The sequence below is a fragment of the Harpia harpyja genome, chromosome 7, assembly GCF_026419915.1.
Source record: "Harpia harpyja isolate bHarHar1 chromosome 7, bHarHar1 primary haplotype, whole genome shotgun sequence".
NCBI classification, from domain to species: Eukaryota; Metazoa; Chordata; class Aves; order Accipitriformes; family Accipitridae; genus Harpia; species Harpia harpyja.
In genome coordinates, this window is record NC_068946.1 from 36,811,655 (window position 1) to 36,928,838 (window position 117,184).

General features: G+C 38.5%; 1 protein-coding gene across 8 annotated transcripts; it reads left to right on the top strand.

Annotated features, from left to right (window-relative positions):
- Positions 1-4,020: 4,020 nt before the first annotated feature.
- Positions 4,021-98,999, top strand: COBLL1 (cordon-bleu WH2 repeat protein like 1). 8 transcript variants are annotated; one of them, XM_052792432.1, is made up of 14 exons: positions 4,021-4,287; positions 54,637-54,816; positions 62,533-62,734; positions 63,668-63,896; positions 65,614-65,652; positions 66,545-66,639; positions 66,763-67,002; positions 75,766-75,910; positions 81,147-81,219; positions 86,779-87,042; positions 89,637-89,722; positions 91,096-92,711; positions 93,283-93,465; positions 96,436-98,999. In XM_052792432.1, exons 1-14 carry the CDS (start codon positions 4,214-4,216, stop codon positions 96,520-96,522), a joined length of 3,513 nt encoding a protein of 1,170 aa, XP_052648392.1. In that variant the 5' UTR covers positions 4,021-4,213; the 3' UTR covers positions 96,523-98,999. The 8 variants fall into 8 exon arrangements, with proteins under 8 accessions (XP_052648392.1, XP_052648394.1, XP_052648397.1 ...); XM_052792434.1 differs by lacking the exon at positions 4,021-4,287 and adding an exon at positions 4,296-4,425; XM_052792437.1 differs by lacking the exon at positions 4,021-4,287 and adding an exon at positions 27,820-27,910.
- The last annotated feature ends 18,185 nt before the right edge of the window (positions 99,000-117,184 follow it).

Genomic DNA, 117,184 nt, shown 5'->3' on the forward strand with positions numbered 1-117,184 from the left:
GTTATTTAACATGAGAAATAGAAATCATAATTTTAACTTCTTTATGGTGGTAACATTTTACTATTTAGAAATGCTCCCCAAACTCCTTAGAAAAAAGGTGTTAATAAAATGCTTACTATTCCTCTTGTACATTTATAGAAGAGATGTCTATAGTGTTCTTCAATGAAGCGCACAGCTTAGATGGGCACAAAAACCTGTCCCTGTGCCTACAGCAATACTTTCAGTGGCTATATGCATGTGTGTGCATGTTTCCCAAAACCTCACCCACACGCTGGAATGCAAACACAGAAAAGGCAACTGTTCAACAGGATGCGATGTAAGCTGATTGCCTGCTCTGTAGAATGAAATCACATACAGATTTAGTTTTCATTTAAACAAAAGCAAGTCATAAAATAATTACTTGTTTTATCTTTATACTATAACAGTAAAAACCTGGTTTTTACCATATCTGCTATACTGGCAGAATAAAACAGATCAGCTTTCTAATATATTTTAATTATGTATCATAAAATTAATTTAACAAGGAAAACACCCTTCAGTTCCATATTCTATTTCGCACCTACTTTGCACACTATTATTCAAAACAACTACTGTGTGATACAGTATGATTTTCTGTGTACAAAACTACATTAAGAGAGCATTCAGGTTACATCCTTAAATCATGAAAGGCCACTAATACCCTGTTATATATGAATAAATTTTAAAAGAAAGACCCTGTAAACAGGCCTTTACAACAGTGAAAAATATCGTAAGACTCCTGTAGTCTGTTTAACACTTGTAATAGCTTTCACCACAGGCAATAATGGGCATACCTGCTTGAAAATCATACGGTCTAGTACATTTCTATAGCATCTTTCATCCCAAAATATTTGTACTCCACATTTCTGGCAACCTCTTGAACAGAGGAGAGCAACCACCAGCACTATGCTACCGTGTGGGTGGAGGCATGGAGATTTTCCCAAAGCCATCTAGGACAACTCCTGACTGTTACAAAAAATGCTATGGGATGTTACTGTTTTTTCAGAACAGGCAGGACTTTGTTTTTAGTAATTTAACTTGTATGAAAAACCCATACTTAGTGAGCTGCCTGGAACTCCATGTCTCTACCTAAGACAGGAGGTTCTCCTTCAAATAGCAATTGGAATTAACAGTTCTCACTGCAAGCATAACTTGAAGGTTATGCTAACAGTAATCAGAACTGGGTATTAATCTGCAAACATTTATACTGAATATACAATGGCACCAAGTACATTCACTGAGTGCAGCGGGTGGCGGCTTGTCACTCGGATTAATGCCTCAAGCTAAAAGCTTGTTTTATCTCAAACTGTAGAGAAAGGATGACATTATTGCAACTGTGAAATTAATAACCTGCCACTTCATTAACTGCTACAATGATATCTTCACAGATCAGCTTAAAAAAGCTAGGGAACTTTTCTTTAAATGTTCTTTCGACTGTTCAATAGGAGAGACATGAATAGTGTATTAAGAGCCCATTTACTTGGTATTCCCTCTTGCAGCCTTCTGCTTATTGTGTATGAGAGTTACATTTGCTTTATATGAGCAACATTTTGAGTTCAGGACAAAGTTGTGAACTTTTTAAAAATAGAAAAATGAAAAAAGAGAGTTTGACTCTGTCAACATCTTACAAAACTCGAACACAGAACTGATTTTCTATTGTTAAAAACCAAAGTGCTCTAGGAGTCTAGAATTTGTTTTTAGAAACAGAGGTCCCTAGGACAGATGACATACCCAGTATCTCATAAAACCACTATTTTAAGTCTAGTCATCATAAAACTGTCACTGCAGAACATGGCCTGCAGGCACTCAAGTTTAGAGCCTACAGTGTTTCCAGTGATCAGCATTTCAGACGTGTTACAACCGAGATTTGAATAAGAGAAGTGGTAGTGTAAGAAGATAAGCATAACTTCTCCCCTTTTAAGTGAGATTGGCATTATTCAGTGAACTGCTTTTTTAGATAATTCCCCAGTCTCTGTTGGAAATTGCCGCCACTAACAAATTTTTTAGGTTATTTCCCTGATGTCACTTTTCTCCCTGGCATTGCTGAATTTCTATTATTAGCCCATGTGAGCTATTCAGTAGATTGCAATCTTCATGGCATTAGTACTTGCCAAAAGAATTAAACCACAGTATACAGTGATTTTCAAATGAGATTTTGAAGAGAATGGTACAACAGTACCTTATCTGTTGGTGGTCCAGCAAAGTTTTTTAGAAGGGATGACAGCATCACACCAACCTACGTAATTATTCTAACATATACAATCAGCTAGGATGGTCTTCAGTTCAGTTGAAACAGCACTATAGTGTTGAATCGTCTCACACCTTTGCAACATGGGAGTTTCATTACCATTTAGAAGATGCAGTCACTTAATGGTTTTGCCCAAGAAGTAGCTGGTTGGAAACACGAAGTTCTTTTGTACTTAAACTGAGGCTATGGTCTGAATGCAGAAAGTTACCCTGCCCTGACTGCAGGAACAGTCAACATACAAAAGAATTATTTGTCAACCTTCATCCTAACCTAGGAAGTGGCCAAACAGTTTGAGGAGCGTGAGAAAAGAAAGTGGACTGTCAAAAGAGAAAAAGGGTTAGAGACTTACATAAGGTCTTTGGTGGGATTGTTCTTGAGATTCTTATCGATCAGTTCCTTGAACACTGTCTCTTTGAAAACTGGAGCATGGAAAATCTTTTGGTTTAAGTAAGGTACACAGGTTAACCGGGCGTGCCTGATAATGGCATGTGGTTATTCAGGGTGTGAACAACCTCTAGGGTCTGTCAAAACAGGCAGCTTCAGGGTTATTTAATCTCTATTGAAGAAGCAGAAAATCAAAGCACAAGAAAATCGTTACTGAAGCACAGTACAAATGAGAAGGGCGTACAGGGAGAAGCAAAATGTTATTAAAGTACAAGATCTGTATTATACTACATACAGTATTATACCAGACAATGTCCATATTATGAATAATATTAACACAGAATGGTCACTTATAATATTTTTTCCAGATACATAATCTTAGAACTAGTCAGAAAAAGAACATTTATACTAGAATGCGATGTTCTACTTTTTCCCTATGGAAAGAAAAAAAGGTATAAATGCTTTGTCTTTGGCTATTTTTCAACTCCTGTTAAGCGCTGGACAAAATATTACCTGCATAGAGAGTCGTATTTTACCGTGCAATACCGTCTCCTGATCCCACGGCACGGCTGGAAAGGTGCTCTGTGCTGAGGCCGGCAAGTAGCGCGTACTGCCCGATCTGCTCACTATGTACTGCAGAGGAGCAGCTTGTCACACAGACAAGACTGAAGTGCCGTCACGCTCAGAGAGCAAACTGAAGATCTAGCTGAAACCATTCTTAACATCGGTAGTTAGTTTCCCGTGACATGGTTAGGTCACGCTCTGCTTCACCCGCTCCAGCCGGCTCGGCGGCCGCTGCCCGCCCCCCCCCCAACCCCCGGGGCCGAGGCCGAGGCCGCCCGCCGGCGGCCAGGGGTGAGGGCTGGGGGGCGAGCCTAGGGGTGCTGGGGACAACTGCACGGAAACTTCAACGCACACACGCGGGACAAGTCCCCGGCGCGCTCGACGACGGGCGCGGGGCGGCCTAGCTTTGATCACCGAGCGGAACAGTTTGCCTGCGGGCGCTGGATCCCACCGCGGGGGCTGACGGCCGCCCCTGCCCCCGGGCTTCTCGTCCGGCTCTCCCCACCTGTAGGGATTTCGCCCTGCGCCCTGGTGGCTGGAATGGGGAAGGACCGAGCCCGAGGCGGCCGCCGAGACGCTTTGCTCGGGGAGAGGAAAATTCCAGCCGAGAGGAGCGGCCCTGCCCCCGCTGGCCGCTGACAGCCCACGGCCGGGGCCGAGCCGAGTCCCCGCACCGGCCGGGCGTCGGGCTGCCACTGGAGGGAGAGCCGGGTGCGTGGAGGCGGGCGGGCAGCGAGAAAGGGAGGGAAGGAGGGAGGAGCCGGGACGGGAACAGGGAGTCTCTGTTTCTCCGCGGGTGCCGGGGCAGGGAAGGTTCCGCGTTTCAAGTTTCTCGCCGCGAAGTTTTTTTCGCTGTTGTGTTCCCCCCCCCCCCCCCTCCGCCCAAGGTGTGGTTTAGCGAGCGGCCGCCCCGGCGCAGGCAGCCCAGCGGGGCCGTGTGCGTGGCCGTGGCCGCCGCCCCGGGAAGGCGCCCCATGGCCGCGCTGTAAACAGCGGAGAATGCCCGGGTTCGGGGGCAAGGCGGCGCTGGGGGCGGCGGAGCGGGGCCGTCTTCCTCGGCCCGCCCCGAGCAGGTGAGGCGGGGAGCCGCGGCGCTGTGCGGGCGGATCCTAGCGGCTGCGCCCGCCCTGCCCCCGAGAGCCGACCTGCGCTCACTCAGCCGCTGGCATGGACGGCCGCGCTCAGCAGGCGGCCACCCCGCCGCCCTCAGGGTAAGCACAGCTCACCGCACGGGTGGGAGGCCCGGGCGCCCCCCGGCCCCAGCGGGGCAGCCGGCGGGGAGCCGCGGTCGTGCCGGGCCGTGAGCGAGCGAGGGCGGGTGAGGTGCGGTGCGAGGGGGCAGCTCGGGGCGAGGAGGCCGGTGTTGCGCGCGTCCGGCTGCAGGGTGCGGCGTTTGGGAGGCAACCGGGGGCGAGAGGCGGCTCCCCAGCGCCGGGGGGCGAGGGTGCGCCCCTGGCTTCGGCGGCGGAGGGTGCGGGGCGGAAGCTCCGCGCGGGACCGCAGCGCCCCGGCCGGGCCGAGCCGAGCCGAGCCGTGAGCGGGGAGGCGGAGGCAGATGGAGCAGCGCGACCGTTAAACGGCTGCCGGCGCGGCGGGAACAGGCGGGCAGAGCGCCGTCTCCCGCGCCCCGACGGCATCTCGGCTGGTTCCCCTGGCTGAGAACGGGCTCTCCGGCGGGACGCTGGCTGCGGGACAGGCCCGCCGGGTCGCCGGCGCCCTCCTCGGCGGTGCCTGGCTGAGCAGCGGCGTGCGTGTGCGGGCTGCGGCGCCAGCCCTCGCCCCTGGCCGGGGGCATTTCCTCAGCGACGAGCCGAGACCTGCCTGCCGCCGCCGTCCGGCCGCCTCTGCCGAGCTGCAGTACTGCCGGCAACCGCCAGTGCAGTACCTGTTGGGGATCGGCTCCTCTCGGCAATCTCTGTAACGCAGAATTTAGCAGCCTGACCATCTGCAAGGTGTAAGTTCTGTGTGTGTGGAAGTGGCGGTGGCGGTGTGAGGGAGCTGAGCGCTTCTCAGTGCTGTGGTAACTGCCCGCATTGGAAGAGAAAAAAAAACCCCAAACAAGCAGCATCTGTTGGGAGAAGCAAAAGGGTTGGCTGCTTTGTTTTTACGTGTTAAGCTCCTCTGACGAATTGCTTATAATCTGTCGGAAAACGTAACTTTAAAGAACGTATTTTTAAATCTAAGTCAAACTACCCCGGTTACAGATCAGGAGGAGGACTTTCCGTTAAGTAGTCGGCTACGTTTGAAGAAAATTAATTCACTCAATCACTTCAGTAGGAACTTGAGGGATTCAAAATACTGACAAGACTGCTGGAGTTATCTGTAAATAGAAGGGACAAAATACATGGTGAGTGTATTTTTTAACAGCAAGACTTTCTTGAAGCTTCCATATTATATACAAAAATGGATTAATTGGATTTCTGACCAAGTGAATACAGGATAAACAGCTACAGTTGATGGTAATTTACTGTAGTATTTGCAGTAGCAATCAGATCAGTTTGAAGTCATGGCTGCGGTGAATATGGAAGACCCATAGAGGAGGGGTATTTATTTGCTTAGGGCCTTGTGGCAATTCCACATTTATGTATGGCCATTGAGAAATGAAGTTTATATTGTTAATCAATGTAGAAGGTATAATTCCAGTATAGATAATTACTGAATTTTTAAGACTTTGGATATGTAAGCACAGTTGAAAAGACTGAGCATAGGCTAATAGAGCATGACACCAGGTTAAGAAGTGACTAAATCAGTATGTCTTGGAGGTCCTCAGTTTCACTTGTGGACAGGAACATGAAAACAAGCAAAAAGGCACAATTAAAATTTTGGTTGTTCTGACGGTTTCTCTAGGCCTGTCGCCTGCCATAAAGCTGTTGCTTATACTGAATTTTGGCTGCTGCTTGACTTAGATAAGTCAGGAAAAGTGGTCTGTTCCCTTAATGTGACTTCAAGCATCTGTCAGCATTCACATCTCAGTTTTGAAAAACATGTAGCTAACAGCAGTGCTCATTTGCGTTAGCCCTGCAGATATATTTTCAGGCCTTTTATCAGCTGTTCCCATATAATTTGGTACTTAGGAAATCAGTTTACTATTCCTTTCTTGTTACAACAAGAGTCCTTTATTGGCAGTCTTAATTGTTTCCTGAAGATGGTCTCATTTGCTCACCCAAATGCTGGATTTGAGGAAAAAAAATCTGGATATACCAGCAAAAACGGCAACTCCCAGTTTGCTGAAAATGATCCACAGATACGTTTTTGAGTAGTAAGCAGTACTGTGGTTCTCTCTCTGAGACAATAGGAAAAATTGTGTAATCTGGGAAGAATTTCAGTTGAATTAGCAATTTTCTTTAAATGTATTACCAAATGATGTGATACTGCATTATATTTCTTCTTAACTTGTTTAGCCAGGTGGAGAATGTTGTTAATCCACAGCTGAAAACTGTTTACCAGTAAATGTGTTCTTAAATCACTGTTTGAAGTTATGTGGTATAATTACTGATAACTCTTCACAGCTTAGAAAGTCTATTTGTGCTAACTGCCAAAAAGGCTGGAGCTGTTAAAGGTGTTTTGTGAGTTTTCAAGCACTGATGTTTATTTAGCCTTTGAACTTCTATGTAACTTAATCATCGGTGGCACTTCAATATAGAATTTTGTTATCAGTTCTATGGGGACAAGCTTTGGGAAAGGATCCTGCAATTATATCCTGGAAGACAATTTTTTTGCATGCAGGATTATGCTTTCCTATTGAAAAATTGTTTATTAAAATTGGTTGTGGTTAAAAATGTTTGCTTGAATTTGGGGAAAAATATGCTGGTGTTATTCTCACTGTACAATCAAGGTAAATCAGTAAAGATTTTTTAAAAACAGCCTTTGCTGGAATTTTTTTTTTTTTAATATGGCAAATAGAAGGTGTGCCCAGTAACTGGCTGGAATTTTTTGGAATGTGGTGAATAGGAGGTGTGCCTGGTAACTGGCTGGACATGACACATAGTTTCTTCTGGTAGCAGAAGAAACTTGGCTGGACTGACTTTTAAGGCGTTTTATAGCTCATCTATCTTGCCCTGAGTCTGAGCAGCACTCATGACAGTGTTCTCCTGCCAGGCCAGTTGACGCAGTCTGCTTCTGTTCATCACAGAGCTGAATTGGCTTTATGCATTGGCTGTGTTATGGGATGGTAGAAAAATGTGTGTTTTAATACTTAAAAAGTGGTTGTGGTTGGTATCCCACCTTTTGAATACAGTTTTCCTGCTGTTGCTGGATAGCAATCCTGTACCCTCGAGTAAATTAATTTTTACATTACTAAGTAGATTTCGCTAGTTGACACAGGCTTTTACCATGAAGAACTGTATTGTAAGTTAATATGCTGTTAAAATATTGGAGCGAAAGTGGATTTTGGTAAATGGGAGGTTGATTTCCTTTGAAATATTATAATGCATATTGAGGTCTACCTTTAATTCAATTCCAATCAATTTCTGAATAATTTTACTTTATTTCATTTGTTCCCTTAAATCATATTTAAAGCTATATGCTTACTTTCAAAACAACAGCTTCTGACCTGCTTTATGTAAGCAAAACCCCCTTGTTTTGTCATTTTCTGTTTGTGTGTCTAATGAACATGCTTAGGAGAAGCTGCTCTCCAGGGGCTGAAGATAGAGATGGTTGTATTGGGGTGGGGGGCCAGGGCTGGCAGAGCCAAACTGAGCTTTGGTTAGCTTACTGCCAGAAACACTCCTCGTGTGTCTTCGTGCTCCCATTCCCTTGTTGCTCGGCCTAATGAATGTATTTGAAAAGTTTAATAAGAACAGGAGAGAAGTCTTTTTCCCATGGTTAGGGCTGTCTCAGGAAGTGAGAGATGTTTTCAGAAAGAACAAGAAAATTAGCTTTTCTCTTGTGTAACTGTTGAGTTTTTATCAAATCATTTCAATCAGATTACGGATCTCTGGAGATATCAGCTGTGGCTCAGTGCTGAGAAGTGTCTGGCATCAAGCTTAGAATACTGATTTGAGCTCTCTTCCTCTCTTTCACATTGTCAGTTGAGTCAGTTCACAACATAACCACAGGTTTGTTCCAAGTATAAATGAAAGTCCTCCCTGTTGTGGAGTGTGGGATGGGACAGAAAGTGCAGCAATAGCTTCAAACCAAGCATTCTATTGCCAAGCCACAGCAGCAGACTAGGGGTGGTGGTGGGGGGTGTCTGAATTTGCTCAGTTTGGTGAAATTTAGGTCAGGGCTGAAACTACATATTTATCTTGCAATGAATTAGCTGTTGCTATTGCTCTGTATGCTACATTATTGTATAGACGTATTTATGAAGAAATGCAAGTCCTTTTGTGCTTGCGCTACTCAATGGTAACACTATCTAGGGTCAGAAGTTAGGCTGGCATGGGTATAGCAAGTAGTCCAATCTTAGATGTGCTTTATCTCTTAGACTGCGGACTTCAAGATAAATAGTTAGCTCACTTTTTCTCAGCCCCATGACTGATGAAGATCAACTAATTGAGCAACAACAAAATGGAAAGAACTTTGAGAGTCTGTGACCATAGAGTTTGCTGGATGTTTGAAACAGGGAGTTAGCTGCTTTGTGGGTGCATGCCCATCAGGAGCCACTTGAATGCTCATCATTCCAGGGCGTAATTTGCCAGCTGAGTTCTGAACATACACTTAATACTTCTTGAGGTGATTATGTTGTTCTTTTTAGTGTATCTGCCTTAACCAAGGCAATGTCAAATAGTTGCATGACACAGTGGTGCCATGAACTGAATGTTGTATTTAAAAGCTGGTTTGATTACTCAAATTTTGTAAAGTCTGAAGTCATAGCAGGGTGCCTATAGAGTAGTCACTGGTAACGTTCACTGTTGGAGTGTGTTGCTGTGGGAATGAGATCAAGGAAACATTAGGCAGTTGAGGAATGTGGATACTAGGGTGAAAAAATGTGTGGGAGGGTAGTACACAAATAGAGAAATCAGCAGAGTTATTTCAAAGCTTTGTCCAAGTGTGATGGTATCCTGTGAAAAGGAAAAGTGAGAGATAGTTAGTGAGGTATCAGAAGCATGTGAGGGGAAAAAGTGTTTGAGACTAAAAGGTGGGTTTCAGCATTACCTTAGGATAGGTTCTTTTCTTTCTATTGTTACTGGATTTTTTTTTTTTGTGAACTTTAAAGGAGATTGCAGTGTTTATGTAAACCTGAAGATCACTGTTTATATTGAGTGGATGCATCTGTGTTGGGTAGAAGAAGAGCCGAGCCCCTTGTAGGGGACCAAATGCTTAGATTCCAGAGGAAACTGAAGATCTTTACAGGATTCCTGTCATCTGACAGATAAATGAACTCACTAGGAATTTTTTAAAGTGACAAGTAAATGGTTTCTGCTGTAATCTGGCAATATCTAACTAGGTCTCCCTTCGTGAAGTCCAGTACTGCTTCTGACTTTCTTGACTGTAGGTTGGAAGAAAGTTTCTAAGCATACAAGTTTTTCTAGCTTGACTGCAGTTGTTTGTAGCTGCCACTGTTGTAGTTTTACGTGTGCTGGAGAGCAGCAGATGCCAAATTATCCAGCCAGCCATTGGAGTTGTAATGATGTTAGCCTGCTCAAGTAAGTTGTGGGGTTTTTTTTCCTCTAGAAGTTAACAAGTTGGTCTGATGAGCTGCTCTCTTAATTGTAGTGGATACAAGGAATGCCAGGTGTTCTCTTTTACGGCTGCTTGCAAGTTAAAACAGATCTGATTGCGTGCTTTCTTTTCTTTTCACCTGGCTGCCACTTGCTTCCCCAACAGCTGACCTGCTACTCTGACTTAAGTTCACATAGCTGCCTGCTGTTTGAGAAAGAGTTGCTCTTTACTGTATTTGCTGTCACTATGTACTGTTCTGAAACTCAGAGAGTTGACGTCAGGGCATTAGAGGATGACAAGAAGCTGAGATGTTGGCTCCTAGACTCCTGTAGAGTTCTGTGGCCATGCCCAGCGTTAGCACAATGAAGAGGAAACTCTGACTGTGCAGCATGCGACAATGGAGAGTTCAAGGGGGAAAACCACCCCTGCTGTTTTGAGCTGTAACAAGCAATTGAAAACTTGAGGTTTCACCTGAACTCTCTCCTAAGGTAAGGTCCCACAATTAAAAACGCAACTCTCTGTATGAAAGTAAACTTAAACATTTACTAACTGGAGTTCCAGTAGATGCGTTCTGACTTAAAATCTGCATGGTGATGGACTAGTGGACAGAAGTGCATTTTTTTCATAGTTTAAGAAACATTTCTTTATGTGTCAGAAGTGGAATGCCATGGGAATCTTTACAGAATTGAGAGTTCCTGGATTTGTTTTTTATTTGCTAGGATGTTCAGAAGGGGCATGTACGTTTATGTGTATCTTTTGGTGATTGCAAATGATCAAAGTGCTGTAGGTGGTTAGAGGACTGATCCCTAATCTATGTATGAAATGTCTCCCTGGGGAGCTTGCACATATGTTGACTGTGCTACGAGACTAGGGTTGTCAGGATTGCTATTTTCAGTTAAAGAAAATAGAGCACATTAATATTTTTAGCTAGGCATAAGCTTTCTTGTGTGAGAAAGCATGGTTTTGTTGTAAGCTTTAGTTCTACAGAGGTTTTCATTGAAGAAATAGCTTCCAAGCTGTCCTTTCTTAGCTGTATTTTAAAAATCCTTTCTGCACACTTCTTTGAATTTTATTTCTGTTCTGGAAATATAGCTACTTGATTTGGAAAACATAGATCAATCTTATTTAAAAATCGACAAACCAACCTCTCTTCCTCCCCAAACAATGCAAACAATTGCTCTATCCTAAACAAGAAATGTTGTGATCTTGAATTTTTCTGAAATACCAACAATGGTACAATTTTTATTCTTTGCCCTACATCTCTCCTACAAAGTGATACTGTCTTAATTAAAAAACAAAAAACAAAAAACAAACCAAAAAACCCCACACCAGTCTATCTCAAAATAACAGCATTAGACACATAAATATTTTTCTTTAAAATCAAATCCCTTTTCAACTTAATATCCCTGAATATCGATTTATTGTTTTAAAAATCTTGGGTTTTTTCATGGGCCTTGGTTTCCTCTTGGGAATTAATTTTCCCTTTTGGTATTTTACCTGGCTTTCATGTCAGACCTTCAGATGCATTTTCTTCCAAAAACTAAGGCTCTGTTTTTTAGCAGGTAAATTTCAAATGTTTTGCTATGGGAAAGGCATAAGCATCTTCTTCGGTTGTCCCTATAATACAAACATATTATTGATAAAGTTGTCTGGAGGGACTGCTTTTTCTGTTCTTTTTGCAAAATGTTGTGTCTGTCACCCTGCCCCCCACCCCCAGTTTGTTGTGCTGGGAGCCTTGCTGAATAAAGTGAGTTAAATAAGAATGTTCAAGGGTATGGGACCATCAGTAGGGTAGCAGTGGAAACTTTGTGTTACTATTGCCCAGATGCTTTGCATGTGTAGCTATCAAGGTGATTAGAAGGGCAATAGGGAAGAATACAGTGCATCAAGTTTGGGTTTTGTCATTTACTATTTTATCATGTGTTTAAGTATCATTGTATTGCTCTTGACTTTTGTAAAACCTAGTACAGTTCTTCTGTACTGTCAAACTACATTGACAAAACTGGATGTAATACTGCAGGTACAAGACAATCTGCTGAGGTATCTATTGTTTAACTGTTCTTGTGACAGCAATGTTGAAAGCATTTTTTACTTGGGAGGAACAATGTTTCATCTCTGGATCTGGAAAAAAAAAATAGGAGCCAAAATGTCTGTTATTAACAAAGTTGAGAAAACAAATGTTTACAACTCATCATGCTGGGTTGTAACTCCTTCAGGCAAAAATGAAGTACATATTTCTTCACTAGTAGTTGTGGACTTAAACCTTTTGTTCTTTTCATTAAAAATGCATGTTGTGCAGAATTAAATATGAAACCATTCTGGCTTTGAGAGCATAGAAACTATTTGCATGGTTGGATGGTTTTTTTAATTCTTTAATTCTTTGCAAGACAAACAAGGTATTAGTTGATGACGATCGTGTAGTAGGTGGAATTTCCAGAGGTGGAATTTCTGATGATTTTCATGAGTTTGTGTAAAATGAGAAATTCAAGCCATGACAGAAATCTGGGCTTTGACAATTTTTATTTATTTTTTTTAATTCAGAAGCTTTAATTCCTCAAAATTAGGTAATGCTGTGTGTTGAAAGTTGTCCCTATGTTCACAGACTTTCATTTCTTAAGAGTTACTGCTTTCTTCATCTACTCTATGAGGTCTCCAGGCATAAACTTTTCTGTATCCTCTGCTGGTCTCCGATTCATGGTCTCTCATTTCCCCTTGCCTGCAATTTTGATCCTTTCCTTCCACCCACACTACAAAACAGCCTCACTAATTCCATCCTTGGCGCCCTCCTTGAGCTATTTTTACCTCATTCAGTTTTTAAAATACTCACTACTTGGAGAAAGTCCTGTTTTGCTGAATCTTAAACTTCAATGTGCTACTACTTATTTTCAAAAAGCCTTTCTCATAGATCATGCTTAGGAACTTTGAAGAATTGTAACAATTCCTAAGGCACCGTAACTGTTGTGGTTTTTAACATTTGGAAGTGAAAGTGGTCTTTCCCCATCTGCTTTTATTGGTGGCAGATACTCTTGAAGACAACACTTGGGGTTTTTTTCTTCCTTTATGAGGGGAGGAGATTCCTTCCTCCTATTACATTAAACTATTTTGCAGTGTATGACCCCATCCTTAAACTCTTCCATAGACTCCTTCTGCTTTAGTGTTTTGGATTCTGGTTTTGTGCGTTCTTTTAAATTTTGAGATTTAAAAAGAACCTGGCCCTTCAGCTTGGTCCTTCCATCTGTTGGGGTTTTTTTGGTTTTTTTTGGTTTGTTTTTTTTTTTTTTTCTGTGACCCATTCTGCCTGTATCTGATTTCTCTTCCCCTGACTTCACCCTGAAACTGTAGATTCTTCTTTTTATAAATGTGCCTTTGTGTTTAAATATTATGTATCGCATTTTACCTAGCTTAATGCATCTTGCTCTCTTGTACTTACATGGGCATGGAGACTATTTTTGCTACAATGTTTTAAGGGGAGAAGGGCTTCCCAGGCCCCTTCACATTTGCACTTTAAAGAGGGGTTATGGGCTGTCTTTGCACTTGCTGTGCTAGTCTGCTCACTTACCTGCGGTTGGGTAGTGCCTTGGACATTGCAGGACTTGGAGCTGAGATCTTAAGGCAGCAGTGACAGCTAGAGACATGAAATAGGATTTATTTTATTATTTTTCTCCTTTCAACTAAGTCAGAGTTTACTTACAACTTATACTGTGCTGTCCTTCCTCAAAATTAGATATATTTAATTTGATGTCTGCATGACAGGTTATCGGGACATTTGTGGTAGAAGATGAACTAATGGGACTGGGTCAGATGTATCCTTATTCCTTCAGCTCCTTAATATTTCTCTTTTGTTTCTTTTTGGTTGATTGGTTGGGTTTTTGGGAGGGTGGGGAGAGGGGTCTGTTTTTCTTTTAAGTGATATGTACAGGGATCAGAGGATTTTGAAATCTAGGTAACTTTGGGGTTTTGTTTTGATTATTCTTCTGCAGTGTAGGGCACATATTCACCCCTCCCCCATAGGTATCATTGAGATAGTGTCAACATGCCAGGCAATGCTTGTTCACTTTTATAGAAAAGCAAGGTGAAAATCTAGAAGGTATGGAAAACCAAAGCATTTTATAAGCACTCCTTCAGAGCTGATTGGCAGTAGTGAGCGGGATTGGAGAGAATCTGAAGCAGCTTATTTTGGAAAAGTAGTGAGGATCTGACATCACTGTCTGAACTGTTGGAATCTCTGTCTTATTTCTAAGTATCTTTCTTTGACTGTTCTCATATTTCCACTGCCCAAACATTCTTACAAACTTTCCAGTCTTCCTCCCAAAATACACTGCTGTAATGCCTCTTTACCTGTAAATCTCAAATGAATAAAGGAGGAGGAGGGAAACACAATGAATTGTAAATGTTAACTGAAACCTTAAAATAGACAATGATTTATTTTAGGAAAAAAATGGAGGTTTTTTACTATGATAGTTTTAGAAATATTCAAACAAATTGATTGGTTCTTATTTTTTCTTTCTGATGGTGTTCCTTAACGTACTGCTTATAGGCTTCTGTCTTTTCTTTTTTTTTTTTTTTTTTCTCCCCTGCTTTTACTTACCAAAAAATTTTCCTGGATTCTGTAGCTGCAATATGTAAAGCCTGCCAGCTAATGGGTTTATGGGATTTTTTATTTTTTATTTTTTTTTAAAGACTGCTTTCTAGCACTTAATCCAGAATGTTTTTTATGGTAGAATTGAGAATATTTGGAAATAATGACACATAACATAAATGCTGAAATTTCATCCTATACAATGCCAAGCAGTATTTTATACGTGTTGACTGTAGATGGAGATTTTAAAATTACTTGGTACCCTGACTGAGTAGTCTCATGGAAAGATCTGTATGGTTTCAAAGTTCTGCCCCTCTGCAGAAGAGACAGATGTCTTGCATGCAGTCTCCACTAGAGAAGAACAACTGGATTTTCTTTCATGTTTCCTGAATGAAATCTGTCTATACTCTTGACAAGTTGATGCTGCCTCTTCCTATTCATGGTGCAGAGATCTGTAGTAGGAAATCAAGTGCCCAGTGAATCATTTATTTTGTAAACAAATGTTTGTCAGAGCCACTTGGAAGAACTTTAGCAACTTAAGATAGAAATACCCTTGCAAAATTCTACCCTGATTAATTGAGAAGCGTGCAGTTCATCTGCCAACAACATACTCTCAGAAAGTAAAAATGGTTGAGTATGTAAAGAGTTCTTCTGTTACATGTAAATAAAAGCTCCAAGATTAGAAGTAATCATATTATGAGGTTTTAACTTTCATTTAGAAATAAAATAAATAACCAATGAGAACTGGAAAACTCTATCTACAGTTATTGGCCTTTCCCGCATCCTGTCACATCACATTTCACATCTCAGTCATATACTGAGAGTAAGTGTTTCCTTGAGTCAGTTTGTGGTAACATGTGAATAAATGCTTAACGTGGTAGAAAGAGCTCTAGTCTGCTTGTAAAAGAGCATGTGATACTTTGTCAAAGATAGGAAGGGGTAGCTAAACATGGCATAGCATTTGTTGAAATTGTAAAAATTCAGTCATTAAGCTCAACCCATTAAAAAATTCTTGGCTTCTGACAGTAAAAAGAGATCCATCAGTAAACATGAATCACGTCCCCAAACTGACGTAGCTGTACCAGTATTACGTACCATTGTGTTTATCTGTGGCTTTGATTAACAAATATTTTCAGTTAAATACTTAAGTGGCAGTGAGAAAGAAGTGGTTTGGTGACTATGAGAAAGACCGATTTATTCAGAGATCTGCTGCTGGATATGAATATTCTCTGTTTTCCCTCCCATTTGTTTTTTTTGGTTTCGTTTGTTTTTTTTGATAGTAGTTGTATAATTAACAGAGATTGCATACCTATCTCCCTCCCTTATGGGCAATCTAGGTGAAAGGAAGTTTCAGTGTTTTGTTCTGAACTGAGTAGGTTTGCTGCTGGTGGAGTAAGTTTGTTGCAGCCTGTTTATGTCCTTTTCTTCAGTTAGAAGAAGTCAGTGATAAGCTGTTTGTAATCACAAAAGGTAATTTCTTTTTCTCTTTTTAAGGTTAGGGAAGGCTTTTGTTGCTTTAGGCCCTCCTTCCTTGCCAATATTCACAGTTTGGGGATGATTTTGAACTGTCAGCTTTGAATTTCTGGATCCAAAGAAAGCCTTTTGCTATGGTAGTGACTTTATATCCATGTAATAAAAATTCCAAAAATTCTGGTTTTCATTGTTTTATGTGTGTCAAAAACAGCTGGATTGCCATTAGCCATAACTTGAATCTCTTCTCCAATATGAAGCCAGAGTTCTTTCCATGGATTTCCTCCTTTGGGCAGTGTTCGAAACCCAGCTCTTACTGGGAGAGAGAAAATGTGGCACTTAGGAGAGGTCAATGGGATTTAGGTTACTGGCACTTGGAGTTTTACTCTGTAGAGTGAGGGTGAACTTTTCAATTTCAGAGTTTGCAGCTGAATTTTAGCACTCTCTTGTTTGTGTCTCGTTCTGCTTTTATCATCCGTGTAAATAGCTGCCCATGAACTTTTTTTCCAGATTGACTGACTGCTCTGGTTTTCAGCATGTTAACTTTAGTTTTATTACAACATTCTGTGAAACATTGATGTACTGCAGTTAAGTTTGGGGAAATTGCGACAAATTTTGGAGAGGGTTTAGCAAATGAGCTACCTCCAGCTTGTCTCTGATCTAGTCCTACCACTAAGCACATGAGTAGAAGCTCTGGTCTAGGTGATGTTCTGATCTATACACCTTGTCACTGAAGCTTCTATTGCTGTAGCTGCGTTGGTGGTAATTTTGCTGATTCTTGACCCCCACCATGCACCCCACCCCAGGCCTTTTTTGACCAGTGTAGACAAATCCAAGGTTCTCTAGTGCTCTTAAATCAGGGTCATTAGTTTCTAATAAAGAAGTTTGCCCTATATTGGTATTAGTAATTGCCTTTTCGTGTCCACTGACGTTCTGCTGGCATGTGCTTACCACTTGCTTGAAGATAAATTGGTAAAAAATGTGGATGTCTTGTACATATAACTAGCAAAACATTCCTCATTTTTAGTGATTTAATGTATGCAACAAGCAACATTTTCTTCTAGAACTGTTGTGAGCAAGTACAGTGGTTAACAGTTAAGCACTCTTAGTCTTTCTATTTCTAAAGCGTGACAACATGTGAATGGCATGTTCATGAGTTACTGCATGGTTACAGAGTATGAGCATGTAAGTCATTCAAAATGCTATTTGGCTGGTTACTTTCATGGGTAGGAATGTGGAAAATACTGGATTTCTGACTGTTGTGATAACGCAGGGTACAGAATTATTAAAGACTCTGAGAGGTGTCTAATCAAAATTTTTTATACATATATTCTTTTAGGCATTTTAGAGAGAGTGTCTGTTATATTCAGGGAAAACTTCTAAATCCAGGGAGAACTTACAGACATGGTTTCAGGTCTTAGGAATTTGTGCGTGTGTGTTTTAAGGGCTTTATAAGATCTTACAGCTTAGATCATTCAAGCAGTATTTCTGTCCTTTCTTCTGAAAGCCATAAAGTAAGAAAATCCTTCTCCTCTGAATTTTCTTCATGTTTTACATGACTTCCTGGGTGGGAGAAGTGTGTTACTTTTTTTTTTTTAGTTAATTATATATAAACTTAAGTCACATTGTTTCAGAGCACTTAGTACACATCTATATACTCTATAGATTAGGTAGGTACCATATTAGAATTTTCAGAAGGAGAGAACCAGGAAGATAAAATGCTGCTAAATTGGAGGGTGCTGTTTCTCATAATGAGAAAGCAGTCAGTTATAGGAACTCTGATAAATAAAGCCCGTAGACAGCCCAGCTGTACTTTGAGATGAAAACAGGATGTTGGTTGTATTGCTGGAGGACTACTGTATAAATCAAAGGATATGCTATTATTGCTGTGTAAGGAAGCTGTACTCCCTTAGAGTAGTTCTGTATATAAAAGAATGATAATTGCCATGCTTATCAAGGACTGGCAGTTCTCCTTTTCCAATTGTGACCTGGTGAATCCAGCTCTCGTTCATGACTTAAAACAAAATGTTGCCAGTTATTTTAATTCCCTATTCAATAGGACAAACAGAATGTGGTTATTTTTATCTCTTTATGGTTCCTTGGATTATACAAATAGAAAACCCTTTTCCTATATTCAGGTCAAAGGTGGTTTACTGAGGGGGTTGTGGATTGTTTCCCCAGTGCCTGTTAAACCCTGCCAGTTCAAGTTGTGTCCACTTAGTCATGTCATCTGGAAATGGCCAGGTGGCTTTCTCCCCTTGCCAATGTCTGACCTTTCCCTCTCCTAACTTTTTGTTTTGTTTTGTTTTGGTTTTTTTTTAAGAGTTCACTTATAGCCCCTTTAAATTTTGGTTCGATAGGCTTAAGCAGTTTTTTGTTTATTCTCATAAGGTCTTTTAAAGTGCTTCTCTGCCCCTATTCCACTCAGTGTACTGTTCTACTGTTCCTCAATGCTGACTAGAATGGTGTTGCCTTTAATTTTGTTTTTAAAATTAATTTGATAGTTTTTATGCCTCTAAGTACTATATCCAAGTATGCTTTCTCTCTTTAGGAAGGAAGTCAAATTACTTTTCTGCTTTTGGTTTCCACCAGTTTATTCTTCTCTTCAGGGAAATCCTAGAAGCATAGCGTTGTTTGGGTTGGAAGGGACCTTTGAAGATCATCTGTCCAACCCGCATGGTAGATCTGTAGTATGCTGTAGGGTAGCCTAGATTGTTATTTAAGAAATATAAGTAAGTTTCTCTTAGGCAGAAGGAGCTGAATCTGGAACAACAGTAAGTATGTGGGTAAAGGTTAAAGTGATGTTCCTGTAATATTACATGTGTTTTTATAGAAAAATTTTTGGGATAAGTCCTCAAAACCAGAACTATTTTGGTAGAGAGATTTTAGCGTAGCAGTTTACACTGGTTAGTAGAATGTTGTCAGCCTCTTAGTATTTGTATTCAAGTGCAGAGTTAGCTTCCCTGCAGTAAGACTCCTGACCATCAATCAGATTTGAAGCCAGTCCATGCTGCTGATGCCTGCACGGTAGAGGAATGAAGAGTCTGATAAGAAAGTGAGAAGGCGGCGATGGTGAGTCAGTTACACAGACCTGTAAGGGAAAGCAGATATGCTTTGCTCATGAAAGAATCTTCACTCTTGAAGGCTTTACAGCATAAACTTAATATTGTTTTAATATTGATTTTACTTTATGCTGAATTATAAATTCATCTTTCAAATTTATAGTTTTCATGAATTTTGATATTCAGAATGACTTTTCTATTATTTACTATCGCTTATCTACATTTCACTGAAGTTCTGTGAGAGAAGGATGTTGCAGGAACTGTTTAGGCTTATGTAACAAGTTGTTGTAATCCCTAAGGAAAAATATGTCTATAATATAATGTTCCAAAAAACATTTCAGTCTTGTTCAGACAGTAGCACATTTGAAATGGCAACTTCTTTAAAGGGCAATAGTGCTGTTATTTTGGATCATTACTTGTTACTCTTATAAATTTTTGCAGTTGAGAGAACTGGTTGTATTAGGTTAAACAAGCTACACTCCAGTGTTTGACCTATTTTCTAAATCATGCTTATGTTGCCACATTATTTGTGTACGCTAGAAAACTATCCATTCAAAAGTACCGGAGGTGAGATGCTCTCAGGGGATACCTATTGGAGCACTTTCCATTATTTTTTAACATAAATGCTGATAAAATAACTTTAGATTTAAAACTGAAATAACTTTAGACTTAAAACCGGGATGTAACTGTATGCCAATATCAATTAATGGATGTATTTTTGAAGAATTAAGGTCTCGCTAATCTGCTTCTTTCTGCTTTTTCACAGGGGTGGGATAGGAGGAAGAAGTCTCAAAATCTTGAATTTGTTTCTTGTCTATACTAAACAGTTGTAGGAATTAACCAGGAGTAAAGTCTTTTTGTTGAAACAGAATGAGTTCTGTAGTACAGATTGAGTTATATTGGATGTACTTGGGAGTATACCATATTACATGTAGAGATATGTAATTTCTTTGGAGGGAGAACCTTTTCTGGGGCCAGAAAATTATTTGAATTTTTATTTGAAATTTTATTTGAAAACATATTTATCAGTTATGGGATATCTTAGTGTCTATAGCAGCAGTTCATCAAATAAGGGTAGGTAATGGTTTAGGGTAAACCAAAAGTTTTGGAAGATGCATATAACTTTTAAGTAGTCATGCCCTGTGGCCATTAAAGATAAATTATAAATTCTAGCTGTTCATATAAACTCATGGTGTTCTTTAACAGGCCAGAAGTGTGGTTATCAGGAGACATGCCGTGGAATTACCCTGATGTGACCTTGTTAAGTGGTGGATTTGAAAAGCTTTAAGCATTATTTGAACTGGTCCAGTACTCTGAAGGCCTCTTAATTATACTGCCAGTATTATTTTTCTGAAAACTTCTAATGAAGGGGGATGTATTCTGGAGTTGTTGTGTCAGTCACACACTCACACAGACAGTTCTCACTGTGCAGGTTGTATTGTACCCTAAAATGATTGTGGTTTGTTTGTTTGTTAAATTTTTGAGCAAGTATCGCAACTTTTCATCCACAGAGCAAATAGCTGTTGCTTTTGATTAGTAACTTAAACCTTGGCAAGTATGTAAATTCCTCAGCAAGGCACTGGTTTTGAAGAGCTACTTATGTTCCAGTGAGAAATCTTTTGGACAGATTGTTTTAGAACATGTGATTCTTATTTTATTTTTTTTTAAACTTTTTTCCTGCTTCTGTACTATGTTATCTGCACTGATTTACTCCTTTCCTCCAGGAAACACATTTGCAATAAAGATCCGGTCTTCTGTTTATATAGTTCCTGCTGCTTATTGCTTCCTTGGGGTCCTCTTTGACCTTATAATTAACAGAAAAATAACTGATATCCTGGGAATTAAGAAGAAATGAATGAAGCACAGGGAGCTGATAAATTCTGATGAATTCTTTCACTAATCAAGCTTCTGTTTTGACATGAAAAGGTCATCATTAATAAAAATAAATAGATTAAAAAAAAACCATAAGGAGCATGTTTTTCATAGTGCCTCTGGTGCTGGATCCTTTGGCAACTAAGCTTGTATGTACCTTTTCCAAAATGCAGGAAAGCGTCTGCTCTATCTTGGCAAACAGCCAGCTTGTTTCAGTTTCTACTGTCTTCAGTGTTACAATGTACTTACATGTTTAAAAAAGCCAAAAAACTTCAGGCTAGTATCATAAACAAGTTCTACTGTACATCTTGAGACTGGGCTCTCCTGCTACTAACTCAGACTAATCTTAAATTCTGGTTAGAAGACCAGACATAACAATACCAAGCTTTAGTATGGGTGAATATATGGAATTGTCTGTCTTTGTGCTGATGAAATTAAGCAATCCATTCATCCATCCATATTTGTTTGTGGCATATAAGCAAGACTATGTTTTGCAGGTGAAAGGATCTAATTCTAAATACTACTAGAGTCACTGTTTACTCACTTGACTTATGTTGATTTACATATGCTTACACATACTTTTATATGTATACTCACTGACAGTGTCTGGGTTCAAGCATTTTCCTTTGTTTCCTAGAGCTTAATCTTACAAGTTCTGCATATTTTCAGGTAACAATGTTGTATATGTTGTCGCTGTTGGCAGTTGCCAACAGTAGAAATAATCTGCCAAACGTTAAATTAATTCTGATTGCGCACTTTCCTTAACACAGCTTCTAAAGAAAGCTAAGTGTCTTGAATTCCAAGTACACAAACCACTACGCTCAATATACATGTTCTTCAGGAATCTGGTGACAACTAACCACAGCATGGAGCTTCAGGTAAGCTCAAGAGCAGAAAGATTGTTCTTTCTAGTTTAAGTTTGTGTTCTTGTTCGCTTCCAGCCCCTTCACTTAAGAAGCATGGAAGGGTGGGACTTCTAGCCAGTGTTACCCGGTGGGATGTTGTGGGTTTGCCCACTATGAGCATGTGGGGGTGACTTCCCTTCTTCTTTTTCTTATTTAAAAAAAAATAAAATAATATGAACAGGAATGGACAAACTGAAGCAGCGGTTTCACCCCTCCAATGAAGAAGGTGAGGTCTTGGCAGTGTTAGGTGTACAGTTGGCCTCGATGATCTTACGGGTCTTTTCCAACCTAAATGATGCTATGATTCTGTCTCTTCCTTCACCAGTCACTTAGCTGCATCACTTAGCATCAGCCGTGATAAAGTTATGCAGGCATGTAACTGGGACTAAAAAACACCAGTAAAAAGACAGAGAGATGATAGCTCGGCCTAGCTGTGAAAATTGTCTTGCAGTTTTCTCAGAAGCTTATGTCATTGTTATGACTCCTTGCTTTTGACAGCCACCTGGTATTCTTATTAGCCACCTTTGACCCCAGAAAGCTAATGGTGTAGAATATTTTTAAAGGCTGCTGGATCATACATAAACTTACAGTCTAAAAAAATGTTTCACATAGTCTTCAATGTTACTGTGACAGATGTATCCCCTGTTCAACCCAGTTGTTTCACATCAGCAAATATGCAGAAAATAGAATTATGAGACTAAAAATTATGGTGAGCTTGAGAAACCATGTGACTGCACACACAGAAATAGTGCACTGGTGCAGCGTGTTTTATTATTTAGCCATTATGTAACCATTATTTAGCCATGTTAATTTTTTTTTTGTTTAGAAAGCAGATTCAGCCAGGCTGTTGGTGATTAGTTAGAAGGTGTGGTCTTAGTAATTCATACCGTGATTAGCAGTGGGATCCAGTGAGGTTGTGTAGCTAGTGGCTGATCCTTAGATATAGAAGATGGTGAAAGGTTGGTGGACCTTATGAAGAGGAGGAGGAGGGTGAAGGTATCCAGAATCACGCAGTCCGTTTCCCCCGTCTTTACCTACTGTAAGTCCTAATCTGACAGGTGAATTCTGGTGTCTCCTAGCAGTAAGTCACAGCTTGTTTGGTCCTCTGTACATATCTGAAGTGACAAATAAAGCCATAGCCCTAGTTCCTGATCCCTATCTGTATATTTGAGCCAATACTAGACCAACTTTGTCTAACAAACCTAATGAGTGGCTGTCCAAGCACTTTCAACAAAAAGCCACTTATGTGTTATGGTAGCTGCAGTTACATGACTACATCTATTTTCCATGCACATTCACTCCACAGTTCTACTGAAATTGTTAAAGAAGTCTTCATGTATGCAGGCTACATTTTAAAACTGAGTAGAAATCCAGGAGTGGAACTACCTTTTTGATCCAGTAGGTAATCCTGATAGCTGCTGTTATTCTCTTAAGTAGATGATAAAATAAATTTATTTCCCTTAGAAAAATGCAGGAAGTTAGCATAAGTTCTAGTCATATGTCAGCAAGAGACAGAGACAAGAATGTCATAATGTGATGGGGCTTCTGCAACATAGTTTTTGGACTCCTTCTAGGAGTGATCCGATTATAATAGTCACCCATCTGAAGTTTTTAATTTGGCAAAATTTGTACTTGTAAGATACCCTTGTACTGTTCAGTGAAACAGGAGCTTTGCATATGTTGTTAGCTTATTCTGTCAAGCATACCATACTAGCAGTACAGATATTTTTGTCTTCTCTGGATTTTTTTTTTTTTAATCATGCAGTAATTTGTTGTTCACTTAAAGGCAGACATTTGTGTTCTAAAAACAAATGACACACACACAGCTGTGTAGCCAAGTGACCCAGAGAAAGTGAATTCCCATGATCTATGTGTATGTGCAAGTGATGGGGACCAGAACTTGCTCTTTGTCCAACAGTTCAGTTGTGTGTGGCCTCAAGGGAGCATGTGGCTCCTTGTACTGTTGACTTTCCATGGGAATGTAAGAATATGTCTCACAGCGCTGACTAGGAGTTGTGTGCTTTTTAGAATGTGTTTTCTTATATCTCAATTCCTTTGGGTTGTATAGAAATTCGGGCTACATATTGATTGCACTTTTGAGGAAGAGTGTACAATTGTGTGATACTGCAGTTGTTAAGAATTGGACATAAATATTTTGCATTGCAGTGACAAAAGCTATGCAGCCATTTAACTTCTGTTCTTTATGTTCTTGAACAAATGCTTCTGTTTAAGGATATTTGAAAAATGAAGGCAGCTATTTAGTCACTTGCATAAATAAATAGATATGAAGTTCTCAGATACCCAAGATGTGAAAACATAGATGATTTTTTTTGTTTGCTCTACAGTGGGTGAGACAGGACTAGGGTTGGCAGAATCCTTTCTTGGTATTTGATTTTTTTTTTTGTGAGTAAAATTTTAGCGTTTAATTTTTTTTTTTTTTCTTGGTGGGGTGTGTATGTAACCTCTCATCTAAAATTGAAAAGTTCTGTAATGGCATATCATAGACCAAGTGCTGCTCAAGTTACTAATGACCAACTATGGAAGCTTAATGCATTGGCTAGTTTTGAAATTATGATTAGCAATTGGATTATTAGCAATATGATAAGCAAAATTAGCAATTTAATTGCATAGGCTTCCTAGTGCTGTCCTGAGGTGTTATTTCAAACCTGTGCAAAATATGTACAAATTAACTATGAACACCTCTCTGCCTTAAGTAAGGAAGTTAAAAAGCGGAAGAAAACAACTCAGAAGACATGCTAGTTACTTCCTGAATATATCTTATTACACATGGCTTTCTCAGAGGCCATACTTTTAAGGGTATGGCCTTGATTAGCAAAGTACCTACCTGAATTTGTCCAGTTCTGTTTAGCTTTCCATTAATAATGGTATAGGTGGCAAAAGAGGTGGGACAGAAAACCTATTCAAAGCACTATGAGACTGTATCCAGTGTGTCTATTTTTAGCTTAAATACTTCATTTTATTTAGAATGAATGGAGCTCACTTCCATTAGTTGCATCAGCACATGACCTTGCTGTGTTATATGTAAACAGCATTATAGTTTATGTAATTGATGAACTGGGAAGTTATTCTATGAAGTGTTGCAGTTACAGTTACTCAGTGTCTACAAGCAAAGACTTCAGCAGAAGCCCTTGCTCTCCAAACCCAAACAGAGAAAATAATTATAGCTAAGTCTTTCCAGTAATAAGTATTGTCCTCTGTGTTTTGTTGTTGGTTGGTAGGGGTTTTGGGGGGATCTTAAATAATTTTCTATTAAATATATGGTTTTTAAGAAATACTGACTCCAGGCACTGAGATTTTGGTACCAAAATTGGTTTATTTTACCAGGTCACTAACTTGTTAATTTAATATTTGTCAGGCACATGTTCTGAAACTGTTTATTAGAATGTAGAGTGCTTTAGTATAAGAGTCAGCAAAAGAGGTAAATAATATGCTCAAATCAAATTTGTGTAGCTTTGGAAATCAATACTATTACATAATCATCTGCCTTGGTGTTAAAGTCACTGCTGTGTTGCTGTATTTCTTTGCCAATATATTAATGTCATGCTATCTAATAGCAAAATAATCTCCATATACAAACAGTTTAAAAAATACAAGGAGCAATCTTGTAGCAGAAAGAATGGTTTACAGTTACTTGGCAGTTGAAACAATTACCAATCCACTCTTGAACTTCTGTCTGAGGGAATAAAACTCTGTTTTTTTAGAATTCTTGCCCTCTGGGGTAAGAAAAATGACCACAGATGAACTGGTGTTCTAATTTATAATATGATGCAACTGAACTAAAATAGAACTTTTTGCTTCTTTTCATTTACTACTAGAAACATTGATAAGGAACACTGTTACTGGTCATACTTTCAACCTGAAAACTTAAAATGATCTAGGACTTCAAGTGACTAAAATGGTCGTGCATAGCCATGTATTATCTGTCAGTTTAGAATCTACTGAAATATCAGGTTTATACCTTGAAGGAACCTTTTGTTTTATAAAGTGGAAGGTAACTGTTGCAATCCTGGATGACCTCAAAATCTCCTTTGAAAATCAGTTTCTTCACTAGATGAATAAGAATAGCTTTTCTTGCAGATGTTTTGGCTTTTAACTCAAATGCCAGGGATTTGAAATTTGGGGGAGAAGAAACCAATGAAGCACCTTAAATAGACTCCTAAGTCTAGCTTTGAAATATTGCTGTACGAAGTCTTCTGTTTCAGATGAAATGATGTATGATTCTTTTATACATGAGAAGAAAAATGTTTTAAAAGGATGTGACAGTATTGAATGCAGTATTAAGACTTTTTCACAGACTTTCATTCACTTTCTCATAAGATAATACTGTCCTTCCTTTCAGAGGGGGAGAGAACAGTTTAGAGATTTTTGCCACCTCAACATTGATAAAAGGCCATGGTATGAAGAAAATTCTTTAGCTTTGGTATGAAAATGCACATGCTTTATGAAGATCTTTTTCTTAAATTATTTCAAAATAAACTGACAAACCCAAAATACATCTCAATTCTTAGAGTATCTTTACAGTAGCATTCTTGTGTTACGCTCTTAAATACCATTTAATGAATTTATAAAATGCCCCGATACCTCTGCGGTAGAGTACCTCTTCTAAGATGTGATTTATATTCTAGGGATATTTGTTGCTGGACAATACAATGCTTGAAGAAAAACTAATGAACCAGTCTCCTGGTTTATACAGATGGGATTAGATATGCTCTGATTTGTCTGGAAAAGAAAGAAGCCAAGTAGTTTCAAAATATAGCCTACCTGCAGTGCCACCCTGTGGCTTTGTTTTTTATGGCTTTTCTTAAACTAACCAGCTTCTGTTTCCGCATCCCTGGTGGGAAGATTACTTGTGAACTTATAAAATGTCTGTAGTCCTGACTGCAGACCTGGTCTAACCAGGATAGTACAGCACATTTCTTCGCTGAATTTCTGTGAGGCGGCATTGTTTGTCCCTGCTGAAACCTGCTTAGATGGAGAACCAGAAAGGATTTCTGAGCAATACTGGTTCATTCACCTACCGCATGAAATCACTAAGCAATGGCTGGTTTCATCATTGAAAAGGAAAGATCACATTGGAACTGGAAGGCAAAAAATGTGTCGATTCACAGCAATAACTTGAAGGAGCATGCTAATTGATCTCATCTGTTCCAGCAATCCTATGTATGCATGAAGTTTTTTTTCCAGGTAATAGTCAGTTTTCTAGGAAGATGGTTTCATTTTATAATTAGATTGTCTAGGTAGACACAGCATTTCTTATGGAGATAGTTGATATTATTTTGCATTCAAAACATCTGAATTTTTTTTTACTTTAATTGAAGGATGTCAGAGAGACTTTGTTCTTAAAAGCAGCATTATGCTTTGAGGGATATGTTGTGCTTTGCCTTGCACCATTTTAAAGGGTTGCTCAAATCTTGGTGGGGTAAGTACCTGCAGGTTTAAGACTGTGGTTTTCATGTATAGGAAGTAGTACAATGTTGAGGATATTTCACACCAAGCAAGCATATAGGAAGGAGCTTTTCAGCACTTCATCTGCCTCGGAGAGCATAACCAGTTTTCTTCCTCACAGCCAGCTTAGTTTTATTAGCATCTCTGGATGAAAGAAAGGCAGGGTTTTACCTATCGGTATCTTCTTCCTGCCATTCTGGCACCAGACTCCCTTGCCCCTTCTGCCCGGGTGGCAGCACTAACATCATCGCTCAATGCAGGCAGCAGCAGCGGCTCCCCGGGCTTGCTTACCACCACTGCCCACCGCCTGTCCCCAGTATATACCAAAAGCTGACTTGCTACTCCCTAGGCCAAGGAGGGTGTTTGGCTACACTTTTGAGTGTTTAAAATTGGTGCTTTTAATGTTGTAAGAGTTTTTATTGTAATGCTTTGTATGTGCTTTCAGTATTTTCTTGCTACCAAAAGTAGTTACTTATTTTAATGAAATGAACTTTCCATGCTTGCATTGCTCTACTGTTGGCCTGATCGCACTGCCTCAGCTTCCTCGCTTTCACAGAGCACTTGCTGCCTCCCCCAGAGCTACTCATGCTGTGCGGAGGCAGGACGAGTGACTAAGGGGACAAATCAAGTCTGGGCTAGCAAAGCCTTGGCTTGTGTTATTCAGACACCTCTGGGCTTCAGCATCTTCACTGAGGACTTCGTATTTTTCTGTAATAGAAATGTAAAATGTGAGAGCGTCGTACGTATCAAGCTGTGTATTTAATGTGTATAGGCTTTCTCTGATAAGCAGGTGCTTACATTCACATTTGTGTCCTAACTGCAGAATTTATACTTGGCCTTTTCCAGAAAGTGAATGTTTCTTTTTCCAAATTCGCATATTTTGCTTGTAAACTGTAAGTAGAGGTGTGTGAATGTGGGGTCTGAGTTCTTACAGAATCTTAAAGGTAGCAGTAGAAGTATCTGATACTACAGCCTGTACCTGTAGGTTGTACTGTTTGTTATGTGGAGTTGGAAAGTCTTAAATGGTCAGAATTAAAAATGCAGAGTTTTCTTTTTCCAGTGTTGGCAGAAGGATTTCCATTCTTTGACAACTGTTGCATTTTTTTTTAATTACATTTAATATAAATGCAATGTGTATCTAAGCAAAATGATTAACAAATAGCTTAAAAAGAAACAGTTACAAGACTGTACTTTATTTTTGCAAAACAGTTTTGAGTGGTTTCATATTTGCAGTTAAATACGTGTTTTCAGAAGCCTGTATTTCCAGGTAGTAACAACCAAAGGTAGAAGAAGTGGATGTGAGGGAAAGTCACAGAGAAGTTTTCGGTTACTTGTCTTTATTTAGGAAGCTTGTTTGCTCTTTCTACCACACGTCAGGCTTCTGCAGTATTGGGGATGTGTAAACTAAAGTGTCTGTGATTTAAGGTAGTATTGCAGAATCTCTTCGGGCTGCTATGAATTGCAATGGAAGGAACAAGTTCATTGTACTTTAGATCCTGGGTTTTGTTCAGTGGATATTTTTCAAATGACTCAAATGTAAGTCATGGACAATTCTGATTACTCTTTCTTAAAACAGAAAACAGAATATTGAAACGTACACTTGCATGTACATTCTTGTGTATCATGGGTCCTGGCTTGAGTCCTTCCTGTATTAGAATTTCGGCTAGCAAAATGTATCACTTCATACCCTAGATCACAAAAAGACTGCAATTTTATTTTAAGAAAATACATTTAAAAACCTGTATACTGTATGATTCAAGTTCTGGTAAGACTTCAGCATTGTGAATAAAAGCCTGTTAGTGTCTGTGATGGCACTTTATTTCATTGGGAAAGAAAAATCTGGTTTTCTGTTGTGAAAGTGAAATTCATGACCATGCTGTATGCCCTTCCATATCTTTTTAATAGGTACTTCTATTTATATCTTTCTTTAAAATAAAAGTTAAAAAATTGTCATATGAGCTTATCTATAAAACTTTCTATCTTTAGGAACCTTTATGAAAAGATGCTTTTTGGTTTTTACAAACAGCCCACAAGGGGAGGGGAAAACAAAAGAAAACAGAAAACCCAAACAAAAAACCCCAGTGTTGATACATGCTGTTCCTTCAGTTCTGTGATATGCTTTGTCTAACTTGGACTGTTTGATGTTTGACAGAAAAAAATTTTGCCAGAAATAGCCACCTACCATAACTGTTTGCCTTTCTGTTGAAGGCTGGCAAAGTTTACAGGGCTAAAGTAAAACATTGAATCATAAAAACTTGGTGTATTGTATGCCTATGTTTAAAAGTAGGTAATTTCAGGTAAGCAGACCAAATGTTCTGTGGCTGGTATATCACTCTACAATAATGTAATGTTTTTTTAGCAGCACATCAAGATGAGACACCTAGAAACATTTGTGAACTTACTATAGCATAAGAGGCCTCTTACTGCATGAGTAAATATTTTCCTTTTTCCCGTTTTTTTTTTTTTTCTCCAGCAGAACTCAGCTTCTTTAAGCTATGCTGTTGGCATTTCTTCTTTCCTCCTGCTTTTCATTCATTTTGTTCTTTGTAAGCTTTTTCATTCAATAGGATTTCAGTATTTGTGCTCCACACAAATAGAAATGTTTGAATACTTATATCACCTCTTTTTTTATTCCTTTCTGAGTAGGTAGAAAATCAAACTGACAGTCCTGCTCTCTGAAGAGCTTAAGAACTTGGGAGGTTTCAACATACAAAATTTTGCTAAGCATCTGTTTTGTACTATTGCACAGAGCAGACAGTCTGCACAAGTGGTATAGTAGTACTGTGTGATGAGCTGTACACCCATGCAATATAGGGTGTTGTAACTAGTTTCTAGAATATCTGGTTTATCTAGTAGCAATTTCAAGGGCCTATGAGCTACTGTTGAGGTAGTGCAAGGAAGGTTTCTACATTCAAGTGGGCGTTCCAGCAAAATATTAGAATGGTGGAAGATGAAACATGAGTTTTGTCAATTTTTGCTGTGTAAAATACATTCCCCCCCCCCCCCGCCATGATAGCTCATGACAGGAGCATTTTTCTAGGACTGCGCTGTAGATTTTGTAAAAATAAAATAAAACAGTAAATTCCCCAATACTATAATGTGTAATAGAGATTGAGTATGACTGGGCCACTTGCACTTCTGAATATTACTCTAGAATTATGGTTTGAAGCAGACAAAACCAAACTTGAGCTTTTTTTTTTTTTTTTTTAATCATAATGACACAAATAGCACTTTTGGGATGCTAACCTGTTATGTTTGATCTTTTTGGAGATATTTTAAATTTTCTTAATGGTACCATACTGTCTCTAGTATATCTAGAATGAAGTCTGTATTTTGGAAGGCATATTTTCTTCTCTTTTTTTTCCAACTTTGTTGATTTGAGCTTTCTTGTTTTGAATGCTAGAGAGAATCCCTAAACATGACTAGCCGCCCCTTCCAGAAGTTAGTGTGGGACACTCCCAGTTTAGTTGTCCATAATACTGATTCCAAAGATACGTGCTTGTCTGAATTAAGGAGCTTGTGTGTGTGCATGTTAAGTATGAAAGAACACTATTTTTCTTCCTCATTCCTGTCTTATGGCTAGCAGGGAACCTGAGGCATGTTGTTTCCCGTGTGCCATCTTTGCAACTGTGGGCTTTTGCTCCCCAGACGGTTTCTTACCCCTTTGGAATGAAGGCCCTTCTGTAAATGAGTTTCAGCTCCTGTAAACCAAACTCTGATCTGAATTATTTGATGTCATCATTAAAAAGGGGAGGGCTTTTCATTACAAATTTTAGTATCGATCCCAGTGCGATTAACTGTGTAATTTTTCCATTGTCTCATGTTTACTTCACTTTGAGGAAGTACCTGAAACTTGCATGACAAAGTTTGTAACTGTAGTATAATGTTTGCTTTTGTTCTTTTTTTCCTTTTTTTTTTTTTCTTTCTAATTTATCATTTGATAAGCACAGGAACTCAAGATTAAGAAAACACCACCAGATACGCAGTTCTGAAGAATGTAGTGAGGGAGTGCTGGATGAAGCAAACACAAGGTGTCCTTGCTTCACAAACTGTTTAACATTGAAACATTGCAATTATTTTTAGCTTTTTGGTTTGGGAGGAGAAGAGTGAGTGTTACTAAACTTGACCAGAGGTACAGGTTTTTAAAAACAGCATTATGCTACATGTAAACGCTCAGAACAAGAAACTTGTTCAACTTCTTACTACAGCTACATCTAAATTCCTTACAGCAACAATGCCATAAAAAGGAATGGATATGATTATGAAAACTTGTTTGTGAAACTGGATCTGAAAGTTTCTCCATTAAAGCATGGGATTTTCCAGAAGAAAATCACTGTGGGAGCTTTATTTTGCCTGTCATTTTTTTATTAACTTTCTAGGCCTCTGAGAGTGATTTAAGGAAGCACAGTAACTATGTTTGGAGCTGTAATTCTCAGATGTCCAAAAACACTGCAGGTTTTTTTCAGTTGTTTGTTTTTGGATACATTTGATTGTTGAATCCCACAGTGACATTTAATGTTCCAGAAAGTCTTTGTTGTTCGTGGCTTCCGCTAGTTAAGGAAGACAAAACTGTTTCATTTCTCTTTAATGTTGTCTAAATAAATTGTGAAGAAATGGGAGGGCTCCAGAATCTTATGGAATAGTCATAATAATAATGTGTTTGTTAAATACTAAGGTGTTTGTTAGAAAATCCAAATTCTCCTTCCCTACAGTTCTCTCTCGTAAGTAAGTTTGGGAGTTTAAAAGATGTTTTTAGCATTACAACCTTTAAATAGTTGGATACTGTCTCTTTTTAACTATGCAACTTCAGTCACAAGTCAAGTTTTCCACATTATGTACCTTTCGTGATGGCTTGGCAGTAGCTATCCTCTTTTGAACCTCTAGCACTTCAAAAGGCGGTACAGTTGTTTCCATTGGTCTTTGCCTGGTAACTCAGTATGCACAAGAGTACTGCATTTTCTCAGTGTAGATTTTTGGTGGTGGCAGTTGAAAAAAGAAAAAACCCAACAACAATGTTCAATAATATTTTGGGACCTGGTTCTGCCTAGCTACCAGTTTTCTTGTGCCATAGCACCAGCGTAGGTATTGGTTATCTGGGGATACGCCTGTACCACCCAGTGAAGGCATGACTGGGGTGTGGGGATGGCTGTTCACTGCAGCTTTAATCTTGTAGCATAAGTAACACTGTAATGAAGGCACGGTGTCATCAGTTAGTAACTGGTGCGTGGATTACTAAACCTCAGAGGGCTTTTAGCTGCAAATACCACATCCTTCACTACTATTTTAATCTTATTGTTTAATTTACAGCTAGCATTATGCCTGATTGTCTTACAGCAGCAGCTTCATTTATGGAAATAACCCGAGTACAGGATTTGTGGTGATTTTTTTTTTTTTTTTCCTCTTTCTGGATCCCAGTTTTAGTGATATCCTGGTGTGCTGCTAAACACATGTCGTATTTCAAGCTTTTGTGGAGGATTATAAACTGCGATTAAAAAAAAATAAATTATTTAAGCATTAATCAATGATCTTATGGTAACATTGTAGCAATAGACCAAGAGTTGTTGATCCTAGCTTTTCTGTAGAGTGTTTAGTGTAATGTGTATTTGAAGAATTCTGCAAGTGTAAGTTGGCATCTCTAAAACAAAAACAAGCTGAAACTTCCCAGAGGCAGCTGAATTAAGCCTGTTCATAGCTTTCCTGCCTACACACTCTGCTAAATGAAATAATACAGTTGTTTCACAAACAGAGGGAGAGTTATAAAGGTAGCTTTACTGTGACATTAAATCTGTCTTGAGAGCTTTCCCAGAAATATGAATATAGTAATTATATGATTAAACAATAAGGAAACTTTTTGGGTTGTGCACTTCCTCAGGCTATTAACCTAACCGCTAATTAGCTAACCGGAAATTCCAGACCTGAAAGTTTCATTATTGCTATACTAAACCGTGAAAATATAAGTGTGTTAATGAGGATTTCATTATAGCCATCTGTAGCTTGTTTTTAAATTGTGTCAAAGCAGGAAAAACATAATATACCATCTGTTACCTAGCCATATCAAGTTGACATGAACAATACTAGGAAAAAATTCCCCCAATTTACAACCCCAGTTGTCTCTTATTTCTTTTATTTTATTTGTGGTATCCACTAGTGCCATGGCAGTACCACCACCATAGTAATGTGTCATTTACCCCTTAAATGATGTATTTTGCTTAGTTTGCAATTTCTGTATTGTAACTTCAATATTGGGGAGGAAGAGGTGCTGACTTTCCGAAATGGTAATTTCTGAGTGATTAATTACCCCTCCATTTCAGTGTCATATTCTCTCAGATATGTCTCAATCGCCAAAACTCAGAAGCTGAGGATTGTCTGGCAATTTAAAGTTCTTTGGGGGTTTAAGTAAATAAAAACTTCTGGATAACGGCTATTAGTATTCTCACTTCCTCTGAATAGTGAGTGTGAATGGAAGCATTTTGCTCTCATCAGACTCGGGCTTTTTGCTGCTCATTTTACCTTAACCCTTGTGTTCCTCTATAGAGCTTAATCCATATGAATTTTCCTAAGTCCCTTGATTTGTGGTTCTCTTTGACCTTGAAAAGGAGGGAAGTTGTAATATATTACTACTCACTTACCAAGAAATACTATGGATTCTTAATTGTCAGATGTTTGTAGGTGTAATGCAGGTAGAGCCTTAGGTGAGAAGGTGGTGGTGGTCCCATGGAAAAAGTTACAAAAAGTGCTCTCAGGAAGAGAGTTGGCATAGAAGAAAATACTAAAACATCTGTGGGATAGTAAGGCAGATCCTTAGCAGCTGAGATGAAATATGACTCAGGTCATAAAATGTGTTAGTGTTTGCATATTACCTTTTGTTCTGAGTAGAGAGAGGAGTGATCTATGATGTGAAAATGAGGATAAATAGTTGTAATTGAGATAGAGAGGTGAAAGGGTCATACAGCAGTTTAAGGGAAGCCATGCTGTGGACAGGCAGCCCAAATATGGGCTTTGTCCTTTTGTCTCCAAAAGTTTTCTGAGCAGGCACTCTCTTTTTGTCCTGAATTTGCACAGCAACTAGGACCGCTTCGGTGTGAGGGCTCTTAAGTACCACCTTAGTACTCAAGATAAACTATAAATTTGGTGGCTGAATTTACAAACAAAATCTGTTTCTATGCAGACTGCGATGCCACAAGCACATTTAGAATAAAATGAGGAACTCTTCAATATAGCAGTGTAAATGTTTTAATGCTGTAAAAATGTAAAAAGAATCTAAGTGCTGTGCTGACCAAATGGATGAGGAAAAGCCAGCTGGTGCAGTCTTTCTGGTCTTTCAAAAGGCATCTGCTAGTCTTTAACCTTTTAGGAAAACTAAACAAACATGGCATAAGATGGTAGACCTTGCACGGCTAAATAATTTGTCCCAAAATAAGAACAGAGGTATGGGAAATGGTCTACTATGAAGGTGAGGGGAGGCCACGTTGGAGTTCCACAGGGATCTGTGCTGGAACTCTTAGTTCAACATCTTAATAATCTAGAAGAGCAGCTGAATAGTGAGGTGGCAGTTTGTTAACAGTAAAAAATTATTATTTGTAGTAATGAGAGGAGACATGACTCTGAAGACTTGCAGAAGGATTTTACAAAAATAAATGGATAATAAAATGAGATTAAAATCACTTTAGATAAATTTAATACAAATCAGTTTGCCACGTGTATTAGTAAAGAATAGAGAAGAAAAGAGAATGATGCCACTGTATAAATCTGTAATGACAATACAGTGCACAGTTCTGGTCTCTGTCATCTCCAAAAGTATATAGTAGAACTGAAAAAGGTTCAGAGAGGATCGACAGGGATGGTCAAAGGTTTGATATGGCTTTCATGTAAGGGACATAATGACGTGGTCTCTCAGCTCTCATGTTCTTACGTTTACCATTTCTACATGTACCAATTTGTTGTGTTCTAACTGTTCCAAGTAAGCGAAAAGAGAACATGCAACAGAATTGTCTAATGATGCTGCATAAAATCCTTAAACCAAATGTTAAATAATGGAAAAATAATTAAGTCCCCCTTAATGTTGTGTGATTATACAATCTATAATCAAGTTTCCTTGTTGTGTGACTTGCATAAGAAAAACAAGATCTTGGTCTGCTTCCAAGCCATTTGGAAGCCTCTTGTCTATGCTCTCTTCTCCAGTTCTTTTTGATAGAACAAAACTATTTGCCTTTCCCTGGACACTTGACTGTGTTGATCCATCACAGATGAGATGTCATGTCAGTAGGTACAAAGCAACTGAAGAAATAGAGTATTTAATAAAGCAAGAATTTAATCTGGAAGAATGCCATTCTTAGCCTAGTAATCCAGGTTTCCTGCTATTCTTGCTGCTTTCAGATGTCAGTTTCTCATGGATATTATTTTAAAAAAATAATCATTACTATTTCAGGGTTAGATGAAATATCAGATAGTTTTAAAAAAAAGTCTTTTGTTTGTAACAATAGAGACAAGAGGTTCAAAGAGCTCCCAACTTCACAGATATGTCCCTGTTGGGGATTTTTAAAAAACAGATAGTTCTGACCAGCTTTTCCATATGCAGATAATTGATACACATCCGTTGAGTTCTAACAGCCTATTGGGCTTTTGGAGGGTTTTTTGTTTTGTTTTGTTTTTTCCTCAATGCAGAAATACTCAATGCTCTGGGTAATCACAGATGAGTGAATCTGAAGGCATTGAAGATCTAAAAATTAATATTGGGAAGCTTTTGTTTTACTGCCCTCACTAGTATATGCAAGTCTTCATATCCTTTTGGTCTTGGAAACAATTCTGTGGATTAAAGAGCATGAAACACCTGTACTAAAAATGTGACCTATACAGGGACCTCTAGAAAATGTTTAGTGTTTAGCACTACAGTGTCATTGTATTTAGCAAAATTAGATTGTTTATTTCTTTTAAAGCATACGCACAAGAAATAAATTCCATGTTTATGATCCATCCATATGCATTCCCTTTTGCTGCTGATACTGGTCAGCTGATGTTTCCTTTTTAGGGAATGTTTGCTAATACAGCAATGCCAAGATGTAATTTAAGTAGATGCTTTATGGGAAAATTAGAAGCATTTTAAAATTCTAATCCTAAAGAAATTCTAACAAAGCATTTTCATTCCATTCCTTTAGATGGTGTTTTGTGTTTTTTCCTAATACCCTGTCTAAGCTCTCCTCCCACCCCATCTTTTAAAATTCTCAACATTTTACCTTTCACAAGTGTTCTAGGAACTTAAAAAAAAAAAAAAAGTACCAGTAGCCTATGCTGAGTGATATCAGTAGGGGGAAAAAGTAAAAATAATTTCTGTGAGATGTGGCGGAAATAGCCAGGTACATACTTGCAGAAATGGAAAACTTTTCCTTTCTTCCCTTTCAGGTTATCTGAAATGCTGGGTACTTGCTTATCGTGGTTGATAGTATTAAATTCCATTGGTGACTCCCTGAATGAAAACCACATGATTTTTCAACATTGATAAATTTACTGCTTAATATGGGAAAGCCAGAAGAAGGTAATTGCTAAGTGCATAAACAGTATGTAAAATGTAGTACCACGTAATACCAGTGGGACTAAAAAAAAATCAGATATTTTATTATTGTGAATATTGATTGACTATTTCTAGCTACAGCCCTTAGACCCGGATATATTCCAAGTGGAATTCCCAAATGTTTTGTCCTGCGTAGGACATACTAGCCATAGGGAATGTGTTGGTATTTTAGACAACACTGATACCCTGTCTGCACTGAAACTTTTACTACTGGTGGTCTAGCCCTGCAAGTCTGGCTGTGTCTGCATTATTGCTGTCCCCAGCTTTTCAAGCAATTGAAATTGCTTCAAGGATTTCTATTCTTTGTATTGTTAACTCTTGAAGTTTGGTTGAAGAGTGCAGTTGACTTGGAACACAACAGATTGATCTAATTGATTGTTTCACTCAACCTTACACACCTTAGGAAAACTGACTTAGGTTTCTGTTTTGTCTACATAATGGGGGATGGATGCTGGTGATAGGACTTCTCAGGTAAGAGAGGCCAGGTAAGGAATCGTCAGTAATGTTCGCTCAGCACACACGCACTCACACAGATGTTATCCTCTCACTGAAGTGGTGCACAAGCCACTTTGAAACACTACATGGCCTGATAGAGATCTAGAAGCAACATTTACCAATGATAGGAACCTGTAGTGTGTTGCCATTGATGATAGCACTTGCCCAAAAGAGTTTGTTGACTGCATTCCTTCCCATTCCCTGGGCAGACTTAATTGTAAGCAGTCCTCACAATGGTGCGTTGATTTTGGCTGGGATAGAGTTAATTTTCTTCATAGTAGCTAGTATGGGGCTACGTTTTGGATTTGTGCTGAAAACCATGTTGATAATGCCGAGATGTTTTAGTTACTGCTCAGCAGTGCTTACACTGAGTCAGGGCCTTTTCTGCTTCTCACCCCACCCCACCAGCGAGTAGGCTGGGGGTGCACAAGAACTTGGGACCCAGCTGGGACAGCTGACCACAACTGACCAAAGGGATATTCCAGACCGTATGACATCATGCTTAGCATGTAAAGCTGGGGGAAGAAGAAGCGGGAGGGGGGGGGCGGGGATGACATTTGGAGTGATGGCGTTGGTCTTCCCAAGTAACCATTAGGCATGATGGAGCCCTGCTTTCCTGGAGATGGCTGAACACCTGCCTGCCGATGGGAAGTGGTGAATGAATTCCTTGTTTTGCTTTGCTTGCATGCATGGCTTTTGCTTTACCTATTAAACTGTCTTTATCTCAGCCCACAAGTTTTCTCACTTTTACCCTTCTGATTCTCTCCCCCCAACCAAATAGGGAGGAGTGTGCAAGCAGCTGGGTGGTGCTTGGTTGCTGGCTGGGGCTAAACCATGACTGTACGTGTTAGGTTTGACTTTGGGAAGAGGTAACTGAATTGAGAATTGCTTTTAAGCAGCTTCTGTTTTTAATTGATAATGAGGTCAAGCTTCTGTAAATTATCATACTTCAAACACTGCGAAGTTGTTGTTTGTTTTCCTGATAGCATAAATATTGTACTTCTGTTTGTGAAGTTGATTCATCAAGATCTTAAGCTTCAATAATTTTGTAGGTAGTACTGATGATCAAATTAACGAGGTGTAAATGGGTATTTGCCTCTCCTGCCTAAGTATTCCACTGATGACTAAAATTTGCTCACCTGAACTGTTTAGTCAGGTATCTTACAGACAGAGAAATAGGGAATGCTAAAAAGCATGGAAGGAAGAAAGTCCTAATTCTAAAACTTCCCATTAAACTTGTCTTGCAAAAATAGAAGGGGTGTGGAAAACAGGATTGGATTCTTTTTATGGTATAAAGCCACAGAAGACATAACAAAGCTACTTAATACTCTCTTTTGAATTGGCTGAAGTAGATCTGTCAAGATTAATGGCAATACAAATCTCTAGATGTACTCTGCAGGCTGTTTGGTCAGGTGGTGGGATTATAAATAGGTAGGCTTACTGATGTCACCAGTAGCAGAAGTGAACAACAGTGAGCTTGCCATGCACACACACACTCCGTCCCTTCTACCTACATATGCTATTGAAAGAAATTCACTTGATTTTAATGGAGAAGAAAAACCTGTGTTGTCTTGGAGGTAAGCAGAAAAGTAGTGTAGTCAATTTTAGCTATTATTCCCTCTCCTTGTTTAGATGATCAGCAGAATGGCTTCAAAGTAATACTTGCATTATCTTATTGGGGAGTGTCATACTAACAATAATTTTTTTTTGCTATACATGGATAAAACTCTGACCCACAGAACTGTTCTGGTTGGTGTAAATGGGATTTCTGGAAGTGTTTGTTGATGTCAAGTGACATGTTTTGCAAGACTAGATGGAAATGTTGGTATTTACAGAGAATTTTCTTGCTTGTTTGGTTGAGCTTGTCCTAACACCTGCTGTGAGGAAAAATATTTACCAATAATTGTGTATCTGCAGTAGCATTTAAGTCATTGCTCTTTGAGGGAAAGCAGAATTTGGGTGTAGGACAGTACGTAAATTGCCAGAACTCAAATGTAGCCCTGTAAAAAGAAAGAATAATTAATGTCTGTTGTCCTCTTTTCAGAGAAAGTATGTAATTCTTCTAGTCCAAGGTGCAAAAGCTTTTTTTAATCCTGTTTCTGGCTCAAAGATGAGGGTGTATAAAGACCTGTAAATTTATCCATGTGGATGGACTGCTGAAATTTCCTGCTGCATTTCTGGATATAGAAGCTGTTCCATGTTTTATTTTAAGTTGATGATTGGGGCCTAGAAGCTCAAATGAGGTTACTGAGATTATTTTAAATGAGGAATGTTGTTATTTCATGCAGACTGTAAGGCTTTTCTGACTTTGATCGTCTTTCATCTGATTTTGATCTAAGATTTTGTTTGGAAAAAAACCCACTTGTTTTTTGTAATAACTTGTAAAAGTCAATGCCTTTAATAGAGTCCTTGCTGTGTATTCTGTGTATTGCTTGAATATTATATTTCACTTTCATTTCTCATGGAAAGCATTAAAACAATTTTGTAGTACCTAAATAGACTAAATACCTAAATAACTGCACAAGGCCAAGATGCACTTTGCTTACAGCAACACAGAAAGCATTTAAGAAATCTTGTTCAGTTTAACTTAAGTCAGTATGCTTCTGGCACTGAATCGTATGTTAATATGTTAAAAACTCAGCAGTGAAAAATACTGGGTGTAAACTTGTGATAGTGAAAGTTGAAAAGGGTGAGGGAGTGAATACAGGAGTGAAGTATAGTAGTTACAGCAAATTCTTCATTAGCATAGTTGTAGAGGAAAGTTTCTCTACATTCCCCAGAGCAGACTGCTGCTGGTGATTATAATAAAGGTTAGTAAGAAGTATGCTTCTCTCTTTCCTAAAGAATTTTTTCCTACTTTATAGTTAATGCTGAAGTCCTGTACCCTTTTTCAGAAAGAGCAGAGGCTTTCTAATGAAAGTAACGGGTCATCCAAAATAGCTTTGGTGTTACCACCATCATGCAGGGAGCCAGCTTTCTTTGAAGGAATAGCTTCTTGCATCCTTGTCTGTTGCAAGAATCCGGTAAGAAATGGATCTAGGGGATTCTGAGTGTGCAGAAGAAAGTGGAGAAGGTGGCTAATGACAGCTCTTGTATGTAGATGGGGATGACTTTGGGGAGGAAATAATAGCATTCATTCGGGGCCCTGAATTGCCAACCAATGAGGGAGTTTAAGTTAAAGTAGGACAAAGGGGAGGGAGCATCTGCTGTCAGAGGCAGCAAAGGTGGCTATGAAAACTGCTGGTTGGGCTTATGCTATGAAGAGAGCTGGGATAGGACTTCTAGCTGTGCTTTGTACCACCCATCTCCCCTCACATGGTACATAAGAGATCAGGCTTGGGTTCCAGCAGCAGCACTGACATTTGAGGAGGTAGTAAATGTGACCCTGTTCCTGAAGGTAAGAGGGTTTCCCACTTTGCTTTCTGAGGAGGATGCAGGAAGGGGAGTGAGTGTTGAGGAGAAGCTATGAAAGATGAGCAGGAGGATCTGGTGGCAGGTGGGTACTCAAAGCATTTCTTCTTAGTTTTGCAAGGAGTGTTAGCCTGAGATGCTCGGCGATTCTGTTTGGAGAAGTAAACCTATGTTGTTCATACTTCGCGAGAAACCTCTTTATTACATCCTAGCTTTCAGGATATTAACTGCCAAGATGCTTCTCTTGCAATCTAGTAACGAAAATGCTTGGTTTTGTACAATTTGTTAGCCTGAACTTAACTCTTTTATCTTTCGTTTTCTTTCCTTTAATGAACTAGGGTGCCTTGTTTGCTGACATGGTTGTCTGAGTAGGAATTCTGTCCATTCTTCATGTGTCACATAGCATCTATGTGTGTGTGTTTTGTTTTGTTTTTTTTTTTAAGCTTCTTGGTCAGGATAGGAAACTTTCCCTGCTTTCCATTCCCTTCCAATGCTTAATATCATGTCTGTTCTCCAGTTTACTAAACCGTCCTATTTCTTGGTTATGCAAATGTACAAAATATTTTGGTAGTTAAAGGATATAACTGCTAAGAGAAGGCTTCTGGTGGCTGAAGAGCTTTCTACAAGGGAGAAAACTTGTTCTCTTCCAAAGACCTGCATGAAAAACAGAAATTAGCTGCAGTGCTTCCCAAAGTTGCATCGCTGTGCTTGGCTCAATTACTCTTCCTGTATCTGAATCTTCAGCTGAGAAATGGGACTGTTGCAGTTGAACCCAACCTTCTATAACAGCTAAAAGGAAGAGGGAGTAAAGTTTGTCTTCCCTGTTGTTACTGCAAAGCTTCCTAGCTGCTGTCCTGCATTATTTTATCTATTACCCACCTACACCCGTGTTCCTATATTTGAGGCATGTCTGTATGTGAGGAAAAAGGGAAGGGTCCATATTAGCCTCTTTCCTGGCTGCTGTGATACTGAGTGGCTCTGCTCTTCTTTTCCCTACCTTTCCCAACCTCTAAATCCATCCAGTTCCTGCCTCCAGTGTTACTACTAAAACATGATTTTGAACAGGAGAGAAAAGCAGCAGTAGAAAAGCTCAGATAAATTGACAATTCTTACCTCTATTGATGTTCAGAATAGCAGCTGAAAAAGCCATGAGCAGAGCTAGGTGTTTTTCATCTGCAGGGATTGCAGACAGTGGTGTTATACCTGCTTTCATGACTAGGAGGTAACAGCCAGAAGGGCAGATTCAGGTTTTGCTCGATTTGAGAGACCTTAATTGAACTTTTTTTACTGGCCATGGGAGAAAAACATCTGTATGACCATCCTTTTATAGCAGTTCTTGAAAAAGATTTGAAGGTTTATTCCTAGTGGAGGTAACATACGTTTGCTTGAGTTTTAAGCATTTGTTAGATTTATTAGTGTATCAAAGGTTAAGCTCCCCCTTTCAGTTCAAGCTGCTCTTTGTTTTCTTTTCCTGTTTATTCAGCCAGTTATATATTACTCAATTACTGTTACAGATTTACTGCTTTCTCTTCCCTGCTCTCCTTCCTTTCTGTCAGGCTGTTTTCATAACTGTAAATATAATAAAGGCTAAGTGAGTCATAAGAAGTTTTAATAGTTTTGAATGTCATTCAAGTTTTTTGTCCTCTCTTTTGGTAGTAAAACTGTGTTATTTTTTGCATTTGATACTCTGTGAAAAGGTTGCAAATAGATTTAAGTATCTGCTTGCTGCAGAGGTGTGTTGCACATGGACATGCCAAGTTTGTGTTCGTATTTTGTGTTAGCCTTATTTACTTCAGAAATCTAAGTTCTTAGTCTCCTTAGAAGTAATGTCATTGGAACTAATTTTCCACTACACCCCTTCTTTTTTGTTTATTTATTTTTAAGGAGAAAAATAAATACTTCTTTTGGCACAACAATGTGCTGTAAAGGAACTTTTGTATCGGAATACATTTCTATAATTCCTCTGTAATAATAATAATAATAAATTTTATGCTAATTTATAGCATAAAGTATTTTTTTATCCTCTGTTGCCTGCTAGGATTCTGAGCTCTTGGCTGTCTTCCTAACGGTGAGGCAATTCTGATGCCTAGAGAGGAGCTATGTTTCGTTGGATGGTGTAAGACAACACTAAGTCAGTAGCTATCTGTCCTCAGGAGTTGGGTAGTCTTTCATATGTTTTAAGTGAGCTTGAAAAGGTCATCATAATAATAGTTATGATTGGGCTTTGAACGGCAATGAATGAATCATTTTTCTAGAAAAGTTTTAAATTTGTACTTGACTTAATTACGTTACATAAGCTTATACTGGAGTTGGTGCCCCTCTAATGCTAAGAGGAGCACAATTAAAAATATGCCTGTACCTTAGATTTGTGTTTACATTGCCTCTGAATCTCCCATTTTTCCTTGTAATAAGAGAAAACATTGCATGAATTATGGCTCGAATACAGTCTCTTCTGTTTTCAAGACTGCCACTGCCATGGGGACAGACAATCAGACAGGCAAGTGTCTGTTCCAAATGGTCTGGAGGGAACTGGAGGATTCATTTGCTGCTTTCTCGCTTTCAGTGTGAACCAGACGTCCAAAGATTCCATTAAGCTTTCACCTTACTGTCATGGTTACCGTCCCAGTCCCGTGATTTATTTCCCTCTAGGATAAGACTTTTTAAAAAAAAATTCTTTTCTTCAGAGCTATGAGGCTAATTAGGGGGGGATTCCACACATCCCATTGGCTAGGAAAAACATTTCTCTAGCAAGAGCTTTGAAAACATGTCTTGATTCCAGGGATGCCTTGTTTTCTTGACCCCATTTATTTATGGAAAGAGAGTGTAAATGTAGGTATTTTACATTTTTTGCTTTCGTTGTAGCAGTCATCTGAACATGGGCATAAATTAAGGAATATCTGCAGATGATTTGTTTGCTGGAACCTCACTGGGTAAACCCATAGAGATAATCTTTAAATATCAGTTTATTAATAATCGTATCGCCCATAGCATTACTACTGGCATGTCAATTGGTATATCGGTTGCACAATACGTTTTTGTGTTGGGAGAGCTATTTACCCACTGTCTCTTTTCTAGTACCATCTTATTCTTATGTAATATTTTCTAAAATACCAGTATTATTTGCAATGTTGGTCTCCTTTCAGCCTTGGGAATCTGTAGAGAGAAGTGCACTGTGAAATACCCCATTACCACAAAAGATACAAATTGTAAATTGAACTTAACTGGAACTTGAACTTAAAATGTGCTTCTGAACTTTGGGGTTTTTTAGTACCTGTTGAGCCACCTGCTAGGCACAATATCCATCCCTACAAAATAACCTCAGAATCTTCCTCAAATAACTAAGTGGCTGAATTTAGAACCTGAAAGCCGATATTTCTTTTGGAGCAAGTACAGCAAATATTTTTCCTTTATTTTGTCCTACATGTGTCATAAGCCTGGCTTGAAGGGATAACCTAAGAATGGACAGTGCTTGACTCTCATTGATCCATACCTTGATCTTGACATCCAGCTGGTGCTTTTATCGTAGAAATAGAGACAGACTGTGTGCCAAACAGCGATACTGATCTAGAGATGAAAGCCTAACATCAAGACTGATAGGCACGTTACATAGATGCCACAAGGCTGGTACAGCAAATACTTAGACTGCTTAATGTTAAGGATAAATATTAGAATACTACAGTATGTTAAAACTAACTTAAAAGTAACCTTTTTTGCAGCACTTCTGGCAACCCAAATTTTGTGTAGAAACCTGTGTGCCTGGTATTAACTTAGTCAAGATGAATAGAATGTGATATTTCAACTAGTCAAATTCCAGTTAAAAATTGATACTCTAGGTTCCACCAAAAAGAGAGGTGCTTTTCATGACCAACAGCAAACTGTTCTCTGAGCATGATTTAGGTAGCTGTAAAGGTGATAGCAAGTTAGAGACTCAGTGGAAGTCTTCAGATAAACATTAAATGTTTTCTGGTTAATCTTAGTGTGAAAATGCCAGACATGGTGAAAAAGCTCCATTAGGAATGAAACAAGAACAGTTCTTAGATGAATTTTATGTTTACAGTCCCATGTGGGTCTCTATTCTTACAAAACATCAGCCACAGACCTAAGTAGGAAGTTCAGACATTCAGTTAGAGGGTGGGAAGAAGTGTTTCTGCTTTAGAAACTGCACATTATGGTCTGCTTATACTTTAAAAACAAAATTGTAAGTCTACTAATATGCAGAACAAATCTTAGTGTTTTGGAATAGCTTTTCTGTCATGTACCAGAAGTTGTGTGGTCTTAAGGATTGTGATTAAGAAAACTATATTGTTTTAAGACTTTCATTAAAAGGTGAATGTGGACAATGTGTTGCATCATTAGAGAAGAAAGCAATGTACTGCTGAGGAGTCTCTTCTCTGTGATCCAAATGCAGTTATGTGAAAACAAAGTAATCAATGTCTAGAAGAAGACACAATATTATCAGTCTGGTGACTTTGTTTTGTTTTTTTTGTTTCTTGGAAAGCAGTGCTGGAATTGAAAGCAAAAGTTGAATGTGCCATTCAAGACTAGCTTCAGTGTTTAATTTCCTTACACAGGAAAAATTTAGACTTTTTTATGTAAGAAGGGAGGAACAAAGAAGTTTGATGGTGCATACATACAGCCATACATCTTAAGCAAAGGCAAAGATTCATGCTGAGTCTAATGACTGTATACCTATTTTATGTATTATAAAAAGGTGAGTCAAAGCTGGGAGTGGTTGTGATGCTTTTCGTGTCTGCCATTCTGTGATACTTGTTTGAGGTGAGATGTCTGGACTCTTCAGTTCGATTGTCTTTACAACAAATATACAATGACCAGGAAAAAGTGGTTTCTGTTTTTTCCTTCACATTTTCAGCATTTTGGGTTTTTTGGTTGGTTGGTTTGCTTAGTTTCTCTAGTCTATAGTTTATTTCAAGCTTGGTTCTTGATCTCCTTGCAGGTTGCAGTTTGCTTTCCCGGTTCATCTGAGCCTTTTTCCCTGTTCAGATGTTCATTTGTCTTAGTGCAAGACCTAGACACACGATGGGCTCTACCAGTAGACAGTAACTTTACCTGAAGAAAGGATGCATATTCTCAAATGGCAGCCACTTAACTTGATCCATTGCATGGGCTTCTGCTGTAAACCCTAGACTCTGCTAAGGGTAGTTTTCAGGAGTTGCCTCACTTCTGTATCTTTATGTCCATTCCAAGGTGGGAACTGTGTTCTTGAGGAGCACAGTCTACTTGTTGACTGTTCTGGGAGTTTGCCTTCATAGCCTTAGGTGCTTAGCGAGTCATAAAGCTTCAAGGAAATGTCTTGGTCATTTCATGCACCTCTACCACGTAGTGCCCATTTCCTGCTGTGGGACGGTCATGGTATGAATTCTGTTTTGTAGCAGCTTTAGGGAAAACCAGCACTGACCATCTGGAACTGACAGAGTGACTCTGAAGAAAATAGGAGGAGAAGTTGAGATGTTATATTAGTCTCTGAATGGTTTATTTGACATTCTTTATCTCAGAGGTTTTCTTTCATCTGGAGGTGCTCCTAAAAGCATACTCTTTTCTGCAATCATTGTTCTCCATTAGATTTGACTGATGTCTTGCAGTCTTATTTGGAGGAGTATTAGAGCTAAAATTGGGACAATGCAACTGTAAAGGTCACGGAAGGTAAGTAAATTTAGGGACTTCCCATTCCAAGCCCTGATCAGAGAATCTAAGCAGTGAACTGTAATTTGCCAATGAGCGTGCCATAACATAAAACGTGTTGTATAGAAGCAACTGTACTTCTTCTGGTGGGAGAATTTTGTGACAAATCAAGAGTGACAACAAGAGTCCTTGTTCTTACCGAACATTAAAATACATAGACTTTTGCTGATGCTAGTTAGTATTCAATTCAGTTGTTGAATCACAAGAACAATACAGCTGTGCAGAGTGTGTTTTGATACAGCTGTAGCATAACTTTTGACTTCTTGATCTAAAACTTTAAGTGACTGAAAAAATTCTAGAATTTGTTTCAAGCAAGTTGTTAGAAATGTGTGTCTATGGAGGAGGTAGGATGCAGCAAACAGCAGTGAAAGGTGGTTAAGATGTAGTGTATGTAGTTACAGGTGGTGTTCTTCCATTTTCTGAGTGTGACAGTCGTTAAGGGGGAGAATCTCTAGAAGCTTATAAACAAAATAGCCTTTCCTGTTTTGGAAAAAGCTAAAAGTGTGGGGTTTTTGTGAGAACAGTTCCAATTCATTGGGCAGTGTAAAGCAAAGGATTTCCGGTCAGTTCTTTTTCTGTCAGCTTCAGACTTGGGCTGGAAGAAGGCAGGATGGGAATGGGTGAATCCAAGATGTGAAAGAGAAGTCTCTCTGAAAATGAGAAAAGCAGATCACCTTGTGTTGTGGTATGAAATAAATATCATTTTAAAGATAAGCTAGCAAGTGGACTTACAATCAAGTATTGCAAAATGTTAAGATGTGTGCTTGCAATAAACACGTACATACGCTGTTGTAGTGGTATGTACTATGACACTGTTGATTTTAACTGATACCACGCAATGTTTCCAAATAATGATGAACAGATAATTTAGGGACTCGGGAATTTTCTGCTCTTTGCTAATAGCACACAGGAAAATAGAAACTCATATGTTGTAGGATGTTAGCTGTTAAGGTTTTGTTTTTAAATACAGATTTTTAATGAAATCTCTAATGAAAATGTATACCTTATTACACATTACTCATTAAATTCTTTGTTTTCACTGATCTCTGGAAGAAGGTGGGTTTTTGTTTTGTTTTGTTTTGCTTTAAGAGACTAGATGCCAAGTATCAGGTCATAGACAGGAAAAAAAGCTTCATGTACATAGAAGATAAATCCTGTGCTCACCTATAGGCTATTTTGCTGTGCTGGTGGGGGTGGGAAGAGTAATGGTCCTATTTCTTGAGTATTTTCATTTCAGTCTATCACAAGGTTATGCAGAGTGGCTTTACAACATCTCTGTAGCTACTATAACAAGAAAAGCTGTGTATTCCAGTTCTCAAGCTAAAAGAAAAATAATTCATGTGGAATAGATATGTCAATCCGATTGTTAGTATTCGGATTAAGAGCAATAAAAATGAAAATCAGGCTGCATTTCACTAAAGGAAAGAAAACAAAATATCATCCATAATTATACTGCAGGTGAAACCAGCCTTTCAGACTGGCCCGTGGACAATAGACAGTATTGTAAAATACTGCATTTTTCATGTGTTTGATTAAGTAACAATCAAGTCCCAATTTGGGAGCTCCAACTTGCAAACTAACTTGAAATGTGGATTACTGAACATTTATGTCTGATGAAATACTTCCCCTCCTCCTTTTTTTTTTTTTTTTTTTTCTTTTAAAGAGGTTATCTATACATATGCCCTGAAACATATAGCAGTGATTTTTTGAGTGACTTGCATTGATAACTTCAGTCATTGGTGGACTATGATGGGCAGAATCAGATGGTAATGCTGCAGTTGTCTCCAAGCTTTTTCCTAGCAAGTAGTGTTTGATTTTGAAGATGTGCAGTGGTGATGTTGTAAAACCATAATCCCCAAAGAGGGAACTGAATAAACAGGAGGAAATTTGGTACATTCATGATTGTTGCTTAGTATAGAAGACAAATTTGTTCTGTGAGTATTAAAGATGAGTATTGGGCTGGGAATGCTTATAGGCAAAAGTAGGGGCTTAAATATTTTTGTATACCTGTTGGCCAAAACTGATGTATTATTGTAAACAAAACAAATTAATGTAGTTGACGTAGGCCTGAACTCTTGTTCAACTGTTCTTTGGTTGAGCAGGTGATGTGTAAGGTTTTGGCTGTCTGCTACTTTGGCGTAGCAGTGGAGCAGCATTATTGTGATAATCCTGAAAGCATTATAATAATTGCTTGGGGTGAGAGGTCAAAGGCAAGAAAAGCTCTAGAAGAAGCTTTATCACAGTAGCCTGTTTCCTCTTGTGATGTGATCGTAGTAGAGCTAGATCCTTTTCTGACTCTGAGTGAAACTAAAATTAAGTGCTGCTTGTGTTTTGGCATACATAATTTTGTAAAGTTTGATATAAGAAAAAATGTGTAGTTGCTCTTTGTGTAAATCAGTGTTCTTCATGGTGCCATAAGTCAAATTAACAAACTTAAGCCTATCTGTTGTGCAGTAGAAGGTTTTTATTGTACTATGTTTAATGAACTTTTTCAGTACCTGAGAGATGACTGAAGTGCAGGTGAGGGTCCCTTATGACCTTTCCTGTCCTAGGTGATTGCTATAGAGAACTTGAGAGATGGTTATGATGTTGGAGGTTAGATCGAAAATAATTTCAGTGAGAGGGCTATCAAGCTGTCTTTGTATAGTGTCTCATGTAATTGTGTTCAAAAGGGGAGGTGCTGTAAACATTAATATTCCTTGATACCAAGATTTGAAGAGGTGGTGGTTTTTATGCTGTAGCCTTCGGTTGTGCACAAATCTAGTAGAAAGATTTCCTCTTTTTTTTTTTCTCCAGTTTTTTGGGGAAAGTGATCCTTATTGAAAGGAACTGCTGGCGATAACTGGAATATCCAGGTCACTGTCAGTTCAAGTATTTCTCATTATTTTAAAGTGCCTTCCTCTAGTTACTGATAGTTAAAAATATACTGCTTGTAACTTTCTAACAGGAATTTTTTGAAAATCAAATAAATAGATGCTGTATTTATTTACTGTGCCAGACCTTTGTTTTAAAAAGGGCTTCCACACATTCAGATCACTGACACTATTATTTTTTTTGGCAAGCAGGAGATATATTGAGATACAGTAATGACACTTTATTCTGTAGAAGTGGGATCTGAAGCACATAAAATGTTGACTTTATGGCCTTGCATTTGATTTTAAAAGATGTATTGTTTTTCTTAAAATGATAAAGTCTTCTATCTGCATTGGGCTGAAAGAATTCTTTAATGTCTTTACAGGAATTGTATTCTGTCACAAAGACTGGTGGGAATTGCAGGTGGGACTTCAGGAATTTAAATTTTTAAGAGATATGAATCAATTCTCTTGGGAACAATATCATCTCACAAGATGAGGGCTAGCTGAAAGACTTGGCATAAGCAGTGGGCTCCAGGTGCACTGGTAACAAGGGAAATACAAACTCTGCCCAGGCTGTACCAGCTTGTGTTTGTGGGACCCTGTGAGAGTGTTGTGGGTGTCCCTCGGACTGCCTTTTCCAGGGCTAGGAAGAATCAGAGAAAAAAAGGGGGGGGGGGTGTTGGTTGGTTGGATTTTTTTTCCTTTCCTGCTTTGTCTTAAACAATTGGTTAAACAGAAGATGACAGTCAAGCAGTTCCAGCATAATAGGTAGCTGGAATTGTTTACCTGGTGATAAACAGTGGGGAGCACATCCCTTCAGGTGAGTGGAGATTTGGCAGTTTTAACGTCTGGTGTAGGGAAGGTCAGTCAGTTGATGGAGCTGGGATCTGTGGAGACTAGGAAGGAGTGAGGACCCACATTGTGTAGGATACTGCAGCACAATTTCCAGAGGAGTTCTTATGTTATGAGTTGTGGCCTTATTTGGTTAAAATTTCGCTTTTAGCTGCCTCTATGTCATAGCTTAAATAAGCTGTACTTTGATTCTTCCCGCAGCTTTCCTTTAGTTCTGTGGTAGCCATGAAAATAAAGAGCATGTTTTTGGCTGTTCTAACTCCTTCTAATATTTACTTAGAAAATTAGATTAGGTCTGCTTAGCTCCTAGCGTATCTGGAAGCTATCTGAACATGAAAGGTGCTGTGAGTGAGACCATTTACTCAACACCTTTCTTCTGACCTCTAAAGTGTTATTTGTATATGATAGCAAATTTATTCTCTTTGTTATGGTTGTATTTTGTCTTACTAAAAATCAATGGTTTTCTTCTCTTCAGAAGAAACTACCTTACACCCTCTCTGTCTTTTTAGCAAATTCAGTAAAAACCAGCAGCTCTCCAGGTTTGCTGAGTACCTGGTAGAGGTGAAGTGGCAAAAGAGAACTGGGCTTTTGTTTGTTAGTTCTTTATGATGCATAAGTGTTTGAAATGGTGGCATAGACTTGGAGTTATGTGGTTAATGCTGGTTTTACTTTTTGGTGTTTGAATAAAATGGCATGTGGAGGATGTCTTTGTAAGAGTAATCACATGTGTCAGCTTCTTGGAGGGCCCATAGTGCAAAAGAGGAGAGGAGGGGTTTGTTGGTTAAAACTACCTTGCAAGTATATTTCCACCATCCTGTCACTTGCTGCTCTTGATTTGCACCTGTAGATGTAATCATGGTAATGAATTGTTCTTGCTGCCCAATACCAGTGCTGGGGGTGCAGGGCTTCTGTTACCTGTCAGGCAGCCTCTCCTGTGGCAAGGTAGAGACACAAACTCAAGAAAACAAAAAGCTGTAAGACCAAAAGTAAATACTTTGGGGTAAGAATGAGAGAATTGGTGAAAAATGAAGAAAAAAGAGACATGGCATATGGAAACAGAAAATGAAAGTATTGGGATCCCTGTTGTTTAATAAGAGATTGCCAAAAACTCAGCATAACTTCTGAGAAAGTATACTTGGAGATTTTTCCTCCTTTGTGTGGGGTGGGAAATGTAAGCAAAACTAACCATGAAGAATATGCAGATGTGCTAGAGATGGGTAGGGCACATAGCTCTGTACGTGGAGATTCAGCCGACCTCATTAGACTGCCTGACCCCGTGTGTGTGTGTGTTCTTTATAAATATATAGAACTTCATCTATCTAGCTGTTGCACACAAGTTTTGACAAAAGTATTTTATCAGTTCTAGCTCTCTACAGTTGTATTGGGTTTGTGTGGCAAGGTTTTGGTAGCCAGGGGGTTACAGGGGTGGCTTCTGTGAGAAGCTGCTAGAAGCTTCCCCTATGTCCGACAGAGCCAATACCAGCCGGCTCTGAGACGGACCCGCCGCCAGCCAAGGCTGAGCCCATCAGTGACAGTGGTAGCACCTTTGGGGTAACAGATTAAAGAAAGGGAAAAGGTTGCTGCAGAACAAAAAACGGCAGCTGGAGAGAGGAGTGAGAACATGTAAGAGAAACAACCCTGCAGACCCCCAGGTCAGTGAAGAAGGAGGGGGAGGAGGTGCTCCAGGCGCCGGAGCAGAGATTCCCCTGCAGCCCGTGGGGGAAGACCATGGTGGGGCAGGCTGTCCCCCTGCAGCCCATGGAGGTCCACGGTGGAGCAGATATCCACCTGCAGCCCGTGGAGGACCCCACGCCGGAGCAGGTGGGTTCCCGAAGGAGGCTGTGACCCTGTGGGAAGCCCATGCTGGAGCAGGCTTCTGGCAGGACCTGCGGATCTGTAGAGAGAGGAGCCCACAGAGCAGGTTTTCTGGCAGGACTTGTGACCCCGTGGGGGACCCACGCTGGAACAGTGTGCTCCTGAAGGACTGCAGCCCGTGGAAGGGACCCACGTTGGAGAAGTTCGTGGAGGACTGTCTTCCATGGGAGGGACCCCACACTGGAGCAGGGGAAGAGTGTGATGAGTCCTGCCCCTGAAGAGGGTGAAGCAGCAGAGACAATGTGTGATGAACTGACTATAACCCCCATTCCCCATCCCCCTGCGCTGCTGGAGGGGGTAGGTAGAGAATATGGGAGTGAAGTTGTGCCTGGGAAGAAGGGAGGGGTGGAGGGAAGGTGTTTTGAGATTTGGTTTTATTTCTCATTACCCTACTCTGGTTGATTGGCAACAAATTAAGTTAATTTTCCCCAATTTGAGTCTGTTTTGCCCATGATGGTAATTGGTTGAGTGATCTCTCCCTGTCCTTATCTTGACCCATAAGCCCTTTGTTATATTTTTCTCTCCCCTTTCCAGCTGAGCAGGGGGGGGTGTGATAGAATGGCTTTGGTGGGCACCTGGCGTCCAGCCAGGGTCAACCCACCACAACAGTGTAAGTTAGACTCTGTATAAATCCGCATTTTACTGATATGGACCGTGCATTTATTGCTGTGTGTGATTAAGTGCTCTCCAGTTATAGTAGAGTTCCAGCAATGAAATTTCATTTTTCTGCTTAATGGAAAATAGAGTCCACTAGCATTTGCAAACAAATCTTTCTGTGGCATGTAGTCTTCAAAGATTAAATTCTGAGTTCAGTTGCAACAAATATCTTTTAACGGTCATTTGAAGTCACTTAAAGATGTAAGAATGAGGAAAGAAGGGGAAAAGCAGTACTGCTTCACTTTGGGTTTGGATGGGTTTTGGTATTAATGTCATTGGGTGAGTTTTTAGGGTTTGGTTTGTTTGGTTTGTTTGTTTTTTTTTTTAATAGTTGTATTGATGCTCTGTATTGACTAATAATTTCTTTTTGGCAGTTATATGAGCTAAAAATCATGCAAACCCCCCCCCCCCCCCCCAAACAAGTTGGGGAGGAGTAAAAAGAAGTTTGATTCATACATTATTGCAATGTTCACATAACCCAGAAACAACCCAGTCAAGCTGCTGTAGAGACCAAAGTTAAATTTGCAGTTAACACCACACGTCCTGGATTGTATGCAGAGTACACTGAAACTAATTTAAAACATTAACAGAGAGGAGGTATAAATTTTGATGGCAGATCCTCATTTGGTGTGTTTGGAGGTCTGTGAGTACTCCCGATTAGCTCTGAGAGGCTGTGAATAGTTAATTATTTAGCACAGAGTTCTGAAGTTCAAAACTCTAAGCACTTTCAGCAACAGATGGTCATGTGAAGTCTCATTACGCAGTCTTTTGCAATGCTGCTGTGGACCTTGTTTGCTCTTCACTGTGAGTGACTTTAAACTTTTCTTTCCCAAGGAAGATGTGTGTTTCTAATTCTTGTATGCTAGATCTTTGGTTTAATTCTGTAGGACAATTACAGAAGTTAATTTCTTTGGTTACGTTTAAAGTAAAAAAACTTTGGTACAGCTCCAGAATCTAAATTGCAAGCATATTTTTGGAACCTTTGTGTATTATGTTTGAAATGTATTTTAGTTTTCTGTGAATGTGACTCCATTCAAGCTTTTTAAAAGGATGTTTATAAGAAATTTGAAAGTTCTCATGAGGTAGCATGTCTCCACAGTGTGTTTTGGCTTTGTTTCTAATGGTGAAATTCTTAATAATAGTATGTTTTCCTTGTGAAAATTCTGGTGAGTTGTGGAAAGTTATTTGAATAAAAGGGGATGGTGGACTATACGTTGTAGGACAGGAGAGTCCTGCCTTCAGAATTTACTGTAACGTAAATATATTAAGAGATGTAGAGCTTTTTCCTTTTATACCATTTTGGATTTTTTTTTTTAAGTGAAATAAGTGAAACCTATTTAGTGATTGCTCTTTGCATTCAAGAATACACTGGCTTATACTCTTGATGGGAAAGGATAGCGAGAAAATAAAACAGGAAATCAGCATATTTTGAGGAGGAAATATGAAAGCATATTGTGACTGAAATGTCAAGAAATATTATGACATAGTATTGGTTATACTTCTATTTTATTACTGTATAGAATTAAATAGACTAGAGCTGGTAGGAGTTGTTTGAATGATTTTAATAATCAGAAGAAAAATCTGGGGAGGAAAAGTGTGCTTATTCCCTCACCAATCTATCCTATATATTAAACATACTGTCAGTGCAATTTGGCTTCATACTGCATAGTATAGTATTTCTGTTTATACTAATCCAGTAAATCTGTATGGAGAATGCACAAATAGGGTCCTTTGCATAACCCAAAGGAGGGAAAAAAGTAATTAATTTACTTTTTTTAATGTATATTAAAAAAACTTTTTTGTTTTGGGCTTGATGTTTATTGCGCCTTTTTTTTTTAATATGATAGATACTTTAGCCAGTTGTATCTTCTGTCACCACTGATTGTATATTTAAAATATTGCCTCATCCCTTCCTTGCACATATCACTTAACACAGTCCAAGTGAAAAGAATTAAGTGCGGTTCATTCCTGTTCTGAGACATGTTAGTTGCCAGTATGGAATCATACGTATAAATACCTACTTGACTTTTAATTTTTGTCCATTTATTTCAGAAGAAAATCTAAAGCACCGCCTCCTCCATCTGAAACAAAACCCAGTGGTGTTTCTCTGTTTGATGACACAGAATCAGCCAACCTCATCATGGAACAGAAAGAGAATGTAATCGATAAAGATATTGAACTGTCAGTGGTCCTGCCAGGAGATGTGATCAAGTATACCACAGTTAACGGGAGGTAAGTTATACTTAATTTTCCTTTCTTGCTCTAGTTTACTTTGACCTCCATCCAGGTTTTAATCACTTAGTAAAATATATGAGTTGTGTAAGCCTGAACATTGAGTGTGTCCAAAGAAGAGCAACGAAGTTGGTGAAGGGTCTAGAGCACAAGTCCTGCGAGGAGCGGCTGAGGGAACTGGGGTTGCTTAGCCTGGAGAAAAGGAGACTGAAGGGAGACCTTATCGCTCTCTGCAACTACCTGAAAGGAGGTTGTAGTGAGGTGGGTGTCAGTCTCTTCTCCCAAGTAACAAGTGATAGGACAAGAGGAAACGGCCTCAAGTTGTGCCAGGGGAGGTTTACATTGGATATTAGGAAAAATTTCTTCACTGAAAGGGTTGTCAGGCATTGGAACAGGCTGCCCAGGGAAGTGGTGGAGTCACCATCCCTGAGGTTTTGAAAAGACGTGTAGATGTGGCGCTTAGGGACATGGTTTAGTGGTGGACTTGGCAGTGTTAGGTTAACAGTTGGACTTGATGATCTTAAAGGTCTTTTCCAACCTAAATGATTCTATGATTCTACTATGATTTTGGGGTAGCTGTGGAAACATATACTTTATACATTTACCTACCTTTTGGGAAGACTGTTTTTTGAGATTCAGAAATTCTGTATGGCACCTATCAGGATGTGTAGCCATACCTGTTGCTCTTTCTAGTCATTGCAAATCTATAGAAAAATACTGGTTTGTAAGAGTCACTGAATTTTCCCACATAAGTTTTCCTTTTAGACTTAAGATGAGTTCCTGCATCCTATTTGGGTACAAAGTCATATGTTCAGCACTTGCTCAGCACTACTACCTATAGACTACTAGCAGTCCTAAAAAAAGGTGTCATCACTTCAGACAAAATCTATAATGCTTCAGAGAAATAGTTTCTAGCTACAGCTTTGGACATTTTTTTTTTTTTTAACAAATATATTTTCTTAACTGGTTTTAATTTGAAACACATATTTCAGTCTGCTAATTGGTAGTATAGATTGTGCATATAACTTTGAGGTCACCTTTAGTTCAGAAAGACCGGGACATTGACTGGTGACTTGAAATCATAAATCCTGGACTTAAAATGTTATATTAATTATCATAGACCATCTATGAAGAAGGCTGCTATGCAAGGCCTTGTATGGATCAGAGCAATTAGGATGCCAGTTTGTTGCTTTTGTGAGCTGAAATAAAGAAACTATCTGTATATTGTGCTCGTGTTAGTGCGTTGCCAGTGTCTTCACTGCTGAAAGCAAGCAGGCTGATTTATTTAATTTACTCATTTAAACCAGGTAATGTAAATGCTTAGTTACAACTACTTCACTTCTCAGTGAGAGAGAAAGTCTGGCTCCAGTCTGTTTGCATGCTTTGTCATTTGCTAGCATTCATGAGGTCGTTGCTTAGACATCAAATACCAGCTTGTTCACCAGAGCTGCAGTGGAACTTTTGTGGATTTCTCCCATGTGATTTTCAGGATAACTTAAATCTGAGGTTATATTTGTCAGAAGAAATTTTCTGAAATAATTGGTGGCTACTATGATGCTTTATGGTGTTTGTGCTAGCATGTTTACAGCAAGGACCATTGCTGTCTGTAAATACGGTGCCTTCCCCTGCTTTTAAAATTTTTTAAATGTGAGACTGCATGTGTATACTGTCAGGCACTTCTCTTTCTTCTTTTCACTGCCTTTGTCCACACTTGAGTACTGTGTGCCCTCTATCTTGCTTTGATCAGAACAAAGTGACAGAAAGCAATGTTGCATATATCTTCACTTGGTCAAATTACATTGTGTATAATTACTCAGTGTTCAAGGTAGGGCTCACAGGCTTATCAGTAAGCGCACACGTTTCCCCATCAGTTTTATTATCCCACAGTTACTATTTTGGGGTTTTTTTCCAATCAAGATACTGTATGTGATTAATTTCATAAATGGCTCTCTTGCAAATAAGAACCTATATTAGCCCTGCCAGGCTCACTCAGAATGAGGGGAGGTACTGTGCAGGACCTGCAGTCCACTGTGAAACATCCTTCAAACTATCTTCTAGTTTTGCTCTGTCTTGATAGTTGAATTTTGTGGACAAATAGGCAAGATTCCTCTAGAAATGACATAGATAAATCGCTGGTTTGTCTCTTTCCTGTACATAATCAGAGATGAGCAGCTTCAAAGCTCCCGAGGAGAGAATACCTTTTAAAATCTCATACTAGAAAAAGCAAAACTGTGAGTTTGTACAGCTGTGTGCTCAAATGCCATAGTCCACTAGAAGAAACTCCTCTACTGTTGTCAGGTGAAGTTGGGTTGGTTTGCTCTCTGCTTTGGCATAGTGGATAGCAAGAGCTATGTAGAACAAAGCAACATGTTACATACATAAATATCCTGAGTGAGTAGAAGTAGGCAGAAGAGGATCAGAATGAAATCCAAAAGGGGTTTTAGAGAAAAAGATTACAAGAGAGAATAATTTTTGATCCTTGAGTTGATCTGTGGGCAGCTAAAGCAAAAAAACTGAGAGACTGAGAAAAGGAAGGAGGACTGAAATAGGTCATTTCTCATTCTGAAACTTCAGGCATGGGTGGATTCTCTTATTTAAGCCTAGACACCAATTTCTATTTTGTAGTAGTTGGTGATAGTGATTCAGTTCATCTGTTCAGAATCTGACAGTGACATTCGCACTCTCCTATCACCAGGATTCCTGCAGGGGGGTCGAGGCAAGCAGTTATTTAAAAGCAAACATGCATAACCCCCCCAAAAAACATGGTAAGAGCAGTGAGTGATAGGAAGTGAAGGGTACAGTCTTCTGGAGGAAGGAATGAGTGAAGCGCCTTCTTTTTTTGCGCCTTCCTTTTTTGCGCCTTCCTTTTTTGCGCCTTCCTTTTTTGCGCCTTCCTTTTTTGCGCCTTCCTTTTTTGCGCCTTCCTTTTTTGCGCCTTCCTTTTTTGCGCCTTCCTTTTTTGCGCCTTCCTTTTTTGCGCCTTCCTTTTTTGCGCCTTCCTTTTTTGCGCCTTCCTTTTTTGCGCCTTCCTTTTTTGCGCCTTCCTTTTTTGCGCCTTCCTTTTTTGCGCCTTCCTTTTTTGCGCCTTCCTTTTTTGCGCCTTCCTTTTTTGCGCCTTCCTTTTTTGCGCCTTCCTTTTTTGCGCCTTCCTTTTTTGCGCCTTCCTTTTTTGCGCCTTCCTTTTTTGCGCCTTCCTTTTTTGCGCCTTCCTTTTTTGCGCCTTCCTTTTTTGCGCCTTCCTTTTTTGCGCCTTCCTTTTTTGCGCCTTCCTTTTTTGCGCCTTCCTTTTTTGCGCCTTCCTTTTTTGCGCCTTCCTTTTTTGCGCCTTCCTTTTTTGCGCCTTCCTTTTTTGCGCCTTCCTTTTTTGCGCCTTCCTTTTTTGCGCCTTCCTTTTTTGCGCCTTCCTTTTTTGCGCCTTCCTTTTTTGCGCCTTCCTTTTTTGCGCCTTCCTTTTTTGCGCCTTCCTTTTTTGCGCCTTCCTTTTTTGCGCCTTCCTTTTTTGCGCCTTCCTTTTTTGCGCCTTCCTTTTTTGCGCCTTCCTTTTTTGCGCCTTCCTTTTTTGCGCCTTCCTTTTTTGCGCCTTCCTTTTTTGCGCCTTCCTTTTTTGCGCCTTCCTTTTTTGCGCCTTCCTTTTTTGCGCCTTCCTTTTTTGCGCCTTCCTTTTTTGCGCCTTCCTTTTTTGCGCCTTCCTTTTTTGCGCCTTCCTTTTTTGCGCCTTCCTTTTTTGCGCCTTCTTTTTTTTTTTCATTGGAATGTTTTTCAGAGTGGAGTGTATGAATCTTCTCCATTGGTTCTAAATATAGCATAGGACTGAAGAATTTTCTGCAGCCAAAGAAGAAAAAAAATGACTTGAACTATTTTATTTAGCAGCCTGATCATTTTAAGTTAGTTTTTTGTTTTCCCACAAGGAAGAAATGCAGAGTTTGAAAAAGTTTTCTCAAAATTGAATAATTAGTTTCAGTTGTGTCATTCAGTAAATTAACTTAGAGATCTCAAGGGCCAATATGATAGTGACATGCATTTTATTTGGAAATGGTGTATCAGACATAGTTTTGCAGGGTTGCATGTTTAGGGCTTCAGTTTCAGATGCCTCTCAGAGACCTTAGCTTTGCTGAATTTGTTTTCTTAGAGTCCTTTGTGAGTTTCCATTTGATCCATTCTTGAGTATTTTCAGTCATTAGGGTATTCTTAATAAACTGTTGGTTTACTCTGTATAGCTAGCTAGTGAATAACAAGCTTTGTGGTGTTGCCCTACTTTTCAAAACCTATTGTACTTAACATTTGTTAGTAACAAATTCTGGGGGTTTTGGTGTTTTTTTGTTGTTCTCCATGAAAACAAGTGTCTCTTTCTCTTTAGAGAATAGGATTAGTAAATATTTTGCAAGGAAGGCCATGAAGCCATAGGCTTATGAGAGAGATCTATAGAAAGCCAAAGTGTGTGTAGGGTTCCCCCCCACCCCCCTTCTTCTCCCCCCTGCCCCCCTTCTCTATTCCATCCCTACCTAGGAATACTTTTGGTGGTTATTGACGGATTTATTTGTTCAGTGGTGCTTACTGTGAGCCTCATGATAGGAAGACCTTGTTCCTAAAGTTTGATCGTGTCAGAATCTCAACTTTCAAGTAGCAAGTTTCTAGCCCTCGTTTTTGCAGAGTGTAGAAATTTGATGCATTTTTTTCCTTTCAACACTTGATCCAGTATTTGAAGTGACACTTTTTACTGTTGGTTACAAACATAACATGGTTTGATACGTTCTAGGTGAAGGTTAATTGTTTAACTATCAGTTATGTGATGTAATGAGAGGCTGCTATTCCCCGCTTTTTATTGTTATTTAGTCAGGCAGGAATAACCAGGGGAAAATAGATGAGAGATGAAGGGGTGCAGGAATATGTAAATAAATTTATGATCTGAGATTTCTGGAAAACTCAGTAATGTAATGAAGTTAAAGATGTTGCAGATAAAGATTTTACTGAAATTAGATAAAGGAGGACAAGCAGATGACGTACTCCAAGAGAGCTGATGGCCACTTCTTGGAGTTTTACTAAGTATTAATTATGGCAGCTGTTAAATTTATTGTGATATATGTATTCCTCTACCTGCAATCCTTGAAGGCTTTAGCAAAAAATAGTTTTACAAGTTTTGGAGATGTGATTACAAAAAAAGATTGCTTTTTGTATTGCTGTAGGAATGTCTGTCTAAAGCAGTTGTTGAAGGTGTCTTGGCCTCCAGTAGAGGGGGAACTTAAAGTCTAGCATTCTCCAGTCAAGCAGGGCATTTCTGGAAGTACCAATGGAAAGCAAATTCGCACTGAATCACTGTTTTCATGTACTAATTTGCATGTACCTCTCTGTTGTTTGTGAGCAGCTATGTTCCTTACTTACCATTCTGTCACTTCTTGTGACTCTGGTTAACGTGAGGGCTTGCCCCTGTCACCGTGGTGCATTTCCACAGGACAGCTTTCTGTGATCTTTGCTTGTGAATTCTCATCGTGGTCATCTTCGGTGTTCTTACCGTTCTCCAATAACTGAAGGCCAGAGGAAGCGTAGCTTTTAAAGCTAGTCAGTGTATAAAAATGCACCAGAAAAAAAAAAGTAATGGGTAACTTATTGGCTAGGCTGATAACCAGAAAGGTGACTACAGAAGTAGTGTCTGCTGTCTCCTCTGGCTCCCTCCTCCTCCCCCCTGCCCTGCCCCCAGTGAAATGGGGGAATGACAAGATTTGCATTTGCAGCTCTTTTCTTATTAGGGCAAGATGGATGTACTTGTTCTATTATGGGTTAGAAGTATGAGAAATAGAGTAGTTTCTTCTTCTTTCTTCTAATCGGTGCAGGCTGTAATATATGCGAGAGAAGAATTGAAATAAACTCTCTGGTTTAGCTATGTGAAAAGGGAGGAATAGTTATTCTTCTGCAGTGCTTAGTGCATTTCTCATGGAATCCCTCAGGGTGATATATATCATCTAGATGAAGGCACAGGAGTATCTTACATTCTTCTATACCTCTTCAGACCACCTGATAGCTGCTTTTTGATACCTTGGAGCATCATTTCTCCATGTTTTTTGGTTTTATTGTTCCTCCTGCCTTTGTCTCCTGAGGGCAAGTATTCTCCTGCCATTTAAGCAGGCAGAAATTTTTTCTCTGGGGAAAAAAACCCAAAGTAACAGGTCTTCAGTAGCTATATCTGTCAGCTTTAAAACTCCTTCCATCTTCTAGAAGTGCAGCATGTGCACCAGGGTGACCAGCCCTGCTTCTAGAAATCAAAAGACACTTTGCTTAAGGAACACTTGTTCTTTAAGACCAAGTGAAAACAGGCATGATATTCTAGGGTTAATTAAAGGGGGGGGAACAGTGTTCACAGTAATTTCTAAGATTGAGTCATTCTTAATTCTTTTTAAAGAACCGCATCACATGAAAAGTCTGGTTTAACTTCCTACTTAATAAATTTATTCACAATCTTTATATTATCTAGAATTCTGCTTAGCTTGATGGCTTTTTGTAGAAGCTATCTATTTCCACATTTGGCTATGCTACCAGAATACTTGCATCTGTTGTGAGATTACATCTAGAATTTAAGATTTCTGATAAAGCCATACCCGCCAAACCCTATATTAATTTTCTGTTAGACACTTCAGTGTACTTTTCAACATAGCATTTGATTGCTTCACAGACTTTTAAATTATTTTCATAATATGCTTATGAGACAGAGCAGATGATAGATTTCCCTGTTTGTAGCTGTAACTGAGACATGCAGAGGGCGTCAAAATGAAATGCTCCTTACAGATGATTACCCAACTCTAAAAATTATTGAGGAATGACCAGTTCCAGTGACCTGATAGTACTATAACCTTATTCAGTGGCTGTAACATGCAAGGTTAGGATACTCTTCTTACCTTTGGCCTATTTAAACTTCTATGACACTTCTGTTTAAAGTACAGCTTTAATAAATTTATTCCAGTAGCAACTGGGAATTATCAGCCTATCTTAATACACTGTTGCGCATGTTCTTCACTGAGCATTGAGAGAACAAGGACATACAGTTAGTGACTACATACGAAAAATTCAGTTTGCCATACTTCATTGTGAAAAGGACATCTGTTGCATCACACAGAGCTTCTCAAGAAATTGCATTCAACTACTATATTGTCATTTAGCTTCTTTTTCTCTGTCTGTATTAAATACCTTGTACTCATTTTGGGATCCCTAATGCAAGACCTCCTTAAAAGGTGACATCCTCAAACTTCATTTCTCCTGCTTCCTCCAAATGGCTCATGCTCAGAATTTCTGAAAATAAAGTCCCTTGTAACCTCAGAATGGATATAAAAATTTCAAGCTTTGGAAGGAACAGCTTTTGCTGTTTTTAATGAATACCTTTTATCACCACTGCTACAGTTCCCATTAAATGTCAAATGAGGTGGCTAATTCACATGTCCCTGCTGACCTCGGGAAAAGCATCACTTCACACAAGCAAAAATTTCCCCCTTTGCTCAAGCACTTGGCATACTTTTGTGTGAGCTGGTTTCATTTTCTTTTTAGTGGTGCTTTTTGGGGTTTGGCTTGCCTTTTTTCTTTTTGATGTTGAAGATGTTTAAAGTTGGTGCCTGGCAGTAATTATTTAGTCATGGAAGGGAAAGGATGACTTGGGTTAAATGTTTAGCAGCACGTTTTGTTATGGCCTGCTTAATTTTCATCTGTTGTGACAGTTCCATTTGTCTTTTACAGGAAGCCCATGATGGACTTGCTGATCTTTCTCTGTGCACAGTACCACTTAAATCCATCAAGTTATACCATAGAGTTGGTATCAGCAGAAAACAGCCAGATTAAATTTAAACCCAACACACCAGTGGGAATGCTTGAAGTGGAAAAGGTGATTGTAAAGCCAAAACAAATGGATAAGAAGAAACCTGCTCCGGTTATACCAGAGGTGAGAACTAAAATTAAAGTGTATTGAGAAATTAGAATCACTATTGTATGCAACAAGTTAAGCTGGTAGCTGAGCCTCTTGTTTCAGCTTTTCCTGTTGTGTCTCATCCTCTCACCATGTACCCCTGTGAAATGCTTGGCTCCATGTTCTTGATAACCTCCTCTTAGGTAAAATATATCTCAGTTTGTTGCAGCAAACATCTTTGCTGCCGAAAGAAGGAAACGTTACAATATTATTTGAAATCCCACGCCTTATTGTCCTTTTGACAAATTCTGCAGATGAAGTGTGGCAGAATACAGCCTTCCACAAACTGAAAATCAACAACTTGTGCCATCTGTCATGCTGTGATATATATGCCCTTCTGACTGTATGTTCATTTTCCTTTAATACATACTGTACTTTTTTGTTGTTACTAGGCTTTTTTTCCTCTTAAGAAGGCAGGAGCTTTTAGAAGTACTAAAGCAACTTCTAGGTGTTGCCTAAATCTTTCCTTCTGCCTTTGTCCTGCTGTATAGAAGAATACTGTTTTTTTAATTTATCTAAAGCACTTGCACAGGGCCAGGGGATCTCTCCTGCTGCCCTTTTACCTTCGTTCTACGCATGTGCACACACGCGTGCACTTGTGGCTCTTTGGCTGACTTCTACAGCTACCTAATGTAACCTAACCTAGTAGGGCATCTCACTCCAAGCATGTACTCTGCCGGACAGGCAAATGACAGATGCTAAAGGAGGAGCAGACTGTTTCATGTGTCCTTTTCTTGTGTAGAAGGGAATCACAAAATAGTTCTTAGTTTCTCTTGTAATGTTTCTGAATCTATAACATTCGTGAAGTTGGCCATAAGTGGAATTCCTGTGATTACTGTAAGGCTGTTATAAAAATGCCAGTTCTTTCAGAATTTGTGCTGGTATTTATTGGAATTTTCTTCTCTTTAGCAAACAGTGAGGGTAGTGATAAACTACAAGAAGACACAGAAGACGGTAGTAAGAGTTAGTCCACATTCACCCCTTCAAGAACTCATACCAATTATCTGTAGTAAATGTGAGTTTGATCCTTCACACACTCTGCTGTTGAAGAATTACCAGTCTCAAGAACCCCTTGATGTGACAAAATCTCTTAATGACCTTGGACTAAGAGAATTATATGCCATGGATATCAGTCGAGGTAAGATAACTTTTGTAAATTGCAGTTATAGAAAAGATAATTACTTAGTATTTCAATAATGTTGAGGTTTGTTGAGGTTTTTTTTACTTACGAAGAAATTAATTTCTAGCCATTTAGTATATATGTCATTAGTCTTCCACAAAATTGAAACTGGGACAAGTTTACCTGTACTTATGTTTGAGAAGTGCTATATAAAGGCTTCATTCTCTAAGAAAGTGTTAGGTACCAGCAAAGGTGGCTAAGTACAAACCATCACTTAAAAGCAACCCCTTCCTTATTCCCCCAGCCTTTCCCCAAAAAGACCAACTTTCCCTTAGCTCATAAAAAAGACATAGAATCAAGAGGAGCTGAAAAGAACAAAAACATTAGAGAAATTTAGTTTTGTTTAAAATTTATTTAAAATTTAAAAAGTGTTAGAATGTTCTGATGGTGTTTATGTATATTTCTAAGTGCTGTTTGCTAATTTTATAGATTGTGAAGGAATAATAATTCTCTTTTTAATTGTGGTCCAACAGGGGCACTATGAACTAACTTCCTTATATTTGTATATATTTCCTATGTCTGGTTTCACCTTTAGCTGTAAGCTTGTCTTTTTCATGAAGAGTTTATTGTACTGTGATTAAAAATTCTATACAGTGTGATTTGTTCTCTTTCAGACATTTCTCACAGGAAATTCTACCTCAATATAGAATGCAGTAATATGGGCTCACTCTTGGTCTTGACCACTGTTCTATTTGCTTGTTTTTCTTTCCTTCTGCTCTAAAACTTGGGGGGTTTTGTTGTTTTGGGGTTTTTTTGTTTGTTTGTGTCCTTTCCCCCCTTCTACCTAAATACAGTAACCTTATCATTTGGTGGTTACAGTTTCAAAAGTTCTCTCAATTACTTCCCAAAGGCCAGTTATCTTGAACAGGAGAATGACAGATTTGGAAAATATGTCCTTTTCCCATGAAGAAAACAAAAACGAAGTGTCTTTCTTTTCCCCACTGGAAAACAACATATTTTAACTTGCCTAAACATGTTACTTGGACTACATATGCCCCTAGTGCATTGTCTTGTTTGTCGTCTGGCTACTGTTTTCATCTACAGACTGGCAGAGCTGCCTTCTGCACAGTATGACGTGTGCTTCATTTGAGTCAATAGCCAAAAATCCTTAGGAGAGAATGTGAGGGCATATATGCTTTGTACGTGGCAGTGTCCGGCTAGGAAATGTAGGTATACTTCAGCTCCCTCAAGACAAAGTAGTTCAGCATTTCAGTTTTGCAGACAGCTTCAAAGCTCTGAATTTTCAGCTTTATTCATGAAAGTAAATGGCGAGGTGTACCTTTTACTTAATAGAATTTAAATTCAGATTTTATTTTATTCAGATGATATTTTAATTTTACAATCCTCTTTATTTTCCAAGTTTGGACTGCCTGACAATCCAAAACTTAGCGAGCAGACTATTCTATGTACCTATTTTCCTTTTTCCTTCAGAAATATAAGTGGAGTGTCTCTCCTTATTTACAAGATTCCAGTCTGTGTTGCATGTCTTCAGGCTCAAGTTCTTAAATGGCTTATAGCATTAGGTAGTAACGATACACATCCTTTTACTTTGGAAAAGTACCCAGTTACTTTTTCCTAATGTTGAAGATTCAGCCTGGCTTTCTGTGTTTGTAACTTATAACCGCATCCTTGATTCAGATTCACATTTTCTGTCTGTCTTTTTGTCTTTCTGTAGCCACATCACCAGTTGATTTAAATTTACCGTCTTTGCAAGGTACGATTTACTGAAACAGGTGGTGAAACTGTAGCACTTATATGACATTACCATCCACTCCTATTGTAACATCTGCTTAACTGTGACATGAGTAATTATCTCTATCCTATCATAAATGCATATTTTAAAAGATAATACAGAAGTGGATATACGCAGCTATATATGAAGTATTTCTGTATAGTTTTACCCTAGATCGATTGATTACATTTACAGTCATGTTCATATTGATAGTTGTACCAAGAGCCCATAGTGGCCTTGCTGATGATTTCTGTTACACATTGCATTTGCATTCAATAGGATTTCTTTAAGAAGGTTAAATCTAGTAAAAATTAAAAAGAGACAACCTTTAGATTTACAAATCATCTGCACGAATAAGACAGTGTAAGGAGGATAAATTCTGCAAGATACCAGAATGGACTTGACTATCTTTACTATGACTGCCATGCAGTTACGTGCACAGCACCTCTCAGGTGTTTCGGTGATCTTTCTCCGTAGTCACACCATGGGCAGGCTTGTGCCTGACCTGTCCCACCTCACACTTTGCCATGAATTTAAACTGTTAGGAACTGAGAGCTGGAGAGGTTGATGTTCTTTTTCCCTTTTACAGCCATTGTGATATGAACCGTAACATAGGACAAGTCGGATGGGCTGGATTAGGTGCTAGGGGCATTAGTAGCAGCTGAAACTCATCTATTCCGAGTTCTGAGAAAGACAGGAAGAACACAGATGGTAGGAAACCTGTTCACTTTGCAGTGTTTAGAAAAACTATTATAGGTGACTTGTGTTTTGTATATCCTTCCAGGAGGCTTATGACAGACAGTGAAATTGTAAGAATGCAGGAGAAATAATCTGTCCAATAAATAACATCTAGAACTATTATTTTCTATTTTAGACTCCTACCAATCTGAAAACTTAGATGTTCTGAAGGAGAAAGAAAACAAAGGATTTTTCAGCTTTTTTCAACGAAGCAAGAAGAAAAAAGAACAAGTAAGGTGTAACTTTGTATAAGCAAAACTTCTAGAAACATTCGTATTGAGCAATCAATACTGTTGATTGTTTTCCAGAAAGTATAAGTAACTTGGATTTTTTTTCTTCCCCCTGCACCCCAAGGCTGCCAGTGCCCCAGCAACTCCACTGATGAGCAAGCCAAGGCCAACATTTATCACGAGATCTAACACTGTTAGCAAGCAGTATGATTCAAACACTCTGCCATCTGAAATGCCGAAGAAACGGAGAGCTCCTTTACCGCCTATGCCAAATTCTCAGAGTGCTCCCCAGGAACTTGCACAAGCCCAGGTCAGACCGGCATCTGATATTGTGAAATCTAACAGCCTTGATAGGAATGAACAGGTTAGTTACATTTGCTTCACTTCTCTTAAGACGTTTAGACATAATAATCCTGATAAACCTGTTAATATCTGCTGAGGCTTGAAACAAATGGGAAATAAAAGTGTAGTACTTGCTTTTAAAAATTTTAGTTTGAAAATAACTACAGAAATTGAAAGATGTGTTCCTTTTAAACTTCATATCCCATATCCAAAGTAGCTGCTGTATTTTGAAAAGGTAAAGCTAACTTCTTATATAAGTTGGTATTGTGAGCACCTTTTTGTTCTTTTGGATGAATAGTTTATATATTTAAATGTGAGAACATTGTCTCACTTTGTCATTTCTAGTAATTGATGTTTTGACATTTCCAGTCATTTCTTATGTTTTAGTTACATGTGATAACGAGTAGTTTGTTCTTTACATTACGTTACTAGAAAAAGGTGGAAATCTTGGGGAGTAGTCTTAACGTTCTTGTGCTCCCAGCAAGTTAAAGTAACATTTTTATTTTAATCAAATAGGGATGTATTTAATTGAAGCCTAGACATGTAGGCTACATTTTTAAGTAACCTATATATCCCATGCAATGCAGAAATTCTGCCAGTAGAATTTGGGAGAATTGATGCATTAAGTATTATCCTGATATTGCACAAATTGTCAACTGTGAATTCTAACTAAAGATCAAGGCTAAAATTATATTTTTTTTTTTTATTTCATACTTTGCTTTGAATGCAGTATCTGAAGGTAGTCTTTAATAAATGAGGTTATTGGCATGCTAGAAAAATAAAATGCAGAACTAAATGAAATACAAGTCTGAGGGATTAATTTTTTGTTAGACCCAGAGACAAGAAATTTCAAACTGTGACTTCCTTTATCTTTATGGAGTGATTTACTCTTTCATTGATGCACAGAACCACAAGAGAGCACTGTTTAACAGAAGTTCTGAATTTGTGTATTGTGTCCTGCTGAAAAGCTTTATCATTTGAAGACGACAAAGGTTTCTTTCTGTATTTTAATAAAAGGAACCTTGGGGGAGAAAAAAATCATGATCTTTTTTTACCTCCTCTTGTTTGTCTTTTAATTGAATTCAAGTTTTTTGAAAATAATTTATTAATGTCAACATGCTTTAAATGATTAATATCCTGTTATGTCTAACCGTAATGTATGACTGCTGGGCTAGGATCTGTCACTCAACAAAATTGCTTAGATTTATTATTTTGTGCTGACATTTCTTATTCATCTAAAGTGATTTGACTGAAGTTGAACAGCTCACAAAGAAAGGACAGAAGTCTAGATTAAGTTATATTTTTGTGTGTATTTTCTATTTTGTACTACTTTGTGCAGCTCCCTTAGAACTTAGAAGCCTTTGGCATGTGTGTTTTAAGATGACTTCTGTTTTATTCTGATTTGATTGCACAGTGATTTATCAGATAATACAGAGCTTGGGACTTAAATGTGGGCAAATATTTGCTCTTTGCTTTGAATTTTATTAATTCATGTAAAATATTTTGTCTTTTTAGTATCTACTTTCCAATAAATATCATCTAATGAATGAATTTGGACTGCATAGTACATATTGCTCAACTTGATCAGGGAACTCTTAAGAGGGATCCTATGAGAGACTTCCTTGGAAGATAAAGCTGCTTCTTGGAAGAGTGCTGAGATATTTCCAGAGACAGCCTTCCGGCAGCACAAGAGTGGTCCATTCCCCTAAGTGGGAAAAGGAGTAGGCATAAAAATAGACAGTCTCATTTAAATGTGCTACTGAGAGAGCTCAAGTGCAAAAATAAGCATGTGAGGGATGGGAAGGGGACAGAGCAATTCCCAAAAAGAAATACAGAGATACTTCTTGGACGTGCAGAGATGCAGTTAGGAATGCAAAGGCAAGCCTGGAGCTCGAAGCGGCAGGAGATGTCAAGAATAACAAGAAAGGCTTTTGTAAGTTAGCAGCAAGCAGAAGTCCAAGGATGAAGGATGAGGTCATCTACCTTTATTTTAGCAAGGTGTTTGTCACAGTCTACCACAACATTTTTTCGTTGAAGAAGTAAGGTATGGACTAGACAGATGAACCACAAGATAGGACAAAAACTGGCTAAACAGCTCCGGTGGTGGTGGTTAATGGCTCAAAGTCAGACTGGTTGTCAGGTGGAGTTCCTGAGGAGTTGGTAGTATGGTCAGTACTGTTAAACATCTTTATAAACAACCTAGATGATGGAATTGAATGCACCCTCAACAAACTTGAAGTTGACACCAAACTGGGCAGAGAGGCAGGTCCACCAGAAGAGCCACCATTCAGGGAGACAATGACAGGCTGGAACTGCATGAGGTTTAAAAAAAAGATGCGTGTGAAGTTCTCTATCTGGAATGGAGTAATCCCAAGCACCAGTACAGACTGGGGTCTGGCTATGTGATCCACCTCGCATCTGGTGTACTTAATACTTTTTAGGCCACACCTGTACTATTATGTCCAGATTTGGTTCCTGCAGTTCAAGATAGAGATTAAAAACAAGGCAAGAGTCCAGTGGAAGGCCACCAGGATGTTTAAAGGTTGGAGAACGTAAATGTTCTAGCAAAAGGAAGGCTCAGATGGGATCTAATCACATTCTTCTGATACCTAGAAGGTGTTAACAGGGAAAGTAGAGGTATATTCTTCACAAGGATGCATGGTGACAGGATGAGGACCAATGGGCACTAGTTGCTTCAGAGGAAATTCCATTCAGATACAAGAAGAAAACTCATCGCCATGAGAACAGCTGAACATTGGAATAGGTCACTCAGGAAAAGTGGTAGAAGCTCCCTCACCAGAAATATTCAAGACGTACCTTGACAGACTCCTGCAATAACCTAATCCAAGACCTTGTGTTCAACAGAAGGTTGGACCAAATGATCTCCAAAGGTCCCTTCCAACTTACTTTTCTATTTCACATGGGTGAATCAGACTCTTGATTTTTCAAAACTGTATGCACATAATTAGGAGAACAGAAAAAAATATAATAGGGCTTCATCACTAACAGAAACCAACAAATACTTGTTTTTGCTGTGAGGTCAAGCACTGCTTAAGTAATGCTGGCAAGGGGAAGATTTGGAAGCTTGTTTCTCAGAGCTTCCACTGAAGTCTCTAAAATAAAATAAAAGGTATCTCTAGCTATTGAGAATTCCGATCTCACTTAACTGTAAAATAAAGGAAAGTTCCCTTAAAAACATAAGGTGTTAGGCAAGGGACACTGTAAAATAATGTTATTTAAATAAAAATGTCATTTACAGGCTTTGCAACTTTACAAATTAAATTGGGCACTATTTAAATACATAGTAAGAATCAGTCTTTATTCCAAGGATTGACATCCTAAATATGGAATTTGAAATTAAACGTAAAAGCATTGTAGAATAAAGTCAGTTTTGATGGTTGAATAGCATTTTTTCATCTGTATCATGTGCATTAATGTTTTCTCAACCCAAAGTGATCAATTTATAGTTGTTTAATCCAAGTCAGTTCTCAGTAATGAGGCAAGTACAATGGTCACACTAGACCACTGTTATTTTATTGTGAACAGTATAAGAATTTGGTCTCTCTTATTCCCCACTGTTGAAAATGTGTGTCCTGCTGGTAGGATTTAAAGTGGTTTTTGGGTTGCTCACCAGGCTGATTGGTGTGTTTACTGGGCTATTTAATATGTCTGGGAGTTTTGCTGTTATTGCAGTGTCCCATTAAGTTAATTTACAGAACTTAGGGTATACTTTATTTTTTTCTTAAGTGTTACTTTTTATCTGCTTTTGCCTTACAAGAAGCATTTCCTTGCAAAGCATGTTGCTTTTAAGAATGCCTAAGTTCTGAAGCCTGCACTTCAGTTTATTTGGCGGACTGGATACATACTTTATTTCTTCTATGGACCAGGGTGACCTTCTGCATGTGCCTTATTATGGACAAATCTCTTTTGTAACATCCACAAGGAAGACAAAGTGAAATGTCAGTTTTGCCTGGATAAACTGTTTGCCTGGTGTTGATAGAAACATGCCAAAGTAGTAACATCAGACAACAGTGAAATGAGCCAACTTTAAGGGAACAGAGCTCTCACTGTTGTCTTTCTTCAAATTCACAGTGTATTGTAGTCCAGTTTCTCACAGTATGAAAAAGGGTTTTAATGTTTACCTCCTACAGCTTCTCCACTCCTCTTCCCTTAAAAAAGAAACTGCTTTCTCTTTATATGAGCAGTTAAATTCTGTTTTGAGGGTTGGAATTTTTTCTGTCTCAATTTCAGAGTGATTAAAGCATTAGTTTTTGGAGATAAGTTCCTATTTTTAGGGGAGAAATTAGTACAATGGATGTAAGGATAACTTTTACACGTTATTATGTAGCATGATTTGCTCATTCTATATGAGACTCAGAAGATGACTAGTAAGTTTAAATAGTTAATATTTGTCCAGCAAATTTCTATGTTAAATCAGATTGGAAATGAGCACATTAGTCTCTAATACTGAAATCCCTCACTTGTCAGTTCTAATTTTGGGCAAGATGCCTCTTGCCAGAAGTATGTTTAGAACTAGTTTATTTAAACTTGCAAGTAGAGAGGACTCTCAAGGGGTTTTGCAAAGTGCTGTTGTGTAATGCAGTACGTGTATCTTCACAGTTTTCATAAAAGTGGATGCAATTTTCTAGTAATAACACTTCTTTAAAAGAAAACTTCTTTTAAAAGAAAAGCATTTGATTATGTCCAAAACGCCATTGCTGATTTTCTTCCTAATGCTTTATTTATAAAACTAGACTGTGATATCTTCATTTTATCCTATGAATGTTTGTATCCTTACACTGTTTTCAGTTATTGTAAAGGAGCGTACGTAAACTATGCTTGGGTAGGAACAATTAAGTGGAGATTTTTTTAGTCAAAACATTTACAGTTTTAAATGATGGATAGAACTTCTCAACTGTAGAAATATAGCTTGCTGTTATTTACACAACCCTAACTCGTAAAGAAATTTAAATCTCCAGTCTACCCCTTAGAAGAGTAAGGGAAGTAAAAGATGGGAGAATGGGGTAAGGGTGGGAAGCAACTAAACTATCATAAAGTATTTCTGAAAAGATTTATTAGCCACTGTCACAGAACAGCTTACTTAAAATTTCTGGGAGGGATGAGTTCCATGCTTAAGAAATTACACCAGAGGCTCAGTTGCCTGAGACTTGATGGTCAGCCCTTTAGAGGAGAGGTTGGGCAATGACCTAGTGAGCACTATGAACATCAGGGAGGTCCTGAATAGAGCCAGGGTTACCTGGGAGAAGAGAGTGCTCAGGACTAGCTGTTTGCTCTTACTGAAGTTTGCATGAAGATCATTTGATATGATTCTGATATGATTCAGAATTGGTGATGAACATTTCATGCATCCACTTCTCAGTATACCAAATGCATAACCTTGTCCCCTTAATTGTATTTACTTCTGTACCAGCAAGTGTGTAGATAAATCATAGGAGAGAATAGTAGTACCGAGAGTTCGGACAGAATAACACCAGCTGAGTTTCTCCAAATATATCCTGTATGTCCTTTCTTTCCAATAGGTCAGAGGTATATTACTTTCTCTGTAGTACTTTGGCTAAGTTTAAGTATTTGGGGAAGCTTAAGTCATGTGATAGAAATTGAGTGCATTAATCCTTGTAAGAGCAAATACTTTTTTTTTTTTTCCTGTTACTCCTTGGACATACATTTGCCTGCATACTTGTACAAAGGGAAGAAAGAAATACTAGCAATACGGCTAGCAATGTGCTGTGATATCCCAGTTGCCTGTATATCTTCTGTTAAACCTAGTTACCTATGGAGCAAAAGAGGTAGGTACTGGTGGTGTGAAAATGTGACCCTGGTGCGAGGTATGCTTTCCAGCACACTGAAATGCTCCACCACTACATTCTTTCCCAAATACTTCCCCCCCACACTTCCATTCCAGTGGCAAAATTACTTTCCGTTGTTTTTTGAAATGATAGGAAGGGCCAGGCACCATGTCTGTCACTGCTTACAGAGCCTGGAATTCGGGAAGCGCTGGCCTCTACAAGTGTCTGCTTGGGGTGGCGTGGGATTTGGTGCCAAATTTGTCTGTACACATTTGAGGCTAAAAACCTTTATATCCACTCTTGCTTGTTCCAGGATGAGGAGGGTGTACAGTGTGAAAAGTGGAACTCTTGCATATGGTTTTGGAAGTTATGATAGAGTTCACTGGTGTTTCTGCACAAGCATGGTTAATTACTTCAGTGATTCTAACATGAATTTTAATTTAAGTGTAACTGATAAAGCACTGGTTATCATTGGCAGTTGGTATGACACATGAACACCCAGATGTATATTCCAAAACTTTGTCAGATACATCTTAATAACATTATTTTAATTTTTTTCCATCTGTTTAAAGTACTATTTTCACATTACAGCCTTTGTTAGGATTTGAAAGCTCTTAATATTCATATGTTGAATAATTCCTGAGAAAATCTGTTCAACACTTGAACCTTAACTGGAACATTTAGTACTTTCTCGAAATCTCTCTTTGCAAATCGTTTGTTTCTTTGGATGCAAAGGGCAGTAGAAAGGCTTATAAAAATCTTCTAGTAGCATTTGTGCTCTTACGCTGAGAACATTATTTCCCCCCTACACGCGTACTCTTTCTGTGCAGGAGGGAACTCTGGTGACATCTGTTTAGTTCAGTGAGTATGCACAGAACTCTGCCAGCCCAGTCAGCTGAGGGAGCCTGTGCGAAGGAGACGAGGATGCAGACCTTTGAACAGAGAAACAGTGTCTTTGTGCAGAGTGGAGGGGCTGCAGCCTGGAGAGGAGAAAAATAGAACTGCCCAACACCAAGGAGAAAAATGATTAAACAATAAAAAAAGTCTAATTTGAGGAGATATTATATTTGACATCCTCTCCTGAATAAATGTAGATGCTGAATACTATTAATTCTTTTTTTTGTGTGTGTGTGTGTGTAGAGCTATTTGGGAACTGTGAATAAGAAACTATGAAAGTGTAAAGTGATTTTTGTTGTGTGACGTTTTAATCTAGAAACTGACTTGTTTAAAAACTATTCAAGCATGCAAGTATTTTTAATTAGGAGTGGAGTGCTATGTCCATATCCTCTGCTGTTCTTAAAAGAACATCTCACCTTGTGCTTTGTTTTTTCTCCTTAAAACCCCAAGTCCTGCTTTGCTGTAAAAGGTTTGAGTTGCTTGCTTTGGCATTAAAGTGGTAGAAGAATTGTGCGAACATTTTGGACAGTGTTGCTCCTTACAGTGCAGTAAAGTATCTAAGGGATCTGTCATACCTGACATCGAGGTGGGACAAAACAGATGACTGAGTATGCCCAGGGTAGCTCAGAGGATGGTTTTCACCATCCCAGTTCATTCATTCAGGTATTCTATTGAGATCTAACAGGAGCTGCTAAACACTGCTTCCCAGATGTCTTGTGCCAGTATCACTTCTCTTGTGAGTAATTTTCTTTATAGTTTTGATTGTGTACAACCAAATACTCTAGCTTTTGGTCTTTAATATCCCCCTTACTGTAGGATGTGTATTTGTTCAGTGGTAGCTTTCTAAGTGATAAGCATCTTATTCCATGGATATTGACACAGTCAACAATTCTGTTGTCAGTGATGTTTTTGAAAGGATTGTCAGTGAAACAAAAATTTGTAGGTGTATTTATGCCATCTCTGTTCCTCGATATTCTGCTTTGTGAAGTGGGCTGGTTAACTGAAGCATGGAGAAGTTCTCTGAAGATGACCCCACATCCAGTTGCTGTGTGGATCCGTCTAGCAAGAAATGAATCTCACTGCTGGATTTTATTATATTGTCGACTAGACAAGTGATTTGGATCAAAATTACTACAGAAATAGGCAGCTGTGTCTAGTACCAAAACAGACTCCTTTATTGCTGGGATCCTGAACGTTACCATTCTAATAGATGTAGAAATGCCAAGTTTCTTCAGCATAAGGCAAACTGCAGTTAAGAATGGCAGGCAAATTTACAACCACTGTCTTTTTGAGACACAGAATGTATTTTTAAAACAATTTAAAATGCAATTGGACTGCTATATCATAAAACTATGAAGTCTTCAGCAGGTAGCTTTTGTCCATTTTTTAAATGGTTTTGATTTTTTGTGAAGTGAAATTTTTTTTGTCTTTTGCTACAATGATGAGGACATTATTACACTTCAACATCAGTAGGTATTATAATTATTGTTTTACAACTTATTACAATTTAACTCCAGTAAGTATTATAAGACAGTTGTACTTTCCAAGATAAGTTTTGAAAGCTGGCATTCAAAAAATTTCTATAAAAGTTCAAGTATTTCAAGTAGGGAAAAAAAATCCTAATAATTATGTATACAGCCCAATTAGGACTGCTGTTGAAGGAATGGAGGAGGAAACGTTGTGTCATGTCATTGCAGTGCGGCGTAGTTGAAGCTTCTTTCCACAACGATTTTTAGCTACTTTTTCTAAAAGAATTATTTGAGGGTTGTAGAATAGCCTTTGGGCATAAAAGAATTCAAATTCTCTTTTATACTGTATGTAACAACTGATTTTCTTTTACTGCTGTATCTTGTACCTCTGTGAATATATTCAATTACTCTAGAAATTTTTTTTTTTTTTTTTTTGGAAAACTACTCCCTGGAGGAATTAAGAGGAGAAATATAGTATGTTTGGTAATAGGTATATATTCTCTCTTTCCCAAATGTATATTATAAATACTTTTGGAGAATAATTACTAGAGCTATTTTGCTGGTTTTCTTTGATTGCTAATAATCTTCTTCTTCCCCTGTCTCCCTTCTTAGGCCCCTCTGGAATTAGTACGGAAGGGTTCTCTGCCGCTCAGTGATGCCGCTTCCGTGAACAGCTCTCTACGGAGGATGAAGCGCAAAGCACCCTCACCACCCTCTAGAGCACCAGAAGATCAAAGTGAAAGCAGCAGTGAGACTGGTAATCTTTTTATGCTGTTTAATTGGGAGGTAACAAAGTATGGCAACTTGGCTAAACATTAAAGAAATACCACCTTATGAGATAAGAACTTTAAGTAAAAATATGAGTGCCAAACATCTTCAGATTTTAAGGAGCAGTAATACTACATGATGAGATTGGCTCATGTAGTGTGTGTGAGCCGGCACAGGCAGGATGCAGGAACAACCACAAAACCACAGATGAAATGCAAAGAGTAAATTTATTTTCATTACCTTGCCAACCAGGGGATCCCCAAAGCAGCACCCGGGCAGAGGCATGCAAGCGGGGACACAGGCACCGCGGAGCTCAGTCTATGCTGGGGGATCACTGAACCTGCTGTTTTCACCTGTATATCAGGGATTCACGTAGGCATAGTTTACCACGGTGCTTTGATCTTTCCCGCAGCAGGGCAGGAATCTCAAGCATGTCTGATAGGGTGCCTCTAAGTCTATCACAGGCCTGTGTTTACCTGAAAACCGATGTTCTACTTGTCAAACACACAAGGGTAAACAACAATTAGTATGATACACGTGTTTTTCTACACCACAGCTGTAAGTCACTTGAGCGTGTTTAGAATCCTCCTCGCCATTCTTCCGTTATTTCCCACATTCCACCCCCTCGCTCAAGGGAGCACTTCTGCTGGGGCTGGCAAGGCTGGAGATGTCCCTTTGGGCTTGCAGGGTGTATGGCAGGGTAATTCCAGAGGCATGTAATAAACACATATAGAAAAAGGAATAAACATATCTCTACAATAATGCTTTGAATCAAGTGTCCCGCTCATCCTGTCAGGGAATGAAACTACTCAGCCAGCAAGGTACCACCGGTAGATTGTATCACTTGATGCATTAAGTTTTTGGAGATGTTGAATGTCATCCTCTACACTGGCTGATTCATCAGTTACGTTGAAGCAACACATGCCTTCAAAATTGGAGCAGCGTTTATGGTGTTGAAAAAGGAGATAGTCCACCGCTAATCAGTTTTGTAATGTTCCTTGGCATACAGCCGTTACCTACTTGGAAAAAATAGCAATGAGGAACATTAATATCAAAAGCACTTTAGCATAGTATAATTTTGTTAAACAGCTATGGGGGTTGGCATGCCAATGAAACACGTTGTCTGAAGACCTGCAGCTGTTAATTCTCCCTCAATACAAAAGGCAGATGAGTTAGTTACAGCAGAGGCTAACGAAATCCAAATATTTACACATTGATCTCGTGAACAGGTATCGAGGGCATGTGCTTGTAGTACAAGGCTACAAAGCACAATGAGCCAACCTGTGATAAGGGAGGAAAACAGGAGTATCATCTCCTTCCAGTAATACATATGTCATGTTCCAGGTCCTTCAGCTAATATCACTCTGGGTTTGATAACCTGATATGGGGTAATTGCCTACACAGATTGAAGAGCTATGGCTTGCGCTTTTCCAGATTGAACTTGAATTCAATGTTGGGTTCACGACACCAATAACACTGTTCCAATGCTATCTCTTCTAGATAAGATGCAGGTATTGTTGAAGATACCTGAAATACAAGAACTCGAGAATCTGATATCAATAGAGGATGTAAAATAAGAGCGGAAGTTGGGGTACACAACTATATGACATTCTCAGGGTTTGTTATATGAATCTTCACATCTAGGCTAATAGGTCGTGGTCCTGCCACACAATCCATCGGAGTAAACAATTCCATTTCCCCTGTAGTTAATATTTTGGGAGAGATACCATCTGGAAGAATTTCGGTCCTCACCGTGTTTTGTACTGGAGGTGGTGTAATATGATCATAGGGTGCTTGATTGTGAATATTCCAGCTATTTAACAAAAAAACCTGCTTTAGTAAGATGTGAACTCCAATGTTGCAAAGTTTTAGTACTGGTTAGCTTTTTAAATTGTTCCTTCAACATTCTATTCATTCTTTCAATCAAGCCATTAGCATGGGGATGGTAGGCAATGTGGTATATCCAATCTATCCCTAGCCCTTGAGCCCAATCTTGGACATTATGTCGACTGAAGTGTGTTCCTTGGTCACTTTGGTTTTGGTGAGGAGGTCTGTATTGATGAATTAGTTATTCTCATGCATCTGTTGTGCGATGTTGATTAGTGTGTGTGGTGGGTTTAGCAAAAAATTGTCCTGACACTGTATCCACAGCATTGAGTACGTATGGCCACCACCTTGACAGGGGCCCCATTTAATCGACCTGCCAGGTATTCAAGGCCCATTGACCCTGTTTTATCTTTCCCTATGGCCTATATAATGCCTTTAAATGTAGCTGTGTACAAATAGTACAATTACATGCATATGCTTTATAAATATGTAATGGCTATTGAAAAGAAAGCATTAGCAAGATCTATCACCACCTTCCAGGGTTGTAAATTTTTGCTGACTTTTTTTCTATAAGAGTAGCCATGTCTGGTACTGTAACTGCAAGTGTTGGGGGAGGACTTTTATTTAATTCTCTATAATCTACAGCCATTCTCCAAGTACCATCTGGTTTTTGGACAGGCCAAATAGGATTATTAAAAGCAGTCATGGTTTCCTTAATGATTCCCACTTGTTGAAGTGCCTGAATGGTTTGAGTAATTTCTTCCTCCCCCTGCTGGAATACCATATTGTTCTACAGTTACCACCTTGGCAGGCACAGGTGGCACAACAGGATCCCACTTCGGGAATCTACACAAGATGGTTATAGATCGAATAGCAAATCCCGCTTGCAAAGTCCTGAAGCAGAAGCGACCATTTAAAGTTTCAACTGTTTGTCCTGCCAACACATCAATACTCAAGATATATTCTTTAACTGGGGCAATTAACACCATTGTAAATGGAGTGGCATTTCCTATTGTTACAGTAACCTTAGCTCAGAGGGCAGGGGTCAGATTTCCCCCCAGTCCACAGATTGTGATGTGGCTTCTTTATTATTAATATTACTATGTAATACAGTAACCTCAGCTCCAGTATCAACCAGAGCTAACACATGTAAAATCCCCCCCAGACCACCACTTTACTATTAAAGGAACACAGGGGTGTCAGTCCCCCTTGTGGTAAGAGGCTACAGTGGTGGCAATTTTGGGGGACCTGCCAAACCTTCGTTTCTGTTTTGGCATTTGCCAGGTAGTGCCTTGGCTTGAGGTGGGAGGCAGGGCTGGGGCCAGGGGCAGCCGGCTTTTTTGCATAGCTGCTGACTTGCCATCAGCAAAACATTTCTGGTGTTGTAATCCCATTTATTTCTGACTGTGGGACACCAGCTTGTACAAGATCATTCCACATTTGTTTCCTTGTCACCCGTGACGTAACTCCTCTTGGTTTTGCTGGCTTTCCTTTATTCACCACCTGCACAGATGGTCCCGAAGTTACAGCCCCAATTTCCCTCAAGGTATTTGCTAGGGTGCCTACACTACCAGTAGCATTTGTGACTGCTGGTATAATCAAGGGTTTGAGTGAGGCAGGTGCTCCTCTCAAAAGCTGCATTTTGATACTTCTTGCTACTGCTACCTTGTCTGGATTGAATCCCGTAATCAATGCATGAGCCATTGCTGTTATCAGAATGTTCCCAGGCACATCAGACTGAGATGATAAGCAGTACAGCAAGCAGCGAAAGCAAAAAGCAGCCGCTAAGCGCTATAGTCTAACATACAGTAAGGCAAGCAAGCCCCATGGCAAGCACAGAAGTCTGCTGATTAATAGCTAAACAGCAATAACAACTGTAAACTCGATCTAGCACATTCCAATCAAATCTGTGGTTGTCTTGAACCCTTCATGCCCCACATTGGGCACCAAAAAGGACTGTCATGGTTTAACCCCATCTGGCAGCTAAGCACTGCAAGCTGCTCACTCACTCCCCCCTGCTGTTTATTAGCAATACGTGCTATCAACTGTTCTACGATACCTTGCAACCCATGGCAGTGCTCTGCTTGAGTAGTAATTACTTCTTGCACGATCGCCTTTGCATCTTGTAAAGTCCTGACTTCCTTTTCCAATTCTCTCATTTTACTCCATAATGCAGCGACGTCACGGTCAAGAGCTCTAAGACTGGTAACTAATAACCATCCCAATCTCCCCACTAACTTGAGAGAAGAATCTGATGCCGTTTTCCATGGCAATCCGTGCGTAGCCATTTCAGTTGTCTGGGGGGTAACCACTGCCCCATCATCTATTTCAAGCCATGCTTCTGGCGGAGCCAATGTAGCCAGGAAAGCGGCCACGGGGGTCCAGTGCTCAGAACTGGGTCATCCTAGAATATGGGGAGCCACCATAGTGGCCTCCCCAGTCCGTGACTTTTTTGCCAGCCATGGCACACTTGTTCCTGGATCCTGCCAGCTAGGCCAAACGCGTGAGCCAGCACAGGACAGGACGCAGGAGCAACCACAAAACCACAGATGAAATGCAAAGAGTAAATTTATTTTCATTACCTTGCCAACCAGGGGATCCCCAAAGCAGCACCCAGACAGAGGCACGCAAGCGGGGACACACGCACCGCGGAGCTCAGTCTATGCTGGAGGATCACTGAACCTGCTGTTTTCACCTGTATATCAGGGATTCACGTAGGCATAGTTTACCACGGTGCTTTGATCTTTCCCGCAGCAGGGCAGGAATCTCAAGCATGTCTGATAGGGTGCCTCTAAGTCTATCACAGGCCTGTGTTTACCTGAAAACCGATGTTCTACTTGTCAAACACACAAGGGTAAACAACAATTAGTATGATACACGTGTTTTTCTACACCACAGCTGTAAGTCACTTGAGCGTGTTTAGAATGCCTCTTGCCAATCTTCCATTATTTTCCCACAAGTGTGAGAAAGCAGGCAGGTTTTAGGGCATGCAGATCAGAAAAAAGCAGAAAATACCAAATTAATTATAGTTAGGTTAACTGTAGCAATTGTGTTTTAGTCAGATGGACAGCCTGGGGTGGGGAGAAAAGATTAGCTTCTCTGGATCAGAGAGGGTTTAATAGGAAATGGACTGTGAAGAATTTTAGAGAAAGTTTTGTATTGTTCTTCTGTAATTCTTCTGTTTGATCAAAAATTCAAGTCTCTGGTTCAAAAATACCTAAGAGTTGAGATTTAAAATATCTGGGAAATGTGACAACGAGCACTGGTTGCTTAAGAGAAGGTGCATTTCTTGAAGAACTCACCAGTCTGTAGGATCACAATTTAACATTTAATCTAGAACTTTCGTTGGTGCAGAAATTGTGAGGCAATAAAAAAGTTTCTTGCTTGACTTTTTGCAGTAACAGAGTCAACAGAATCAGTCCCTACTGAAGTGGAAGAAAGAGCCACCGAAATGCAGTCCGAAACAGGTTGGTTCTTTTTCCAAATGCATTGATAAAATCTCCTTCATAGCAAGCTATGATAATTCATAGTAATAAATTACTATCCTATAGATGTGTCATAAGTATAGAACTAATTTTAATGCTACAGATCAATTAACTTTTCCTTTGAAGTACAAATATGACTTTCTAAAATAAAGATGTTTTACCTTTTCTGTCTACAGAAACACACACAATGTATTTTCTATTGGTCTCTGTGCTTTACATTTAATAAACTAAACATTATCCCTCTTTTCCCTCCTCCCCCACAAGTTGTAGACAAGGACAAGCCAGAACTTCTGTGATTTTTGTATATCTCATAACAAGTTCAAAAGCTAAAGCCCAGTCTTGTTTTCAGAACCCTGCCTTGTGCTGCACTTGACCTGCATAATCTAGGGGTAGGAGCAAATCTGTGCCTGCCTTTTTGTTTGCATCTGAACAGCCTTTGAAAACATAGGTTGTAAATATAAACTGTATGCATAAATAGTTGTTCATACATTAAATGAAATCATTTGTTGGTCCTATGGAAAAAAATGTGATATATAAAAGTATAGCTATTTAATATACAATTCTTTAGCTGCTGAACTTAATACTTTTTTTAATTTATGCAGTTTGTACTGTTAAGTATTGTTGTTTGTAAGCATCAGACTGTAGGGATCAGATACAAGATACAGCATCTAGGAGTCTTCTAAAATTTGTAAAAGCTTTTAGAATAATCAGTGCCAGTACAGTCTGGAAAAATCACTCTTCAATTTATTTCACTAAGAATGAAATATATAAACACTAAGTGTGTGGAGTGCCACTGGCATTATATGAGGCTAAGCACTCAATTTCTGTGCTAGTTGACAGCAACTCTTAAGTAGTTTTCCAGCTGTTTTGTTTGGAATGCCAATTGAATTGGTTGGAGTGGTAAAACACAAATGTACCACAACAAGAGTTGAAAGTGTCACTTGCCATCCTAGGTCTCTGGCAAAGGGGAAAAAAATAAAGCAGTAAATTTGGGCTTGGTTTGTGTTTAGGGCAATTTATGTAATTTGTCAGAAAAGACCTTTAATAGAAATAATATGTAACTTAATAAATGGGGAGTATGAACCTATACTGGGCAGTCTGAAGTTGAAGACGTAATGAAGCTGTACCCTTTCCTTTTCCTAGTTGTAGCAGATAGAAGGTAGTCACTTCTAAGTGAGTGGCTCTTAATGATGTTTATTAGTACTTAATTTTCTGTGTTGAAAACTATGTTTACCTACATATGATGAGTCTAAGATGATGGGCAAAGTTATTATACTATGATTGAAAATCAAGGGGCTTGGTTTTCTTGAGTTTTTCTTGTTTCTATTTTAAGATTGTAGATCCGTGCTAGAATTTCTGCATTTCGCATCACTGTAATGTCCAAGTGCTGTATAGGTAAACAACCCTGAACTTCATAGAAATGGCTTGTTTGCTTTTCCATAGATTTAGGAACCTCTGCTTGAGGCATTTGAGTTTTGTAATTTAATATTTTAATTTAAGATGTAATGGAAAGAAATAGAAAAATGTAATCATCTTCACTGGGATTAGAACAATCTGTGTTTGAGCTCTGGGATTTACCTCTGCAGTTAGTGACAGTCTTCATTCTCTAGTTCTGCTGCTGCTGTCTTCATGCAGTGTCCTTTGCTGAAGATTTAATGTAATGTGGTTTGTTGTGTTTGTTGGTTTGGTTTTTTTTTTAAATGTAGAGACAAGTCACACAGCACAGCTTCCCTGCCTTTTTTTTTTGTTTGTTTTTCTCATGGGATACTGCTGCTCTCTGGTGGCATCTCTGAAACTGTCCTGAGGCCTATGTATAAAGGCTCCTTTGAGGAAAACCCATCATGCTGCGAGAACCAATATTCACCTGTAGCAAAATCAACTGCAGTACACTTGTCCTATTCCTAGTTTGAAAATTATGCATATTTGGGTATTAGTTTAAATGGATAAAATAGTTCAATATCTCTTTAATTGCTAAGTTGGATATAATATTAACTTTCAATAAACTTGGTTGTTCCTTCCATTTGGATTAATACTGCTTTGATTGTCAGGCTTCTGGAAGCATTGTGAGTTTTTGCTCAGCTATGACTGGCATTCCCAAAGTAGTTCTGTTATGCATTGCTACTTTAGCAAATAAGCAAAAAAAGTTAAGCTGCAAATATAGCATTACCTTCTGCCCTATAATGAACCATTAAAAATGTTCAATTTGGTGTCTAAGTAGTGCATAGCTAATAGATGTGTATACATTAAGTGGAACTATGCTATATAATTTGGAATAGGCAACATTTCTGTTGTGAAATGACAGTTTTCCCATGGTGTAAATATAGCCTGTACCTTGACAAAAGTAGTTTGAAGGCATACATCTACTAGAATAAACACTGACAGAGAATTAATTTGAACATTTGGGATTATAAACAACAATTTTTTTTTCTCAATTACGATTTTTGTTCCCCTTCCCGAAGTTCAATTAATGCTCAGTCTTTTTTCTAGGAAGAGGATGAAATGGTGTTTAAAGAAATAATTTAAAAATTACAGATTTTTAAATAATTTCCCATGAAGCAAATCCCTTGATATAATCTTTTTGGTTACAGTATCTCTTAAGACCCTTGTTAAGGACTATAGAGTCAAGAGGAAAAACACTGGCAGATTTGCATGATGGGGTCAGGCTTTCTGGCTTTGGTGCTTACAAGCATAATGGCTCACAGAGCAGTGTCAGCCTATTCTCTGTTGTGCAAAGAGTATTCTTACTGACTCAAAGGCAACTTGCAGTTGGCATGTCAGTCATCTTATGAGGTATGTCTTCACAATGTCATCCTGTAGGCTTTAATAATGTTCTTTTAGGGCTAATTAAAACTCAATGACTAATGTTCATAGGAACTAAATTATACACAGATGAAAACGCAATTTATATATGTGGACTAACGTATAGAGTTTGTAAGCAATAAGGCAACAGTACGTAGCCAGTATTGCTGTATGTACTTCCTAGCAAAGTGCTGCATATAAAAACTCTGAACTGAGGGTTTGGAAACAAGTCGTAAAATCTAAACTGTTCCTCTGGGGTGTTAACTGCATGATGTAAGTGAAGGATGGCTGTTAAATGTTGTTTATGTATCAAATGCATTCAGACTTCATTCTGCTGCAGCAGCGGTGGCCCGGGTCTGGAATGAGATCCAGTAACAGATGAAAAACCACTAGTTGAAATTAACACCAAGCAAGGCTGATATTTATGCTGACAAATGAAGCAGAGCACTTTGGAAAAAGTGTGAGGGTTGTTTTTGTTTGGTATTATACATTCATAGGTCAGGTTAGTCCACTCCAAAGCTTGGAAGCGTTCCTAGCACAGTAAAGGACAGATTTTTCACGTAGCAGGAATGTCAGGAATGCCTCCTACCAACCCAATCTAAGTTTCCATCCCATCAGTATAGATACAACTCAGCCTTTGTTACACTTCTCTGCAGAGGAAAAGTGATAGAGATGACAGCAGTGCCTGGGCTCAAAACTCCGGAATGCTTCCATTTGTCTTGTCAGAAGTCCTGGCTGTGCTTTGTTGTATAATTCAGGTTTCCACAGAATATTTAGACTGAAGGCCTTAGTCTTTGTTCCTGTGGCTGGTGATGGCTCAGGCCCACAGCATGATAGTTCTCATTGGTGAAGGAGACAGTGTTCTTGAGAGCTGGTTATGGGCTGTGGAATAGTCTCAGCAGGTTTGATGTTTGCCCACATTCTGTTATGCTTTGTTTGTGCCTTGTGACATATATATTTATCTTTGCACACATAAAATTGTACTGCTATCACTAAAATCATCTCCCAAAGTATGAGGCTGCTGGCATGACTTTTCCCTAGATGGAGATGAAAGGATTTGGTGGGAGGGAAAGGAAGAGAAGGCCCTTACTAATGGTAAATTCTTAAGGAGTCCCTTTAATACCAGTGTGGCATATTGGTATGTACCTGTGCTTAAATCACATGAAAGGAGCTCACCTGCACCACTTTGTAGTCTTGCCCCTCTTTCCCTGGGGATCTAAATCACCTCTACATTCAGTGCTATGACACATGTTGATCGCATTGCTTGATGTGTAACTACAAAGCATTATTACAAGAGTGCAATACAAAAACTAGAGTTAAATAGTAAAATGTTTGGCTTTTGTAGTTGCTCTGTAACTGTGAATGAGTAACTTTGGTATTACTGAACTCTTAACTAATGACCCTATTGGAAAAATCAAAGTTTCTGTTCTGTACTGAGATCTTCTCCAATATATACAGTCTTCTATTATGTTTCTATAACAATGTACTTCTCTGGAAGTACTGGAAGCATTGTAGGATACCAGTCTGTACAAAAAAAGTCAATCTTAAGATTTTTCACACTCTGGGATCTGCTGCTTTCCAGTATTGCTTGCTTTAAGCCAGTATTTTGTTTTCATTGTTAGCCTTGGTTTACACTTGGAAATTTACCGACACAACTTAGAAAAGTCTGAAACCTAACTGTCCAGGTGCAAGGCCTGTACCTAAAAGGTATTGGTGCATGCAAAGCTGACAGGAATACCCTGGTCAGGTCAGGCAGAGTGCACTCCTTGTATGGCTCGGTTGTTGCCGGTAGCCTTCCATGGCACCATATTGCACTATATAGATGGAGTTACTATCTTCTTTGTGTTATAGAATGCAAGTTGCAAAGCCAAGAGGTTAATTGTATGGTCTACTTACTAATATCTGAAAAATATGAATCATCATCTTGTAGGAACATTGCTGGCAGGGAAGTAAAGCTAGAGATGGTTAATCCCTTTGGAAATCAAAATAGCTGGATGTATTAGTTTAACTTTAGTTACACTGATGTACATGTGTCCTAATACAGTAACTAAACCTTTTAATTTAACAATGCTGTAGCTGAAAACTTCATTATTTTTATGGATTAATGCTTTTCTATGTACTCTATTTTTGTGCATTTTTGCTGTATATAGTGTACTGCACAATATATTTCTATGATTTAATACATTTAGGATAATTATGGGAAATTTTTGATAGTGATGATCAAACTTGTTCAAACCACAGGCAAAATTGAGATTTAGTTTGCTCTTTAGTTCTCTAGCATACGTACTCTGATATAAAAAAAACATGTATTTTAAAACTCATTGGAGAGCTAATGGAAGTACTAAGAAATCTGGGTAAAATAAACTGTGTGCCTCCATGAAATTTGGGATTATGTTAATGTTAAATATATTTTGATCTATCCTAATCCAGTACGTGGGTTAAACAAGGAAAATGTTACACAGTAGTTACAGATGCAGAAACAGATGGACAGTAGCATGGTGATGAGCATATTCTTGTGTGTAAAAAGAGAGAATTGGAAAGAACCAGAAAATATTGTGAAGTTAAAACTCTGAATGAGTTGTCTTTTTTTTTTTTTTTTTTTTACTTGAATTATGAAAAGAAGTCTCATTTTTCCTTCTTCAAACTATTTAGGCTGACTTCACCGGTCCCTTTGTATCTAGACCCTGCATTGAGAGCTGTGGGTTGTTTTGTTGTTTTGTTTTGTTTTGTTTTTTCTTCCTGTGAGTGTAGGTGTAAGGAGCTCAGAATACAACCTGGAAGAAATTGATGAAAGGGAAGAGATGAGTGTGCAACAGAGAGAGGACAGTGAAAGTACAAATACCTTGCTCAGGATAGGAGAGGTTACTGCAGCCTTCAGCTCTGCTGAGGTACCACTGGAAACTGAAAAAAATGATCCTGCTTCATCAGCTCCAGTTCCTGGCAGTGTTTCTGTAGACAACTCACAAAGCTTCAAGGAAGAAAAACAAGAAAATATGAGCACAGATGGCAAGTAAGTACGTTTTGTGACAAAGAAAGGAGCATTGGGGAGGGAATGGGGGAGGCAAATAAAATGGAGAGTGCTGTTTCATTGTGGAGCACAGAATAGAGAATTGTGAGAGAGGAATGAGCTTAATATGCTTAGCTTTCATTGTAGCACTCTTCTGTGCACAGTAATTCATGAAACTTTTCAAGAAAAATGACAAAGAAGTGTTCTGCAGGCTATTCTGTTTAAGCCTCCCTTTCCTTACTACTCAAACAGACGGACCCCGAAAAGCTGAACCTGGCTCTAAAATACCCAGCATATTTACTAGAGCAGCGTGCTGCAAAAAGATTCAGATTGATTAGTTAAATGAAAATTTACAAATTAATTCTTACAGTTGGGGACAAACAGGTAGATTGGCCATTTCTGTTCTTCTGGACACAATTATCTATTGCTTGCATATTTGTTTTGGTTTAAATTTTTCTTTTGTCTTTTCCTTATATGTTAGCCAGTTGTCTTGACCTGTCTCAATCCATCTGCTCTCAGGAAAACAAGTTAATTCTGCCTTTTTAAAGAATAAACACATTAGTTTCCTTAACCGCTCTTTTTCCCTTCTGGTGATGCTGTACCTTTGCCCTTCAGCATGTTTGTTAAACTACCTGACTCAGCAGGTTTCCAACATGAGTTAGTGCCTGCTTGAAATAAATGTTGATTGTCCAGAGAAGTCCCATTGTGTTAATGTAATTCACTCTTTCTCTGTTCCCTGGGGCAACTAAACTGGCTACTGTTCCCAAATTAAATTGAAAGAACTATTTCAATTATTGTACTGAAGCCAAAATGTGTGACTGCCCCTGTAGCCAAGAACTTTCAAGGTAGTATGGAGAGCTTTGACTTGTATTTCAAGGGTCTTTTTTGTCAGTCTAAGGCCAAATGGGGCTTTGCAAAAATCTTTGGTGCTCTGTCCTGACAAATACTGTGCCACTTGCTTGGGTGTGTCTGCTCTATGGGGATTTACAAGGAGGAGGATCGGCCAAATGTTATTTTTAAGTTGTCTTGAACTTGCAAATTATCAGACCTGTGTTATTGGGCCAGTTTGGCCAATTGTCCAGGGGATGTTTCTTTTTTCCCCCACTAACTTGTAATAGCCTTTCATGGCCTATAATCCTGGTGAGTATCATCTAGCATGTACTGTGTTCTAACTTTAGAGTTTGGCAATCCTTTCTTTCCTGAAATATCACAGGGATTCCAGAATGAGGACTAGGGTTTCTCTGACATATTTCTGGAAACCTTTTGATAATTCAGATCTTTTATGTAAGATCTAGTTACTTTGAAGAAGTGCTTTTTAATCAAACCAGTGATGCGTGTAATATTCCAGTCAAAACCACTGATTTCTATAATAATACTCTGTGGTGTTTTGTGGCTTTGGGTTTGGTTTGGGGGAGTGTGTGGTGTTCTTTTTGTTTGTTTTGTTTTTTGTTTTTTAAACAGTTCAGCCTGTTGTGAATACTTGTAGTTCAGTCCCTCAGCTGTGTTCACGGGAAGGAGATAAGCAAGAGTACAGAGTGCAGGACTAAGCTTCAGCTTTCTTCCAACAATGATTTTGAGAGCGTATGCTCCTGTTTAGTGGTTTATTGGACACTTACAGTATATTTTGGACCGTAAAAACAACATGAGGATGGATGGTTATTGAGGAAGTTCTCATTTTAAATGATTCAAAGCAGATGTTTCAGCTCAAGGCACTGGTTCCTGACAACTAATACATTTGATGTGGCAAATGAATTGGAATCTTCATAATGCCAGTGTTTGTAACTACAGAAAATAAAAATGTCTTAGAGATGTAAATTTGAAGTTCTAATAACTTTTTTTTGAAGAGAAATTTTAAGTATTTAGGCCAAGGACTTAATATTTCCCCCCAAAAAGGTCAGGGGTTTATTCAGCATTTGTGCAGTTCTCTTGTCGCCCGTGATCTGAGGACAGAAATTTTATGCATTTGCAAAATGTTTAGTATGCAGGTAATATGTTGCATGCATGTGTATCTGTTGTTCTCAAGGTATTTCTTGAAAGGGACAGAAAATTTTTCATTACTGTCTTGAAAAGTCTATACTGCACAGTTCATATGTTCATATGCAGTCAGTGTCTCATGCAGCTTCCTGTATATCATGTCAGGGACAAAATCAAGGACACATTTTAAATGTTGGGGGTGTCAGAACACTTCACACTAAGAACACTCTTAAATGAATGATAAACCATTGTGGTTTCACTGAAACTGAGTAGTTACTGGAAAGGGGCTTGTTCAAACTGCACAAGTAAACAAAAGGAGGGGGAGAGGAGAAAGGAAAACTGATTATCTGCTTACACAGAAGAGAGTAAAGCTGCATGTCATTTTGGTAAAATATCATAGCAGCATTTCCTCTTGTTTTAAAAAAAAAAAAAAAAAAACAAAACAAAAAAACCCAACAAAACAAAAACCCACAATCTATTCTGTTGAGTACTCCAGTGTTTGGCAGAGTGATTCTATTTTGTCCATCTGTGTTTGGAGAATATTGCCAGTTCTCTTGCACCGTTTCTTGTGTTTACTGAAATGAATGATACCAGCATATTTAATGTACTGTTGTGCTTTACAGAGGACTACAGACTAAGATAAGCAGTGAGCAAGCTGCATTTGAAAAAGACAGGAAGCTTAGAATTTTGGATCAAAATAAAACTGATGGTGAGTAGTTCCCACTCATTTTTAATACTTCAAAGCAAGGTTGAAGAGAACTTTTCTATTCCTTTGAAAAAAAATGACAATACAGTCAACTCTTGAATTGCTATCATCAGATTATTTTCTTTATACTTTCTCTAGCTCTGGTGTATCCTCTTTGAGATGAGGTGACAAGACTTGACTGCAGTTTAGGGGTTTCGGTGTTTTATTTTTAATATTTTTTTTATTATAGCAGTAGTCAAAGCTGCATCCTGCTGTTGTAGGGCAGTATGGGTGGAGCAGTGCTGAGGAGAGGGAAGGCTGGACACAGAAGTTATCCTGCCACATGGTGTGACATGGGCAGTGCACCACAGCGGGGAAGGAGAGGCCATCAGTTGTTCTTTGCTTATGAAATTAGCATGAGTTTTCTGCATGAAAATGCAAATTTTTTTTAAACACAAATAGAACAAAGTGACACACTGATATGAAAAGAAATGACAACATCCTGTGCATCTAATGGATCATAAATTTTTCTGTGGATTTAGTGACCTGACTGATTTATTTTACCCTTTCGTGACACTGATTTTCAGATTTATATATTAGGCCTTCCATAGTCTTTTATATTCAGCACACCTCTGTTTGTAAATCATAACAACATACTGCATGAGTCCTGTTTATATGTGATATAAGTTTTAACTGCCATTTTATAAGATCCTTAAACGTTGTTTTTTTGCAAAATACCACCCCAAATGATTATTCCTAAAGGATTTAATTTTTCCCAATATTGTATTTAAAACAATTTGACCCAAATATTCCTGTGTTTTGGAGATGACTACGTGTTTAGTGTGGGGGTAGAAAACTGAATTATCAGACCTGCTAAACAGTTGGAAAAGTACAGTTGGAAAATTGCTTTTGTCGATATGTTTTCCAATTGTTCCCTTGTACAAATACATAAGCTGTAGTTGACAAATAACGTCTGTAATGTTAAAACTAAAGCACAGAAGCCACAAAAGTGTGGAACTAAATAAAAATTGCATCTAACTTAATATTGAATAGTCCTTGAGTTCTTGAGTCACTGATGCCTATATAATCAACTGAAATTCATTAGCACTTGTCAAATGATCCTAGAATAGATTTTTCTATTACGTTGATGCATGGCACCAGTAGTCTGTTAATTAAGGAAGAATACCTGAGTTAGAATACTATTATTTAGTGATATTAGTCAAAGATAAGTATATCTTTAAATAGCCTTCAAAAGTAAGTGTTAAGGAAAATTTCAATATCAGTGAGGAGCCAGTCCTTGTAGTTAAATACTCGGATGCGGGCCTTCATGATGTAAGGGCGAAGGTTGAATCTTTTTGGCATTTGCATTAATTCTGGAATATCTCTTTAACTTAAAGATCACAGTGATACAAAACTCCTTCCAACAACAGAAGAAGGGAAAGAACTTCAGACAGCTGAAATTAAAACAGAAGATTTTAGAGAAAATAACAAGCTTGAAGTTGACAGACTATCAAACTGCCAGGCATGTGAAAATGACATCTCTGTAAGTCATAGGAATTATCCTCAACTGATTCCAGAAAAGCAAGATCAGAAAACAAATCAAACCAGCTTGGACACAGTAAAAACTCAGGATGTTGCAATCCAGACAGGTCCATTGGATAGCAATTTGGAAAGGACTACACAGAAAGAAATTATTATACCTCAGGGTTGTGAATCATCCACATTTAGAGGACTGGTCCCTCAGCACAACACAGATATAAACAATCCCCCTCTTCAAGTGATGGATGGAATACGAGAGGATGAAGATACTTCTACAGAACAAAATCTTGAGAGACAAGAAGTTACCCATGAAAAAGTAATTCCCATGAAAGATCAGAGTCACATTTGTATAAATGGCAGTAATCTTGCTTCACCAGAAACAACTGCAAAAACTCCTGATGGTTCTCCTGTAAAATGTCATGCTCTTTATAGACAGGACACCAAACCTAAACCCAAGCCGGCTAATGAAATTACAAGGGATTACATACCAAAAATTGGAATGACTACTTATAAAATAGTGCCTCCAAAATCCTTAGAAATAATTAAGAGCTGGGAATCAGAAATTCCATTGGATCATAAGGATCAAGAGGTATCTACTTTGGAAAACTCTCTGAAGCATGAAGACCCCAAAGAATTCATAGTGAAAGCTGAAATTCCTCATCTTCCAAAAAGTGTGGGTCATTCACAGGCTGGTTCACAAAATGAACCTGCAGCAGCAAATGATGTGCTGCACAGACTGAACAGCATTTCTGAACATGTTGTGACGTCTGGAGCTGAGATTATTACTGAGAGCAATTGGATGGAAACACAGTCTTCCAAACAGCGTGTCCCACTGATGCTAAGCTTGGATAATACAAATCCTTCTTCTGAGACTCAGGACAAATCAAATGCACTAAGTCCTACAGCAAAGCCTAGTTCTTTTTATCTGCAGATGCAACGAAGAGCTTCAGGTCATTATGTGACATCTGCAATTGCCAGAAGTACAGTTTGTGCTCCTAATTCCATTCAAAATGAAGCTAAGAACACAGAAATGGGAAAAAAAATCTCATCACCTGATCCAACTTCTTTGTCTTCACATAAAACAAGTACTTCTCCAGCAGATGAAGAAAAAGTTGATGGAAAAAAAATTGAATCTTCCTCTTCTGCTGTTAAAAGCAATAAACCTCCAAGTTTTCCCTCCTGTCCACCAGCACCATTGAACCTAAGAACTCTAAGAACTTTTGCCGTTCCAAAGCCGTACTCCAGTTCGAGACCATCCCCTTTTGCTCTTGCTGTCTCATCCGCAGTCAAAAGATCACAATCATTCAATAAGATGCGTACAATCACTAGCCAGACACCGAAAGAGGAATTTCCTGTTGAAGTCTCCTCTGCTACTTCGGCAGCTGAATCCTCCTCACCTACCTCTGTGCCTCAAGTGAAAAATCCTTCCTTACAGACCATAACAGCGGGGTCACAAAATAGTCTAATGGATAAGGTAACTATCTAGAGGCTAGTCTCTGAACTGCTCCCTGATCAGGAAGTGCTCTATTCATACAGTGTAAACACCTTGTGGTGTCTAGCAGTAGCACAGCATCATAATGAAATACAGGAATACAGGGAATGTTAAAGTAAAAACCTCATTCAGATTATTTGAAATTATTATTTCTTGCCTAATTAGCATCCCCTACTTCGGAGAAGAGTAAATTAAATAGAATAATTTATACTATGTATACCTATTTTTATGTTCAGAGCGGTTATGATTTGTTGTTCATGGTTCTGTATGTTGATTTCTTAAATTTGAGTAGTGTAATCAGTTTGGCTTCAAGTGATCATGGCACAAACACAACTTGAATGGGGGTATAAAATTTTGCTGGCATAATTATCTGAGGAAGAAACTGTGCTATAGTGGAAATGTGGCTGATCTCTGAAATCTTAAATGAAGCAAACACTAGAACGGTGGCAGTTTGATATGCAATCTTGTGCCAGGTTGACTTAGTTTTCCATTTATGACTAACTCAGATTAAAGGTTTTTGTTTTGCTTTTCCTCCCACTTCCTTCCTTTATAGAAAGGCAGCAATGTGAATACTGAGCAGAAGTGTCAGGCGCAGTCAGGTGCTTCCACTGACCACCCACCCCCTGTCACTAAGAGACAAACCGCGATGACGTTCCAGTGCTCTGACCCGGAACAGATCCACCAGAGCTTGCTGGCTGCAATCCGCTCTGGAGAAGCTGCTGCCAAATTGAAAAGGGTGAGTTTTCATCATTGCATCCATAACAATGAACTCATGGTACTTCCTTCAAAATTACCATATTAATGCCTGACACTAAAAGTAGCTAGCTTTGGCACAAAGTGCTGCCAGGACATCTCTTAACAATGGGAAGGGAGGTGGGGAAGAGAGTTCAGTTTTGCAGAATAAACTGGTGAATGCACACACAAAGCTTCATATGTCCATATTTTCGAACTGTACAAATCCAATTAGAAATCTTCCTAAAATGAATTATAAATCTCTTAAGTTATCAATTAAGTATCTCTTTCATAAAATCAGGAACATATTCAATTATTTGCTTGTATTATATGGTTTGAAGTGGTATGGTTTTAGATACATGCTAAGCAGCTTCACCTTAGACCTGAAGTAGCTGCAATCTTTTGCAGGCAGATAACACACAGAAGTTCTGAAGATAGTATTTTTCTACTTATTAGACTCTATCAGGTCCTCAATTCTTAAACGTACTTCAAGTCTCCTGCTGCTGTTTGGTATCATTAGTAAGATATTTCTCAATGTTTTGTCAACAGTCCTGGTAGGACCATCTTCCCCTACCCTCCTCAGGTTAAAACTGTGGCTTAATTTTTCTTTTCTCTCTCCTAAAATTCACCTATACTTCTCTCACTGGGTAAAACATTGCACACTTCAAAAATCTGTGTTGGTTTAAATTTGTAACCAGACAATTTAATGATAATCTCACACAAAGCTTTCTTGACCCAGCATTAGTATTTTGCATTCTCTATTGAGGAATAATTTCTCATTGCAGAAGGTTAAAGAAATTCAGTAGTTTTTGTTTTCCTTCCCTTTCCCACTTGAAAGAAACAAAGATGTGTGGTGGGTGGATGTGAGGGGGTTTTTTGGTTTTATGGAAGTCTTTGATTCCCTAGGGTCAAAATTTCTCAGTGGATGGTCAAATATTAGAACAATCCATTTCATACCTAAGGTTTTGTTTCAATGTAGCACTGCAACAGCCTCTCTGAGGCTTGTAGACCTCCCATCATTTCTACACTGAATAGGAAGATTCAGTTTCCCGGAAACGTTACAAGCATGCTCAAGTAGGTTTTGACCTCTAGTCAGTAAGAGTGGTACATAATACACTGTATTATTATTTCTAACTACATGTCACTAACCACAGCCACTTCAAAAACAGGATAAGATTAAGAAAATGCTGTATTGTTCAGAGTCACTTAGAGGTCAAATCTATTTGTTCTACCAGAAATATTGTTTGGATTTTTTTGCATCTATTTTTATTAAGGTGGGGTTTTTTTTTTCCTCCAATGCATAATTACATTCTGAATAATACTGAACTTTATTTATTTTGCATAGTGTGTGAACTTTGGTTTTTGATTTTTATGGGAAATATGCATAGGCATGGCTGTTGGCACAGTAGCTTGTAGCTGTTTTAAAAAATAAAGTTCATAGTGTGCTTTTCAAAATTCAGGAGGTCTATTTCTACTAGAAAGAACACAAAGAAAAACTTCATTATGTGGTTATTCGTTCTTTTCCAATAGAAATGTTCCTAGGGTAGATTTGACCCATATATCAATCTAGGTACAAGAATGGCATGGGGAAGAAGAGAGAGAGGATGACTGAAGTCCTTTTTCCCCTCCCTTTCTCTTTTGTGGGCAGGAGATATTCTTTCTCAGTATAGTATCTGTTAAGGCTGGGGATGAGGAGAGTGCTATACTTTTTAAGAAGAAATTACAATAATGAAGATGCTGTAAGCATAAAGAAAAGCATTCTGCAACACAGAAACCTGAAACAGGCTTCAAAAAAAACCCCTGGAACACACACACACAAAAAAGGCAATGAAGAACCCACTGAAATTTTGCCAAACATAAAATTGTACATGCTGTTCTTTTCACTCTTACCCAGAGCACATATGGTACAGGTATGTCTGACAGCAGAAAAGAGAGGTTTTTTGGCCTATGGCAAATTTATTAAAAACATGGGTCTCATTTTATGTTTAACACGGAGAACTGGCAGTAGTAGGACAGAGAAATTAAGCACTTTTTATCAATAACTTATTAGCACCCAAAAGTGATTTCCAGTATTGAAAGGACTTTTTAAATGCATTCACCTCATAGCTTCCACTATCATGCTGCACTTAGTAAACTGAGTAATAACCTGATCCATTTGAATTGTGAAAGAGGTCTGTCAGGTGCTTGCTTCTCTTTTTACCTCTTACCATAGTCTCCCTTCTTTCAGCTATGTGAGAGAATCATTAAAAAAATAAAATGCTGGCACCACTAGCCAAATTCTTTATTTTCTCCCGTTTTACTTAATGTGTTGTGCGTATGCAATGCTGAGATCTGTGGCCTTTTGTGTTGCTGGTCTTTTCTGTTCAAAAGGGCCTTCAGTAACTACTAACCTAAAATGGGTCAAGTGAGGTTTCTTTTTAACCATTTTTCTCTTCAGAGCATCCACAGCTCCCATTAACTCCAATTGGAGTTGTTGGTTTATGCAGCTCCTCTGAAAATCAGATCTTTGCTATCTATCCTAAAAGTTATAGTTTGCTCCTGCTAAAAGAAACATTATCATGGTATAAAGGAGTGTTAGAAGATCTTGTAAGAAATCAGGTCTATTCAATATTTAACAAAAAGTGTTTGGTTTAGTGATGTTTTTTCAAGTATTTCTTTGCAATCAGGTCTGGAGAAGGACTAAAAATTATGCATGTTTTGAATAGTTACACGTGGAATTTTTAGACAGGATAAAATATGTTTTTAAGTAATTTCTTATATTTCCACTTCTGTAGCATATGTGCTTTGTTCAGAAATCGTGTAGGAGGTCTTCCACTGCAATAAGAAAAATGCTGTCTGAAGTAACAGTATTTCTGTTTCATTGAAGTAATACTGTGTAACATACTACAGAGAGCAGAATCTGAAAAATTAGGTTAATATTTCTTTTCTCTTTTTTTCTCTCTTTTTTATTTTTTTTTTTTTCCCCTGCCTCCAGGTTGGTCCTCCATCAAACACGGTATCTGTCAATGGAAGAGCCAGGCTTACTCATTTGTATTCCACAGAAGCAAAAGCTAATCACTAGATATTATACCAAATATTTTGCACTTTACTACTGCTTCATAGGCCAACTTAATACTAACTACAAATTTTTGAAAGTGTAAATGCAAGTATATGTTAATATATTTTTGTCAATTGTTACAGGAATTTCAAGCTGGGTCCTTTGATGCCTTGGAAAGATTATTAGAGTATGTAAATTATGGTAATATTTTGCCTTTTTCTCTTTATAAAGCTGACTATGCTGCTAAAAAGGTTTAAGAGAAGGTGCAGATGAGCTTTGCTTATGTTAGAATGAGAATCAAAAATTCTTGATTTTAGCCTTCAAGACTGAACAATATGTAGCACTATGTTGAAATTACAGATTTAAAGCAATCTAAGAATTTTAGATCATTAATTTTCAATTGTGTATTACTTTAACAGATTGTATGAATATAAATCTACCACATGCTGCCTCCATATTACTTTGTTAAATTAAATTTGTAATTAGTAGAAAATCTCTAATTATATGCAATACTGTTTCTGGTTAAAAAATAGATGGTTTTGTTCCTTCAGCTGAGAGTAGTTGGGATAAGTTTGTTGTTTTTTTTTTTTAAATCTCCTTTAATTTTTTCCTGGTAGCACACAAAAAAAAATCAGGACATAAATTATTGGAAATTTTTGTACTACTTAAAAACTTTTCTTAACAGTAGCACTACCTGATGTTTCTCATCTACTCTTTCAGTACCTGTATATAGTATTTACCTAGCACTCAGATAAGCAATACTTTTTGTGAACTAGAGATATCTTAAAGTAGTCATCAGTATATAGTCACTTAGTGATAAAATGCAAATTCCAGTTTTGATACTTAATGAAATAGAAGAAATTTTTTTTCACTGGAAATATGACTAAAGAATGAACGGCTTTGGACTTATCCATGTAAAATATTTTAATCTTAAAACAGCACAATAACACACTTACAAAGCATTCTTGTGTCTGAGAGTGTCTATTTATAGATTAAGCATTAAATACCAAAATGGAATATATATTAAAAGAAAATGCTTCATGTTATATTTTATCTATTTTGCATTTCTTGTCAAGGTTATACATTTTGGGGAGAGGGGTAGAAATACGATCACACTCATGATGAAATAGCTAGATTATGGATGCATGCAGCAAGTGCTAGGGTATTTGCCATATTAAAATATTTTCTTGCTGGACTTGATTTAAATAAAAGTAATTGTAGTTTCTATTCTTTAATATATTTATTTTATACTTTAGAGACATTCTGTAACTCAGTTTCAGAAACTGATGTATATGTGCATTTCAAGGGCTTATTAATGGTTTGCTGCCAGGTTTTTGTGCAATAATCTCAAAGAGGTCTCATTACTTTTCTAGTACAGAGTCAATTACTGATTACAAATAACAGTGTTAACTTAATGCTGAAACCCTTCAAGGAACGTTTTAGTAAATAAAAATTCATAGAGAGAGCTGATGAACATTTGTTCACTGCTGTTCTCTCCTATTTTCTCTCCTATATCGTAGTCCTCTGTCAACATGTATTGCCACTTCCTTCTCTTCCTTGTTCTTGCCTCCAATTAAGGGCTAATTCCAAGGGCGGGGGGAACCCAGAAGGTAGTTCAAAAGATCTGTTTCAGGGTCTGATTGCAAAACAACGCTTCATCCTTCACTTGAAAATGGTAAGATAGAAGAGGTGGGCTTTTTTCTAGTTTCTAACTGGGGCTCACATTCTAGATTTCACTGTCTTGAGGGACAGACTTGAAAATTGTAACTCACTCCCAGGATTCTAGTGTCTGTGTTCATTGTGATATTTGAAGTCCATGTTTCAAGCATTCCTATACAACATGCGATCTGTAACTGACACAGAGAGGTTGCACTGCGAAAGGAATCTCCTTGTTTGTACTTTGGGTGGGTGGGAGTTACATGTTTTTTCTCAAACCTTTGTATTCTCTGCCAAGGTGACCAAAGTTATTTCATAAGACTAATTTAATCTCCATCTGTGGTAATACAAGTCTATATGACATTCCACTATTTCAACCAAATCGGTGTAGTCCAATTATTCTGGTTTGGTGAAAGGTTCAAATAACTATGGTTTGTTGTTGTTTCCTTTGGTTTTGACTACAAAACTATACTACTGTATGTTCCTTAGTCCCGTATGTTGAAAGTACATTGCCCTTTTGTGTGAACTCCTGAAGGCAAATATCATCTTATGTAACAGAGATTAAAACTAAAAACAACTTGCTTGAATTTTAGGGTTTCTTGTCTGTGTAACTGAACTTGCTTGATAATTAACTGAAATGTCTACAGACACTATAGTACTGTGAAACCCTTCAATGAGATTTTCTGTTACTAGCTGGCAACATTGTTTAGCAAAACTTTCTCTTTCACCCTTCTTACAACATTATATATGTAAGACATTTTTAAATCTTACTATTAAATATCTAGAGACTAATTTTTTCTTATACTCTTTTATTAAATTCTACCAGAAAAACTCTTGTTGATGAACTTGACATGTTTATTCATTGTTCAAACAAGAAAACATTTCTGCTCAAGTAACAAGTAAGTGTTTCTAGCAACTGCAAGCCCAAGTTAGACAGCAGTAAATTTTTGTTGTGGATTCCTTGCATGCAGGGAAAACAGGCTTTTTTGGGGGCCTGAGAATACTTAGTTTGGGCAACATGTATCACAGATGTCTTTCAACAGAAGGTAACTAGTTAATGCCATACAACTTACAATCCCCTTGCTGCTTTTGAATGGCAGTCAAACTATTTAGGAAAGGGAAGTCAGGATATTGCAGTAAATGAAATAATGCAATTGTGCAGACAAAATAGCAGACCCCAATAAAGGTGTGCTATGACTTAGTGTCATGAGTTCTTTGAAGAAGCAGCAGATATCCACGTAGCATAGTGGGATCTTGATCTAGTTCAGACTCCAGGACTTTTAAAGGAAGGCTAGAAGAGGAAAAAAAAGAGATAGCGAAAATTATCTCATTAGTTATTATAGATGATATCATTTTTCTTTATTCTACAGAAGAATAAAATTAAGACTACAGATGTACCTGGAGAAGGGAGCAGTTTTGCTGGGAGAGCATCACCAGATAATATTTGGAAGTATTCTTGTGATTAGAGGTTTTAAGGCAAAGGCAAGAGCTCTCATACTTGCAGCTGAAAGATGTTAAACCACTGGATGTCTCCATTTTGGGGACATATATTTAGTATTCACTGCCCTAGTTTTTCCCAGCTACTTGTGATTTGTGCCCTAGCATATTGTAGCATATAACATGAAGATCTCCAAGGAAGACAGGAAAATGACATGGATATGGACCAAGAGGCAAGGGATCACACACACTAGGTGAAGGATGAGAATATAATATGAGAGCAGCTAATGCTTTTAATTTTGTTTGTACAGGCACCTGTTACCAGCCAAAGCAAACATTTTCAGTTGGAGATGGTTAGAATCCCATTTGAATACACAGTTGCTGAGAAGGTTGAAAGAATCCTGTTAAACAGAAACAAGAAAAGATGCTGTTGAGAAGTAGGGTGTACATCCTTGAATGCTTGGCCAGAGTGCATCTATCAGATGTTGGACAACTACAACTAGATTGAAGAGTAACTGTAAATGACTGAAGTTCATGGGTTGGTAGCCACGCAAATAGAGCTCTTTGCAGAAGGGAAAATGTGTCTTAATTTAATTGTCAATGTCCGTGTTAACAACGTGAGGCCGAAGTCAAAATAGTGTGTTTGGACCGGAGCTGCCATCTTCACAGGTACGACAACTGTTTCTGGGTGCTGTGAATGGTCTGAGGTTCAGAAGCTGCGGTGTTCTGTTAGCGCTTGGCAGCTGACTGGATAGCTGAATCTGAAATAGCTTGTTATAGACAGATTTCTTATGAAGTCTATTTCAATGATAAAGCAAAGCTATAGCACTATCAATGGAAATGCTTCACAGCTTTTAATTGAAAATGATGCTTTCTATGTGGATTATTTTATACAATCCAATTGAAAATCACAGCTAAGGTGGATTTTGTTCCTTTAAAATTTCTGTTTAGATAGCTTTGTGAGAGGGAAGGTGTCCTTGTTAAAATGACATGAAATTTGCAAGTAACGGGAAACTACACTTTTTAAAAATACTTCATTTCTTTTTGTCTTCCTTGCAAGAGCTATGTGACGTGGTAACTAACACAGAAACTGTGTGTCAAGAATCTATCACAATGTATTGTACATAAAGTTGCATTATTTTTTGTCAGCTGTTCCTGCTTGTGAACACAAGCACCTAACACCTTAATGTTTTTGGTGTGTATATGTCTTCAAGGAGCAGATTTGGAAGAGATGTATAGTTTTTTCCTTTTAGCTGTATTAAACCTCGCTTTCACGTAACGGTACAACAGCTAGTGTTTAAGTGGAAGACTAGAACGCTTCCTTCCCCCCTCCCTCTATCATCCTGGAAGGACCACTAAAACTGTTAATGGACTTAGTTATTCCTAAATTATTCAAGACACTTAAGAGAATAAAATTAATGGGCGGGGAAAGGAGAGGAGATGAGGTAGAGAAAAAGGAGTTCTGCTTTTCTTGATCTGGAGAAGCACCACTTCTGTGAGGACAGGCAGAAGGATATTTCTGCTCCTCCCCTGTTTAATGCATAAAGGAGTGATCTTCTACAGGCTAATTATCAGTTGAGGAATGACTTCACTTGCTTCCCAGTGGAAGATGTCGAATGAATTTGGTATTCTTCATCAGTGTCTTCCAATAGGAAGCGCTGCTTCTCCTCCCACCTTTCATGTTTTATGTTTTCTGGTTTGGCTTCAGGGTTCTACAAATATTGTACCATTTTGGAACATGTGGGTACAAGCCAGAAACTAAAAGCTTAACTCTGAAAGCCTGATAACTTGTGATCCCCATTCATGTAATCACTACAATGATGGAAATGCAATCCTGCGCAGGACAGGTATTGTTCCACATTTGCTAATACAGCTATGAAAGAAAATCTCTTAGCATTGGAGAAAGGGAGAAACAACTGTACCTGAAAAGGACACTAAAACTAGGAAATTTCAACTACATCTATTGGTAATCATTATTTCAGAGTGATTGTGCACGTATAACTTAGGGCCTGGGAGTAACAAGGGCTGTATCTCCAGCAGAAATAGATACAACTTCAGTGCCAAAAAGAATCCAAAAGAGTTGGATTTGCTAATTCCTTTGTGAACTTCCCAAACTTTGAGAACGGTCTTGTGCCAATAACATATTATAGCCAATGTGATTATACACAAATGCCAGTGACATTTACTAGCTACCAGTTTGTGATTGTATAATGAGTGTATTTTTAGTAGCTGTCCTGTTGATATCAGCTGCTGTATGTGAAGAACAACTGTCTTCTAACAAATGATCTGCTTGGTGATTTCTAAAGCATTAGTTTCCATGAGTGCATGGGTGTTTGCAAACAATGCTTAAAACAGGAGTTTAGGGGTAGGGTGGGAAGCTAATTCTTAGGTTGCTCCTTAGTCATTTGAATACTCCTCAGAGCAACTGGTAAAATAGATGAAGAGGCTGAAGAAAACTTAATCAGAGTGGAAGACTAGGCATTTCTGAAGAATACACTCTAGTCTTGCCTTACATGAAATGTAAGGCAGCATTGTTTTGTTATTTGTATTAATAGTGATCCACTTTCAGTAAAAAGTGGGCATCAAGAGGTGGGGGAGGTTGGGGTGAGGGAGGGGAAGCTTCAAGATCAATGCAGTTGAACTCCTCCAGAAAAAACCCACAATTTGCTAATGGACCATTCCTTTTTTTGTTCCATTGGAGACAATAAACTGAAATACCTAAAATTCAAAGCCTTAATCTTTGATTTCATTGGATTGGCATGATTCTTCATAGTATACCTAACTATGTGCCATGTATGAATTAAGTATCGTATTCCCTTGGTTCTTTAGTGGCAAAAAATGGAGATAGATCACCGTGTGGAATATTCAAAAGTATTTACATAGCTATCAAACACTCACAGATTTAATCTTACGATTTGTCTGCATTTTTATGCAGCTGTGGTATCTAGTTGCATCAGGTTATGTGAACTGTAAATCTGTAAAAGTCTCCTACATCTCAGTTTACTGTGAAGATAAGAATTTGCAGGGTGCCAAGAAATGCTCATTAAATATTCCATCAGTCTTCAAAGTTTCAAGTTAAACTTTAAAAATAGAGCAATTGTAAGTATAGGGAGTTCTGCTTCTGCATTCTCTCATGCTCAGAGAATGTCAAAGCAATGAGGCATCACCTTTTTTAGTTTTAAGTCTCTATTTGGATTTTTTTTTAATCTGAATATCATTTTGAACTTAAATGTTGAACAAATGTGTAATTGTTAAAATGTTTTAACACCTCTAAGTGTGAAGGATCACCAGATGTTTAACAGTATATAATTAGGTGGACCTTATCACTTCATTAATGAAATACTGTCACTTAAGGTACACAGTGGCTTTGATTAGAGGCATTCCCTTATTAAATGGACTAGAACAGCACCTGAGGATGTCCATACCATGTCAGCGATGCTTGAAATATTAAGGTGTTCCTGTTTTAGTAGTCATGGCTCCTTTACAACTGTCTTTGGTCATTTTTAAGACATAAATTCAAGCCTGCTCTGATTTAAGAATGAGAACATTGTGTGCTGCTGACACTAATGTGAGAGTAAGTGCTGCTCTGAAGCTTGCATAACAAAGTCAACATCACTAATATGAAAGCAATTAATTAACCATTAAAGCAACTTCCCACAGAAAGTTAGGTTTAGTCATTATTTACATTCTCTATGTGAATTGAGATTTAACTTGATCACAAATTATAGTCTTGATGCAGAGATTACTGCATGAGGTTCTACAATATTACCACTGCATAGGGTTAGATGGTCACAATGGTACCTTATTTTCATGTGGGTATCGGGTACCTGAATTCCTACAGGTAATAATGGAAAAAAAGAGAGTACTCCATCAATGTACAGATCAGAAAATTTTGTTAATTTTGAAGTAAGCTGATACAGATGCAAGGAGGGGAAAACATAGAACATAGTGATGTATTATAAATAGTGAGGTTTAATTAAAAAGACAAAACAACATTATGTGAGTAATTTAAAGAAGTCTACCAGCTGACATTTTTTTGTTCAAATAAGGATTGGAATTCTCTGAAATACTGAAACTGACGTCTGTGGATAATTGTTTCATACTTATCAGTCAGGTAGTAGACTGTAGCATTAAAGTGTTGTAGAACAGTCTTTTGCAAGTGTCAAAGGAAAGCTGGGTACAGAGAATATAGTTACTTAGAATACAGTATGGCTGGAGAGCTCATGTTTCCACCTCTACAGAACTGACTTTGTCATGTCTAGTGACTGAACAGAGCTCTTAGTCCTCCTTTTGTGATCTGTTTTTTATACAGAAGCAAATTTTAATGCAGCAGGGTTTTCTAGTACTATTTACCAATCTGTAACACAGTAAGTCAAAAAGCAAAATACCAGCTACAAATAATGCAGCACCCTTTCCTGTACCACACAGAGGGTAATGCCACTTGTTTAAAGTCTTCCCTCTGAGTACTAAGCAGGGCTGACCTTGCTTAGCCTGTGATAATTGATATCATCATAGCCAGAGCAACAAGAACACACTAAAATACAGTACATATACAAGGCAATTCTCACAAGTGACAGAATAATTAAAAGAATGGGAATGTTAAAGAATGGGCTTGCATATGTGATAGTGAATATCCAGAGGAGTAAAGGTGTTGAAGCATACAATCAGCTCAGGGCAGGGGGGGAATTAAGTCCACAGAACCTGCAGTTGCAACTGCTGTTAAAGAATAAATCTGGCCAACAGTGGCTATTTGCAAGTACTAGTGTACATAGTGTACTAGTGCTGGTGTACATTAACCATTAGCGTACTTATTAATGGTTAATATATTTCTAGTTGAAAAAATAGTTAATAAACTATAGTTGGACTCAATTTCATAATTCCTCCCCCCAGCTGTATGTGTGTGTCTGCCTGTTTGTTTACTCTCTTTTTTTTTCTTTCCTCCTATGTGATCCTGAGTGAGAACTAAGACATGATGGCTACAGTCACACTTAATCTGAAGTGGTAAGGCAAGGACAAATGAATTTATTTCGCAGTTGCTTGAGGCTTTATATAGCTCTGATTTATCAAAAATACAGTGAAAAACATCTTTAAAATAGTTAAGCTGATTGCAGTTTTCTAAATGAAACACTTGAACTAAACAGGGAGATGGGGGCAGAAATGTGAAGAGAGCTGCAATTGGCCACCTTGGTTAAACAGCATGATTGATCCCATCAGCAGACGCTATTCCATTTCTTCAAATGCTAAAAGCTAATTAAACACTTGTGTTCTGCAAACTGAAGTGTATTTGGCCACACAAACATGGATCACATCAGGAGACACCTGCAGCTACAAAGTGCGTGTACCAAGCAAGTAAGCCCCTATGGTACATATGCCAAGCTGTTGCAATTCTAAACTCCAGCACCTAAGTGATACAAAAAGGTGAAGCAAAGGCTGAAGAATTGGATTGCAGAAGACTTCCTATTTAAATTGTAGAGGACTGGGAGAAAGATGAGCACCCAGGCAGCTGCACAGTTAGGTGCCTCACTTTCAAGGATTAGCATACTGTTACTGTTAACCCTTATTAAAAGCTGTAGTACTGCTAGGGTTAATTCTTGAAAGGTCAGAAGGTCTGTTGGGAGACAGCCAAGAAGCAGTTGAGCTGCTGATAGCCCCAGCTCTTAGAGCTGGCATGTTTTAGCCATCTCCAGAGTGCTGAGGACTGAAAGCTCTCAGAGACACTGTTTACCTGAGTCTCCCTTTACCAAGACAACCAAGGGATGGCAAGAGGAGAGCATTACAGTCTGTGTAGCTGCTAGTAACTGTATGGTAACTCTATTACGCATAGCTGCGTAAGAGCTCTACCAGAGCTCTACTGTGAGCTGTGTAAGGGACCTCTACAAGAAGCTATTATGAGACACTGGTATGAGTTCTATGCACAGAGTTCATCTGGGGCTGGTCCATCAGGACAAAGGGCCCTAAGAGAGGGAGGTTTGGGGGATATGGGCTTCAGGGCTCTACCTGGAAATGGTTGTTTTAATTTTTTTTTTTATTAAAACTGTCTGCTATTAATGCTTTAAAAAAAAAAAAAATGAGACTTTTCAAAATAAAAAAAAATATTCTAGGCTGTTGGGTGTACTTGGAACTTAGTAGATGTAGAAGGCATATATGTTGGTGCCCACTAAAGATAAAAGGCTGAAAAGAGAAGTAAGGAAGGGTCTGCTAGACTATATTGTCAGAAAAAGGAAGTAGGTGAGTCTTTTCTTGTGTAACTATTACATTAATTTAAAAACATAGTTTGGTGGTGATGTGAAATGTAAGTTGCCTGATCATCAGTGGGGAAAACAACATAGCAGAAAACAAACTGGAACAATTTTGTCTCAGAAAGTGAAAAAAAAGCAGTTAAAAGCAGCAGATATTTTAGATTGAATTCTGACTTTTTAGACTGATAATCTAAAGGTGGAAGGCAATTTGGGCAAGAGAGAGAATAAAACGAGTTTATAAGACCTTTAGAAAACATGTCAAGAAAGATTAAAGGAATGGGGTTGGTTTAGTGTAAAAAAAAAAAAATGGAAGACTGATTAAGATGACATAACCATGTTTCAACACAAAAAAAGCTCCTACACCAAGGCAAGTGATTAATCGTATCTTCAAGCAATAGGCTGTTCCAACTTTAAAGCGTAATGGAAGAATAGCTGTACTGGATCAAACTGAAGGTTTGTTTAGCCTGTTACCTGGCTTTTGACAATTATCAAAAATTCATGCCTATGGAAAAACATAAGACTATAAACCCCACAAAGTAATACTTACCCCAGGTATGCTCAACTTTCAACAATTTTTAGCTCTAATAATGCCTAAGTGAAGAAGATTTCTATGTATTTAATAGTCTTAAATAGTCTTAAGTAGTTGTCTTGTTCAAGAACTCGGCTACTCATTCTTTCAACTCCAGTAAACTTTGAGCAGTGACAGACAGTACTGTCTGACAAGGAGTTCTTTGACTTAATGACACACTGTCTGAAGAACCATCTTTTTTTTTGTTTGTTGTGAACTTCCACTCGCTAGCTTAATTTTATCATCTCCAGTTCTTCTGAAAGAGACATTAACTCATCAATCCCCATCCATGCTCTCCATGCCACTCATGTCTTTACATAACATAAGGGGTTGTACCGTAGGCATTTGAAACTTGTACACTTTTGCCATTTTATGTGTTAGATGCCATTGACATCTGTCAAAACGAAGATGTAGGTCTGAGCATGCCTTATGACTCGCTTCTCTCAGTATCTTGGGAAAAGGATATTTTCTCTTAGCCACATTTACTTTTCAAATCTGTCTCCTTTTGCAGCTGTTTGCCATAGTGAGTCACCTGCAGGATACACCGATCTTCTGTACAATATCAAGAGTTTGAGAGAAGTTTGTGTGTCACACTTCTAAAGTACTAAATATCTAGCTGAATAGAACCTGGCTAAGTCCTATTTATTCATAGATGTGATCATCTGATTCACAGATGATCTTCTCAGTTCTCTGGCCAGTGAACAAAAGAGTTTAAAAACTTGAGGATATGATACATAGGTTGCTCAGTTTACTGTGATAGTTGTTCATTAGTTTCAACTTAAAATAATGAGATTCCTCTGACAGCTAAAATGTGCCACCTTTACATGTGAAATTTCAATCCATTTTTCTGATAGGAATTTCTACTGAAATCCACTACCAACATACTATGTTTGATTAGAATAGCTCATCTAATCTTTCTAATTCATCCGTTAGCAATTTTTGCAGGAAGTTATCAAGGCACAAATATATGATTTCCAACAGTGAGATGAGAAATGAAGAAGCTTAACAACAACAAAAACAAAAAAACGCCTTGCCAAGCAAACATTCATGCTACCTCCCACCTGAGTGCCAAGAGCTGTTGCTCCCAAAAGGATGGCAAGTCAGAACCCAGCATAGTAACACAGGGACCCTGCTGGGCAGGGCCCCATCCCACCACCCCTGAGTGAGGGAGCAGGGCAGGCCTGGGGAGAGCAGCCAGGGTCAGCCAAGAGTCCAGATTAGCAGACAAGTCCATAGTGAAGAGGAAAAGTCTGTGGCTCTGGGTGCAGACCAGCAGGTCCATGGCCAGACACGGGCATGGATGCAGCAGGAACTGTAGCTCAAGTGGGCACAAAGCACTAAAGCCTCAGATCAAGAGCGGCTCCCCAGAAAGGGGAGAGCCCTGACTACAGCCTCCCCACTGAGCTGTCTGAAGAGCTCTTCCCAAGGTCAGCAGCTGCAATGGCCTGGCCTTGAGCTCAGAGCGCCAAACCCACAAGACAAGGGAGGATGTGCTTCGGGCCTCAATACCTGGCTCTGATGCCAGTGAGTGGAAGGTGCTACAGCAATGTAATACTTGAGATATGCTAGAGTTCACCCCTGGAAAAACATTTTGCTAGCAGATGCACACCAGGCCTAGCAGGAAAAGCAAGGAGCTGTGGGCAAGTTACTAACACTGCTGTGATTTCCTCATCGCCCTTCAATCCCTATCCACCAAACTGAATGCAGCAGGCAATCTGGCCATAATTCGTACTCCCTCTCCCCTTTTTAAAAATCATATTTGCACTATAGTCAATCACTGTGCTGAAGGTTACTGTAAAGCATCAGTTGAATGAAGACCATATACTTGCATGAGGAGCATTTTTGCCTACAAATACAGGTAGCTGTCCAGAAATCTAGAACAGGAAAAATGTATTGCCTTTAGTTCAAATATTCTTTCTAGTCTGGCTTGCAGTCAAACACACTGTTTTCACCTGAACTATTTCTGCTGATTCATTATTAACTTTGTATAGCAATGTTAAAGTGAAACATGTTTCCTTAACTCTCTTCAAATGAACTACCTTTGTGGCAGTATTTTTATATGGGTCTTTTGATGCCTTTTTAATGGTACATTAAAACTTAATGAATGCTGAGTAACAGTAGAATCCCTATGGAAGCACATATGGTATCTACATGAATACTGAATGAATGCGTAATGATCAGTAAAATTTCTGTGATTTCCACATGAATCAACAGTGATGAGCCACTTAGTGTTACACTCAATTACATCATGTTTAATTTATGTAACATTGTTTGGACATTATGTTTAAAATGTCTTTAGTAAATCATTGAGACTCTAATTGAGCCTCCATTTCAGTGACAAATGGCACTGTAAACATTAAATTCAGTTTTTTACACAACAATTAATTTATGTTGAAGCCTGCTTGCAAAGGGTCAACAATTTGATATATTCTCACTATTACTCCCTGAAAAATGGAATCCTAGTATGAAAACAAATTGCAGTACCTGTTAAATTATTTCTGTTCCCATAGTTATGCAGCACCCGGACACTGGAAATGCATTAATTCCCTGAACCCTGGAAACAATGGCAATACCTCAACTGCTCTATATGACTGCTGCCAAGCAGTTCAGAAGACCTTTTCAGGTCAGAGTTCCTTGTCCACATCTAGGCAGCAGACTCAGAAGAGTTCTCCATGCCTGCCTCACCGCAGCATCACACCACCTCTCATGTATTTGGGAAGCCCTTCTATCACATCCATGACTTGCAGTGCATATATAGCACAGCAAGGTGGACCAAGAGCTTTTGAAGTGACCATGCCACCGGTCTGCCAGAGGTAGCCAAAGAGGTGGTGAGGGAACCTACACCAGATGCAGACACTGTCTTTCAGCTGTCCTCCCATCCTGTGCAGGACCAGGAAGCAAACACTTACTCCCATGGTGTTGATTACCTAACAGCCGGCCTGTGCGGATGAACATAATCTTGCCTTACTTCCAAAGCATTCAAAAAATGTGAGGACCCGCTACCTCACTTCATCTCTCCTGTTCTACCTTGTAATAGGCTGAACATAAGGCAGTTGGTTGCATAGGCCCTGGGGTCAAGGCTCTGTAAAAGGCTGCCAGTGGCAAAAAGACTGTCTGTAGCTGTAGCCCTCCACTGCAATCTTCCACAGTAATCATAGAATCATAGAATCATTTTGGTTGGAAAAGACCTTCAAGATCATCGAGTCCAACCATTAACCATGCCCCCTAAACCATGCCCTGGAGTACCCTGTCCACTCACTTTTTGAATACCTCCAGGGATGGTGAATCAACCACTTCCCTGGGCAGCCCGTTCCAATGTTTGACAACCCTCTCAGTAAAAAAATTTTTCCTAACATCTAACCTAAATCTCCCTTGCCTCAACTTGAGGCCATTGCCTCTTGTCCTATCTCCAGACACCTGACAGAAGAGACCAGTAACTCCTGCAGCAACAGAATTTGGAGTGAAACAGGGCAGAGACTTATCAGAGGATGCTATGCTAGACTCCATCTTTCAAGACTGGCTCCACATGAAGACTAGAGATATGCACATACCTGACCACAGTGAAAAGTAATACAAGTAAATATAGTTTGTAAGGGAAAACTGGAAATAAAATGCATATACTTTAAACCTTCCTAGGAACAATAAACTTCTGCTTGGCTTTCACTTTTTCCTGTCAGGTACTTCCAGCAGATAAGCTCCTGACACACTGTTTGAGTGGGTGTCTGCTTGAGCTGTTTTTGAAGATGTTCCAAGGCAGGTCTATAAAGATTCATTCATAGAATAATCTGGGGTTGCCTATTTTACTCAATCAGCTCAGTTGCCTAAAGAGCCATCTGAACTTGTCTGACTTTTGGCAGAGAAGGTACCCTCTGCCACTACTCCAGAAGGGATCTTGCACTCTCTACTCTCTCAAGCTGGTCCTTCTCACTGGTAGTTCAGGCCACCAAGGTCTTATCAAGAGTCTTTTTTACTTTAATATTCTTCCTTAAATAGCTGTTCAGAATACAGTAAGCTTGAGAGGTCATGGCTTAGGGGAGTTTTTAGTTCTGGGAAGTTGTCTAGTACAGCGCTCTCAACAAGAAGGACTGGGGGGAAAGAGAACCAGGTTTGGAGACAAAATCCTATCAGCTATTTACAAACAAATCCATCAATGTATTTTTAGCTTCTGCAAATTTCCTGCGTTAGCTTCTAGCACTAGGCATGGCATCCAGTTACTTTAGTTTATAGAGGATTTACCATCTGTGAGTATACAAAGCTATCATTTTAATTTGCTGTTCTTTTTGATCTACTATGATATTATCTGGTAACTGGCAAGGCATCTAACAAACAGCTGACCAACAACTTTGTTAGAAGATCTATACACAAAGAACTTTATAATGATAATGATCATAACAATAGCTGCTCTCATTTCTCTGGATTGCTGAAAAATGCAAATTCAGACCTTTAATAATTGTAGCTCAGGCTTTCATTTCTGACAGCAAAGTGAGAGAGAAAAAAATTTTTCTATCCTAAGAAGCTGTAAAAGAGGCTATCAGCTTCTTTTTTTTAATTATAATTCACTTCATTCTTGTTAGAAGAATTTAATAAACGAAGTATAAGAGAGAAAAGATACTTATGGAAAACCTTTTCATTTTGCTTTAAAAAGTCCTTTTTTGGTTTATGTTGATCATGTTAATGATTCTGTCCTCATGATTCAGGAATTCTATGCTGGGTTAATTTAATTCAGCTTTAATTTGAATTGAATAAAATATTGGCTAGCTTGCTGGCTATGGTGATAAAATGCATGCTCCAAAAAGAAAGTGTTTGAAATATATAAAATAATCTGAAATACACTTCTCTTCAATGTATGCCTAATAGATTTTAGTGATGTAATTATTTTTAATTTGTTATGTAACTATATATTTTTAGAGCCTACCATGTAAGAATATTTTTTAAAGTTAGATGTAATGAGGTTATAATACCACTATAGCCTTTGGAATAACACCAATATAAGAAACAGTACAAGAAAATAATCGAATGTATGCCTTGAGCTACATGATGACTGTACAAACAGACTTCACAGCAAATTAGATTTCCTTGACTAGTGTTGTGGTTACAGTGATATAATTCATGTTTCGTAACTCTGAAGAAATAATGAAGACATTGTAACCAGAAATGTGTCAATTTGAATAAATTTATTATGAATTGCTTTGGTTCTAAAAGTTCCCAATATGTTATAATAGAAGCCTACATTCTTGCTTGAGAGCCAGCCAAACTCTCTGTAGAAAATGGAATGGGGTTTTAACATCTTAATAAATCACTTAATGGTAGATTTTCCCTTCAAATAAAAGGAGAAATGTTCTGAAGGGGCTGTGCTAATAAAAGAGATTGGAATATACCTTTCTTTTAAAGCCACTTCGAAAGTAGAATGTTTGGAAGCCTCGTATTTAGATGGTGGCCTCTTACTCCCTATGGAAACTCAAAACATTGTTAAAACTGTACGTCCACTTTTGCCTGAATCCAAGTTGCAATGAAGCAAAACTTAGCCCATGCAACAATTAACTCTCTTCACCCATTGCTGAACTGAAATTACATTTGGACTGAATGCAATATTCAATGGGCTACCTCCAGCTACAGGGCAAAGTCACTTCTCCAACTAAACCCATGCAGGCTGGTGGAATGTAAACTGGAATTTAGTTAAGGCACCATCTAACACTTGCACAAAGTACAACTTATCAGTTAGGAAGTTTCATGTATCACCTTCAGTGACATGTTCTGGCTTTAATATGATTTCTTGGTCAGAGGCTTGGTATTGGCTCTGAGGCCATGGCTTGACAACATGCTAAAATGGGCTTGAGGCCTTGAAGAGTTGCCACAGGAAGAATCCTCAAACTTACTTAAGTAATTCAAACTTGTTAAGAGATTTTTCAATGGGTTGAATATTTACCAGTAGGCTTTTTGCCAGATCAGATATTGTCTGTCCTCCCACAGCCTGCATAAAGTCAACCCAGAAACATAAAGCTGCTACAGATTCTTTATCATGTGCTGTGGCTAATTTGACAGAAATGTGACTGTGTGCTTACTCCTTATGTGGAATGGGCATGTCATCTTGAGTGATCCAGTAGCACAGAAATCCAGTCACAGGAAAGAATACCAACTTTTGTGTCTAGTGTGGATTTATTAAAAATCTGGAATTTATGAAAAGGGAACATATTAGTGCAGTAGTTCTTCTTGGACGATAGGATGAAAGTATAAGTGGGTTAGAAGTCTGAAAACTGCATTGCTATTGTTTATAAAATAAGTTCAAAGAATGCAAAAAACCCCATGCATTGCTTTTTCACATTTGAGTTCTCAAAGAAGTACAACAGATTGAGCTAAATTTATGGAACTGACAGAAAACACTGGAAGTTGAATTTAATAGGGTTGAGTGGCTATAACAATTTTCCTAATTTTAGATGTGATCTCAGTTTGTACTCCTGCCTCCCAAATGCTTCAGATACACCAGATGTTAAATTTCTTTGAAGTCAGGTGCAAATTATTTATGAACTTGTTCAGTAGCCAGCATTTTTCTAATTTCCTCTCCCACCCCAAGGCAAATTTTGTAAGACTTTTTGACTTTGAAGTTGAATTTACAGGGCCACTATGTGTAACACAATTGTCTGGAATTATCTTGTATGTTATTATTCATGTATTGTGTAATAACTCCTTCATAAATACACAAAAGTGAACTAGAAGGTTGCCTATGTTCAGTGTAATAAAATTGTTCTATTCGTCATAGTAAAATTAGGACTATTAGAAAAAAAAAAAAGTACAGTAGCTACTAAACAACTCCAGAGCACAGCTTCAGTAAACATGAAATCAAAGCAAAAGGTACTTTTTTCTCCAGCTCAAAGGAAAATCACCTTTTGGACCAGATTTAAAGCTGGCTTATTGTCAGGAGTACTGAAGTATTAATACATTTTACCTTTTTTATTTTTAGAAACAAGAAACCTTCATTATAGTTACAAAGAAGGACAGCCTGATTATTAGAGTACTAATTTTGGACTCGGAGTTTGCATTCCTTACTCAGCCACAAATTCCATTAGATCTTGAGAAAATCACTTAGCAAATTAATTGTGTTGTCTAATTTTCAACAGCTAACTGAGATGCTTAAGTCAGAAGAAAGTTCTCCCTAGATTTCCCATGTAGTCAGAGGAAACAAAAAATTATTCTGGGATGGCTGTCAGCGCTAAAACCCCTATGCGTTTTTTAGTTGACCTCTGGAGTCTGGTTTCTCTCCTGGAAATTCTATGCCTCTGAGTTAAATGGCCAATCTAGCTTGGTATAGTGTCTAAAGTCACATTCTCTGAATACCCACTTAGGGTTAATTTTTAAACATGTTCAGGCACATAAAGATGCAAACATTTACTCAGCCGTATGAAGGGAATAAATACGTTAAAATGTTAGGTGCACTGATGTTGTGATAATTAGGTTCATAATAAGTGCTGAGATTGTTGTTGTTAGATAGGGTTCCTGAATTACAGACATTTGCATTAATAACCCTTTAATATAATAAATTCCAAGTAGTCAGCACAATGCTTTTAAAACATGAACGGTAGGTTGGTTTTTCAAAGGTTTATTGAATACCTCATTCCCTGAATATAGATTTCTTGGAAAAAAACTCCTGAGACAGAGCAAATGCCCCTTCTCTGTGTAAACTCTGTGGGATTAATTCATTCCAAATGTCCTACCAGGTGATGTATTAAAATGGTGGCAGATATGTTATCATACAGTGGCACTACCTTAGGAATTCCAGCTGGCCAGATAAGCATTTGTTTGTTTTACCTTCTGTCATTTGGGAGGAACGTAATGACTCCATCATTAAGGTTCATCAGAGCTTTCCATTTCAGAGCCCATTTTCAAGGCGCTCTAAATTGCACATGCACAGGTAGATTGATTTGGAAATTGCTTTGCTCAGACAGGGCTGGTGCAAATTTGGGGGTGCAAATCTGGGCTAAGTTATTCTAGTGATTTTGGAAGAAAAAAAATTCCTTCTCCCCTCACATGTATGCAGATATGCATACAATCACATTTTAAATTTCTTACTATTGCCAGAATTAGAGAAAAATCTCCTTAGATCTAATGAAACCTTCTAAAACGCAATTTCACAATGCAATATATCTGAAGTTACTAGACTTTCATTTTGTTTCCTAAAGTCATGGATAGTCTATTGTGAGCTGCGTGTTACAGAAGCAGAAGAAAATATGAGTGAAACTCAGGCACCTAAATACAAGAGTCTGATGCAATATTTAATGTCCAAAGATATCTGAAACATCCACACTGCGCTGTCACAGGTGACACAGGATGAACAGGAAACCCCTGCCTTCCCAGGGCATGGTAGAATAAGTATCTAAATTGGTATTAGATGCCTGCATTTAGGCAAACAAATCTCTATACATCAATTTTTCAAAATACAGAATTCATTTTGTCTTTAAATTTAATGTATCATCCTTATTCTCTTGATAACAAAAGTGGCATGCTACCTGCCTTGAGTCTGACCAAGTATGTTGTTTCTTTTTGCCCAAAATAACTCTACAACTCCCTTCCTCTTTATATGTATCTGGAGACTCTTACTGTGCTTTGTCTGGTACTATTGCTTCAGTGTCCTTGGCAGCAGCTCAGAAATGCTGCTGAGACTTATGAGTGCTGTGGCTGTTTGTGAAAAGTCATTTTAGCTCTACATTTCTTGTTGGGGTTTTTTGGGTTGTTTTTTTGTTGTTGTTGTTTTGGGGGGTTTGGGGGTTTTTTTGTGGGGGTTTTATGCTTGTATTCTGTTTCCCACTCTACAAAATGACTAGTGTTAAAGGATCTCGAATCCGATTTCCGAACAACTCACATTACAGAAACTGAACTTCTACATGCTGCATAAACATAAGGAGTACTAGATAGCATAGCCACCTGCACCCTTCCCTCCATAATAATTACATGTTTGTGTGCAGTATTCTGAAAGTATATAAGAAGTTCAGAAATCACGTTCTTTGTGTAAGGTGGAGTTCCAGAAAAAGGGCTATAAAAAGTATCAGCAGTACTCTGCTGTTGTGAAACATGGCCTGTTTAATTTATCCAAATATTTTATCACTTACGTGATTTTTAAAGTTGTTCACTCTTCACAGTAGTTATTTCAGAGGAACTAATAAAGCATTAATTATCACAAATATTTACAAGGCATTAATAAGAACAGAGAAATGTATTAAAAGAAAACGTTTCTTCCATTACAATACTATCATTACAAATGTTTGGCACTGCTAAATCAGTTCCCTGAGACTCGTCAATTCACTTCCATAAATAACCACAGCAGTATATTATTTGGTTCATTCATCCATGACTACCCAGAAGATTACATCTAGTCCAGTAGATTTAGACCCATTAGATGAAGACCTAGCCACTGTAATCCATACATATGTAATATTCACCCTGGACTATTACAGTTCTCTCTAGGAAGGAACTTTATGCCTTATAGAAGTTCAAGGTTGGCCAGTGCAGATCGCATCACCTAATGCACAGTTTATTATAGATGCTGTTGAATGATTGATTTCATGCAGCCTTAGCGCGAAGGAGCAGAAGCCAGTATGTCACGTTGTCTGACCTGCATCTCACAAGCCCGACATGCCACCCAGTCAACCCTATGCTGAACCTAAATATTCATTTTTAGCTACAATGACCTTTCAGAAATCATAAGCTCTTGATTTGATTTGATTGATTTGAAGAGTATCATTCTTATTCTCAAAACCCTGCACAGAATTTAATTCTGTTCTTGTGTTACAGTTCATGGCAAAATTCCAGCAGGGGGATGTTCTGGGCTGAGGACAAAGCTGTCGCAGGGAATCACAGAACTTGCTATTGAAACAGCAAACACTGTTGTTGAAGCTAGCAATAAAATCCATCCCTCTACTCAAGTGTCTTACAAAAGTACACTAAAGTATTCTTGCTTTTCAATAGGTAAAAAATCCCAAGCCCAAACCAAAACCAACAGGAAACACAGTGCAAATCTGCTTCTTGATAGTAAGTGCAGAAAAGGAAAATTAAGTCATGAGAAACACCAGAGAATTACCATGCTGTGGTTTGTGTAAGTGCACACAGAGGGAGTTTCAGACTAGGTTGAAAAGCAGCTTCTGGAAACGACCGAGACTGGTGGTACTGATTTAATCCCTTGGAACCTTTTCCTTATCTGCAATAAAAGATACACATTTTAACAGTAATTCTAAACTCAATATTCAATACAAGCTATAATAATAGGCAAGACTCCTCACAAAACATTCAGCCACAGATAATTTTCAAAGAGTTATGCAGTACTGCCAAGAAGTTAGCTAGTGATATCTCTGCTTGTACTCATTGGATAAATTTGGCTCTCATGAAGTACTGCCCAAACAGATGGGCCAGTTTTCAAAGTTAAAACTGGGCTTTTGAAATGCTCAGGAAGGAACAAGGATGCACAGCTCATTGTATCAGGACCATAATATGTGTTCAACATATTCTAGGTACGTTGAGAGAATAAATACACATAAATTACAAATTCAGGCTTATATCTTGGGGCATGCCTTTTTTACTGGACAAATCACTTTTTTTTTTTTTTCCTTAAGGTGATCCTTTGTATCATTACATTTGATGCAATTTATTTCGGGGTGCTTGTAGAGAAAACATTGTATTGGGAGGCAAGACGTAGGCCTGCTTATAGCCTTGCACTGAAAAAACTAGCTAATTCTGTGGCTTCAATCTAGTACTTCAGTAGAGATAATTCTCTTCTCAGTGTAAAGGTATGATATTAGTT

Excerpts from the sequence above, each read along its gene's own strand:
- COBLL1 (XM_052792429.1), top strand. The coding sequence starts at position 38,678 with ATGTCACCAGTAGCAGAAGTGAACAACAGTGAGCTTGCCATGCACACA. Across the intron at positions 75,911-81,146 it reads TGAAAGCAGCAGTGAGACTG|TAACAGAGTCAACAGAATCA; the intron begins GTAATCTTTTTA and ends GACTTTTTGCAG. Across the intron at positions 92,712-93,282 it reads AAAATAGTCTAATGGATAAG|AAAGGCAGCAATGTGAATAC; the intron begins GTAACTATCTAG and ends CTTCCTTTATAG.